Genomic DNA, 139,166 nt, shown 5'->3' on the forward strand with positions numbered 1-139,166 from the left:
TGTTTTTATTAATCAAAACTTTAAGTGAATCAATTTTTGGTTAAATACTTCTACAATTCCACTGTAAGACAGAGATAGAATCCTTCATATACGCAGTTGAATTAGGCATCGAAGGATACAATCGCTGCAAGGAGGGGCCATTGGGCAGTCAACTGCTTCAAAAATTATCTAACTGTTGGGAGAAGCACTGTGAGGAAATTTTTAATTGGATCAGGTATATTGAAGTTTTCAAAAATCCAGTCCACGATGTTAGAAAAATTCACCAATCCAGAGTTTATTTGATTATCTGGGTGTGCGAAAGGAACAACTGGGGTTTTAGATGTTCCAGGAAGTGCTGGGAACTCCTTCTGGGACTTTAAATTTGCAAGCCCAGGAGGAGTTTGCTTCGGCTTTTCCGCAGCACTTTTAGATTTGTTCGTATTATTCATTCCATCTTGAGAAACCTTAGGTCCTTTCCTGGGAAGCTTGGGAGAGGAAAGATTTTTCCTCTTTCTAGTCTCCCCAAGACAGGCAAAAGAAGTTCCCTCTAGTGGTTCGTCAGAGTCGGTTTCATCTGAAGACAACAGATCAAAGGGGTTCGATGTTATGGTAGAAGTGGTCACGGTCTTCTTAAGAATCTCAGCGTAAGAACGCTTTGAGCGCTCCTTAAGAGACCGTTTAATTTTATCTCTGCGTTGCATGTACACCGGGCATGCGGAAAGCTCATGCAGATTTTCCCCGCAGTGAATACACTTTTAAGCGTTTACACTGCAAGAATCTTCCGCATGAGTCTCCCCACACTTGCCACACCGTGCCTTATTGCAGCAGTAGGCAGCTGTATGGCCTCACTGCTTGCAATTGGTGCAATTCATAACACGGGGCACATACAAACGCACAGGCAGACGAACCTGGTTGATAAAAACGTGGCTAGGAAGTGCAGATCCGGCAAACGTAACGCGAAACGAGTCTGACGGAGTGTATACTTTTTTACCGGAGACGAGCGACATGGACCGTAATTGCTTAACATCCAATACTTTCGCCTCGGTAGTGGATTTTTTGAAGCAGCCGACGCCGCTTCCCAGAATACACTCAACAGTCAGACTCGAATCGGTTATTACACCGTCGATCTCCACGTCTCGTGCAGGTACATACACGCGATACTCGCGTGTAAAGAGCTCAGAGCGAGCTATATCGTTGGCCTGATCCAGCTCATTGACCACGACACGGAGCTTGTTTGGTCTGACTTTCGCGATTTCGGTCACGGCCTTGTATCGTGACGTCAGATCTTTCGCGATTTGTAAAGTGTTCAGGGATTTTACTCCTGGTTTGGGCCTCATGTAGAGAACCAGTGGACCCGTTGATCCGTCTGGGTAGAGCCTGGGACGAGGATTGACTAAAGCAGGGACAGAGGGGGGGTGAACAGGAGGGACAGGGTCGGGTGGGTTTGGAGACGGGGGATCGGGGGCTAAGGGATCCACATCCATTGCGCTCAAACTAGCGCAACAGTACATGGAAAAGAATCACGTACCTCTTTTTTGTTGTCTTCAATAGCACAATCACCGAGTCTTTCGGTGCTGGAACGGGCAGCTTCGCAGCGGCACAGCTATAGCACAATAGCAGGATGACCATCGGATTATCAGTTTGTCTTTACACCGCACTTCGCACTCTTTGAAACCCGACCGAGTAAGCAATGCTTCTTTTCTTCTTCACACAGTAGCGACTTTATAGCGCGACAACCAACCTCTTAATGCGTCCGTTTTCGTCGAGCGTTCGGGACGGAATGGATGGACAGGAAAAACTTCATTGAAACTTGATACACTGACTTTAGTATGGCGTTCGATAGAGTTGATATTCGGCTGTTGCTTTTTAAGCTTAAACGTATGGGATTAGGAGCGACACTGCTAACATGGATCGAATCGTACCTGACGAATAGAACGCAGTTTGTTCGTTTTAAAGGTAAAACTTCGACAGCAATTAAAGTCACTTCTGGTGTTCCACAGGGTTCCCACTTGGGTCCTTTATTATTTATTATGTTTGTCGACGATGTTAATCTTGTATTGAAATGCGCCAAAGTACTCATCTATGCAGACGACATGAAATTGTACATGGAGATACGTAACAGCGTAGATCTGCAACATTTTCAGGATGAAATCAACGTTTTCTTCAATTGGTGTGCCAAAAGCCTACTGGATCTTAATATTAAAAAATGCAACATTATATCCTACTCGAAAAAACACACCAATCATGATTTCAGTTTCACTTTAGGACACCAGTTGATTCAAAGGAGTTACAAGTTTAGAGACCTAGGTGTAATACTTGACTCAAAACTAACATTTGTGGAACACTATAATACAATGATCAATAAAGCTTTCAGTATGTTAGGATTCATCAAAAGGTTCAGCTACAATTTTAAAGACCCCTATACCATTAAAACGCTTTATTTTTCGTATGTAGGATCTGTTCTCGAATATTGTAGTATAGTTTGGAGCCCATATCTACCCACACATGTAGCAAGAATAGAATCAGTTCAAAAACAGTTTTTGTTGTATGCACTCAGGAAGCTAGGTTGGAGCTCTCTGATCCTCCCATCATATGAATCACGGTGCATACTAATTAACATTGAAACGCTTGTAAAACGAAGAGAAATCGCTAAGGTCTCTTTTATCAACGATATAATCTCTCATCGTGTCAAATCAGAAAACCTACTAGAAAACTTAAACTTTTATGTACCCTCACGCATACTTAGAACCAGAAGTTTGTTTCAAGTGGCTCCTAAACGAACAATGTATGCAACTAATAGACCTATGAACCAAATGATGAACACATATAATCAATATTGTGTACACATTGACGTAACTATGTCCAGGGCAGCAATAAGAAAAACTTTGAACAGAAGACAAAATTAACAATTTTATCATATATGAAAGTAAACTGTTTGTAGTCTACCATGATTGACGAAATAAATTAATAAATAGATTAATTGGAGATGAAAGAAGTAACAAATTTGTTACCAAAAGGAGAATTTTTTGGTCAGTGCTATTGAAGTAACAAGCAAATATTGTGCGTGCCAAAAACGAAAGTATAGGATATTCAGAAAAATGGCAAGTAGTTTCATAAAAACCAATACTGTGTGATTTTAACCAAGGATCTTGAATACTACTTGAAGTATTTGCAAGAAGTGGAAAAAAGGGGTAAGGTGTAAAACACTAACCATTGGTATAACCATTGCGAGAGCATGAGGCTCACGTTCTTGAAACACTTCGATAAACAAGTTAGAGAACTTTAATAAACAAATATTAATAGATTGTTAAACTTAAATTGCGGCTACTTGTCTGTAACATGTGTTTATGATGTTATCAAAACAGTACAGAAAACAACTTAAAATATACGATTTGTGAAAAGTTATTTTTCATCGGTAATTTAACCACACTCGAAAACAAGCTCGTTTTTTCCTGGGTTTGGAGATGTTTTTCAATGACACGAGTTCAACAAACAATAACTATGACATAAAAGGCACTTGTCTTAAAACCCAATGTTGCACCATGAAATTTATCGCGCACATTAACTTTGGTAATAAAAGCATCAAATAGTTGATCTAATGTTGTTTCTTATTTTTTGGTGATAATTCGATACGCCATATTCACTCTTTTGTCCCTTTTTTGTTCCTAATATAAATCAGCGATATTCTTATTTTGAAGTTTTATGCTTGTGTCAACGATGTTTTGATTAGTTAGCAATTGAAACTTGAAAATAACCTGTTTCCAACGTTTTTTTTTTTTCACCGTATTGGTACTCGAGATGTATTTTGCATTTTCAATCTAATAAGTTGGCTTGTTTTCATGAAGTTATACTATAATACTTCATACATGATATCAACTATAACTGGCGCTTGTATCAGAGGAGTTCTCTCAACTGTTCTATAACAACATGTGTAACTTGGGCCATAATTTCATATTCAAATTCTGTTCTTCAATTTTAATTTATTGATACGAAAAGATAATCCAATATTCTAAATCTAAATTCTAAAACCTTAGGCTTATCATCCACAGTCCAGTCCAGGATTAAAGCTCTAAATCGAACACTTCAAATTAAAAATCTTAAATCCACAACTAAAAGTTCTGAATTCAGATCTAAGAATTCCAAGCCCAAGTTAAAAAATCCTAAATATAAAACCGACGATCACTAATCCAGAATTGAAATTTGAATCCTCTTTTAAACATGCATAATCCCAAATCAAAAATGAATTCGAAGCTCAACTTGAAAACTATAGTTTCGAGATATAATATTTCCAGTCTTAAATCCTATATTCGAATCTAAATCCTAAACTCAGCTCTTATATCGTAATTTTCGGTGTATAACTCCATAATGAAAAACTTACGCCTCGAAATTAAGAAATAGAATCCAAAACACAAAATCTAGAATCTTGAAACAAGAATGTTGAATTAAACTGCTGCATCATGAATCATTGAAAAATTAAAAACACAAAATCCAGGAATAATTCGAGAACAAAATTCCAACGTTTGAAATCCCAAATCCAGAGCTGACAATCGTAAAACTTATTTATAAAATCCAAAACATGAAATCCAAATGTGGAAAGACATATTCAAGATCCAAAATCATGAATAAAATCCGAAGTTCCAATGAAATCTAGATCTCAAAAACTTAGACTTACTAACATTCATATTCTAAGATTTAGGATTGAAACTCTGAATTGAACGATCGATGTTGAATATTAGAAATCTTGAATCCAAAATTCGAAGCTCCAAATTGAGGATTCAGAATTCCAAAATCAAAAGTCTAAAATTGAGGAAAATTAAAATCTGAATTCTTAGCTTAGTTCTTAATTCCGAATTCTCTGTTTAAAACTCCAAATGCATGTGAAATTAAAATACCGAAGCGAATATTATGGACCCGTTATAAAGCCAAAATCATAAATTGTAAAACCTCAAAATCCTAGATAAAAACTCTAAAATCCACACCCAAATTCCAAAGTTGAAAATATTAAATACAAAATTGATTCCAAAATCCTAAATACGAGATCAAAAACATGCTAACTCGAGATCCCAAAATAAAGAAATATCCGAAATACTTAATTCAAACGTCGAAATCAAAAGTTTAAAATTTAAAAACTCTAAAAGTTTAGAATGTTAAACCAGTTTAGAATCTCGAATCAAAATCTCAAAATACTCAGTCCTGAATCTCAAGTCCAAACTTTGAAATCTAGAATTCAAATTTTCAAATCCCTATCTAAATTCCGGAACCTAAGCTTTAAAATCAAAATTCCTCTGAAGTCGTGTTTTTGTTCTTATGCATTTTTTTTTCGAAATTAGCGAGTATAATTTTGTTTATTTTACATTCAACATTCATCTGACTTTAAATAATAAATGCAATCCTGTGGAAAGCGACAAATCGTGCTCCATCCTATAATCAGAACAGTGATAACAAACAACCGTAGGAACAAATAGCTGCCTGATGGTCTGCGATCAACTATGGATAATATTTGTATTCGTGGTTGTTAGATTAGGTTTTTACTGTAAGAGCAGCATCCTGAAAACCACCGTAATGATAACTGACAGTTATTACATTTCAAATATCACCAGCACGCAATAAAAACCCAGCCAAACAACAATGAGTTTCAACTTGGCTTGAATTCATCTTCTCATTTTGAGTGACGTCTTCGCTTGTTTTTTTGTCCAACAGCTCAGAAAATATACCGTATGTGGGCAATTTTTCGAGACAGGAGAAAGTTACGTTTATTTGAGAAATGCTCTGTACACGTGTGGAATAACCAAAATCGGTTTTTGTGGGATCAAACTCCCGGCTTGAGATGCAACACATGGAGGGGCAGAAAAAGTTTAAGCACCGCAAAAAGTTAAAGCTGATGTGTAATACGAATACGCCCAGAACAGAGATGCTAGGCATTAGTTCGCTTATGGGTACAATTAGGGTAATCGCTTCTATATTTATCTCAGTACCTATATTCACCTCATCACGTCTTTTTGATCAATTTATCGAAGCAAATAGATTTACTTCAAAAAATTTGTAGAAATTTGACAGTAGCAAATGAGAGAAATAAGATGAAGATAGGTGCAGCTAGCTGTTGAGATGAATAAATAGAGCGATTACCCTACATATATCCGCTAACTGTAATAATGAAAATTCGGTGCAGCCACGGCTGCTGTCTATTTTGGCTCTAATTTGATTCACAGCAAATTTGCGATTCAATTATTGCCTCTTGTTCCTTGTTCCATCCATGGTTCGTGTTTCACTATGATAACAACGAGACCAGCGAATGTCAACTGTTAGGGTGAAGCAACAAATAATCGCTGTAGAAATGGGTCTGAGTAAAACAATAACAAGAGAGGTGTTTTATCCCACAGTAGAATTGTATAAAAAATGGCTGCAAAATCATGTATGTGATTGGATGTATGGAAAATTTGATTACCAGTTTCTTTTTTCTTCTCTCACTTGTTTTATTGCAGCGGACACTCGAAATCGATGGCAGCCGGTCGACTGGAAAACGTCACACAAACTATTTCTAGGATACTGGAAGGTTACGATATCCGGTTGCGGCCGAACTTTGGCGGTACGTATAAAATGTATTATAATATGTATAAAATAATGAACATTTAGCTTTAATGTATGCCAACGTTGGAGTGTTAGTGAACGTTGAAGTGGCGAGAAAAATGTTCTTGTTTATCCTGTATCTGAGTACCTCAGACCAGGGTTGCCAATGTTCCAGTTTAAACTGGATTCCTCCAGTTTTTTTCAAGTGATCCAGTTAAACAGTTTATTCCCAAAATCTTCCAGTTTTTTCAGATATTTGACAGTTTTATCCAGTTTTTTATTCACTCAAGCTCCGAATGGTTTTCGAAAATATTTTTAAAACGTAAATTTTGTAGATTGATGAATTGTTATGACAATTCTTAACAGCATTTTCAGTATTCTATCTTCTCGCACGAAACACGGTCAAATAAAAGACTGCATGACATAGTTAAGATTAAACCAAACAAAAAGATTTTACCAGACCATAAAAAAATCTTCTATTTATTTTCTGTTGCGTAGCAGTTGAAAAATTGTTAGAAGAATTAGATACCAAAAGATAGCGAAGTCAGAAATAACTAAAATTTAAACTTCACTGATGGAAGGGAATGTTGCGTTAATACTTTTGTTAAAAATAAAAGTAAATGGAAAAGCCCTATTTTCTCAATTTTGAGATAGATTGATTGCGTAATTTTAAATTTTGCTGTTAGAGGACATTTTACAGTCCATAATTTTAACAAAATGTAAGCCCGAAACAAAACAGTTCTGATTAAAATGAGTATTTTTTTGTGAAGAGTTATCTCTTTAGTTGCTGTATTCAAAACTGAAATTGGATTTAATCCCCATAACAGAAAAGCGCTCTCAAAATCATTTTTTTTTGCTTTTTTTCTTAAATTTATTTGGAATTCAGTTTTTTCCAGTTTTTTCTTTAGCCGTTTTCCAGTTAAATAAAAAAAATTATTGGCAACTCTGTCTCAGACTGAGTTTTACGGTAAACGCGAACAGAAGTTATACTGTCCATGAATATGTGAACTTTTATCAATTTTGAAAAATGTGTATTCTTTATATTGAATAAATTATACAGCTTTAAAGCAGTACGTTTGTTGCTTTTCTGCGTTTTTTGTACGTTTTTCCTAGAAGAATTTTCTCGATAAAAATGTTATTTTTTGGAAACTGTTTCCTCAACTAAATTTCATTTCAACAAATATATGTTTACCTCGTAAAGCCAATGTTCAACCTCGATAACCGTTACGAAGAAAAGTTTCTTTATTGTTCGCATTAAACTCGCCACTGATTGGTTTTTCCTTTCGAAGATAATAAATTGAAATCACGCCACGTGGATACCAAAGAACCGATTCCATGATCATGCCAGTGGATGCAACTGTTTTCGTCTTCTTCGATTAATCTATGGTTGTTGCTGAAGAATCACGAATAACTTAAGTAAAACTTGTATTTCCATAAATAATTGAAAATGCCTTAATTGAAATTGCTCTAAACCTTAGATTTGTCTAACATTTTATCACCCTAGACTCGTTGAAAAAACTTGCGTTACAGCCTCAAGTTTCCTAAAAAAGTATAATGCTTCAAATGAAGAGTATGCTAGAATGCATACGCCCTTTTACAAAACTATTGTTTAGAGGAATATTCCTGCATCCGTTGAAAATACTTAGTTTGCAACGTCAAATAAGCGTCATTCAAATCGAAGCCGCTCGAAATCGGTCGATAAATCATCTGGTCTGGAATCCGTCAGTTTTGGATGCATTTGGCAGTTCTGGATTCATGTGGCATAGCGTGGAAAGACGCGGACCGCAACGATACGGTCGAGATGGCCCAATTGCTGGTTCACTAAATGCAAATCTAAGATATCCAATGCATCAATCAGCGCAGCGCTAGCAGCAGACAATGGCCAAGAACACCTGATATATTGTTCTGTCGCTCACATGTGCCCAAGCGGTGCGAGGTTGACTAAAATCACTACCAGCTAAGACGTTATTACTATTTCCAAATGGAAGCGGGGTATCTTTAATGGTTCTTAATTTGTTGTTTCGTACATTAAACCATTGCTTCTGCTACATTTCAACGATTTACTGTATCACTAGTGTGGTAAAATCGTAAAATGAAACTTTTCGCATAACTGGAGGATTGCCGTCGTTCTTTTCGTCTATTACTGCATCCACAATGTCAGAGACCGCCGTTACCTGTATGACTAGGCTAGGCACCCCTACGAGTCGTTTATAATGTCTCCGAAAATGTTTTGAATTTTTATTAATTTTTAATTGGTATATTTTATGGTTTATGGTTGTTTACTTGGTTATGTTTACTTTCAAGTGCTGCATCAGAATAACTGATTTATTTTGTTGCAAGTTTGTGAAAACGCATTTTACAGAGCTAGAATGAAAAGCAACTTCATTACTGGTGGGTAAAGCAGCCACTGACTCTTCTGCAGGGATTTTGGTGAAGAAGGAAAATACGATAATCCTGTTCTTCGAGGAGAAACTGTTCAGAATCGATGCTTTGTCCTACAGCCGCGGGGACCGGTTCATTTTGCCGAAAAAAATGCGGTTTTTTCGGGGAATGTGCCAACAGCAACAGTTAAGCAGTTTAGCAGTTTCATAATAAATATTGCAGGTGCAGGTTAGTCGAAAAATTAACAATATTTTATGAGGTATTCTCGAAATACGGTAGTAAAGCGACACAAGATTTCCGCGAAAAAGGCCTGAAACACCAACGCGAGCGATCGGGCGAGAATCTTGCCATAGAGCAGCGGTTCTCAACCTTTTTTTGTCCGCGTACCCCTTGACGATATTTTTTATATCGATTGTACCCCCTGGCCTGGTATGTTCTCGCAGAGTGGGAGAGAGTAGCGGTAGATCATGTTGTGGTGGTCTAATTCAGGTTTCAAATTGAACTATGGTTTGTTTGATTGTTACAGTCGTGTTTAAAGGTCATGACTGAATAACAAATGAAATATTATAAAGAAAAAATGCTTTGTCCGCCATTACTGATTCTTCTTTCGCGAAAAATATTTAGATTTTTTCTAATTGTTATTTTTATCACTGTTTTGTCTGTTTAGAGTCATTTTTAATACTTTGGTGACATCCACAAAGTACGTCGCGCAAATTTTGAATAAATTTGACTCCCTTGTCACATTTTATCACACATTGACGAACCCTTCAGGAGAAGTACTCACGTCACAGCAACTCCCCTCCCCTATTAAAAAAATGAACCGTGAGTGGCCCCAAAGTGCCTACCAAACCGATACAAACCTAACAAGTCAGTCGTTGTAAGTTGGAATCCCGGCACGGGAGAAACTGTTAGTGTTGGTAGGATCGTAGCGCTAGTCCCGCAATTGTCTTGTACGTTAAAAAAACATATGGTCAAATTACGTATTGGAGCGCTTTACCTAATGTTTAAAAAATTTAAGGAAATAACATCTCGCATAAATTCCAAGAATTTTAGAAACGAGCTCCGATTGATGTAATCGGATGTGTTTCAGGAGCCTTAAATATGTCAATAGATCTTTCATAACCATTTCTTTTCTATGCATCAACCCAAGATCGTCAGGCCATTGTTGCCAATTGTACAAATATTTCTGGAAACGTACAGATTTTTTCGGTTTTTTCCGGTACAGATTCTGTAATGTACAGTTTACAGCTTCTTGTGAAAAAGTACAATGTTTCAAATGGCTTAAAAAATAAGACTAAACTTTAAAACAGACTCAGTAACGACACAATGAACGCGAATTCGCAATCTGCAACTTTCATTGACAAGCGAGCAAATAGTTCAGAACATACAAATATTAACAGGGTCAATGCAGTCACAGTTTTATCAACACAACGAACAAAAGTCGCTGAAGCTGTTTTTTCAGAGGTCCAATGGAACAGATTTTGGTACAGATTTACAAATGAACAGGATTTTTGAAGCTCCCAGTACAGATGAAAATATTTTCATGCGACGTCACCTATTGTTATACCTTCCTCCCCCATACGTCACAAATTGTCACGATTTTTTCACCCCCTCTTCCCCCTATATGCGTGACGTACTTTATAAATGCTGCCTTTCTTGTCTGGGTCTGACTTTGTGACGAAATGAAACGTTAGGGGAGAGAACCATTATTTATTTATTTATTTGGCATTCCGTCATGACATAGCCTGATGAACAAAGTTCTCCAATTTACTTGGTTATTAGCTCCTGCTCTCCAATCCCTGGAACACCGTGTACTCTCTGCCAGATTTCGCTCCACCTGGTCTACCCATCTTGCTCGCTGCGCCCCTGGTCGTCTTCTTCCTGCCGGGTTCGAGGCAAACACCATTTTCGCAGGGTAGTTGTCCGGCATTCTTGCAACGTGACCTGCCCAGCGTATCCGCCCAGCTTTGGCCACCTTTTGAATACTGGGTTCGCCGTAGAGTTTCGCGAGCTCATGGTTCATCCTTCGCCTCTATATTCCGTTCTCCTACACGCCGCCAATGATCGTCCTTAGTACCCATCGAAAACTCCAAGCACTCGCAGGTCCTCCTCGAGCATTGTCCACGTTTCATGCCCGTAGGGAACAACCAGTCTTATGAGCGTTTTGTACAGGTTACACTTCGTACGGGGGCTTAGTATGTTTGACCGCAATTGCTTGTGGAGCCTATAGTAGGCACGACTTTCGCTGATAATACGCCTCCGGATCTCATGGCTGGTATCATTGTCCTCGGTTATCAGTGAGCCAAGATAGACAAACTCGTCGACTACCTCGAACTTATCGCCGCCGATTGTAATGCTACAGCCTAAACGATGTCGGTCGGCGTCGGTTCCGCCGGCTAGCATATACTTCGTTTCAGGCGTATCTATCTGCAACCCAATCCTCGCTGCTTCGCGTTTTAGTCTGTTGTACTGTTCTACCACCGCCGCAGTTGTTCTGCCGGCAATGTCCATGTCATAAGCAAAGCAAACGAATTGACTGGATTTGTTGAAAATCGTACCCCGCGCGTTGATGTCCGCTCGATTCATTACACCCCGTAGCGCATTATTGAATAGCAGGCAGGAGAGACCATCACCCTGTCGAAGCCCCCTGCGGGATTCAAATGGACTCAACAATCCACCCGAAATCCGCACACAGCACTGCGTTCCATCCACCGTAGCCTTCATCCGTCTAATAAGCTTCCCCAGAAAGCCGTTTTCGTCCATGACCTTCCACAACTCTTTTCGGTTGATAGTGTCATACGCGGCTTCAAAGTCGATGAATAGGTGGTGTGTGGGGGTTCTGTATTCACGGCATTTCTGGAGGATCTGCCGTATGGTAAAGATTTGGTCTGTCGTAGACCGTCCTTCCACGAAGCCGGCCTGATAACTTCCCACAAATCTGTTGGCTAGGGGTGAGAGACGACGGAAAATGATTTGGGGCAGCACTTTGTAGGCGACATTCAGGACGGTGTTCGCACGATAGTTGCCACAGTCCAATTTGTCGCATTTTTTATAGATAGGGCAGATAACCCCATCGTTCCACTCCTCCGGTAGCTGTTCTATATCCCAAATTCTTGCAATCAACCGGTGCAAACAGGTTGCTTCTCCGGGCCCATCCTAATAAGCTCCGCTCTGAGGCCATACTTCCCAGCCGATTTATTGTTTTTCAGCTGCTTGATGGCATCCTCAACTTCGCCTATTGTTGGGGCTGGCACGTCTTCTACATTTGTTGCACCGGCGGGATCACTTTCTCCGCCGCCATGGTCTCCTGCCTGGGCGCCATTCAGGTGTTCATCGAAGTGCTGCTTCCACCTTTCGGTCACCTCACGATCGTCCGTCAGAATACTACCATATTTATCCCGGCACATATCGGCTCGCGGCACAAAGCCTCTGCGGGATGCGTTGTGCTTCTGATAAAACTTTCGCGTTTCCTGAGAATGATGCAGCTGTTCCAGCTCTGCAAATTCCTCCTTCTCCAGGTGGCGCTTTTTCTCCCGGAAGATTTGGGTTCGCTGCATCTTTCTCTGTCTATGTCTTTCCATGTTCTGATGAGTGGCACTGCGCATCTTCGCCGCCCGCGCAGCGTTCTCTTCATCCATCACCCTCCTACATTTGTCGTCGAACCACTCTTTTCGTTGGGTTCGTCCCACATGCCCGAAGACGTTCTCCGCTACGCTGTTGATGGCTGTTCTGATGGTGTTCCAACAGTCCTCGAGAGGAGCTTCCTCCAGCTGGTCCTTTTCCGGCAGCACAGCTTCGAGCGTAATTTTCGGTGACGTTAGGCTGCTTCAGTCGCGCGAGATCTAACCGAGGCGGGCGTCGGTACCGAATGTTGTTGACAACGGAGAGTTTTGGGCGCATCTTAATCAGCACCAGGTAGTGGTCCGAGTCGACGTTAGCGCTCCTATAGAATCTGACGTCGATGATGTCTGAGAAGTACCGATAGTCAATCAGAACGTGGTCGATCTGTGTTTCTGTCTGATTTGGTAACCTCCAGGTTATGCTGGAAGCAGGTACTACGTACGGCCATGTTCTTGGAGGCGGCAAAGTCGATGAGTCTTAGGCCCATTTCGTTGGTCAGCTGGTGCGCGCTGAACCTTCCAATCACAGGTTTGTATTCCTCCTCCTTGCCGACCTGAGCGTTGAGATCCCCGATGACGATCTTAATATCATGTTTTGGGCAGCGGTCGTACTCACGCTCCAACTGCGCGTAGAATTCATCCTTGTCGTCTTCGGTACTTCTGAGGTGAGGGCTGTGCACGTTTATGATGCTGATGTTGAAGAAACGGCCCTTGATTCTCAACCTGCACATTCGAGGACTGATTGGCCACCACCTAATCACCCGTTTCCGCATCTCGCCCATCACCATAAAAGCTGTCCCCAGCTCATGCGTGTTGCCGCAGCTCTGGTAGATGGCATGACCATCCCAAAACGTACGTACCATTGAGCCCACCTCCTGCAGCGCTACGACGTCGAATCTGCGGGATTTTAATACTTCGGAAAGCACTCGTGTCTGCGGGATTTTAATACTTCGGAAAGCACTCGTGTGCTCCCTTGGAAATTGAGAGACCGGCAGTTCCTTGTCCCGAGGTTCCAATCGTTAGTCCGTTTTCGCCGCATGGGTCTGTGCCGATTGTTCCAGTCCGAATTTCTTTGTTCCTCGTTCATTACTTGTGAGTGTTTTATGTTGGCGGCTTGTAAGGCCTGCGCACCAACCCCCTGTTTCGCCGCAGGACCATCGTGCACAACACTGTTTAGAGTCCCACGTTGGCACGAGGACGGTAGTCGGCTGCTCCTAACCTGGAGAACAGACGCCGTTTTGAGCCGCTCCTAACATGGAGGTCAGACGCTCGGAAACTCAAGAGAGCCCTCCTTCCCTGTCAGCATACGACCAAGTTCCCACCGGGGTTGGTCACCCGATCTTCCCTTGGTTACTCGTATCCCAGCTGGCACCGCGTGGAGGATAGCACTGGCTGGATAAGAGGCTCGAACCGTTCATATTTCGCTTAAATTCCCGAAGAGTATTTTTGGGGTTTATATAACAGTCGCCATTACTTGTTTCCGCCATGTAGGCTTGTATCATTGAAAAAAAGAGAAAGATTTTGGTAATTGGTAACTGCGACATTGAAAAACTTCAATCTTTCAGTTCCATTAGAGAGATTGTTCGAACAATGGCACCTAACATGATTTTTTGTGTTTTCCTCTTTCCTGTAAAATACTTAGGCTGATACAAATTTTAAACTCTTTATATGCCCAAGGTTGTCAAAGTTAACCAAAAAGAGGAGGGGCGAAAAATAAATAACAGTGAGACGAAAAACAAGCAATACCTACTTTCGATAAAAGTTTGTATGCAAGTTACGACGTTTGTAACCTGCGCTCAAATAAATGTCAAAAAATAACACTTTTTTATTATTATTAATCATTTTTGCTTGGCTTTTGACGTCACTCTGGCTGGCACTGGACTTGTTTGTTGCTAAATTATAAAACGCTGACGAAAAACCACAACATTAACAGAACGGCTTGAACTATTTGTTCTTCCCGCTCCCTATTTTCAAGATTTTGAAGGAAGGGAGGGGGAAGGTTTACATAAAATGAAAATTGTGACGGCCTCATCTGATTTGATTTGAATTTGAACTTGTAATAGTTTGCGATAAAGTAGTAAGAAATTCTGTTTATGTTATGTTGTTAACCCCGACGGTTTATATCGTTTATGTCGAGCGTTTAACTACACTAAATGAAGGCGCAGCTTATTGTTTTTAAAGTAAAATAGCAGCTAAACTAGAAGAGTTGGATGCTTGGTGCTAAAGAACAACTTTTAGAGTGGACTTCATTGTTTAATTAATTTAACAACCGGTTACGTCCTTTTACGTGGCGATCGGTTGAACAATGATGCAATTGGAGCTGATAGTTCTGCACAGCATTTTTTCAGGAGCAGCAGTGGAATACCATCAGTTCCAGGTGCTTCTTTGAGTCAAGGTTATCGATGGTAAACTTCACTCCGCAATAAAGGCGAAACTAAAATTGTCTAAATAGTCATCAAGCATGATAAAATTGTCATGGTTTACATGTTGGGGATGTTGTCATGGGATCAAGCCGTGACAGTGGCGTGGGAGATTTAGTTAGGTCCAGGTGCTCTGGTGAACTCGTGTATGCGTGATCGAGGAGAATTCCATTAACCCTCTCCCGCTCACAAGGTTCAACATTAAAATTTATAGCTTCACGAGACAATTCAAGCTGAACACTTTGTAGACGAACTGAAATTACTGTCAACTGTAGTATTTTGAAGAAAATGCCCAGTGATGCTCTGAGGCAGCATCTAAAAGTTTATGGAACAATCGTAAGCACAACAAACTATTTTATGTCAAGATATGATGCTTATAATTCTTGGTGCTCTAGAGTCACCATGAGCGGGAAAGGGTTAATGCTAGCGGAACAATTGACTTAATGGAAACCACATGTGAACATCGTGTCAAGAAAAAGTTTTTTTTATATTTGAAGAAATGTAGCCGTTCACCTTGTCGTCCAATTGCCATCTCAAATTAGGAAGATTAAAGCCATCCAACATCAATACGATATCGGTTAGGAAAACGCGGCTTCAAAGATTCTTGGCTGCATTGGCATACATATCATGGGGAGCGAACATTGTACCAACTTTATGCGAACCGTGACCTACTCAAAACGTGAACAATCCGTCAGAGAGATCTACTCACAACGAAGATGATTCTTTACCGCAATCAAGACGCCTCCAATCCCTGACAAGTTTACTTCAGATTTTCAACAGCACTTTTTGTTCATCAAAGTAATTGCCAATTCAGATGTGGATTTTTTCTATCCACTTCCAGGAAGTTTGGAAGAAAAGAGTTTTTTTTATATTCCAACTTCCCAGTCCAACGAAAGCAACTGAATCGTCAGAATCAGACTCATCGGAGCAATCATCAAGCAGAAATCTTCAGATCCTTCCAAATTTGAATTATGTTCAATGCTTTCACTTTGGGCCGTAAAAATACAACCCATGGTACCGTTGCTCCTTTCGGGTATCAGTGGGTCATGACATTCGTATATTATGGCTGGCATCCATATATAATATAAATATAAATATAAATATGGCTAACGTCGCTTATGGTTATCGCACGTATGGGAACCATCTATTTGGTAAAAACGTATTCATGACAGGTGAGGTATCGCCGTCAACCATCAACATTTAGCTGAATCGTGAGGAACCCGCCTTGATCCTTGTATACGAGTCATTTTTTGCATGCAAATTGGTGATTAGAAACTTTATGAATGAGGAACAACCAACATCGTACGCTCAAGAAAAACGCGGAAATCTCAAGACAAAAAAGATGTTTTTCGTGTTTAAACCTGGTTGACATAGCATACTTTGTTGCAAAAATGTTACATGGATCATTGCATACGTTGTTGCTTGATATGTAACAATTTACGCAAGTGCAACATCTGATCGGTAGATAGCCGACAAAGCGTTCACCGTTACGGTAGATGTCACACCAAAACGGGAGTTCTCTTAGTCACATTTCACGTAATATTGAACAGATACTGAAATAGAGCGACACGCTTATTCTATTTAATTCGCTTGCGACGTGGTTAAACAAGGTTTTTCGATCAGATTGTGTTTGATTGGAGTGGTGATTATTTTGACATATTGGTTTCTTATTTCGTTACATACACGAGAAAACATAAATACTTTTATTTACACCATTTTTCTACAAACTTGTTACGTAAATTCGCATATCTCTTTTTTCACGGCATTTAATTTAAGGGGTTACATACCTTTTTGGTCGAGAAAAATGAGGGAAGTTTGAATTTATTTTTAAGTGCATAGCACCATTTATATTGCATCAAAGTGGTATTTTTCTGAAAGTAGAGTTTATCAATAACAAAAAATTACGTTTTGATTTTCCCCGAAACGCCTTTTTTTCGCAGAGGCTTGTGGTGATCCTGATAGAGACTCAGCGGGTCAACTGAAGTCAAGAAATTCATATTTTTTCATCAGATTAGAAGTGTGCCGTGTCCTTGAACGATTGCTTTTATGACGTGCGTTTTTCCCAAAGAATGCACGTTTTGGGCGCTAAAAATTGCGTAAAAATTTTTTTGCGGCAAAATGTAACTGTATGTTTCAAAAAGTAATCGTTCAAGGCCAGCGAATTTAATAACGAAAATTAAAAAAAAAAAAAGATGAAGGAAATCGGTTTAGTAGTTTTCCCGCAGTCAGGATCACGGCAAAGTCATTTTTCGAAAAACACTATTCCGAGATAATCGCGTTTAAAGTTTCAAATTTAGCTTATGCGGCCGTAACGAGGCGTGTTGCAAATCGCTCTAACTTTCTCCCTATTGCTCAGATTTTTATGAAAATTGTAAAAATATTCTCAAGATGCTGTAGTTAAGATAATGCAATAAAAGAAATCGATTTTTTCAAAACTAAAAAGGTATATAACCCCTTAAATACTTTGCGTCGAAACTTGTGAAGCCTTATAGACATTCCAGCCGTTTTAATGTAAGCTTAATCGAAGTAAATTCTTCGTTGGCTCTCTAAATTTGATAAATACATGTAAATAGTTTGAAGTGAAATTGTAGCTTTGAATAACTAAATCGGATTGCGAAAATTCGAAAAGCTTCTAATATTTTATTGAGTGTAAAAAAATTTATGATGGCTTGAAGTATGGTGCAATATTCAATTGATTTTTCTCTATAACCCCATACAACTCGTGTTGGATGCTTGAAATGCTCTCTTTTCACTTTCCTGATGCATCAGAACAGCAATAAGTGCAACTAGCTTCATTAAACTGAAGCACGTGAACCATAACATCGAGAAGAAAAAATTAGCAACAAATGTATTGGAAGGATAATGAAGCTGCAGGAGTTATCTGCAGTGAGGATGACTCTTGTGGCTGTCATTCAACTGGCGCAGTCGATGGTAATCGAATTTCGTAACCAAATTCGAGATGAACAGGTCACGAAAATGCATTTTACCAATCACGAAAGTTCGATCGGTCAACGGTCGATAACGTTTCAATTCACGCGATTGAACTGCATCAATATGAGTATCTTTCGCTCTCTATATATTTTCAGGCGAACCCTTAACAGTAGGAATGGACCTAACAATAGCTAGTTTTGATGCAATTTCAGAAGTTAATATGGTAAGATGCTTTTTATCCTTCAGCCGATTCAACATTCATTATTCACTTTCGCCCCTCTCTCCCAGGATTACACGATAACAATGTACCTAAATCAGTACTGGAAAGACGAACGATTAGCGTTCAACGCGTACTCGATCTGGGGCGGCGTGGGTGGCACCGGCGGAGGCAATCAGTACGATCAGAACGGCGACATCATGATTGAGGACGATGGAGCGAACGACGTCATCACGCTTTCCGGAGATTTCGCCGAGAAGATTTGGGTGCCGGATACGTTCTTCGCCAACGATAAGAACAGCTTCCTGCATGACGTCACCGAGCGGAACAAGCTGGTGCGGCTGGCCGGCGACGGGGCCGTCACCTATGGGATGCGGTTCACCACGACGCTGGCCTGCATGATGGACCTGCACTACTATCCGCTCGATTCGCAAAACTGCACCGTGGAAATCGAAAGCTGTGAGTACTGACTGGCTTTGGGTGTTGTGGTGGGAGGGTTTTTGCATCTGACAGTTGACTGAATGGACAATATGCCACTACTTGTGTTGGCGTTTCGTTCGATAAAGTTGGGCAGGCTGGTGGTTGATAATGATGCTTTTCGTGTTTCTACTAGCAAAGTTTTTAATGAAGACTTATTATGAAAATCTCAACCTTTTCCACAGATGGTTACACCGTTTCGGATGTGGTAATGTACTGGCGCTCGACACCGATTCGCGGTGTGGAGGAAGCAGAACTGCCACAGTTCACCATAATAGGTTACGAAACTAACGATAGAAAAGTGAGTACCTACATTCCGTACATGCCGATTAATTTACAACTTTGACATATGCTTGCAGGAGAAATTAGCCACCGGAGTGTACCAACGGTTGTCACTGTCGTTCAAGCTGCAGCGGAACATCGGGTACTTCGTGTTCCAAACGTACCTACCCAGCATTCTGATAGTGATGCTCTCCTGGGTATCGTTCTGGATAAATCATGAAGCGACCTCAGCCAGAGTGGCGCTTGGCATCACAACGGTGCTGACGATGACCACCATCAGCACGGGGGTGCGCAGTTCGCTGCCCCGGATCAGCTACGTCAAGGCCATCGACATCTATCTGGTGATGTGCTTCGTGTTTGTGTTTGCTGCCCTGCTGGAGTACGCCGCCGTCAACTACACCTACTGGGGTGCAAGGGCCAAGAAGAAAAGTAAAAAGAACAAGGAAGCAGAGAAAAAACTTTCGCGTAATTGTTCACTGTCTAAAGTAAGCAATTACGAGTTTGTTAAAAACTTGTTTTTTACGATTCGTAGGTAAACATGACAACAGTGGATGTTCTTCAGAAGACATCATAGAACTGCAAGACGTTCGGATGAGTCCGATCGCTTCGCTGCGGAATAGACATTACTCAAATACCACCTCGACGACGGGTGGCGATGCCGTAGATTTGGCCAAGTTCCCTCCTAGCTTTCGAATTGCGCGACCTTACGGTTCCTCGCGGTCTAGTGGGTTACGCTATCGGGGTAATCGAGGTAAGAAAAACCCAGCATCATTACAAAAATTGAAACATATTCCAAACAAACAACTTTCCCACTGACCAGGTCACAATCGTCCCAAAATGCTGCACGCAATCAGACGCGGAGCCTCGGTCATCAAGGCGTCCATTCCGAAGATCAAGGACGTGAACGTGATCGATAAGTACTCCCGGGTTATCTTTCCGGTGAGCTTCGCAGCGTTCAACGCCGGCTACTGGATTTTCTACGTTCTGGAGTGACCTTCTGTGAACTAACCGGACACGTAAGGTAACGCCAGTAGCAACTTCAATGGTAGCAGCGGTGAGAACTAGAGCCACCTCCGTCAGTGTGTAGCAAGAGCGTGTGAGCGTGCGTTGTGTGCGACCTCCATCACCTGGGAATCACCCCTAGGATAGTTCGAAACAGTGTAGGGTCCATCGTAGGAGCAACCTCCACGCATGTTGAGTTCTCGCGAGCCTCCAGCAGCAGCATAGGTAGTTATTTGGCATCCGGTTAGTTCAAAATCCGAACACGAAACAGTCGAGCATGTACACGTTAACAGATAAAACCGATAAACCATAAAACACTCACTAAGATTATTAGAATCGAACAAAATTTTAATGAAACATGGAGAAAACGAATAATTGTGACATGAGCGTGGCCGCGCAACCAGCATCCGTCAATATTAGTAGCAGTTTTATAAGCATTAGATTTACACGAAGAGCAAACAAATTATCAGTTGTAGTGTTGAAATTGAAACAGAATTTATATCGCCGAACGCGAGGCTCAAAGTCATAGCAGCTCATTTCTTATCCGTAAGAAGTAGATTGTTACCAAGAGGTTGGGGGAAGAAACGACAGCAGAAAACAGATAATTTCGAGTGGCGTTAGGAACCACAAAAGCAGAACGATTTTGTTCCGTTTTGGTGTTGACGAGTTTACTGTAGAGCAACTAGTAATGGAAACAATTTTGATCTAAAATGGAACCCAGATTGGGCAAATCTTCGCCAACAGGTTTAGAGAGATTTATGTATTCCCGTCCCAATATTTTTTTGTTTGATTTAAAAGTGTGAGGTCCAGTGATAATCACTAATTCGTTAACTAGCAACGCTAATTTTAGCCCTCACGCTGTTTAACGTATCACGCAAAATTTTTACTTGTTACCTTGAAGGCCAAACTAAAAATGTTCATTTTTGTAACAAATTTGCTACCCTAAAAGCAATTGAGTAACAACTCTTACTCTCTTACTGTTGAAAATACACACTAACCACTCTATGGAAATCAAACGGATTCGAAGTTTCGTATATAATAAATTATTTCTTTTTTATATTCGTTTCACCCTAAACTTCATCGTGTCAACCGCAAAAGAGACTTATTAGGAGCTGTTTGATAGTAAAAAACTCATGTCAATCAAAAAACCCATATTCGCTTTTTAATGATTTGGCAATCGTCTCTAGAAAATTGTAATGCCTTTTCATTTATAAGCGGTAATCTTGTAGTTCGGTAGACTATTGAGAGTTAAAAAATAAAAAAGAGAGTGTTTGAGATAATAACCATGTCGAAAAATGAAATTTTACATAGTTTGTTCTTGGTATAAGTGGCACTATAAAGCTACAGAGATGAAAATTGACTATTTTTATCAGTCTTTAACAACATCAAAACTAGCAGCACTGTACCGGTTTGACAGATCGGCAGTTCAGCTGATTAAATGTGTTTTTGTTAGAAAATGAGCAGTGAGAGTGTTGTGAGCTAAACCAACTGTAAAAATCTGAGCCAAACGAACAAGAAATGTAACACCACGTTGACGGGTATTGTAACTTGTACAAGAAAGAACGTGATTTTTTGTATACGATTCGTTTTCAACGCTGAATAATGTATCAGGAAAGATGCAAAATTGCATTATTTCAGTGCTTCTTAGCCGGGGGTTCATCTGACTTTTTACGGTTATCAAAGTAATGATCAAATTCGATGAAGGTGCATAAAACTAAACGTTAACATAACCACCTCCCCTCACAAATTCGAAAATTAGTTTTTCTGGGTAAAGCTTCACTTGGATGCAGTTGAAGTTTCGTCTGTGCTGACAGAACCAGCTTCTAAGGAAGGCGATGCTCTCACGAAATGCAATGAAACCGACAGAAAAGCTAAGTAAATTCTCATTGTCTCATAGAATTCATAGGATGAGTGAAATACTTATTCGGCAGAAGCAAACAACAGCTGCAATGTGAAAGGCTCTAGAAGAAACCTTTGTGAACAATTCGTTACAAACCAAACGTTGCCAAGAAAGTAGTTACGCAGTAGAAAGTAATCTCCATGCGAGCTAATTCCATTTGATGATCTTGTACAGCAATTCAAGATCGCAGGAACGAGAATAAAAGAAGGTGGATTGGTAGCTTAATTATTCTTGCATCACGTGACATCGATGATCAAGAGACGCAGTACGATCAAACGGCGGCTGTTGGCTGAGGAGAGGATTACTTCAGTGGTGTGGTGTTCGTCGGAGGTGAAAAAAGTAGCAAAAAAAGTTAACCAGCAAGTGCCATCACTGTGGCAAAAACTGGCATTCGAAGAAACCAGAATGCAATGCTATAGCGGCAGTAGATAAGAAGGCAGTCGTGTTCATGGTGAATGGTGGCCAGAAAATGTTTGTAACTAAGAAAATCCAGTTTTGCCTAGACTCAGGATGCAGTGATCATCTCGCGAAGGATGAAAGCCTTCTGTGGTCCATGCGGAAGCTGGAAGATCCTTCCATCATCGATGGGGCCAAGAATGCCGTGACACTGGTCGGAAAATATGCTGAAGAAGTCAAAGGTATGTCTAACAAAAGAGTTGAATTTATCATCCAGAACGTAGTACTGCTGCCATATCTTTGGGAAAACTTGCTCTCGGTCAAAAAGCTTTCACAAGATGGTATTTACTGCTCTGATGGTCAGGACCATGCGGAGTTCAAGATGGACGGTGAACTGATCGGTGTGGCGTAATTTGTACTTGCTGACTTTGGATGTCGTTTCTTTGAGCAAGCCAATAGCGTAGCTGTGATAAGTAAGTCGTATGGGTCATGCAGGTCAACAAGCACTGAACAACCTTGCGAAACACGATATGACCATCTTTTATATTCCAGAGAGGGGCAGGTAACGAAAAGTCGGGATGCCTGCCACCTTGAGTCGCCATTGAAGAATCCTAAGATGAAGTTTCTGACGAAGAATTGCATGAAGGAACATCGTAAGGAACAAACCCTGAAGGGCTACCTCCGCAACAATCAAATGGAGATTACCTGGAATCAACGCAAGACGAAGCGAAAGAGAGTGCAGACTCCCGCTGGTGGCCTGCATTCGAATACCAACGTCGACATAGTTGTCGATGGTTGTGGGGTGTCGTGCCCATTCACAACCAACTCGACTGGTCTAGATTCAATCCCAACCGACACCGAGAGTTATTCTGCAAAAATTCTCTGGGATCACGGCTTCCATCGCATGTGCAAGTAAACCGTTGGCATTACGACCCGTTGATTAACGGACCGGCGTCAGGGTCCTGGGTGGAGTCACCTCCCCGGACGTTAGTAATTGATACAACGGCAGAACTAGATCGACGGAAAATAAGCGATAAATAAAAATATTGTATCACCCAAAGGCAAACTCTAGAGCAGAGACGACAGGGATCACTGACTGTCGGTTGTCCGTGATAAACTGGAATCTATGTAGCGGATGGTGTAGCTTCCAGCGAAGAGAAGCCCTTGCAGTCTGCATGAGGGAATATGTGAAAGGGTCCCTCTAGAAACCTGGTTTCGGTTATCACGAAATCTCTGCACCAGAAGACAAGCAGACGTCAATACGAACCACTTTAGCAGTCACGAAGAGGACTAGTCATACACCAGAAGTATGTGCAGATGGGTTTTTCTGCATGGTGTACTCCAAGTGACGATTTTCCTGCTGGACACCGCGGGCAAGGTGCTTGAGAGGATCATCCTCAACAGACTGGTGAGGTACACGGAGGGTGTACACGGTCTGGCAAGTTACCAGTTCGGCTTCCGGAAGGGCACGTCCACGCTGGATGCAATCTATTCCGTCATCAAGACGGCGGAGGTAGCAATCCAACGCAAGAAAAGGGGAATACGCTACTGCGCAATCGTCACGCTCGACGTGAATAATGCGTTCAATAGTGCCTGTTGGGACTCCATAGCGCTCGCGCTCAGGAGCATCCATATACCGGTGTCGCTGTACAAGATTCTGGAAAATTATTTCCAGAATCGAGTACTTGTTTACGACACGGAGGAGGGTCAGATCACAGTGGACCCTGATGCAGTTTGCCAGTCACAGAAGTCCTTGCATGGTCTCAAGTAGGCCCCGAAATATAAAACTCTTCCACATAGTTGTGAAATTGGGTTAGATTCCCGATCAGGTCGAGGATCTTTTCGAGCTGGAAATTTTCTCGACTCAGAACTGGGGCACGGTGTATCGTTGTACTTGTCCTACAACATGCGCAATGTGCCAAAAACAATATCGATAACGAATTCTCTCAGCTAATCTAGTTGATCGAGACCGCTATTAGCTCTCCAAGCTAGCGTGCGATATTGTTTGTTAACAACCTGACCTCTCCCCCCCCCTTCAAACTTTCAATTTTGAGCAAACATCACAGTTACGTAACTGTCTCAATTCCCCCTTCCCCTTATGTAACAATAAGTAATGCAGACTCAACCCCCCTTCACCACCTTCATGCTTACGCTCACGCTTACAGAATCATAATAGTCGAGACCAAAGGCGTATTGGAGCCTCAGCGATCACCAGCGATGCTGGAGTGTATCATCGAGGAACACTTTCCATGCCATGATCCGAGTCCCAGCCCTCCGGCGTTCCAACATTCTCAGACACAGACCGCCATGCCGAATATCGAACTTGTGAGCTACAGTAGTCGTGCCGAGGCTGAAGAGGAGGCGAAGGGTTACGAATGAGGAACTCATCGTGGTCGACAACTCGTTAAATGTGAGCAACGCCCCGAGACTGGATAAAATCTTAAACCACAAGACGGCCATAAAATTGGCCTCGAGGTGTTCCAGGTAGCCATTCAAAAGTATCTGGATGACTGACTCTGACTAACTGGTCCTATTGCCGAAAGCTTGGAAGCCGCCAGGGAATCCATTGGTATATAGACCCATCTGTCTGCTGAACACTGCCGGCAAGGTGCTTGAGAGGATTATCCTGAACACAGAGGATAATGTGAAGAACACAGAGGGTGTAGACGGTTTGACAAGTAACCAGTTCGGTTTTCGGAAAGCTAGGTCTGCGCTGGATGCTATTCTTACCATCATCAAGAAGGCGCAGGTGGTAGTTTAGTGCAAGAGAAGGGACATTCGCTGTTGTGCAATCTCCACGATTGACGCGTAGAATGTGTTCAATGCGCTAGCTGGGACTCCAAAGCGTTCGCATTTAGAGGCATTTATGTACCAGTGTCGTTGTACAAAATTTTTTTAAAACAGTTCCGGAATACTTAACAAAAACTTTACAATACGGAGGAGAGTCAGAGGTGTGTCCCAATCACCGGAAATTCTATCCTGGACCCGGTGTTGCGAAATGCCATACGACATAACGCTGGAGGTCAACGGCGACACGATCGGAGAGGTCGAATTTCGGGCCGCGCACTGCACACGCAAGGTTTGGGACTGGACGCAGTCCAGGAAATTAGGGTTAGCGCATCATAAGTCCTCTGTCTTACGGTTGGGAATAACCGTAAATTAAAGCAACAAGCGGTAGTCAGTATCGGAGACTGCCCTATCACCTCGAAGCGATCTTTGAAACTCTTGGGGGTTATAGTTAACGCCAAGAATTGTCCAATTTCGCGAAACGTAGATGGACGCACCGACTTACTCCGGAGGTATCCGGAAGGATCGGGAGGGGCCATAAAGATGTGACAAAAATCCTGTAAGGCCATGATTGCTGCAGGCAATATTTGCACAGGTTCGGTCAAGCTGGGTCCCCATGTGTCTCGAAAGCGTGGATATGGAGGAGACCACTAAGCACGTCTTCCTCGCATGCCCTTGCTTTTTGTGTGCGAGGAGCCACATGATGGTAGTGAGCGGGCCAGATACTACTCCGGACACTTAGCACGGAAGATTTGCGAATACCTGGATATTTGGAGTGTGGTTTGTACACCCTCCTCCCAGGTAGCCCTGGAGCTACAACGTGTGTGGCGGGTCAATCACCAAAACGCGAGTGGTAGCTAACTGTGAGTTACCAGAGAGTGTATGAAGTACAAAAAACACTTCCCTACGTTATACTCTGAAAAACTCTGAAAATGATTCTGGAGCGCCCTCTTTGTTTTGGTATACTCGAGTTACATAGACTTACTGGTAACGAAACATAAGAAGCTATGCCAAATGAAATTATTATTAATTACCGTAGGTAAGTTAATGTAAGCAAACAAGCAAAAAGACGGTAGAAAAAGATTTGCTTTTTTCCGCACATTTTGTTTTGTATGCGTTAAGTAAAACAGCCAAATCCTTATCAAATTTTCAATGCTGATGGGGGAATCCTGATTACGAACGAAATTGTTTCCAATGCAGTCCATATGGTTGAAGTAATTGAACAGTCAATCACAAAATCGAGCAAAAAATGTAAAGTATTAATTGTGATCAAAAATGAGACAACACAAATATATGAATATACATTACCTACTACTAGAGTGTACATTACTAGCTATAATATATCGTTACGATACTCTCACTAATGTGGACATGACGGCGTCGTCGGTCCAGTGATGATGGCTGCTGATTTTAGGCTGACTCCGACTGTGACTGTCAATAAGTTTCATGTACAATTCAGATACACCAGAGAAAAACAAATTCAAGCTCTATCCAACTTAGTAGGGGCCATAATGTAGCGAGTGCCTCCTGCCAACGGTAGGCCAGCGTTATGGTTCATTCAATTGCTGGATACATTATTATATATAATTCATTGTTGAAGAGTATCAGATTATAATCCACGAATTCCACATAAACGAACATTTCCCTAGATTTTCTAGATTTGAACATTTCCCTGTTAAAGTTTAATTACGTTAACACTCTGATGGTTAGAGTATTCCAACATTTGTTTTGTACAATGGAAGAGAATCTAATAGGAAATTAACAACCAACAAAAAAACTTCATCACAGTAGAATTGGCGTTAGGTGTTAAATTCCACGGTTTTACTGTCTCATTGTTAATCAACATTCAATTGCTGCCCAATCGCAGACAAAACCCCATTATATTAATGAGGCGAAAAGTTTTATGTTATGTTCAAAAAATGTAGTCAGTCGTGTGTTCGCTCAGTCCATGAAACACGTCACATCTATACGGAATTGCATTTAGCCGAAGAAAGAAAAAAAAAACACTTTAAAATGCGAACTTTAAAATGGAACCAATTCTCATCACAAACAAACTACAGTTAAAGTGAAGAATAAACGAGACACAACAAATAATTATCTACTAATACCAGCGGAAAATAAGCAAGTGTTCAACGGAGCAAAAAATTCGAAGATATTATGGAACATACCTACCTAAATAGCCAAATGAACGTTGTAGTAGTCCTTTAAAAAAATAGCAATTAAACGCACCAAATTCGAAGAGAATCGATCATGCAAACATGAACTAATTCGGTTTAGTTCGGTTCAGCTACGGGCAAGTTTTCAGGATGAGTTGAGGTTGATGATGATACGCAAAATCGCTAGTGTTGCTTCCGAAAACCTAACTTACGAACCGCTGTGAACGAAACAAAACCATGTCAACTAAACACTAAATGCGATAGGAAGAATTAAAGCAAACAGATACAAAATAAAAACAAGGTATATAAAAAATGAGAAGTATAGTTTTAATCGTATTGTGAATTACAATAAAATGAAATGATTGGATTTTATGAAATTGGGCAATTGGAGTTCTGGTTGTCGAAAGAAATCTTCTGTTATCGTTAAGTACAGCTGTGCTAGACAAACTTTTTATTGTGATCAATCATTACTACACTGAAAATATTTTTTCGTTATTTTCTGCACGCACATTTCGTAAACATGAAATTCGTAGATTGTATAGCACTTTTGCTGGATGTATAGAACATTCGTACTGCAAGTTATCGAATAGAATTGCAACTTTACGCATAATTTGTACAATTCACGAATGTACTTCCATACGAACGTGGATAACAACGAATAAAAAAAACGGGAGCACGAGTATTTACTTGAACGAAATTTTTGTGTTCTGTTATTTTTGATTTCGTATAATGTACATGTTATTGCGTAAGCTTACAAATTTTTCGTACTATTTACATTATGCAGCGTTTGTTTGTACGATTGATGGCGTATTGTACGATTGATTGCGTTACGAATAGAGATCTGCAACCATTTTGACAGTTCTGACGGAAGTATGTACCTTCATATTTAATACTCATTAAAGAAATACCCATTAAAGAAATACACTGCAAATATTTTTTCGTTATTCCACTCACGCGCATTTCATGAACATGGATTTCGTAGACTGTACAGCACTTTTGTTGATTTTATAGAACATTCGTATTGCAAGTTATAGAATAGAATTGCAACTTACGCATAATTTTTCCAATTCACGAATGTACTTTCGTATGAACGTGGATAACAACAAGTAATTACTTGAAGGTGTTCTGTTATTTTTGATTTCGTATAAACAGAGCTGGTAGCCACATGGTTACAGAGTCCGGTTTGATAAGCAGATGGTCGTGAGTTCCACTCCTTCACACTTGGTCCGAATCCGTTGCTTTCCCACGATGAGGTAGAGAACATTTAGAAGTTTCTGAAACAACATCACTTTCGCATCGATAGACCCGCCGCAATACATATACCTTCGCTCAGGTTTCGTATTGAAATAAAGTTCGTGAACATTTGTACGTCTCTGGGGTTAAGTTGGAAGGCGCGCGTCGTCGCTCTCTCGCAATCGATAGAACTAGAATCGCGTTGAGGACCTTTTATGCAATACAACTAAAAAACTCAGTTTCGTTCCACCAGTCCTCAAAAAGTACGTAGATGATCTGATACTAGCTCTCCCACAACACGAAACCCAAAACACTTTCTGCAAGTTCAATGAGTTTCATCCTAACCTACAATTCACGATGGAAGAAGAATCCAATGGAAGCCTGCCGTACCTGGACACGAAAATCATTCACTCCGCCAATCAAACACTCAGCACAGAATGGTATTCGAAACCAATAGCATCTGGACGTCTGCTCAATTACCATTCGTTTCACCCACTCGCAATGAAGATAAACGTCGCAACTAACTTCATTCATCGTGTCACCAGTCTGACCACCAACAGCAGCATAACACAACAAAAACACATCATCTTTCAACATCTCCGCCGCAACAGCTATCCATCCGCTCTGATAAACCGCCTCACTAATAGCATCAAACAACCGATAACTGCACCTGCAACACCAACCACCAACAGCACACCGGGAGACAACGTCGTTCCTGAAATTACCTACCGCACTATGGTCAACATTCCGACACTCAGCTCCATTCTAATTAGCATCCTGAAAAAAGACTATCCCCTAGTTAAGATAGCATTAAAAACCATCAAAACAACGAGAAATCTGTTAGGACCACTGACAGATCCAATAGAACCACTACAACACAGCAATGTTATCTATTCGATTCCCTGCAACGATTGTGCCAAATCATATATAGGGATGACAAAAAATCAATTGAAGACAAGAATCAGTGGACACAAATCCAATATCAACAAATTGCTTGCATCCCCATACCAGCCCAGCGAACAACGAACAGCTCTCACACAACACATGATCGATCATGAACACAGATTCAACCTCAGCAAAACCGAAATAATAGACCGCAGTTACAAAGCTTCTGATCTACCAATACTTGAAATGTGTCATATCCAGAACACACCAAACACAGTTAACTTCAGAACAGATGTAGATAACCTCAACACCACTTACGCAGGCATTCTTCTCACATACCAAAACACCACCTCTCGCAGATCACAGATCACTCTCAATAATAACAGACCAACAAATAGCCCAGATTATAGCACCACAGATACTCAATCACATCAACCATAAAGCATCTCATTCCCCATTTTGAAAACCCGATACAGTTTTAGTTTTCCGCCAAGTCAAACAATTTTTTTCCCGATATTTATTAGACATTAGACAAGTTAAGACAAATTATACATTGACAAATAATTAACGCGAAACCTTCAAGAATCAATGTTGAATGTTTAAAAAACGAAAAACGGCAGACTAGTGTGTAAGTTTGAAGCTTTGTGTTGTTAGTTAGTACCTACATGTAATTATGATATTTTTATCCGTAATATCCTTAGATAAAGGCCTAAACCAAAGGTCGAAACGTCAAGTTGAACAAAATTTAGTCGTTTTGATTCTTCAAGACCGAGAAAGCCATCCCACCTCTGTAACGATTATTCCGGTCGATCTCCGCTACTATATATTTTCAGTGTATATCATATTTTTCCCTCGCACTCTAAATCAATTCACTGAGATAAAGTTACTTAATGTTTCGAAGGTTCAGACCACACAATATCAAAGAAACACGCACAAGCGCAATATAGAAATTTGTACGATGATCGGTATAAAAGTTTTCACGTTTGAAAAGAGTTGATTTGTTTCTTCTTCTTGCTTATAATTTCCCTATAAAAATTTTAACGATGATCGGGTAAGAAGTATCATATTTTAGAAGGACAATTTTTCATCCTTCTTGTCCATGATCATATGAAAATTTGTGATATCAAACAAATCAAACAGTCTCCTCGTAAACCAGCAGATCGTGCATCTTCTTCCACCGCGCACATCCACCGCGTGCGAGGCCTACCACGGAGTCGACGGCCTCTTCCTGGTTCTCTACAGGAGATAGTTTTGACGGCTCTCTCGTAAGGCTTTCTGGCTACATGTCCAGCCCACTGAAGCCTGCCCTGCTGTATTACTTTCACTATATCAGCATGTTTGTATACCTGGTACAACTCGTGATTCATGCGTCTGCGTTAACTCTACCTTACAATTTACCGCCAGGTATCGATCGCCTAACTTCACTCTCAAAAACTCCGAGCACTCGTCGATCAGTTACCTTCAGCATCCATGCCTCATGTCCGTAAAGGGCCACCAGGAGTATCAGCGTCCTATACAGCGCTAATTTTGTGCGAGTCTGCAAACTACAGGACCTTAGCTGGTTACATAGTCCGTAGAAAGCCCTGTTCGCAGCTGTAACTCGCCGTTTCACTTCACGGCCTATATCGTTGTCACAAGCGTACCAAGATATACGAATTCAGCAACCACTTCAAATCGTTCCCCATCTATCTCCACCCCAGCACGAACACCACGGAAACTCCCACGCTCTCTGCCAGCCACCATTTACTTCGTTTTGGCAGAGTTAATGACAAGTCCCAATCCCGCTGCTTCCCTCTTAAAAGGTACGAAGGCCTCTTCCACGGCCCTACGGTTGGTACTGATGATATCGATGTCGTCCGCAAAACCAACTAGCATGTGAAATTTCGTGATGATCTTACCGTTTCTTCCCACGTTTACTCTTCGTACTGCACCTTCAATGGTGATGTTGAATAGCAAGTTAGGGAGCGCATCTCCCTGCTTTAGCCCATCCAACCTTACGAACGCGGCTGATGTCTCGCCAGCTATCCGCACGCATGATTTCGATCCCTCCTGCGTCATATGACTCAGTTAAAGTAGTTTCGTCGGGAAACCGTGTTCCAGCATGATCTGCCGCAGCTCGTTCCTTTTCACTGAGTCGTATGCCGCCTTGAAATCCACAAACAGATGGTGAGTCGGTAAGTTGTACTCTCGGAACTTATCGAGGATCTGTCGCAAGGTGAAGATTTGATCCGTCGTGGAACGCCCCCTGTCAAAAAACAGCCTGGTATTCGCCAACAAAGGATTCCGTTAGGGGTCTCAATCTGAAGGCACTTTATACGCGAAGTTGAGCAGCGTAATGCGTCGACAGTTGCAACAATCCAGTCAATGACCTTTCTTATAGATAGGGCATATGAGGCCTTTCAACAATTCGCTCGGCATTTGTTCATCCGCCCGGATCCTTAATATTATCTGGTGGACCGCATAGAACAGCCGCTCGCTTCCTGATTTAGAAGTTCGGCCGGGATACTTTCTTTCCCATCGGCCTTGCCGTTTTTCAGATCACTAATCGCCTTCGTCACTTCCTCCTGTGTTGGTGGCTCCACAGCTTTTTCCTCACTCAAAATCGTCATCCTGTTCCTGCTCTGCTCATCCAGGTTCTCTCATCGTTCAATAGCACCTGAAAATGCTCCTTCCACCTGGCTGCAGCCGTCGGTTTATCAGTAAGCAGGTTGCCGTCCTTGTCATTACACATGACCTGCACAAGGAAATTCCTGCTTCTGACTCTATTGACAGTTCTTTAGAATCTCTGCACGTCGTTTTGAGCATAGCTGTCCTCTGCGCTGGCGAGCACCTGCTCCTCGCACTCGCGCTTCTTCCGACGGTGGGTTCTATTGTCGGCAGCTCTTGCCCCTCTCTCTACCTCTCTCTGTTCTGACGCGTAGCCGCAGTGAGTATGCGGCACCTAGCACGGTTCATCCCATCTGTCGCTCTCTGGCACTCGGCATCGAACCAGCCGTTACGCTGTCTTGCGCGTCGTACCTACCACCTCTCTCGCAGTCGTTTCGATGGCGCCGTGCATACACAGCCCATTTATGTCTTCCACTCCCACCTTCTGCTGTTTTGCGATACGTTGATCCAGCTCTCTGGCGTATTCTGCTGCCACGCAATCAGCTTTCAACCGCTGCTTTTACCCATGCTGAGCAACCTTAAGCTGGACAGCTAAAGCCCTCGGTCTTCACGGGACCGCCGTTAGGCATTACTTCAGGGAGAGGGCCAGTCGTGCTTTTTGCACTTACCTCTCTGGGTAGCAGAGCAACCTATTCAGGCCAGTCAGTTAGCTAGTTAGCTAAGACTGAGGCATGTCGATGGTTTCCCGTCGATTGGTGCCTCGCAAAACATTTACGATCTGTGATGCAGCCTTGATGATCGCACTCGAGATTTCCCTATTCTCGCACATGCATCGCACAATATTCTCTGGCGACGTGTCCGTGCCACTTATTGCCAGCATTTCGTGCCTTATCCGCTCGAAACGCGGACATGTGAAGAACATATGCTCCGCGTTTTCTTCCGCTCCCGTACATGCGGGGCACGTAGGGGACTCGGCATAACCGAATCTATGCAGGAACTGCCTAAAGCAGCCATGGCCTGACAGGATCTGTGTCAGATGGAAGGTTACTTCCCCATGGCGCCTATTGATCGAGCATGCTGACTCTGGAATGAGTCGGTGTGTCCATCTACCTTTTGTAGTGTTGGACTACTCCCGCTGCCACCGAGCCATTAAAGATGACCGCATGGTGTTGCGTAAACCCCTTGTGTCGCGTTGGTCGAAGCACTCCACATCCTCTCTGACGATGATGCTGATGGGCATCATGCCAGCCAAGACACAAACCGCTTCGTACGACACTGTTCGGTATGCGCACGCAATCCTTAGGCACATCAGCCTGTACGTACTCTTGAGTTTGCCACGATGGCACGAGGTACCCGAAATCTTGGATCCCACTGGCCCTCCATACCTGAGTATGGACGTTGTCAGGCTAGCAAGAACTTTGCGCCTGCTGCTACGGACCGCTGAGCTGTTTGCCATCATGCGGGATAATGCCGCTACAGCCATGGAAGCTTTGGGGCCATCCACATACCACGTGGACAGCTTTGGGGGGGGGGGGGTTGGCTAATGTTCACGGTCCATACATTTTTTTTACAATTTCTATGGCCAGTTATCCACGGAGGGAGAGGGGGGGGGGTAAAAATCGTTAAAAATCTGTCCACATGGTATGTGGATGGCCCCTTTCTTGCAGATATAATCGACGTGGCTCCCGAACGTGAGCTTGTCATCGATCATTATTCCCAGAAGGAAGGAACGTTTGAGGCGATCGTGCATGCACCAGCACTGATTGATGCCTCCTGCTCCAACTTCCTATTATTTACAACGATAACCTCTGTCTTATGGTGCGCTAGCTCCAATTTCCTGGGGTGCATCCAATCTTAACTACACGTATGGATAGCGCGGCATTTAACTCCACCTCTCTAATTGACTCGCCATCGACCTCAAGAGTTATATCATCGGCGAAGCCCACAATCACCACTCATGGAGGGAGTGTTAGTTTGAACCCGTCACCATACATGGCATTCTACAATACCGGATCCAGGACACCTGCGGTGTCAGCCGGAGGCCAGGGACTTGGCTCGTGGCTTGGGAAGAGGCCCTGAATGATCGTTTCTAGCATCGCTGGTGATTGTTCAGCCTCTAGTCTTGGTCATAAAGATCCTGTAGGCGTCACCCCACGGGTTCGAATTGGCACTGGCGTATAGTCTTTCGGAACAGGCTCGTTTACTGGCTCTGATTGCGCTCTTAAGCGTTATCTTAGCGGATCTTAATTCGGCACCGCGTTTCTCTCTTTGCTCATCAGAACGCGCACGTCGGTGGTCTACCCTCGCTAGGCGGACGTGACCTAGGCATTGTAGCGTCGGACGCCCAGGACAACATCGTATTTAGATGATCCGCACCCGGGTGTTGATCACCTCCTTCTTGCTTCCATCTAATGGCCTGACCGAAAACATCTGCATTGAAATGCAATGTTTTCCAGCCGCAGAAGGATGGAATATTGGCCCTACTCGCTGCTTGCTTCCTCACGCCTATCTCATAGCGGACCGATTGGTGATCGCTATTCGTGTAGCTGTCGTCTACCCTCCAGCTCGTGATCAGTCCCGGGCTGCAGAACGCCACATCGATTATCGATTCCGCACCGTTCCTGCTGAAGGTGCATTTCGTACCAACATTAGCCAAGTCTAAGTTGAGCTTTGCCAAAACTTTCAACAAAATCTGGCCCCTCTGGTTTGTACTTTCGCCTCCTTGCAGAGTTCAAAGATCATCTCGCCGGTACGGGACCGACGAATCGACTTGACATCCATGCCGAGATCTTTGAGCTTGGCCTCGCCTCTCATGGCCTTCAATACTTCAGCGTACTTAGACGCATCCGTCTTGAAAATGAGCGCGTCGCTCTTGCTCCTCCTGTCGACCCATGCGGCTTTTTATTGCGGTCGCCGGGCTTCGCGCCTTTTGTCCACCACGGTAGTCCCTTCACCTGCACCCGTGGCTTCGCCGTTCGTCGGTTGGCTTTCAACCGCTGAATGTTGAAACGCGTCGTCCTCTCTGTGTGAGATTTCAGCACGTTCGACAACCGTGTACGGATCTTACAAACGACGAGATAATGGCCAGAGTCAATGTTAGGTCACCGAAAAGACCTAACATCAGTAACATCCGAAAAGTGCAGATCGTTAATCAATACATGATCAATCTGGAAGCAGGCTTCTCTATTTGGATACCTCCAGGTGTGTTTCCGAACATTCAAACGTGGAAAATAGGAGCTACATCTGGCCATTCCTCTGGCCGCGGCAAAGTTTATCAGCCTTAGGCCGTTTTCATTGGTTAACGAGTGGAGGCTATGCCTTCCAATGACGAGACGGAAGAATTCCTCCCTCCCAACCTGTGCGTTTCCGATGGCGACTCTTACGTCGTGTTTAAGGCACTCATCATAGATTCGCCCAAGCTTGACATAGAACTCATCTTAGACTTCATCGGAATTGTCGTTTGTCGGTGCGTAGGTATTGATTAAACTGTAGTTGAAGAATCCTCAACACGCATATACGGTCATCTACGGGCCTTCACCGGATGACTCTTGTTCTCTGATTTCCCAGCATTACGAAAACGACGCCCCGCTCCGCTGCTTTGCGCCACTGTATTAGAAGTGGTACTTATATACTGCACGAAATTCCCTTTCTACGGAATTTGGCCCCCGAACCTCCTGAATCGCTGCGATTTTGACTCCCTGCCGCTGTAGTTCTCGAGAAAGCAAGCCAGCCCGCGCCGATTCATTTAGAGATCGGACGTTCTAAGTATCCAATTTCCAATCGTTTACCCATTGGCGTTACGTGGTGGGGGCGGTCCGCCACGGGTGTCACCCTCAGAGGGGTGACACCCGTTAGTATATTTCCATGCGTGGCATCTTAAAAAGGTCACATCCGCGAGAATAATTATCAATTATTATGTATGTCATCCTTAACGAGGTGACACTCGCGAAAATTATATACATTTTTTCCTATTATTTGTAAGATAATTTTACTGCAACTTTGGGGGGTGACACCCAAATTTTCCGCTGAGTTTACCTCAATCTTTTTCCGTGTTCGTAGCCTAGGTCTTTGCCGATTGATCCGTTCCGTATTTCTAATTTCGTGGTTGAAAAAAGGCTACCTTACCAGGGTCGCGATACCTACATCCTGCTGATGGGGCTGCCATCTTAGGTGTAGCTGGCAGGATACAGCATTCCATAATTCAACCGCCCGTTTCGGGTCAGACGTTGTTGTACGCCGCCCCTAATATGGGGATACAGCCGCGTACAACCTCCTTCCCAGTGAGCATTCGACCATAGTTTCCACCGGGGGTTGGTTACCCGATCTCCGCTAAGGTTACTCGTATCCCGGTCGGCACCTCGTGGAGGTTGGGATAAGAGTTGCTGGACAGAGGTGAATGACCACAATGGGGTCTCAAGTTACACGTGTCCATCCATTTGCCAACCCGAAGAGAAGATGAAGGTTTTTTAATTATAGATTAGATCAAGTTCTCTTTGAATTGGTAAATTTGAGCGACCCCCCCCCCCCCCCCGTTCAGCAAAAATTCTCTTGGTTTTCAACTATTCTCTTTTGGCTCACTGCACGGGGCTGGTGATAAGGCATATCAAGATTTCATTTTTGATCTATTGATTGCTTCCATCTTCCCGCTTGCGCTAACTAAAATCATTCAATTAAACGGTTGCTGCATTATTCTCCGCCGGAATAAAGACTTCTGTTCATTTATTAAAACTTGCTTCTCGATGTGTTCTTAACTATCGTTGTATAGCGGAGGAAATTCAACAGAAGAGCATCCCAAGGTATCTAAGAACCAGAGTCGAGACCCCGAACAGTTGGCAAGTTTTCGAACTGAACGTTGCCATTTTTGGCGTATACGCTTCCTTAAAACTTAACGATTTCCGGTGTCCTTGCATGTTGTGGCCGATGGTTTTATGGCCGAAGTCTCGCTCAACTCTACACTGCTTCGACAAAATATTATAGACGCGGTCGTGGACAATCCGGTCTAGTCCCACCGATGAATCGTGTTCTATAAAATCGTTCAAGATGACCAGCGAGCTAGCACCGAAATAAAAGCAAAGACGACCGACCCCGTCGAGACAAGACAGGTCAGCGGTGAATTGACCAAGTAGGTCAATCCCTCAGCCCGGTTCATCCAGCAGACAATGAAGTGAGTCCGACTTCATGTCTTCAAGGAGAGAAAGGCACCTAACCGAACCGATAAACAGAATACGGAAAATCCCACACCTGGAAACCGTACCGCAACCGAAATGCAGATCCCCGGGCTGAAGTTTTCCGTTGGCAAGTCCCGTCTGGATATTTCGAAGAAATTCCGTAAAAAGATGGTTGACGAATTTGCTAAGAATTACTTGGTGTGGCAAGCGATTTGTTGGTGCGACAAAATCAGCAAGCCTTACATAACGAGCGGCGTCATTAGCGGTTGCAATATTCCCGGGTATTGACTTCCCGGGAAACGGGAATAAAAAATCTCATTTCCCGGGAACTCCCGGGAACCGGGAATAAAAAAAATCTTAGTATTAATGAGATTTAAAAAAATGTTTAATAATAAAAGGTATCAAAAAATCGTTTACAGTTCAATTAAATTCGCATGAAAAAAAACAAAACTTTTTCAAGTTCACATAAGAAATTCACGATCGATTTTTGTTGCAAAATATTGCAGAAGAGTGGATTTCAGGGTTTTTATGTTGTCGAACAATCGCTCCAAATCTGTTGACAATTTTCCGTTAAGCCCAAATAGTGTTATTTCCTTCTGTAAGACTTTTTATTAATGAACTGTAAAAAATTTTATTAATAATAATTTTTATCGATGAATAAAGAAAAAAAATCAAGCAAATATTCGTTCAGTAGTGTACTAACTAGCAAAGAACTACATTAGACGAAGCAAATATCTGTCTTATTTTTCATTTACTGAATAAGACAGCAAATATTGTTGCCTATTAATTAAAGCAAATGATTTGATGTTACACGGCAAGTGAATATTTTCATCATTTCAAGCAAATATTTGCTTCGTATTATGTCCACTTAAAAACTTCTATACACTTTGACGGCGCAAATTGTGCATTTTGATTAGATGTTTAGTTTGATTTCAATAATGCATGGGAAACTATATTATATCTATTTTCGAAGAACTCGAGAATCCCGGGAACCCGAGAATCAAAATAACTTCAAACAAAGAACATCGAGAAGAAAACAAAATTTTCAATACAAAATTTGTATGCAAGCAACGACATTTGTAAATTGCATACAAATGAATGCTAAAAAATAACACATTTATACTATTATAAATCATGAATCATTTGGCTCGCGTTTTGGCGATATTCTCGTTGTATTTGACATGTTTGTTGCTAAATTGAGCATAAACGCTGTCGTAAAACCAATGAAACTGTTTGAATCTTTTTCTTCTCAACTAAAATTCGCTTATTATATCCCAACGAAGTTTTCAATTTCTGAAAAACTTTCAATGCGAAAGACAAAATTAACAAAACATTCTCAACATTTTGGAGAATTTAATAAGTCAAATTTGTTGAGTTATATAGAAAAGCCGTTATTTATTATTATCCGGCATTAAATCCCATATTCAATCTTCCTAGAATAAATTAAATGTAAACCGTAATATTCTTAGACAGTTTGCTCTCTGTTCACCTGTGGCCAAGCTCGCATCGTCTCAATTCGCCCCATTTCTTCAGCGGCGAAAACTCACATCTCTCCAAACGCTCTGGATGCTGGATGAAGTGGCCGCTGCTGTGTGACTGTGGAAAAAGTGGGCGAAAGCTTTCGCGACTGAAATCTCTCCAGCCAGCAGCATCGCACCGATCGCTCGGCCGTTTATCTCGTCAGTCTAGAGTCGGCCACGTTCAAAAGCACAAGCAAAAGAAAAACCTTCCAACAGAGCATCCGCGCGTCCTACCGAGGAGGGCGAAACGCAATTTCACCCCATCACGCACACACCGCACCGGAACTGCGGGAGAGGGTGCAAGTTGTAAAAGTGTAGTTCCTCCATCTTTTTTCGCGTTGAACGTTGGAATTTAGTGAAAATATATTCTAACCTAGTGTAAAATTAGTGCAAAAACCAAGTGCTAGCAGTGACTAACAGAAGTGGCTGGCCGAAACTGAGGCGGCACGCAAAATGCGGCCTGGCCAGAATGGCCCAGCCCAGTGTTGAAAATTTTCCACCCCAGCATGTCATCAGTGATAGAATGGATTTTAAAAATGGATGAATCGCTAATGCCAAGTGAAGAAGATTCGATATCACGCCCACGTGAAGAAATGTTCCTCCGAAACGGATAAAGTGTAAGGATCTGGCGGATCGTTCGATCCGATCGATGAAGGACGTCACACGCTTTTCATCGGTGCTCCGCGAGGCACCCTCGGATGGATGGGAATTTTCCAACCGAAAATTTCGATTCGTGAAAAACACACCCATTAAGTTTTTGTTGTTGCAGTTTTTCATCTCAGCATCCGCTCCGTTCTCCGTTCCCTTTCTCGGGAGGGACTCGTCGTACACTCTCAGGTTCTCTCAAAGCTGCTGCTGCTGCTGGTGTTTCTGGTTTAGCGAAGAGCTTTTCTCGTAGGTTGTGTGTGCAAATTGTCCTTCGCAGAACCATGGATGTTACACGCGGGTACGGTACCCCTCGCGGGGTATATGGAGATGATACACTTTCGCAATTATAGCACAGCCAGGCAGCAGCGACAGAGGTTCCGTCCTGTTTCGTCCCAGAGTGTATAGTTCTGTTTAGCATTGGCCGATACCGTATCGATACCTTCGGTATCGATACCGTGGAGCCTTAATATCGGTATTTTTTATCGATGCAGCTGACGTTGATATTGAGCTGGATCGATACTTTCGCCCCAATATTTTTTTGATACTGAAGGGAAACTATTAAATCGGAAAATTTACGGATACGACCAATTGCCTGAATGTCTTAAACAAGCTGCGCGAAAATTTGACTCTTTTTGTAAAAGTCACCAACAGATTGCATATACCCGCGCACTTCTAAGATGGTTTTCATGCCTCTTGCGAGAAAAATTGTTTCGCAATTGACAATACTGTCTATGCAGAGCAAAACCGGAATCGCCGCGTCACTCACCTGACAAGCATTTTGTGGCGAATGGCTTACTATTCCAATAATTATACAGCAGACTTTTTATGCGGGGGTTTCGTCTCAAGTTTTTATGAAAACGCGTAAAATATGACTAAATTGAGTTGAAAAGATTACTAAGAAAACCGTTCTAAAATCTATTTGCTATGTTTGAATATGAGAGTGATCAGTTTAAAGACAAAAATGCAACATTTTCACCAGAAATTGTGATTTGTTTGTAAGACGGATAATTCTAAACATAAAACGGAAGCTTAACTAAAATTAGGTCGATGTCTTGTACCGTTTTGCAGCACTGCAGAATGTTTCTTGTTCCCTATTTAAAAATTTTTTAACAATGTTAAAGTGTATCTTCTTTCTTCAATAAGTCATCTACTCAACACTGCAGGGACTCGTAATATTTTTTTTTTTTTGTAGAAAGGCAGACAATAAAGAATAAAACGTCAGAGCTTTTGTGCTGCCCAAAATTTCAAATCATGCCGCAGACGCGCTTATGCTATTGCACTGATTTGTATTTGACCGTGGTCCCATTAGGTCTATTGACCGCAGGGATACCAAATGTGCAGATTTGTCTGCAAAACTCAGATTTTTGATTTGCAAATAATTGCAGTTTTTCGATAAATTTCTGTGTTTTTGTCAGAGTTTCTTTATACTTGCGCAGACTTTTTCAAAATCTTTGCAGATTTCTGCAGACTTTTGCCTACGCAAACGCATTTTTTTTTTCAAATCACGGCCGGATTTTTTTTTTAATTTCAAGCAGATTTTGTCAGTTTTTCGAGCAGTTGCAAACTTATTCAAAAACATCTGCCATCCCTGACTGACCGTAATGATGATAAAAAAATTGCCGCTTTTCATAGACCTGTTTTAAGTAGCAGGTAGAATATCGATATAGCTGATATCGATGCTCCTCGTTCAATATCAGCCCGGTATCGATACGACCAGAAAAAAATTATCGATGCTCGAGTATCGATACTTTTGCAGATTTTGGTTAATGCTAGTTCTGTTTTGCCACAGCCGAGCCGAGAGTTGGGCTGAGTATTCGAGTCGGGCTCTCGGGCGCTCGGTTGTTTTCGTTCATTGCACACACCAGGCTGCTTGCCTGCCTGCCACCGGAGTTGGTTCATTGAGGAAAAAATTCGCGAACTCAGGCAGCCATTTTAGCAGCGCCGCACAGCTGGCTGGCACTGGCACTCTCGAGCTAACCGAGGGAGTGGGCTAGGAGTATCGTTCAATGGTGAAAATTATTTTTGTAACCTTACTTATTCATATCTAATGAAAATTACGAAAATATGACTATCATTTTGAGCACTTCAATTTTGTAATGATTTAAACATAGTTGTAGCAAAACATTATAATAACTAATTTCATGCTAGATGTTAGTCATTCAGCTTTTGCTAAACGTTGCTTGAGGTTGAAAAAGTAACGAGAAACGGAATTATTTTTTATGGATTTTTAATTCCTAAACAACAAGTTTAGCGAATAAAATGTAATAGTTTCCTACGTCCCTAAAAATTATGCTGATTCTGTGAACTCCTACCCTTGGGTATTTTTGACCTGAAACGCAGATAAAAATGGCTAACTTTGTCTCCACTATTTCATATTCAGAAGAAATCCAAACAGATATTTGATATTTTATAAAAAAATCATTAGAAGAAAAGTTTTTGAAAACCATTCGTTAATATTTGATTGATATCAGTTTAAATTTGATGAAAATAAATCGATACATTCGTGAGAGCAAACTAAATTAGTGACATTGAAGAGTAAGTCAGACTTTCAAGAAACGTTAAAATAAATTCTCTTCTTAAAGCAATGAAAAAAATGACTCAAAATATTCGATCCATTTTATGCAAATAGACGATAAGAACGTACATGGGTAGAATTTCATTTCGCCATTTTGAATACCTTAGAAAGCGATTCTGAATCCAAATGAAACCCATTCAAATTAAAGGTGCTTACGGGATTAAAATTCGAAATATAAATGTTCATTGAAGTTTAACCCTCTAGTGCCCAGTGCCGCCTTTAGACGGTCTTCAGTTTAACCTTTGAAAAGCTTCAATCAATACTTAAAAAATGTTTATAAAGTTACAAAGTGATTTTTTCGAAGTCCGTATAAAAATTAATTTGGGCACTAGAGGGTTAAATATGATGAAATTGTGGTTCACAATAATGCATTGAAAAACCTTTGGTTCTTGCTTCCCCTTGATATGCGTTTTTGAAATGGAAGTAAGGTAATATCTAACAACAATTTCAAAGCAAGAGAGTTGTCTTTATATGAAAACAAAGCCTGTTATTCAAATTTACAATAATTAATTTGGTCATCCGTAAAGCAGTTTTGTCAACATGAAAGTTTACTAATCGCAATCAAGCGAACAATTTATCTTAATTGTTTTGGTTTGGAACCCTGTTTCAGTTACACTTTCTGATTTAGTTCTAGTTGCGACATCAGCTGTATTTTCAGCTTAACTTGCAGTTGCAGACCCGGTTTGGGTTTCAAATTTCAACCCAGTTTTGTTTTGAATCCCAGTTTCTATTTCAGATTTGATTATTTGCTGTTCAGTTCCATTTTAACTTATAATTTTTCTTCAGTTCATATTCTAAATCAAAATTCATTTTCAGTTTTAATAAATTTTCCTTTTTTGTATTATAAGTATGGATTCTTTTTGTCTCGAAATTAGCTCACGGCTGTGAAGAAAAATTAGTAAATATTATTTCAAAATTGAGACAACTTTCACGCTGGGAAACGAAACAAATCACCATGAACGGAATTAAAACATAGGTATTTGAATAAAAATTTATCTTAATTATTATGCAATTACAACCAGGGCTGATATTTTTCAACACATTTGCATGCAAGTTTAAAAAGCCATCGTAAGCATTAGTGTTACCATGACTATCATGCAATGTTGATTCTCTCTTCGTTCGTTTTTTCATTGTTGGCAGAAAAGTAGTCACCTGTCAGTCGCAGTGATAATGTAATCGGTTGATTTTCACCGTTTCAACTTTTCTGGAAATCTATTTGAGTAAAAAAAAACTTTTCTGGAAATTTATTACTCTAAGTTTTGTTATTGTAAATAATGTTTGTGTACTGTACAGTGCACACTGTTTCCAAAGCTGCGAAAACGAGATCGAAATTATTTCGGTCCAAAAATTTTGATTTTAGAGCCACAGTGTCTTCAGCAAACTTGTTCTATTAATTATTCTCCATGTTGAAGAAGTTTCAGTTTTGTGATCAATCCACTTAACAGTGAGAAACGAATTATACTTTTCTCATTTTGGAATATATGAATCCGCTCCGTTCGGCAAAGTTGTAGCACATTTGCAAAGAAACAACTTTGTTGGAGACATCATACTTTTATCTATTCAAATGGACTTTTATAGGGCTTTCTAGAGATTACCCCCAAAATCCATTGTTTTCAGTTAACTTTTTATAGTGTTTTTTTCCTTTTTTTTCAATGTTCTACAATGTTGTTTACTATAACAAAACAAACAATTAAAAAAAATGATTTTCGAGCTGTAGTGTCTTCAGCAAAGTTGTTCCATTATTTTTTCTCCATTTAAAAAAAATGCAATTTTGTGAATAATCCACCTAAAATTGAGAAACAAATTGTCCTTTTTTGAAAATTTGCATTGCTCGGCATGTTGTAGCACGTTCTAATGAAAACAACAATTTTCTCATTGCCGGAAATCCGGTTTTTGGGTTTATGTTCCGAAACTGAGGATTTTTATGAATATTTGAACAAAATCTTACAATTATTAGGTCAAAGATCATAAAATTACTTCCACAGGCCATTTTTACGGTTTTTGGTGATATGGTGATATACCCTTAAAATGGTCCTTCCGAAACAGATTCCACCAGGGCTTCTAGTGGCCATTGAAACAATTAAATAACAAATTTAAATTTCTTGTCAATATTAAAAATTTCTTATTTGCTTCTCTCTGTTGTGCTTTTAACCTATTATTTTGCTTGTCATTTTTAATTGTCATTTTATTATAATCTCTTACGTATTTAAATGTTCAACTTTCTGTTGCCTTTTTTTTCATATTTTTTCGTTTACAACCTCTATTACTTAACATGGTTTGGATCTCCTCTTTTAATTTCACATTCTTCATTTCCTCAACTTTTTTTGTTACTTTTCGTCTGCTATTTTGTATTTTCATTTTTTATTACTCTCGCGATTGCTCAACTTGTTCATTTTGTACAAAGCCCTATTTTTTCATGTTATTTTAATTTTGTTTTGTTTTCTTAGGTGCATTTTACCTTTTCTCAATATCTATCTTTTGTTGTCCTTTTCTTTGCTTACCTATGATTTCCTGTTTTTTTTACGGTTTTTTTTCTCCAATTTTTACTTTTCAATTGGTTGGTTTTTCACATTTATTTTGTAATCTTGTATTTTTTAAGTTGCTTCTTTTTTGCTATTTTCGTTGTATTCTTGTTTCTTGTTCTTTCGCCAAACTCAACATCTGTTTTTTATATCTTCTTTTATGTTTCGTTTTTCATCATTGATATGTTATTCACCAATATACATTTATATTTCCAATGTTTCTCAATTCGTATCTTTGTTTACCCGTATTTTTTCGTTTTCTTTTGTTTTTGTTAATTTCGTTAATTCTTATTGTTTGTTCACTATACCTTATTTTTATTTTGTATTTTTATTTTGTATTTTCTTTGTTCTTTTGACAATTTTTTTCATATTCCGCTTAAATTTATAATGTCTCTTAACTTTGATATTATATGTTTCATATATTCAATTCGTTGTGTACTGCTATCGTACCTATCATGTATCACTTATCGTTATTTTTTCTCTATAACCGTTATGTTTTTTGTTTTCAATTGTTTACTTTCATGTTTTTTGTTTTCAATTTTTATTATTTATTACTTGTTTTGAATCTTCCCGTATACTCATTTTTTTATATTTTTTGCGACACTTCCCAATTACTATTTTTCTTTTTATTCGTCTCTTTACTTTGTTTTTATCATATCTATACGCCTTTTCAGGCGGATGCTTGATTTGGTCATTTTAGAAATTTGTTTTTTGTGTTATTTTATTTTTGATTTGTTTTTCCAAGTAAATTTTACCTTTTCTGAATATTTTTCCTTTCCTGTTTTCCTAATTTTTTTGTTTTTCATTTACGTTTTGATTATGTCTTTCTCTCATTACTGTTTGTTTCATTTTAATGGTTGAAAAATAAAATTAAAAAAACATAAAAATAAACGAAAAGATTTAAAAATAAATGAATTAAGGGAAAATAAATTTTAAAAAATTAAATTAGATAAAAAAAATAGGGAAAAAATGAATAAATAAAAAAAATAAACGAAGTGAGAAAAGAAAAATTAAATACAAAAGGAATATAAAATACATGAGAAAATAAAAGAAATACATAAAACCAAAACTGAAAATATGAAGGAAATTGAGTAAAAAATTAATGAAAAAAAGAAAAATATAAAGAATAAATGAAAAATAATTGATGGAAAGTAAAACAAAAATAAATAAAAATAATTAAAAATAATTAAAAAAATTATTGAAAAATGAAAAACACGAAAAATAAATGAAAAAGACAACAAATAAAAATTAAAAATTGGAATTGGTGCAAACAATGAAGAATAGATGAAAAAATAAAAAATAAATGAAAAAAATAAAAACTAAATGAAAAAAATACAAAATAAATGAAAAAATAGAAAATAAATAAAAAATTAAAGTTCATTAAGCAGACAGTATGTGAAGTAGAGAAAGAACGAAAAATGAGCGAACTGGAAATATGATACAGATTTGGAAATATATACCGCATCCCTACGGGACGGGATATATGAATAAAGTAATAATTTGAATGCAAAAAATGAAAAAAGAGAAAAAATTAAAATTAAATAAAAGAACAAATTCGTTTTACATGCCATTTTATAAAAGTTATAATTTTATGATATTTCTACCTGAAATTGAGAAACGAATTATACCTTTTTCATTTTTGCTTATGAAAATTTACGTTGTTCGGCAAAACTGTAGCATACAACTTTGTCAAAAACACTATACACTAAAGTCGCTTTTAACACGGGGGATACGTGCCACGTAAAAAATACCGCGTAAATTCCGGAGTCCGTGTAAAAAACACCGCGCAAATTCCAGAATTCGCGTAAATAAACCTGCGTTAATTTGGTAATCCGAGTGAAGTGAAACCGAAGTCTGCGCAAAAAAATACCGCGTAAATTCAAGAAATAAATTCCGTAAATTCCGGAATCCGCGTAAAAAAGCTACATAAATAGAAACCCGCGTAAAAAAAACCCGCGTAAAAAATACGCGTAAAAAGCGCACTGGTTGAGCACTTAACCCATTCCCCGCGGGTAATGCCATATGACATCATCTGACATATAAACTTTGATAACAGTCTAACAACTATACATGAAATCTCTTACGATGCAAATATTCTAAGCAGTTAGAGAACAGATTAATCTTCAACATGCAATATAGTTTGTACCAATTATGCATGCGGTTGCTGAGTAATAAGAGCTTGAATTTCATTTTTCGATGTAAAAACTGATTTCTCTCCGCGGGGATAGGGTTAAAATCCTTTTTTGCAATATAACTTTTTATTGTGATATTCAAAAATTTTTCAATGTTCTACTGTGTTTTTAAGTATAATGAAACACACAAGTTTACCCAAGAAAGTTCAATTTTTTTTTAATATTTATTTAGTTTTTGGAGTTTTTAATTAAAATAATGCACTAATTTAGCTACAGATGTCTACGCAGAGAGAATGCAAAAGACAGCGAATGACAAATGCCTATACCTGGATTTGATGATGTTTTACCAATAGTATAGGAATGGTTTGGTTTGCAGATATTTGCAGATTTTGTAGATATCTGTTAGTAAATTAAATCATTGTTATAAGAAAAAACGTTTATAATCAAAGAAATATAAGAGATAAAAAAACTTCCTTTGATGAAATTGTTTGTTTTGTTACAACAAACAATATTGCAGAACATTGAAAAATTGTAGAAAATTACAATTAAATGTTATGTTGAAAAATCGATTTTTAGTGGCAATCTAAAGAAAACTCCACAAAAGTCCATTCAAATAGGTGAATAGAAGTATGGCATCTTCGACGAAGTTGTTCTTATAGAATGTGCTACAATTTCACCAAACAAAGTGAACTTTTATATACGAAAATGAAAAAAGTCATATTCGTTTCTCAATTTTAGGTGGATTATTCACGAATTTGAAATTTCTATAAAATGAAAAATAATTTTTGAATCAACTTTGCTGAAGACACTATGGCTCTAAAATAATTTTTTTTGGGTCAAAATAATTTCGGTCACGTTTTGCAGCTTTGGAAACAGTGTGCAGTGGCATTACGCGACTAGTGACGGACGGAAAAAATATGTACTACCACCAGAAGAAACTGGTTACCTAAAATCCGCTCTTGGATCAATTTACCTATACGTTTATTTTGAAAAACGCTTACTGTTTGAATTCCATTTTCGCTTCACCAAAGAAACGGTGACGATCATTTCAATAAATTTCAATGCGTGAAATATTTCAACAGAGTATGACAGCTCGTTCAAAGGCTGAAAATCAAGTCTATGAATCATTGCAAGGAGCGGCCTAACCTCACTTTTTTGTAGGTTTCGGAAGATTAGAATTTTTGTGCTAGAAATTCGAGCGATAAATCGGTTTTTTCTGCTCTTACGAATATTACAACCTATTTCATAAGAAAGCGCATGAGAAACTAGCAGGAATAATGAACAAATTTTTATTAGCGAAGGTCAATTAGGAAAGCATTAGAAAAAAAAATCTCTTTCGGCGTCATCGAGAATGAATTCAGGTCCGCAAATTCTACCTTCTGGACTGTCAAATGGCGTCATTGTGAAATGATTTATACTCAAGGGTGTTGCGGTCATTGGAAGTGAAAAGTGAAGAAAGATTGGCTTTAATTTTCGAAATTTTTCGCTAGTGAAAATGATTTTTATCAACACTGATCACAGCATAATAAAAACATGAAATTCAAACAATGCTGATGAAATTTACAAATTAATACCTTGTTTGTTTTTCTCAGAAAAATCTGTTTTGTAATTCTAATTAAATAGAGTTGTATAAACTTACACGTCCGTTCGACACAAATATAATCTTTGTAGTCTTTAGTAGAAGCTGCTTTAAAGTATTGAATGTGACATTCGACCACTCACAGCTTTAACCTCACTTTTCTGACAGAAGGCTTTTGTCTACAGGGACACAAAAGGTAGAATCAATAGAAAAAGAATTTCCCATAGTATTAAGATGAAACTGAACGGTGGTCTTTTCCATACAATTTTAAGGTTAGGTTTCTTTTCACTCGACGACGACGTAAAAATAGCGTTCAAATTGCTAACCCATACATGTGTCAGTAGTGCAAACACTCAATCAAAGTTTAATACACATAATTTTAATGATTTTCGGAACATATTCGAGCAATGATATTCAAATTCAGTTGAGTGTGAGTCGCAATTGAAAACTAATTGAAGATTGGCCAGTAAACAAAGCCTTGCTGGCTGTCAAAATTGCGAACGAGAGTTCATTTCTGACGTCAAGTAACCAAATTCACAAACGTTTGCAATTGACTGGTTGAAAATAAATTAAACCACTAAGGACAAGCAGTTTTGTTTTTTTTAGAGGTTGTGGGCTCGTTTTCTACTGAATTCCACTTTGTAACAGTTAAAATAGGTTTCGTTACTTGCAAAAATAGTTGAATTGGCGAGATTCGGCGGCGAAAAACTTGTAGGGCTTAAGTAATTGTCTTTAGACTAGATGAAGTGGGTGCAGTTAAATTATCTTTGTTAATATGCATTAGAACATTTTTCATACGAATGCAATGTGTGAGCAATTTTTTACAAACGACTTATGCCTTTATGAGCTGATAACAGTTCGTTATACTAGAATGATATTCATCTAGTTCTAATTATTTTGAATAATTGCCGCTTTTTCGGAGTAAATATTAAAAAAATTAAGCAACCTCATCCTAAAACTTCTGTCGACTGCAAACTAAAAACCAATTTGTTACTAGAACTTAGACTTAGACAAACTTAACTTCTGCTTGATTTATAGCCGTTGAATCGTGTGGACTCCAAACTAGCGAGGTCAGAGCCTTGCTAACCAATTATTATTTGTTCAAAAGTTTCAAAAAGCTTTCACCAGCTGTTCCTCACAAATCTGAGCGGACTGATAATAATTCTTCCCGATTTAATTCATTTCTTATTAAGTAAAATGTTTTCCAATTGAATTTAACTTTTGTGGGAACCAGCGTGAAATTAAATTTGGTGCTAGAAAAAATTGACACGCCAAAATACTGTGATATTGTCATCAAATCGGCCGAAATGTCTTATCAAAACCGAACTTTTAGCAGTGGCACATTTTCTGAAAAACTGGAAATTGAAACACGATAAAGTTCAGTTTTTTCGATACACAGCATCCTTTTCTCGCGGTACTCATGGCTAGCCTCTCTCTCTCTCTCTTCCTCGATCTCAGTATTCCAGCTTCTCCCGCTCTCCCGAAACGAAGAAACGTGTGCTTTCATTCATTGAATTCCTGTCCTTGTCGTTAAATTTTACTGCCACCAGGCAATCCCATCCATTCGAAGGACCGACGAAACGGTAGATCTGCGAACCAGCGACTGCGTCCCATCGAAATTGCGTCGTCTATCGCGCCGTTTGGGGTAGAATTTTTTTACCTTACTTTCTACCGCAGAACCACCAACGGAAACTATGAAGCGAGGATATAAGAGAAGACTCCTACTGGGACAATCGATCACCGATTTCAACGTTTAAAACGGAAATTCTTTCCAATCCACATACCAGCACAAGACTGACTGTGCGGGAATCGGTGAAAATTTTGCTCTTAGTGAATTGTTGTGAGCCACACGGAGAATGAAAAAATAAATTGAAACCGTGCAACTGGCCAGTTCCGGATTGTTGGTTCAAAAGTGTGTTTGTGTTCGTATGCTGAACCAGTGAAAAGAGAGAAGAAGATAAAAAACGCCATTCAAGCAATCGACTAATCAAGTCAAACCAATCAATCAAAGCCAACGGCCAAAAGGATTACACGCGGAGAGTGGATAGTGACCACCCTTCGGATAATCCTTTCATTTGCACCCACACAACCTGGTGCGGGGAGGGTCGAAACTGGACTGCCGACAAATTGAGTCCCTCAAACGATACGAGACGAGTGATCATGAGCAGTATCAACATTTGGAGCGTGCAAATCGATCGAAGTCGGAGTGGAATTATCCGGAATGTCTCGGAACGGCTCATCGGAACGGTTGCCACTTTCTCGGTACTGCTGCTGGTCATTGGAGTTGGTAAGTTGGCCTACTTTCAGTTTCTCTCCATTCTATTTCCAATTTCAAGGGGGCATCTTTTTTCATCAATGGAAAATTTTTCACATTCAGTTATATTTTCTGTGCCATTCGTGCCATTCTCTCCGGAGAGCATGATGATGGGAAGCACAGGGCGGACATATCTTGGGAGAGGCCGCTGTGTTCTCCAATATCCTCAACTTAAGGAGGAACAACCCGAGAGTCAATGCCAAATAGATGATTTCTCTTGTCGAGCAACACATTGCCGTATCTTTTCTCTCTGGAAAGCTTTCTTGGCCTTGTTGTTCTTGTTGTTGCAAGGCTACGAGTGCAGTTGTGAAAAATGTGAAATGACAGTTGATAGCAACGGTCTAACCCCCGAATTGGTTGCGAAAGTTAAATAGTTTTAATCTATTAATGTCATGCACTTTTCAATACTTGATTTGCACTTGTTTCCAGTTCACCAAAAATAATTTTTAAAAACTTTTTTCTGAATCTATAACACCGATAAAGCAAAACATTATGATAGTTATTCGATAGCTTCGTCATTGATTTTGTGTCGGTTGAGTTTAAATTGTTCCTAAACGTATATTTCACCTGAAAACTTTTAATTTGAAGGTGAGCAAGGCACCGGGACCAGACGGAATCCCCAATCTGATCAAGACGGCGATAAAGTTTATTTATTTCGTCATTAGGGTAGACTACATACAGTTTTTATTTACTTATATGAATTGTTAATTTTTTCTTCTGTTAAAAGCTTCATTGTATCATTGATAAAAAAGACCATAGCGATTTCTCTTCGTTCAACAAGCGTTTCAATTTTAATTAGCATGCACCGTGATTCATATGATGGGAGTATTAAAGAACTCCAACCTAGCTTCCTAGCGAATTACCCAATACAACCAAAAATGAAAAATTGCGGCATGTAATCATCATTTTCTTAAGAAATATATATTTGTTTACCTTTGTATTTCATTAGGCATTTCCGTTGTTTTTGAATGTAGACATGTCTGACACTTTTAATCAAATTTTCATTTAAACAACTTATATTTTCTTGCGTCATAAACGTTCTGCTGGAAAAAAAGGCGGTTTAAATGTGGCAAAAGATGATTTATCGCCCGTTTGTTACTTCAAATGCTTAAATAATAATTCAATGATGTTTTTCAATATTTTGTGATAGATATAACCAACTCGACAGAACAGGGCTGCACCCTTTTAGAATTCGATAAAAACTTTTCGGTGTAGCTTTGCAGATTTCATTTTTCAAAAATTTAGCGCCTAGCGTGGTTGGTAACGTCTCCGCCAATACACAAAACCGTATAAACCAGAGAACACGCTCGAGATAATCATACGTACAGTTGTATCACACCAAAAATCTCTACAAATCGAACTTCACTTGAATTTACTGTATCTTCAGTTCTACTTTTTCGATTCAATTAATAATTAATTTTTTTATGAGATTCTGCTAAATAATATGGAAAGTATTTTATGATATGAATAAATGTAAATATGGTGTGGAAAAGTTTCAAAATGGAGCGAAGAATTCTAATTTTGAAATACTAGTGAGTAAAAAATCAAAACTTCCATCTTGCCAGATTTGTTTACAGAGTGTTCAATAAGTTCGTCCATCGATCTCTCTGTTGAAAATGATTGCTCTGCTTGATCACATGCACATGAACGATAATAAAAGTTCATGGGATTAAGGTCCGGGGAGCTGGAAGGCTACAAAATCTTACCGAGAAAATCAGTCACATTTTTCCGACACCACGCTTGGATACGCCATGCGTGGTCCAGTGGTAAGACGTATGATCCTTTCCCGTAGAAGTTCAGAAGTGCCGTAGCCGCAACCTTCTCCAAAAATTCGGTCTTGCCATCATCGACGTGTCGCTCTGGAACCATGTTTATATGGGACGGCTGGATGCTGGCAAATGTTGGTGCCCACAGTCTATCATTTTGGAAATTGTGCGACTGATGCAAGACAAAGAGTTTCTCATTAGAAAACACGAACTCCTGATCTGCGTGCCGCGAAAGCCTCCATTACCCCGTGAACCATGCGTTTCTTGTACGGATTTCGCACGGTCCTTGGCCGGCCTAGTACCGACCCCGTTCACCCCGTGTAATTATAGCGGAATATGTTGCCGAGTCGCCGACCTCTCGCAAACAACTTTTCTTTACTTCGTCGTGGGCGGTAAACAAACAACAAATGACAGCAAGTCGACACCGTACACGTCGGTTATCCTATGCAAGACACCAATGCCAATACACAGAATGCACATGGTGCGCACCTACACAACGAAGGAGAGTTGTATTCGAACCTCTTGAACACCCTGTATGAGTTTAGTCGACACGGCACCTTCACGTCGACTCAATCGACGAATTTCAGTTCGCTGCTCTCCAGTTGTTTTTGTACACAAAGGAACTTCAAATCTCAAAAAAATCTTAGATGCGGTGGGTCGTGTATATTGGGTACAAATGATTATTCGGTAACGTTTGTCGTTTTGCCCGTAATGTGATGATGACGATTAATTAGGCTGACGGGACAGTACCGTTTTTTTTCGACTATTGTTAACCGTCCCGTCTTTCTGCCATTTTTTACCGTTTTCGGATACGTTGCGGCTGCTTTTGCGGCATTTTGACAGTTAGCCTATACATTTTCTGTCAAATTAACGTCAACGCAACGCAAACGCATCCATTGTGTTTGGGCCCTAATACGTTTATGCGTTTATTTGATAACACCCTCTATAATACTTCTACTTCACTTCTTCTGCTTCATTTTTGTAATCAGAAAATGCCGATCAATTTCGAAACAATTTTCTTGCGTTGAGGAGTGGAGGCTTCTTTGTAAATGATATTTGTTTTCCGGTGGCTCATCAAAACCTATGTGATGGATTCACCATTTCAGCACAACCATTGAAGCGATACCCGAGTTTTTTTTTCCTGACAGTACTGCACTACTGGAAGGACATCCCCTATCGTGAACAGACTAAAAAGTCACGATTGAAAGTTGAGACCATGATAGTTGTTAGTCAAAATTTCGATCATCATGTGACAAATTTCAGGAACTCATTGCTGAAAATTGCACTCTTCAGGATTGGGTAAGTTCATCGAAGCAATGAATAATTGTTTGCGTGCTTTGGTTGGGATAAAATTTCAAAAATAAATGTTATCATGTGTACCGCTTTTTGAACCCATTTGTCCCGTTTTTATCCCAAGAAAATCTGGTCAGCCTACTATTAATTGGAATGGTGTTCAAGAAGAAATGGAATCACAACTTTCTTTAAACATTTGTTCTGATACACACCTTGATTAATAGCCAAACTCGCGGGCTTGAACCATGATTTGAACAAGAAGAACGAAGCTCTTTTTTGTCGATTACTTTGGCTGGTTTACTATAAGACTCTTTATTTCGATGCCATTTTGAACAGAACTGAGCATGCATAAACAGAATAAAAAAACTGGCATAAAGAGGAAAGAGAGAGCTTACTTATACATACTCTCATTTCTCTCTGAGCGTGTTTGTTGTTGATTAAAGAGTCAAAAAAAATTCTAGTTATCACCCGTTAGAATTCATCGATGCGCTAAGTGAAATCAAACAATCAGAATGGTCTATAACTTTTGCAGAACTTTTGATAATCTTTCCTGTTCTACGTTTAAAACTCCTGTTCTTACGTTCAAAAACTAGCTTTCTTTCGATTTGAACAGAAAAACAACAATTAGTTACCATACTGTTACTCTCCTGTGCTTTTTTCCCCTGTATGGACTTCCTCACTGCGACCAGAATCGTTGATCTATTGTGAGATATGTCCGGGTGTCTGCTGTATCCCGCACTTCTATTATTAGCAATTCCGCTATTGAAAAGTGGCATTGTTTATTATTATTTTTTTATCAGTGCTTGTATGTAATGTGCTACCCTTCCTTTTTACACGCTTACTGTTCTTCTATACTGAGCCTCGTTCCTCCTGCCAAATATCGCCAATTATAATTCCCTGGAGAAGTTTCGTTGTGCGTCCTTTTGGCCAGTTTTATTGATAAGAGGGACTTATTTTTGTTAAGAGGAAGTCAAGAAAAGGTATTATAGATTTCAGCGTAAAGGAAGGTTAACTGGTGGGGAGCCTAAGGATAAACCCTTGTTTGAAGTCCTTTTTTGTCATCGAATGGCCTGATTCTACTAAGATTCGAACCCACGACCATCCGCTTGACAAAGCGGACTCTGTAACCTTGCGGCTACGCAGCTCCCTTTCCTGTGCTCACTGAATGCAATTTACTTTTATCAAACTTGAAACTTGTTTTCCCTATATAACGCCATTGTGTCTTGCTATCATTTTATCATGAGCGCGTGATGATGATATGACAGCAATTTACAATTAGTGCAGGAGCCAAGTGATCAAAATTGCGGATGCGTACAGTACACTTAGCAAAGCAACAACATCTAGTGCATATATGACTGGAACTATCGATAATGTCTAAGAGATCAAATAACAAATAACAGAAACTAATGGAGTGGTCTGTTGATCCGATGATCGACAAAAAATCGACAAGCAAACGTTCATGTTGCTAAGTACAGAGGTCATGATCCTTTCTGTTGAGTCCTTGGTCTTCAGATTTCTTCCGCTTCGTATAATGATAAACCCACTTTTTCATTCTCATATTTCGGTTAACACGGCACTCAATAGAAAGATTATCCTTTCGAATCGAAACATGCATGCTCAATTTTTAAATACAAAATATTTGATAACACCCTCTATAATACTTCTACTTCACTTCTTCTGCTTCACTTTTGTAATCAGAAAATGCCGATCAATTTCGAAACAATTTTCTTGCGTTGAGGAGTGGAGGCTTCTTTGTAAATGATATTTGTTTTCCGGTGGCTCATCAAAACCTATGTGATTGATTCACCATTTCAGCACAACCATTGAAGCGATACCCGAGTTTTTTGCATAGTGACTAACGTCACTAGCGTTCTATGCATATTGATTCTACTGTTGGCAAGCCATCTTTATAGTCAAAATTTTCAGATACGCAACGCGAAATAATGCAGATACACAAACACGTGCTCGTGGTTCCAAAACGACCGGTACAGCGTTGACCGTGCTTCTCGTGGTGCAACAGCAAAGTCAAGAGTGAATAACAGTAAATTGATAACGTAATTGGAGAAATGCATGGGGTTTGTTCTAGCGGAAGAGAAGTATAATCACTGAAACGATGATTAAGAATATAGTTTATCTTTTCTAAATAGTATTTCTCTTATCAAATTAATCTGCATTCAGATAACAAAATATAACCATTGACATTTTTCCGGCAACGAAGTTACCGGTTACTGCGCCCACTACGGTCGTCCCTCAATTGACGCCATTCTGCGGGTCTTCCGTGTAAATATACGATGCACATTACGGCAGTGTTCCCAAAAGGCAATTTGCTAATTTTAGAATTGCACACTCAATCACCCAGCTGTGTTGTAGCAGGCCGCGATGGGAAACGGGCTACTACAATCTGTTTCGGTTGTTTGACGACATTATCGCTCGCGGTCGTGTACTTGGCGCTGGCCTGGACGGACGGCCACACACACGTGATTTTCGCTAAATTGGATGAAAGTCGTACGTACGAGTTGGGAAATGTTTCGAATAATTTGTTTCAAATTATTTGAAAGATTGGCGTTATCAGAACATAGTACACGCGTATATAGAAGGGAATTCACGCAAATTCGTTGATGGAGTTGTTAAACCTAGAGGCGCTGTTTAATGAAAAGATATGCAAAGAGAAAAGCATGAAATATGGCAACTCTTCGCTAATATTTAATTTTAAACGATTCAGGTAACTAAATTTAATTTCGCGTGACTTTCTTCTTTAAGTAGATGTGATGGCCGTACAACGCTGCTGTTTGGCATCATGCGAAAGTTTCTTCGAAAAGCCGATTACGAACTTTTCTCAAATATTCATTTGTTTTTTCTTCATTTACAATGAATATGTCTTCATGAAAAATAAATCAGTTTTTTTTTCAAATATATTGTGGTGTCATTTTCCATTCTTATAGTAGTTAATTAGTAGAGTGTATATGATTCCGCCATAGATATATCTCAGAATGAGAAATTCCGATACTTCCATTCTTCCCATTCTACTAGCAACATTTCCGAACTGTCGGCCTACCCGATCAGAAAGGCAAAACAAAAATATAACAAAAGCTGTTAGTTTGTTTCGAAAAAAAAACCTTTCAAATTGTGTTTTCAATTTGATCCCGTTAGGTGTTAACAGAAATTATTACAAAAATGATTCTCTTGTATCAAACCTATTTCAAACTTTGTTACTATCGTATCAGTTTTCTAAAAAATAAGATATCATACAGAACCAATAATAACAACCATTGTTAGAAACAAGAGATTTTTATAGAGAAAAAATTTTATTTACTTGTTTCAGAAAAACTTTATTTCAGGATTTGTTAATAAAACTCATTTAGATTCTATATTGTTATCAAGAGCATATGAGAAAATACAAAATCGTATTAAAATATGTTATTTGTATCTGCTGTTGATAGAATTTTGTAATTTTTTAGTTATGCTCTCCTGATCGGGTATTAACGTTGTTTTTCCGCGCCAAAAACTTCTCGAAAAGGAACAAACATCGACAAGTTAGCGTAACTTTTGTGCGAATAATCGTTGTGACTAGTGTTTTAAAAATAAAGTACTTTGGTGTCTATTGCGCTTCATTGTAACGTGTTAAGTGTAATCCTTTTGACTCTACAACATCTAAGTTTGACAGCAGTATAAAAAATCCCAAAATTCGAGTTGTCACCCGTTCCCGAAATTTATAATGTACGTGTTTTTGGAGATAATGAAGTTTCGTGATTTTCATATTTTGCTACATAACGGACAAAATCACAGTCCAATAACGGTAAAATTGAACGCACAGAGCCGTACCAAGTTTCTCCTCTGCGGCGCGTCTCATCATCAATGTCAACAAGACCAAATCACTAGGTGTCAACACGGCATATCCTTCCAACGGTAACTGGGCAAGAATAACAACGGAACAGTTTAGGACTGTGGATAAAGCGACAACTTCCAATTGAGTAAGTAATTTCGTGAATATGAAATTTGAAAATGGGTTATGCTTCCATTTAATTCTACTACCAAAAGACTCTTATACTCTTATACCGTCCGATAAATATTTTGTATAAGAGGGTATTCGATCTTTTGGTATTAGAATTAAATGGAAACATAACCTATTCTCAATATTCAATTCTATTCTGCTATGAGAGAGTTGTGGCTCAAACAGCGTCTGTTCTCCAGGTTAGAAGCGGCTGACATACGAAATGCGGTTGCTTGCCAACTAAACCCAAGATGGCAGCCCCATTACGAGGATTGGGACCTTAGGCTAACAACCTACTGTACCCGAAACCATAACAAAGTTACAGAAACCGACAGAAGTATTCTAACTGATTTAACGGCAACGACTTTTAGCGCGAAACAACGGAAAAGAATTGGAACATGGAATGTACTAACCCTAGCCCAGTAGGGTAAGCTGGCATAACTCGTCAGCGAGGCGCGACGCATGAAGCGTGAGATCCTGGGACTAAGTGAAGTCGGTTGGCCGTACTCTGGAGAACATAAACTACCGTCGGGACAGGTTTTGTTATATTCTGGTATTCGAGGTGAACACGCTCCTCGACACCGTAGAGTTGACTTCCTTCCTGGCGTGCACGCATATGCAGCGCTCATCAAGTGGGAGCCTATTAATGAGAGGATAATCGTTGCCAGACTTAGAACACGGGTCCGAAACCTTACGTTAATCGAATGTTTCGCGCTAACCGATGCTGCCAAGTTACAGGACAAAGAAAATTTCTACAGCCAATTGAATGCCAACGCAGATAAGATTCCGAAAGGTAATATCAAGATCTACTTGGGCAACTTCAATGCGAAGATCGGCTCCGATAACACGGACTATGAGCGCATCATGGGACGCCTTCGTCTTGGAGAAATGAGCGAGAACGGTGAGCTGTTTGTAGAGTTTTGTGGCATCAATAACGTAGTGATCGGGGGATCGCTCTTTCCCCATCGACCAGTACACAAAACCACATGGGTCTCTCGTGATGGACATACTGAAAACCAGATTGACCACATCTGCATCAGCCGAAAATGGAGTCGGAGCCTTCTTGATGTGCGGAATAAACGCAGTGCCGACATCGCCGTTGACCATAACCTTCACATCGCTGAGATCCGCCTGCGTATTGCAAAGATCCAGCGGCAGGAGGAGAGGCTTGAGCGATGCCGACTGGAGGAACCTGTAGTGAAGCGGTCGTTTGTTGAAGAACTAGGAGCGCGAGCGGTGGATATCCCAGAAGGTGGCAGCGTAGAGCAGCAGTGAACCGCCATCAAGAGCGCCTTTATCACCAACAGTGATAATAGCCTGGGTGAACTGCGCACCCGGAGAAAGGAGTGGATCGCCGATAAGACCTGGAGGAAAGTTGAGGAGCGGATGAATGCCAAAAGCGCGATAGAACGAGCGAGAACACGTGGAGCCAAATTTCAAGCCCGTCAACGGTAATCGGCTTTTTAAAAGGAAGCTAAGCGCTCGTTTAGACGGGACAAACGAGCCTGGGTTTACTCTCTGGCAGACGAAGGAGAGCAAGCCGCAACTACTGGCGACATCCGTCTCCTCTACGATATCTCGCGATGCCTATTGAAGACGCGACTGGACAGCGATTAACCGACCCAACTGATCAGCTGAAACGCTGGTCCAAACACTGTGAACAGCTACTTCAAGTGTCGAGTCACCAGCCATCTATATCTCGGCATGATCAGCCAAGAGTGCGACGCATTACTCGTGTCACTCCGAAATTCCATCATCGCAGGAGATAGAAGCAGCCATCCAAAGTATAAAATCAAACAAGCGTCCGGGGGTCGATCGCATATCCGCCGAAATGCTCAAAACTGACCCCAAGGTTTTCTCTCTACTATTTCATCAGCTATTCTGTAATATCTGGGACACCGCGACCTTTCCGGTTGACTGGATGCAAGGCATTTTAGTGAAGGTTCCTAAGAAAAGATACCTGGCGGTATGCGACAACTGGCGAGGCATCATTTTGCTATGTACTGTTCTCAAAGTTCTGTGCAAAGCAGTGGTGGGCACCGCTAACCGAAAATTTAGCGACGCTAATCGCTAAGTCGCTAACCGGAAAATTTAGCTCGATAATCGCTAAACGCTAAACGCTAAACCCACATTAGCGGAACTTTCGCTAATCGCTAATCGCTAACTTTTTAATATGTAAATAGACATATCGCTATATTTATTGCTCGTGTTTTGTATGATTTGGACCACTTTGATCTGTTTTGGTTAAACAAACGGAAACAATTACTTTTTAAATCTATTTACAGTAAAAGGTTCACGAAACGGTATTCATATTTAATTTTGTAAAAACAAGAATTACAAAAGTTATTTAGCTTGCATTGAAAACAGGTAATCTAAGGAATGTTTTCATGAAAATTCAATTATTATCTGAATCGAAAAGGAAGAACCATAGTTGTCATAATTTCAAGCGCATTGCAATTTACGAAAGTTCTTGGTGTGCCGAAAATTTAATCTAGACCTTGTGCTTGTTCTTCAAAATGCTTCTGTGGCTTGTACGATAACTGGAACTCCATTCTAGGGTAAAAAAACTGACAAAAGTAACTTTCGCAGTAAAGTATGTTCATCTTTCGAAGCAATTTACGTACGCCATCAGCAATTCACAGTTTTTCTGAATATTTCTATTGTCGCTTCTCCACAAAATTTAGCGAATTGGCGATTAGCGTTTCGAAGGCCAAAATTTTAGCGACGCTAACAGTTTCGCTAACCAGCTCAAAAATTAGCGAAATCGCTAAATCGCTAACTGAATTTTAGCGGCGCTAATTAGCGAATTAGCGAATTAGCGGAATGGTGCCCACCACTGGTGCAAAGTGATCCTAAACTGGATACAGGAGAATATCGATGAGAGTCTTCGGCGACAGTAGGCAGGATTCCGTGCCGGAAGATCTTGCGTGGACCATATTGTCATGCTCCGTATCATTTTAGAGCAAATCAATGAATTCCAAGAGTTTCTGTACTTGGTTTTCTTTGACTACGAAAAGCTTATGACCGACTCAGCCATGAAAATCTGTGGGATGCCCTTAGACACAAGGGCATCCCGAATAATATCGTCAACCTCATCGGAGCACAGTATGAGGCGTTCACATGCAGAGTCCTGCATAATGGAGCCTTGTCTGACCCTATCTGGGTCGTAGCGGGACTGAGGCAAGGATGTATACTTTATCGACGAGATCCTGGATGATGCGACTGACCGTGTATCGAACCGTGGGTTGCTTTGGCAACCTATCACAATGGAGTATCTCAACGACTTTGACCTGGCTGATGACATTGCTCTACTATCACAACGGCGCTCTGATATGCAGGGTAAGCTCAATGACCTAACCGAATGCTTCTCTGCGGCGCGTATCATCATCAATGTCAACAAGAATAAATCACTAGGTGTCAACCCTTACTAACACGCAGAGAATCCTGAGTAAGAATCCCCAGGATACCGATTAACATGGTGACGGAATCGTGAAAGGAATCGCAAGCACGATCCGGAGGATTCCCACTCACGATTCTTAATCAAGAATCCTAGAGCCATATACAGGGCATTCCTAAGGATTCTTTTTTCAGGAACCCTTCTCAAGGACGCTCACGAATCCAATGTGAGGAATCCTAGAGAATCTATGCGAATCGTATGTGTTTGTCCGGGAACACGGCAAACCTCCCAACTTTACGGTAGCTGGGCAAGAAGTGGAGAAAGTCGAAGGTCTTCAATATCTTTGTAGCCAAATAGCGTTAGACGGTGACACCAAGATCGACATAGGTGCACGAATTAAGGCTTAAGAATAATTTGGAGATCTAACCAGATTAGCCAACACACCAAAATCCTAATTTTCAATTTCAACGTGAAATCTGTGCTATTATACGCTAGTGAAACATGGTGCGTATCAGCGGAGAACACACAAAAGCTGCAGCTGTTCATCAGCCGATGCCTGCGGTATCCCAGTCCGCACATATGACATGTTGGTGACCTTAAAGAGAAGATTCATATTCATATTAAGAATATGTTCTGTAAATGGTCAGGAATGCTGAAAAAGCGTCGAAAAGGCGGGGCTTAGAGCCTTATACAAACTTTTAGTAATTGTCACAAAGTGGTTTGTTAGAAATTTTCTACATTTACGTATTTTTTACTTGGTGATATTTATAGGAATAACCAGAAACATTTCTTTTTTTTTTAAATTGTCACCGCGAGACATATTTTTATTAACACATTCATGAATAATTTTCGTGACAAAGTTCTAAAATAAAACATACTATTCGTGACCAACTCACGAACATTGCTATTTTAGTGTTTTTTTTTATTTCGCCAATGAAATTTAGAAATGATTGAATGTGTGTATATAAGTAATAACATAGAACAAGTGGAAATTTCGATAAATGCCAAGAGCTATTTCCAAATGCAATCCCATTTTCATGGAGAAAGTATATCGCCTACCCCTTAAAATTTTCACGCGCCTTCAAAAAAAAATAGGTTTTAGATAGTATTCGTAAAATTCTTAATATTTTAGAAACACGAAAAAATAATTTTGTTGATCTCTTAAGGCAAATGTCTGTTTATAAGTGACTCCTGTTGTAATCTTGCTACAAAATACATGAAAATTTTCAAGGAAAACGTCTAAATCATTTTATGGTTTAATTTTATAATGGACTACTTTTGCCGCTTTTAGTAAGTATTTCCCCCATTTTAGTGAGCCAACAAACTTCAGGTGTTCGTCACCTATTGTTCTTGGTGACTTTTGTAAACAAGATGCATTCCTCCGGTTAAAGATCATTTCTTGATTCTTTAATAAAGATCAACTGATACGGGGACTCATCTGAGACAATACCAATCGAACGTTAGTTTCTGGGAATATGTAACCTTATTAAATTGAACTTTTTTTTTTTACTTGGTTAAAAAAGGGTAGTTACTAAAATCCCGCGGAACCTTCAGAAAGATCACATATTCTTCAATGACAACATTTGGCATATGTTTCCTTACAAAAGTCACGGTGCCTAAATAGTAACATTTGTTGGTCAAAGCCCGATGTTTACTTTTTCTGATTTTCATTTAAACCAAAAGAGATGATTACCAAAATCACTGTGACAATGTTAATAACTTATAAGTTTTTTCAAAAGGTCACGAACTCTATTAAACAAAACTTTTGTCAAATAGTTTCTTACAAAAGTCACAGTGACTAACTGGGGAGACTATTTCTATAACAAGTCACTGTGCATTTGTCAGAAAAATTTGAATGTACCTCTTAATTTCTTGGTGACTATTCTAAGATAAAGAGCCATTTGTACTTCAAATTATCATCGTGACTACATAATGGAAAAAACACTTCCGTTTCACAAGTGAAATGATTTCGTCTGTGACTCTTCGGAGAAAAATAAATAAATTGCAGCTCAATGATCACGGAAACAAAATAAAAGAAATATTTGTTTTTTGATCATAGCTTTAGTGTCTTTTGTAAGAAAATAAACACAAGTTTTTCTATAAAAAGTAATGGTTGCTCGATTACAAAAACTTTTTCCATATTATTTTGAAACGTTCGGGGAACGATTGTAAGAAAAAAGTCCTATTTTATTTGTGACTCTCGTGCGGATTGGTATATAATTCGTGCCTGGTGGCCTCATAATTGGATCTCGAATACTGAGCTCCCTCGTCGTTGCCATCAGAAGTTGATATCTACAGAAATTCGAGAACGGAAGTGGAAGTGGGCCGGCCACACATTTCAAAGGGTTGAAGCGAAATCTGCAACAGGACATCGCAGCAGAGGCAGACCTAGGGGCCCATGGCGGCGGAGCCTCAATAGAGAAATTAAAGAAGTCGACGAAAACTTGACCTGGTCCCGGGTCGAGGCGAATGCTGGGAATCGTCTTCAGTAAAATTCTTCACGTCGACCCTATACATCATTGCAGGTGCGCAGGATACATGAGTGAGTGAGATTCTGCTGAGACGCCCAAGAAGAAATTTATTTAAGTAATAGAGAAATTATTTAAGTAATAGAGAAATTAAAGAAGTCGACGAAAACTTGACCTGGTCCCGGGTCGAGGCGAAAGCTGGGAATCGTCTTCAGTAAAATTCTTCACGTCGACCCTATACATCATTGCAGGTGCGCAGGATACATGAGTGAGTGAGATTCTGCTGAGACGCCCAAGAAGAAATTTATTTAAGTAATTTCGTGTTCATATGAAAGTTTCGTGGCTGTTATGCATCACCAAGATGGACCTTGAAGAAATTCCAACAAATGTTGGACGTAATGACCGAGGAACTTCTTTATTTTTTTTTTTTTGGGAGCTGTAGTAGTGGGGTAGCAGATGTACCAATGCCAAGGGATACACTTTGCTGTAGTCTTTGACAAAGTTAGAAGTTCTACTATCAAACGAAGGCACTGTTAGTACTTTCCGTAAAGACGGTCGTGAGTCCATCATAGATGTCACTCTCCGCAGCCCATCTCTGATGAAGAATTTGAATTGGATGGTGTGCGAAAGATATACCCATAGTGACCATCAGGCAATCCGATTTAGTATCGGCCAGCGAAATCTTGTAACGTATAAATACTCAAGACAAAGACCTCTTTGTGGAAACATTACGAGTCGATAGCGGACCATCGAATCTGACCGCGGAAGAGCTAACAGAAGCCTGGCCACGAGCGTGCGATGCAACCATGCCAAGGAGACTGAAGCCTAGAAGTAAACGATGGCCAGCTTACTGATGAGCAGCTCAGCACCCTCCACGCTAGTTGTCTCAGAGCCAGAAAACATGCGCTAAAATGAGCGCCAAATGGTGTTTTGAGCGTTAAAAGCCGCGCTGAAACGAGAATTCTCGCTTTGATTTCGCAAGAGGAGCTGCTACAAGGAGTTGCGTCGAAATATGTATATGGGGTGACTCGTATCGTATCGTAATGGCGAAGGTCAAAGGGCCCATGCTATCTATGGTTCAATGTTCAGAAAAATAGAAAGTGGTCGTAAAAGGGCTTTTACGAAGCATGATTCCGCGACGTGGCCACCAACACCGTATACCATGGATGAAGAGAATCATTCTGATGAGATGCAAGTGCAGTTGTAGCGAGACCAAAACTAGGAATCTCTCTCCATCCTAGGTCCAACTCAATGGAATGGAATGTACAACGGTGTGCTAACGCTAAAGCTACCCAAAGGGAAAACGCTTGAAGAAGTGGAAAAATTGGCGATCGAGGTAATTGGTGTGATCGAAAATTGAATGCAGATTGCCAATAAAAAAAAAGGGAGGACTATTAGTAAGTAACTTCAAAGCGGTACAACGAGTACAAATCAATATCGGAGAGCACGTTATCGCCCCAAAGCGAGTGCTGAAATACTTGGGGTGATGGTCACGTCGATTTCGCGTGCGAAAAGGCGGCGAAAGCCGTAAATTCGATTACTAGAATTGTGTCAAATGACTATGGATCTAGCAGCAGCAAGTGCCTTCTGTTGGCCAGTATCTTTTCTTCAACACTCAGGTACGGTAATTCAGCTCTGGGACTCAGCAAAACCAGGTGAAGCTACGTAGCGTCTTTCGACTTATAGCTATTCGAGTTGTGACCGTCATCGCCGAAATAATTCCTATCTGTGTTGGGATAATCCTACTGGCAGAGGAGTTAAAAAAAACTGTGCGAGAGCAGTCGTAAATCAAATGGCAACAAGAATGGGATTCATCGACAAATGGTAAATGAAAGTAGAGGGTATTACCAGTTGTGAAAGTTAGTTTCTGGATAGTTTAGCACAATTCTAAACCCCTAATCTCTCTTCGCTGTGTTAATGATCATCAATCGGCCAGATATATAAGAAAGATATATATATGGAAAGACCACTCTTCGAGTGTTGATAATAATAAGTCAAATTATATCGCCTAACAATCGTTTCAACCAGTAATCCGCTAACTATTCCTCGTTCACTTCCTTAATTCTTACGCTAACAAAGCCCTTATCGTCTTTTCAATGTTAAAAGTGTTGCCTAGCCCGAAGTTAGAATTCGATGATATCGAGGGGCATCACTAGCATTTTCTAACACCGGTTCTGTCAGTGTGGCTCAACCCTACGCAGTTTTCGTCTGGACGCGGTTTTCTTTTTTAAAGTAACTACATCTCTTCGGACAGCCAACGCCACTCACGTATCCGAAGGGTCTTGAGCCGGAAGAAATCGCGGTGCACGTGGTCTTCGAATGTTCGAGACTTGAACCAGTTAAAGACTAGATACCACCGATCTTGAATGTCGAAAACGTCGTCGAGGAAATGTGCCGTGAGCGGAGATCTAGTCTGCAGTTAACACGATATTGTCACAGCACAGATTATGTCAGAGCTTCCACGAAAGTGAAGAAACGATCAGATACATTTGAACCCGAATTTATAATTTCTGAGGAGTTCCGGAGTTCATGTTAGCTTCCTTGCAAAAAATATTACGTCCTTGCGTGCGGCCTTCCGGCAGTTAACCGAAACATTCGCCATGACGGAATACGACGAATTGCCCAGCAATTCTTGATGGGACGCAGGTGGGGGACGTTGGGCGGATTCGCCGACTTCGGTACCACATCGATTTTCAGCCGCTCCATCTCCTCCAACGATCGCTTCGAGTAGTGGGCCGACGCCAAATCTGGCCAGACTACCGTGTCTTCGCCCTCATGGTATTTCTTGATGAACGACGCAACTTCTGGCAGGCACTTCGTACTATAATTTTCCCCGTTCACGGCCAGCCCGGAGCGAAAAAAAAACGGCTTTGACATCCTCTTCTCGCTGATTGTCAGCCACAGCCGCACTTTCTTGGGGAACTTGATGTGTGTAATAAAATTCACCTCAGAGCTTACTTCCTTCGTATGAGAAGTGAAATACGAAGTACCTTGCCAGTCGTTGCCATCCAGGGTGAGATAGATCTCGTCGTCCATCACGTCGCGATTCGCCAGAAAAATCGACTTGAGCATCTTATTCAACCGCTGTCGCTGCGTCATTACCTGCAGCTCCGAGACCAGTGGACGGGACTGCCGCTTCCTGACATGTATGTCCATGTTCTCCAGATACTTTTACTGTTTTACCGCATGCACCAACCTCCAGGCCAAGTGCACGCAGCGATTTAGCCACTTTTCCCTCGGGCTTCCTCTTCAACATCCTTTGAAGCTTCTTGTCGCTCAGGGTCGTTGGCCGTCCGGAACCGGGCTTTCTTTCGATGCTCTGATCGTTGTCCAATAGTGTCAAGATGTTGTAGATGCCGGAACGGGCATACCCGGCATCCACAAAAAGCCGCACGATGTCCGTTTTTGACGCGGCGGGGTACCGTTCTTTGAACGCGCACACTTCTGACCGGAATAGCTTCACTTTTTCTCGCCATCACAGTTAGAGTTTGACTGATAAAGCTGTCAAATTTTTTGCTAACTCATGGGTTACTACGATTGATGATGCATAAGTAGTTACGTTAATGCGATTAAAGGTAAACCAATGAAAAATCGGCAATTTTCGTCCATTTTTTTCACCGCAAACGTTACAAATGTTTCTCGTGATTCTGAGGCTGGATAAGAAAGTTTTCTGGAAATCCCTTAAGTTTTGACACAAATTGAGTTAATCCTACCGGTGGTGCATTCAAGGTAGTTTCACCCTATTTTATATAAAATTCATACGAATCCCTAAAATTTTGTAGATTCTTAAGATATTAGGTATGAAATTTTTTGAAAAATAACTGACCCTTTGCAAATGGCCTTCTAGACTTTTCAAGATTTCAAATTTTCAAAGTTGCTTAACAAACCGATGTCACCTAACTAACAAAATTTCGTTGAACTTTCTGACAGGATGCTACCAGCGCCAGATTAAATTGGCGTGAAATCCCTCATACACAGCAACTAAGTAGATTTCATCAACAAAAAAAAACGGGCAGGCTTCGCTGTTGTTCGCCTGCCATAAGGTCACACGTGCAGTGGGCCCTCCTCCACTGGGAGTTGAGATTTCAGACAAAACCCAGCGTGGTAAAGGTGCAGGGTTGTGGGGGGGTAACCGTACATGCTAGCGATGAAGATGATGGTGATGATCGTAATGATGGTGCTTCAATGAATGAAAAAACACACCCACGCGGATTGGGTTTCCTTTTTTCTAAGCAAAGTGGTGCTGCCACCCATAGGACTCCTACGTGACTAACTTCGTCGCAATAGAAACTATGTAGCGTGTAAGGAATCTCTCTCGAATATTCAGAAAGATGGACCCGTAGCATGCAATGGTGGCGAGGCCATAAATAATCAAGAAAACTAAGCCTAGAATTGCACATGCAAAATGTTATCCACTTTCGCAAAGGTAGGCAAACAGACACAGGATGAATCGTTGTGCCGATTTTTATTGCCATTCCCAGAATTGAATGAAATGGCAATTCCCTCTACGAAGCATGCGCTCTATTCGAGGGTAGCAGTCGAGCTTTTGAATCTACATACACCCCAAAAACCCCAACATGGGAGGGTGGGAGCGAAAGCTCTATGGGACTCTCGGCCCGCAGACTCCCGAGCATTGGAGCCGAAGCAAGCAACAACGAATGAAACAAAAAACGGAATGCCTCTGGGGAGGGGAGGTAGCCAAAGAAAAGCAGAGAAGGCACGATTAAATACAAGGTTGTTCGCTGAAAACTCTAGCTCTGTGGCTCATCATGCCGTTTCTCCTGAGCGGGCAATCAAATGTCGCCTGTCCCGTGGAATTACCTTCAGGTTGACCTGAATCGTTAAACGGGTTTCAATCGGCTGGGATTATCCGCGGTATGTTCGAATCCAGAGCGCAAGTTATTGATTTGCCTCTACAGTTGTTTGCAATTTAGTTTAGAGGCACATTTTGGGAACATTCAAATAGTTTGCTATGTTTATTAAGATATCCTCGTGTGTTTTTTTTTTTTTTCAAATATATTTTTGTAACCGTTTTTTCCGAAACCCGTTTTACAGAAATTTTCACGCTATAGCTTACACGGATTCAATTTAATCGGAGAATGTTTTAACTTTAAATACCAACGTATACCATTGACAACCACAAGGCAGAGTTAAAAAGTCCGGTACAAAGTTTGATCGGAACGGAATCATGGTAGTCGCTAAGCTTCACCCACTTAAATAAAAACAAAAAAAAACATTTTCATTCCCAACTTGAAGATATCAAAATGTTTCCTGAAAATTTAGGGTTCCAGAAACAAATTAGCATCGTATTTATTTGTCAAATATTTTAATCATATCTTGTATTCTCTCTCTCTTTCAGTCGTCTGCGACGAGGAAACAACCCCACACCCGCTGGACGATCATAGACGCTACTCGCAGCCGATCCTCTATCCGGGGGCCAACCAGTTTACCGGTCCCCGCCAGCTTTACCCTTCCGGTAAGGTGAAATCCTCCGAGGGCCGGCTGGTAAAGACAAAAACGAACCCGAAAGCGAAACCGAACATCCGGACGCCACTACCACCGGGGAAGATTGTCCTAGCACCGAGGCCACTTCCTCCGGTGTATGGCGTCGGGCAGGAACTGCCCCAGGATCTACGCAGCCACCGGTCCCGGCCGGTACCGATCTACGTCCCGCCCGGATTTGGAACCATCTATCACGGCATTCATCGACCGGCCGGGGGCGAACGAACGGAAGATTACCGGCCGCACCACAATGGGTACGACTATTCCGGACTGGACAAAATATTTGTCCAGGAGCAAGATTTACTTAGTGAAGCCGGTGGCAACGGGGACACCTCGCCTGGTGTAGACAATTGCGACATCCACTGTGAACCGAAGGAGTTCCGCTGTGACAAGAGTTGTGCCTGTGTCCACATGGATTTACATTGCAATGGGCAAGCGGATTGTATTCTCTCGGAGGACGAGCAGAACTGTGAAACCGTACAGGAGGAGCTGGTAAAGCAAATGAAGCAAAGCTGCGAGTCTAGTGGATCGCACGTTATCTGCGCGACTACGCACACCTGCATCTCGAAGGAATGGCTGTGCGATGGGGACGACGATTGCGGGGACTTTACCGATGAAACGCACTGCGGAACACGGCACGAGTGTTCCGAGGGAAAGTACGAGTGCCAGAACGAGCTGTGCATCCCGCGGGAGTGGGTCTGCGATGGAGACAACGATTGCAACGATCTGTCGGACGAGCGGAACTGTACTAGGCAGTAAGTATGACTACAAGAATTTCAACATCATTTTTAGTTCAATATGTGCTCAACATGATATTTGTTGAGCTTATCAATCGATTTTTCTACCTGAAACAATTGAGTCATTTTTTTAAACAAATTCCCAATTTGAAATTTACGTTACATTTTGCCGTTGAAACTCTCCTAGAACTTGACCTTTACACTATGTTTTGAAATCCAAAAAAAGACCAAACCAACTTCGTCTGGAACGTGGAGCATTGGTTTTTTCAGTTCCAATTCTCAAAGAACGCAGCTGAATGTCATCGAGAGAACGTATAACGCCATGCACTTTTGCTGAAATCATTGAAAATTATATGAATTATTTCAAAAAAGAACATCATCATGAACCAGCAAATAGATTTCTGAAATTAATTCAAAATTTACTGTAGTATCTTCCGAACCATAGAAAGTTATTTAAAATCTGACTGATCTTGAACCGCCGAAAAAAAATGCTAAATTTAACTCAGTTCTACCGGAAAAAGCTGAAGACCTTCAAAAGACCTTCAAAAACGTCTTGAATTACGCTCAAAATCACTCATAAACGCTTCCAGAAGACAGAAAACAGACGATGAAAGTGCCTGAATAGAAAATGATCTCCAACTGAGTTCAGAATCGTCGAAAAACGCTTCTAAAGGCTAACCCAGAATCGTTTTTTAACCATTATGTGCTCGACGGGGTACCCGAGAACCTTTTGAAGTTTCATAAGACGAAATTTCATAGTTCACTGCAATCGAAAGTGATAAAACTCAGTGACATCTCAAAGTTCATTAGAAGGAAACTTTTGATAACATTAGTTTTTATATAGTTACAATGGGGAGTTGAATTTTTTTACCCTGAGCAATTCTCGCTGAAACCAGGCCACTAGGTGCACAAGGTCTTTCGAATTTGATATAAATGCACATATTAGTTAGGGATAGAGAAAAAATGATTATGCCATTTTTGTTTGATTGAATTTGTTGACCCCTCGGTCACCAAGGGGTGAAATAGTTTCTAGAAAAGTAGAAAATTTTACATATTTTATTTGAGCTCTATCTCTGAAATTCGTTTTGGAACCTACTACAAGTAGCACTTTTCTGGAATGAAGAATGATAGGGCTTTCATTTGGAGCAATCAGAATTTTGGCCGCCATCTTTAATTTGGCCGCCATCTCGGATTATATCAGAAAAATGCAATTTTGACCATGTTCGCAACTACCGATTTTCGATCTGATACCAGCATTGGAAAGCTGAGAAAAAATGCTATAAGATACAAGAAAAAAATTAGGTGAGCATCAGTGTTAACCTACCAATTCAACGAATTTTCCGAACGATGTTTCGAAATATCCAATGCATTCCGTGCAATCAACGTAATTTCTTATATCTCATTGCATTATTTTTCAGATCGAAAATCGGTAGTTGCGAACATGGTCAAAATTGCGTTTTTCTGGTATAATCCAAGATGGCGGCCAAATTCGGCGGCCAAAATTCTGATTGCTCCAAAAGAAAGCCCTATCATTCCTCTTTACAGAAAAGTGCTACTTGTAGTAGGTTCCATAACGAATTACAGAGATAGAGCTCAAATAAAACATCATGAATTGTTAAATTTTCCACTTTTCTGGAAACTATTTCACCCCTTGGTGACCGAGGGATCAACAAATTCAATCAAACAAAAATGGCATAATCATTTTTTCTCTATTCCTAACTAATATGTGCATTTATATCAAATTCAAAAGACCTTGTGCACCTAGTTGCCTGGATTCAGCAAAAGTTGCTCCCCTTTAAATGTCCGACGGGGTACACGGGTAACCACAAATTGTAATGCTTGTAACTTTGACAAATTTTATCCGATTTCGATACCTTCAGCACCAAAAGATTCAGTAACTCCTTTACTTTGAATTCAGAGTCAGTGGTGCCTCGAAAGAACTTTCTCGTTGCCGGAAATCCGGGGGAAATCGGGGATATGTCCCGAAACTAAAGAATTTCATGAATATTTCAACAGAATCTTACAACTATTGGTCGAAAATTCATAAAATTACTTCCACAGGGCATTTTAATTGTTTTGAGTGTTATAGTGATGATGATATCTAGAGACCGTAAAACGACCTTCGATGCCATTTTGGATTACAAAATGGCGACTTCCGGTATCTGCTAGAGAACCAAAATTGACCGAATATCATCGAATATGGATATTTCCGGAATCGGTATGATGTCCAAAGACCAGAAATCAACTCCAGACGCCATTTTGAAATTTGAGGTGATGACTTCCGGTTTCCGGAAAATAGATAAAATTGACCGAAAACCACCTCAGATGGGTAGTTTCAGAATTAGAACGATGTCCGGAGACCTGAGGACGACCACCATTTTTAATTCCAGAATGGCGACTTGCGGTTTCTGGAAATGAACCAATTGACCGAATGCTATCGGATATGGGTAGTTACGGAATCGAGATAATGCCCAGAGATCGGAAATCAACTCTAGACGCCATTTTGAAATTTGAGGTGGTGAGTCCGGTTTCCGGAAAATAACTAAAATTGACCAAATATGTATGAGTACTTTCGGAATCGAAACGATGTCCAGAGCTGACAACGATCCTAGCGGCCATTTCGAATATAAAAAAATGGCGACTTCCGGTTTCTGGAAAAGGTTGGAAAATGGCCGAACACCACCCAAGATGGGTATTTTCGTAATCTGGATGCTACACAGAGACCCCTAAACGAGACTAGACGAACCGGAAGTCACCAACTGATTTCCGGTCTATAGGAATCATCACGATCCCGGAAATACCCATTTTGGGTGGTGTTCGATCCAGTAGCGTAGCAAGGGGGGTGCGGCTGGTGCGGTCCGCACCAGGCCCACCACCCAAGGGGGCCCCAAAATCTTTGCGAACACCGCGACGGTCAACATGCTCATCCTGGTTTTCGGGCTTCAATTCTAATTGAAATCAACGATACTCAGAAATACTTGCAGCAAAAGTGTCTATATACAGGAGTGCGCTAACAAGTTAATGGCATTACATATGTTTTTGACCGATAAGCGAGAAAAAAATGTGGAATAAGCTCTAAAGTATGCAGAAAGAAGTGTACTGTACTAGAAATTGACCCAGACCCACAAAAACGTGTTCGTCGAAAGAAGAGAATGCCAGGTGAAGAAGCGCAGATGCTGGACTAAGCTATAAGGAAGAATTAAGACGAGAAATGATTTCATCAGTTGACAGGATTATCCAGGAAATTTCCACAAGACCTTAACAGATTATTGAACTCGCAGAGGAATACGGTTTTTCAACACTCGACATTCTTTTGGATCCTGTTGCGGAGCTGGATTTAGGGAAGGCTTCAGAAGAAATCGATAGAGACAAATTCATTATTGAATGAAAACGGCTCCAAGATTACGTTTCGGTTTCAACAGAATTCAACAATATTCAACAATATCTAGGTGGAGCTATAGAGCTTTGAATTTTATTCATAGATATAAATTGATCGATTCGGTACCAAACATAGAAATCGCTCTTAGATTTTTTTAACGATGGGAATTAGTATTGCAGCTTGCGAAGGAAGTTTCTCTAAAATTGATCAAGAACTATTTGAGGTCAACGATGAGTAACTTGAGATTATTAAACTTTGCCATTTTATCAATCGAACGTGAAATCACTGATTCCCAGTGGTGGGCACCGCTAATTGAAAATTTAGCGACGCTAATCGCTAATTCGCTGACATTCCAAAAATTTAATCTAGATCACCTTGAGCCTGTTCTCCAGTATGCTCCTGTAGCTTTTACGATAGTCTGAACCCCATTCTAGAGTAAAAAAAAACTAACTTGCACTTGTGTCGTGAAGAAAGGAATTCTACACGCTTAAAATCTATTGCCTGGTCTCGGTAATTTTTGCCGAGAACGGCACCACTGAGTGCTCGGTTGATGAATTAATGACAGCTGTCGTATTTTTTTGTAAATCTCGGCTCAACCTAACTGAAATTTCGGTACAAAATAATACCGAGCTATCACTACCGAGATTACGAATATTTTGTGCCGAAATTTCAGTTAGGTGAACCAAGATTTACGGAAAAATATGACAGCTATCATTAATTTTTAACCGAACACTCAGTGGTGCCGTTTTCGGCAAAAATTACCGAGACCCGGCAATAAATTTTAAGTGTGTAGACAATTATCACAATTGAATTTGTTCGTATGAAATATTTGTTCCAAAAGTAACTTTTGCAGAAAGGTATGTTCATCATTTGAAACAATTTATGTACGCCATCAGCGACTCACAGTTCTTGAAAATAGTTTTTTTGTCGCTTCTCTACAAAATTATCGAATTAGCGATTAGCGATTCGAAGGCCTAAATTTTAGCGATTAGCAGTTCAAAAATTAGCGAAAACGCTAAATCGCTAACTGAATATTAGCGCCGCTAATTAGCGATTGGCGAATTGGCGGAATGATGCCAACCACTGCTGATTCCATTGGTTTTGAATCTGTAATTTTTTGTTTTGCCAATCAAAAAGCACGGAAAGTAGGTATTTAAATTACCCTTATTTCAATTTTGCGAAAAACGCAACAAATAAGTAGAGTTTAGATTTTAGTTAGTTTTTAGTTTTTCTCAATTCCTTTTATAAAATAAAAAACTGCCCAGTCATTTTCATTGGGAGCCCACATTTTTGTTACCGCACCAGGCCCATCAAACCATAGCTACGCCACTGGTTCGATCATATTTAATTTTTTTCCAGAAACCGGAAGTCACTGTTTTGATATCCAAAATGGCCGATAGGGTCGTTCTCAGGTCCCTGTACATCATCCCGATTCCGGAAGTACTCATAGAAGATAATATTCAGTCAATTTGTGCTGATTTCCAGAAACCAGAAATCACCATCTCGAAGTTTAAAATGACACCTGCATCATCCTGATTCCGGGAATACCCATATTGGCTGGTGTTCGGTCATATTTTGATTCATTTCTAGAAACCGGAAAATATTTTTGAATTCGAAATGGCCTCTGGGGTCATTTTGTAGACATCATTTTGATTCCGGAACTACTCATGTGAGGTGGTATTTAGTCAATGTCAGCTCCGGAAAAACCGGAAGTTGATTTCGGGTTTCTGGGTCTAATCCTGATCCTGGAAAAACCCATATTCGATAGCATTCGGCCTATTTTGATTCATTTCCAAAAACCGGAAGTCGCCATTTTAATATTCAAAATGGCCAAAAAGGTCGTTTGCAGGTCTCTGGACATCATCCCGATTCCGAAAGTACTCATATAAGGTATCAATTGTAATTATACCAATAATATTACTAAATAATTTAAAAAAATCTTCTGTTTCGGAACATATCTCCGAAAAAAAAACGGATTTCCGCGAATGAGAAAATTTTTCGGGGCACCGCTGGCACTAATTTCAGAGTAGATAAGTTGTTCAATCTTTTACTACTAAAATTATTGAAATCGGATGAAAATTGTCAAAGTCACGAGAGTTTCAATTTGTGGGTACCCGAGTACCCCGTTGGGCATGTAAGGGTGTTTTTTTGTCAAGCACATAACGGTTAAGGACCAACGTAATTGAAGCCAAAAATAGCCGACTCCGAGCCACCACTTCAAATTTTCCCAGGCACAAGACTCGGTAACAGTTGATAGCGTTTCACAGGGAACGCATTATCTATTACCGAGTCTTGTGCTTCAAAAATTCGAAGTGGTGGCTCGAATTCGGCTATATGTGGCTTCAATACCGTTTCACCTTAAGGTCAAAAAAATTCAACACAAAATCTTCCAAAACTAAGCTCAAAATCGCCATAAAACATATATTATGACCTGGAAAAAGGCCAAAATAGAAAAGGAAACAGGACGGAATAAAAATTATAAAAAAGTAGGCAGAATCACTTAAAAACGCTTCTAAAGGCCACAGAAAACTAAAATAGGGGAACTGCTCCATTATTCATCTCAGTCCATATATTCATCTCATACAACATGAAAACACAATTGAAAACAGGAAAAACGCATATTTTCTTCCTAAACCAATCTGCCAATCCATGGAATGGATTCTTCTTAGTTCACTATAGTTTCCTCATAAAGTATAATCCTCAAAAACTTACTTAAAGCACTAAATTTGTTATTATTGTCGGGCATCTGCAGTCGAAAACTCATTTAATCCGATCACCTACCTCAGAAAACAAAATCCGCGCATTGTTCTATACGGCTACAACGGGACTCGTTCAGCAGCCAACCAAAGTTTTTTCATCACTAGCGGACCACTTTTTATTTTAATCACTAAACAAAATCACTCACTACACTTAGAATACTTTAATCTTTGAAATGTTCACCTCAAATTTTCCAAAACAAGCTTGAATTTGCAGAAATATATGAGATGAATTTCTACAATTCCTAAATTTCAACTGTATGAATTTTCATTCGTTTTCACGGTGTTGAAGAAAATCAAAAGTTGCCAAATCAGTTTCTGTTAATACGAAAAAATCATACTGAAAATGTTGAATTATTCCGACATAATTGACATAAATCTACAGCACTGTAGTGGTTACCTAGGTTACCAATTTTGCACGTAAACAGCTACAGAGGATATCTAGGTAACCTACTACGACGGGCTGCGGCTACGTTCATTCGTGATAATGTAATTCATTCATGATTAACAGTGTAATGAATATGGGAGCGTCGTGAGATGAATAACTGAGCAGTGATTCAAGCTTTGAGATGGATATGGAAGCGTTGTGGAAAATGGTTTGTTTTACAAAATTCAGGATCAATCTAATATTACTAAATATACAATGCTGAACGATTCCATAAGAGCACGTAAGCATGTTTAGTTTATTTGATCAATGATTTCGTGAAAATTTGGTGTTTAATCGGTGCATTCTTCGTGAATATCGGCTTAATGAGATGAATAATGAATAAGTTCCCATAGAATATAATCATGAATTAAGCTCAGAATTGCCAAAAGTTCTTCCCGACTAATTTGCCCATTAGGCCCATTTTGTAATTTGGCTATAAAGCTCCAGAAAACACTTCAAGCGATAGAAAAGGCCAAAATAAATCAGCTCAGAACCGCCAGAAATTGTTCAAGAGGCAATATAGAGAATACTTCCAAATTCAGCTCAGAATTACCAAAAAACGTTTCTTAACAACAAAAGGGATTAAAAGAGTAGGAAGGCATGACACATGGACTACGGTATTTTTAAATTGCATCAAAACAAATGGTGGACGGAATTGTATCGCTAGTATCTCCTGTAATTTTATCTAACAGTTCCAGTAGTTTCTAAATGCTGAGACGTTTAGGCGACATAAACAATAATTTATACTAAATGAATGGATGGATCTCTTGTAGCGGGCCTGAAAGCCACACTCTCAAATCCGCGGTTCCGCTCCCCGTATCTTCAAGCAAGTGGCTTAAGCGCCACCTCAAAGAGGACCACTTGCCTGTCTTGGCTTGCCCGGCCAGAAACTCCGCCTCAGGGCGGTTCAGGGTAATAAACTGGGGGAAACGAAAAGGCAGATGCACTTCACTAAGGTACTCAGTCTCATGCGTTTCAATACCGCAGAAATTCGCGAAAATACTCCTAAAACCTCAAACACCGAACTCGTGATTCTCCTCACTGGACCAATTCTGAGCAATCAGATTGCTGCCCAGTTCAGCGTAACCAGAGTGCGGGGACTGTTTTCCCAGGCAGTCCACCTGGAGTACCAAAACAAACAAACTAGAACGAACGCGAGACGTGAGACACCTTAGAATACCTAAATCATCAAAAACATCACTTCAACAACAGGGAAACGCACTATCTTACTTTTACAATTATATTTACAAGCATGCTTCGTTTTACTACTAACTAAATTTTGGCCATCTATAACTAGCTCACTAACCTATAGTGTGCGTGAGTGTATTCTATTGGCTATGCCATAAAGCTATCTTTCAAAGGTGGGGGTCTTGGCTGAACTTTACTCTGCGCAGAGATTTATTTCTAGCGTACTCACTCTTATGGCGGCTACTCACACCTCTCCTTTCTAGCCGTCGTTCAGCATCCAACGGTACTTAGCGGCGATCTACTGCAAACGGCGTCCAACAGCAATCACCGCACCATCCGAGTACGGTCGTGTTTGAGCGATGGCCAGCGTTGCCAGGTATCCAGATTTAGCTGGATTATCCGGATTTTTGAACATGTATCCAGGTAGACAGCTTTGATGTCCAATTATCCAGATTTTTCATGGATGATCCAGATTTTATCCAGATTTTATTTTCTCTGTTCCGCAAAAAGGTCATCACTTCAATTTTGGCGCAAAATTTTGCAATTTTGCGCCAAAATTTTGCGTACCTCAAGACTTTTACCCGAAAAATTAACCTTTCACCCCACGAAATGACCGCCAGATTTTTTCCAGATTTTTATTTTGCCTTTTCCAGATTTTTAAAAAAATGACCTGGCAACGCTGGCGATGGCGTCGGTTCTATATTGGCTGCATATGCCGATCAGTCCGATCAGCGACTCAGCATGGGCCGCCCTAGTGTGCGGCGGCTGGCAGAATGGGCCTTGTCCTGGCTGACGGCGTGTCCCAGAAGTGTGCGGTAGGAGGGTGGATGTACATTGCTGGCGGTGGGTTTATGGCTTTGCCAAGCGCTTTAATATCTAACGTAAAAAACCGTCGAACGGCTGTTCGACGCGGTTAGGTTACACAGTTACAGCCAAACCCAGACAAACTTTACCTTTTGTTTTCACCACACTTGCTGGCAAAGTCTCCACTAAATTTATAGCTACTCCTAACATGCGCTAATCCTATCAAAGAAACAACACTTAAAACAACTAGCTAATCTAAGACAACCTCACGCTAACACAAACCTCGAACAAATTCGCGAACAACACAATAACACACACTCTGGCTTCTTTCGCCGTTCGATTATAAATGATCGAAGCGAGATTGGTTTGCCCCTCAGATCAAACGAGACATTTGGTTTGAAACCGGAAATTTTACAACGAACTTCCACGGCAAATTCAAACCCGAGTTTATATCTCCCTTTCCCATTAGATTCATGCATCTAACCATTTCATTTTCCGAGTTTAATGACCTGCGCTGGCTGGGATTTTACCAATAAGAACAAGCAAGTAAGTCGCAGATTCGTGCTTGAGATTTTGGGTTGCGTCACCGCGAATGAGAGGCTAAAAGAAGAGCAAATATTCAAACGGCTAACTCGTACGCAAGGTGTAATTACGCCTGGTTAGCCAACTATCCATGATCCTTATAGTAGATCAGCTATAAATTCGAAAATTGACGAGGAATAATTATGCAAATTAAATTCACCAACATGATTGCTACACTCTTTTATATTAGCGCCTCAATTTCATACATATTCGAAACAGAAAGGCCCATATTCGTAGCTTTACTACCAAGACAAACATTTAATTTAGCGAATTCGGTATAATTTTTCTTTATTCTATAAGCAAACAGTAAACTAAACGAAAGTATTTGAAATTGGAGACCAAAAAATTCAAGCGAAAATTCACAGATTGCGAATTGTAAACGGATAAAATTTGCGTAGTTGTTATCGCCGCCAAGATTTCGGCGAGTGACAGGAAAACATATTGACCTGTTCAATTATGAATTACGGCATTTAACACGCCTTGGTTACCTTACCTTACCAATCAGACGAGAGCCGTGGTGGCTCGTCCTGTATCAAGAAGTTGTCACCATGTTGCTCGGTTTTGGGCTGTGTTTCGCCGGTTCCCCAGTCGTCTTATTACCCATAAATCTCTTTCATAAATCTCTGGTCGAGCCATACTTCATGCGTCCTTCCATTTCTGGTGCCGGCTGGGTTGCTGAAAAGAAGTGATTTCACAGGGTTGAGGTCCGACATCCTCACGACGTGACCGGCCCACCGCAACCCTTTTGATTTTCGCTAGGTGAGCAAAGGGGTTCTCTCCTTTGTCCGTCTGTACTCCACCGTAGATAGTCCGCAGCACCTTCCGTTCGAAAGCTCTAAGAGCTTTAAGGGTTATGGAAGCGTTGTTGTCTCGATTCCGTAGAGGACTATCGGTTTTATCAGGGTTTTATACAGCGTCAACTTTGGGCGTCGTCGCAATCGACTCGATCGAAGTGTCTTCCGAAGTGAAAAGCAGCCAGGACTTTGGGCCTGGATGTGTCTCTAGATCTATTTTGCTGGTGTTATTGTCGGCGGTTACAAGTGCCCCAAATACACGAGCTCGTCGACCACCTCAAGCTCATCACCGTCTACAGAGACATGAGTTGAGAGGCTGATGTTGTTCTTCTTGGAGCCTCTCGCTCGCATGTATTTCGTTTTAGAAGCATTTATTTACAGTGCGATTCGGATTCAGTCGGGTGTAAGTTTCCTCCGTCGTCGCAAGTTAAGTGTTATGATGTCAAAGCCATCTGCAAAGCCCAGATGCTGAACTGACCTTGTGAAAATCGAGCTCCTCGTGCCGGGAATCCTTTCGGATCACACCCTCAAGAGTGATGTTAAATAGCAAACAGGAAAGTCCATCACCTTGTCTCAACCCTCTGGCCGATTCAAAGAGACTCGAGAGTTCCCCGAAACACTCACGAAGTACATCACTTATGCCATGGTGGCCTTGATCAATCGAGTCAGGAACAGGATCTGTCAGAGTATTTTGTAGGCGGCATTGATAAGCGAGATACTGCGGTAGTTGCGACACTTTAAATTGTCGCTCTTCTCGTAGATGGGACAGACGACTCCCTTCATCCACTCGTCTGGCAGTTTTTCCTCCTCCTAAATCCTGGAAATCACTCATACCGTCATACCAGCCGTTTCTGCAACTCTGTGCTATCACTCCTAGTGTTGCCGATGCGGTCTTCCCGCGCTGTGCGAATGTTGTATCAGCCGTCCTTGAGAGGCGATTCGCCAAGCTTCTTCTTCCAAATGGTCTCGAGGTACGATGCTGGCCTAACAAGCCAGTCGTCGTAGGTTCGAGTCTCGGCTCGGGAGAGACTGTTAGTGTCAGTAGGATCGTAGCGCTAGCCCCGAAATTGTCCTGTAAACTAAACAGTTGGCTGCGCAGTCTGTGTATAAATAAACAGAAAGTCAAGTTCTGAATCTAAATGTAGCACCAAGGCTTTGCTTTTATCGCAACTGGGTAGTTGTTAAAACTATAGCCCGCGGATGATCAGCGTGCTCAGAAGTGGAGCACCTCCCTCCATTTTAATTGCAGTAACCGAGGAACTCCAAGGTTTGCAGGTTTGTGAGCTCGTGCACCTTGTTTGTTCTTGTCTAGGGGGTAGGTTTAAGTTAATCCTGTATGTCCTGACAAAGCCCTTACACACTGGAACTTCATACTCCAATGCGGAGTAGATAATCTGTTGGTAAGCAGTCTTCCGATTTTTCGGGCACACTAGGTTCAGCAAATCAGGTGTAAGGCACTGATGAGAACAATAAATTTTTTCACGGTGAGATCAAATGATCCGCAAACATCCTAGACAGTTAATTGTCAATGTTCAGTGGCTCTGACCACACACTGTGCAAGAAAACCCGACATTCTCTTGAAAGATAAATTCTGACGATTTTTATTAAATACAGTGGAAATCTGTGTTGATGAAGCCACACATTGTCCACTGAATGATGTAAGTAACTCGATTAAGTTGATGGTGGTCCTGCTTTTGCGGAACCCAAACGGTTCCTCAGGAAGGACACCATTCTCATCATTGAATGAAAGTAGACGTCTCTGAACCCTCTCTTCAAACAGTTTGAAGAGGCCAAAGAGTAAACTGATGGAGCAGTAGCGCTTAGATATAGAATGATCTTTCCCCGGCTTAAGTACCGGTATGCCTTCGCTGCTCCCAGCATCGGTTGAGAACACGTGCTGAAAAAGCAAATGAGCCGTGGCTAAAGTGCTTCAGTGCGAGGTTGAATGTGTTATCAAAGCCGAGGGCATTCGTTTTACTAGATCTCCTCACTAGATCAATGAGCTCATCCGCCGTCACTCTTACTTCCTCCGTGACCAAACTGTTTGAATGATCGAAATAGGCAACTCCCTCAGAAGCAGCAAGCTCGAAAGGGTTGACAATGTTTCACCCCAAATTGTGTGACGACATGCACTGTTACCTCAGCGTAAGAATTACATGTCATTTACCCTCTCCGGATGAAAAAAGCGGAAGATCGAGTGTTGGCCTCTTTTTCAAGACCTTAGTCAGAGACCAGAAGGTTCTTGAGTTTGGGGGGATCTGACGGAGCTTTTGGCCAAATTCGTGATTCTGTAGACCTTGAATTCGCTCTTGGACAATCATGTTCTTTGTCGGTTGTTCATGATTTTTTTGGATAGGTCACCAGTTTGTTGGTACTGGCATCGATAGATGTTTCGCAACCTAATGATGTTCTTAGTGGTGTTGTCAAGATGGAGGGCGCCATTCCGAGTCGAACAACCAAGCGCATCGGTTGTGTTTATCGGTCGTCTCGATATATTCGCAAAAAGTAATCGAACAAAAGGCATCGCTTGCCCGGTCCCGGTCTAACGAGTGCTGTGCAGTGCCAAATAATTACGCTTTGAAGGTCATCCGCTATTGTTTGCTTTGTTGCTGCGTAGCTGAACCACCGCTGCTGAACCGCCTGCTGCTTCCGGCCCAAAGCAGGACCTAAGTCGAAATCCCTGAACATATTACAAATTTCGAAAGACCTGACGTCACGCTTCAAGGCCGTGACTGAAAATATCAAGGTCAGACCAAACAAGCTCCGTGTTGTGGTCAATGACCTGAAACAGGCCAACGATATAGCTTGTTTCGAGCTCTTTACTCGGGAGTATCGCGTATACATACCGGCCCGAGACGTGGAGATCGACGGCGTCGTGACCGATCCGAGTTTGTCCGTCGAGTGCCTCTTGAAGGATGCTGTAGGCTGTTTTAAAAACAGCAGCCTTCCTGAGGTTAAGGTATTAGAGGTTAAACAACTGCGATCTGTGTCGCTCGTCGGCGACAAAAAAGTATACACTCCGTCAGACTCGTTTCGTGTCACGTTCGCCGGGTCTGCATTGCCGAGCCACGTCTTGATCCACCGGGTTCGTCTTCCTGTGCGCTTATTTGTGCCCCGTTTAATGAACTGCACCAATTGCAAGCAGTTAGGTCACACAGCCGCCTACTGTTGCAATAAGGCACGGTGCGGTAAGTGTGGAGAAAACCATGCCGACGATTCCTGTAGTGCGAATGCTGAAAAATGTATCCACTGCGGGGAGAATCAGCATGAGCTCTCCACATGCGCGGTGTACATGCAGCGCAAGGATAAATTGAAACGGTCTCTCAAAGAGCGTTCAAAGCGTTCTTACGCTGATATGCTCAAGAAGACCACGACCACTTCTACCATAACAGCGAACCCCTTTGATCTGTTGTCTTCAGATGAAACCGACTCTGACGAACCACTAGAGGGAACTTCTTTTGCCAATCTTGGGGAGTCTAGAAAGAGGAAAAATCTTTCCTCCCCTAAGCTTCCCAGAAAAGGTCCTAAGATTTCCCAAAGTGGAAAGAACAGTACAACCAAAACTAAAGGTGCTACGGAAAAACCGAAGCAAACCCCTCCTGGGCTTGGCAATTTAAAGTCTCAGAAGGAGTTCCCAGCACTTCCAGGAACATCTAAAACCCCAGTTGCTCCTTTTGCACATCCAGGTGACAAAACAAATGCTGGATTGGTGAATTTTTCTAATATTGTGGACTGGATTTTCGAAAATTTCAATATACCTGATCCAATTAAAAACTTTCTTACAGCGCTCCTCCCAACAGTTAGATCATTTTTGAAGCAGTTGACTGCCCAATGGCCCCTCCTTGCAGCGATTGTATCCTTCGATGCCTAATTCAACTGCGTATATGAAGGATTCTATCTCTGTCTTACAGTGGAATTGTAGAAGTATTCTACCAAAAATTGATTCGTTTAAAGTTTTGATAAATAAAAACAAATGCGATTCATTTTCCCTTTGTTAAACTTGGCTTACTTCAAATATTGATCTCAACTTCCATGATTTCAATATTATTCGCCTTGATCGAGACACCCCATATGGAGGAGTACTTTTAGGGATTAAAAAGTGCTATTCTTTCTATCGTATTAACCTCCCCTCGATTCCAGGCATCGAAGTTGTCGCATGTCAAATGACAATACAAGGTAAAGAGCTTTGTATTGCCTCAATATATATTCCTCCCAGAGCACAGGTTGGGCAACGGCTGCTCTTTGATTTAATAGAACTTCTTCCCTCACCACGTTTGATTTTGGGAGACTTCAACTCTCATGGCGTGGCTTGGGGTTCCCCTTACAATGATAACCGCTCCTCTTTAATCTATAACCTTTGCGATGACTTCGACATGACTATTTTAAACAACGGTGAAATGACACGTATCCCGAAACCTCCAGCGCGCCCAAGCGCTTTGGATCTATCCTTATGTTCGACGTTGCTACGGTTGGATTGCACATGGAAGGTAATCCTCGATCCTCACGGTAGCGACCATCTGCCTATTCTTATTTCAATTACTAACGGTTCAACTCGCATGCGACCAATTGACATTCCGTATGACCTCACACGGAATGTCGATTGGAAGTTATACAAGGAAATGATTTCAAAAGCGGTCGAGTCGATTCAACATCATCCACCACTTGAAGAATACAACCTCCTCGCGGGCTTGATTCTCGACGCCGCGTTGCAAGCCCAAACGAAGAAATATCCCGGCGTAACGATCAAAGAACGGCCTCCCACTCCGTGGTGGGACCAAGAGTGCTCCGATGTCTACACGCAAAGATCCGACGCGTTTTTGGCCTACCAGAAGGGAGGTATACCCGACGACTATATACGGTATTCGGAGCTTAATACCAAGCTTAAAAGCCTGGCTAAAGCAAAGAAACGCGGATATTGGCGTCGGTTCGTGAACGAGACGTCGAGGGAGACATCGATGAGCACTCTTTGGAACACAGCCCGAAGAATGCGGAATCGCGTAACGGTCAACGAAAGCGAGGAGTCTTCAAGTCGGTGGATATTTGATTTTGCCAGGAAAGTATGTCCGGACTCTGTTCCTGAGCAAAACATTGTTCGCGATGCGTCTCCGGGCCACGACGCGATAGAATCACCTTTTACGATGGCAGAATTTTCAGTTGCCCTCCTGTCCTGTAACAATAACGCGCCTGGGTTAGATAGAATCAAATTCAACTTGTTGAAGAATCTACCCGGCAATGCCAAGAGGCGCTTGTTGAACTTGTTCAATAAGTTCCTGGAGCAAAACATTGTACCGCAGGATTGGAGGCAAGTGAAGGTGATCGCCATCCAAAAACCAGGGAAACCAGCTTCTGATCACAACTCTTATAGGCCGATTGCAATGCTATCCTGTATCCGGAAATTGATGGAAAAAATGTTACTCCGTCGTTTAGACCATTGGGTCGAATCAAATGGTCTACTATCAGACACTCAATTTGGCTTCCGCCGCGCCAAAGAGACGAATGATTGTCTTGCGTTGCTTTCAACAGATATTCAGCTGGCGTATGCTCGCAAAGAACAAATGGCGTCTGCGTTCTTGGACATTAAGGGGGCTTTTGATTCCGTTTCTATTGACATTCTTTCGGGTAAACTTCACCGACAAGGATTTTCTCCAATTTTGAACAATTTTTTGCACAATTTGTTGTCCAAAAAGCACATGCATTTTACGCATGGCGATTTGGCAACTTTTCGCATTAGCTACATGGGTCTTCCCCAGGGCTCATGTTTAAGCCCCCTTCTTTACAACTTTTATGTAAATGACATCGACGAATGTCTGGCAAATTCATGCACGATAAGACAACTTGCAGACGACAGTGTAATCGCTGTTACAGGAGCCAAAGCTGCCGATTTGCAAGGACCACTGCAAGATACCTTGGACAATTTGTCTGCTTGGGCTTTACAGCTAGGTATCGAATTCTCTCCGGAGAAGACTGAGATAGTAGTTTTTTCTAGGAAGCATGAACCTGCTCAGCTTCAAACACAGTTAATGGGTAAAACGATTTCTCAGGTTTTAGTACACAAATATCTTGGTGTCTGGTTCGACTCTAAAGGCACCTGGGGTTATCACGTGAGGTATCTGATGAAAAAATGTCAACAAAGAGTGAATTTTCTTCGTACAATAACCGGACAATGGTGGGGAGCCCACCCAAGAGACCTTATAAGGCTTTACCAAACAACGATATTGTCTGTAATTGAATACGGGTGTTTCTGCTTCCGCTTCGCAGCAAACACACATTTGATCAAACTGGAGCGAATACAATATCGTTGTTTGCGTATCGCTTTAGGATGCATGCAGTCGACCCATACGATGAGTCTGGAGGTCTTAGCTGGAGTTCTACCATTGAAAAACCGCTTTTGGAGCCTCTCTTCTCGTATTCTTATTAAATGTGAGGTCTTGAACCGTCCTGTGATTGATAATTTTGAAAGGTTAATCGAACTCAATTCTCAAACCCGTTTTATGACATTGTATTTCAATCACATGTCTCAGAATATTAACCCTTCTCCGAACATTCCAAATCGTGTCAACTTATTAAATACTTCTGATTCTACTGTGTTCTTCGATACATCCATGATAGAAGAAATTCGTGGAATCCCGGATCATTTACGCGTGCAGCAGATCCCTAAAATTTTTTCCAATAAATATCGAAACATCAACTGCGACAATATGTTCTACACTGACGGATCACTTCTGGATGGGTCCACTGGCTTCGGTATCTTCAATAATCATTTAGCCGTCTCCTATAAGCTCGATAATCCTGCTTCTGTTTACGTCGCAGAATTAGCTGCAATTCAGTACACCCTAGAGATTATCGAAAAAATGTCCACGGACCATTATTTCATCTTTACGGACAGTCTCAGTTGTATCGAGGCTCTCCGATCGATGAAAGATGTTAAGCACTCTCCGTATTTCCTGGGGAAAATACGGGAACATTTGAGTGCTTTATCCGAAAAATCGTTTCAGATTACCTTAGCGTGGGTCCCTTCTCACTGCTCGATACCGGGCAATGAGAAAGCGGACTCTTTGGCTAAGGTGGGTGCAATAAACGGCGATATTTATGAAAGACCAATTGCTTTTAATGAATTTTTCGCATTTGTACGTCAGAATACGATCATCAGTTGGCAAAATTCATGGACTAAAGGGGAACTGGGAAGGTGGTTACATTCCATAATTCCCAAGGTATCGACGAACCCGTGGTTCAAGGGGTTGGATGTAGGTCGAGATTTCATTTGCGTGATGTCTCGGCTTATGTCCAACCACTATAGATTTGACGCGCATCTCCGTCGTATTGGGCTCGAAGAAAGCGGTATCTGTGCCTGTGGTGAAGGTTATCACGACATAGAGCATGTGGTTTGGTCATGCCCTGTACACCGTGACGCCAGGTCTAAACTTGTAGCTTCCCTTCAGGCCGGAGGTAGACGGCCAGCTGTTCCTGTTCGTGATGTCTTGGCGAGCCGTGACCTACCCTACATGACCCTTATATACGTTTTCCTTAAATCCATCCACGCCCCAGTCTAGTCCCGTTCCCCTCCGTCTACACCCAACAAAACGACAAGAACACGTTTGAACCTTAAGCACAAAACCAGCAACCAGACCCCGCACAATAGAACCAGTACCCAAGGACTACGAGCCTCTGTCCCAACTCACGACATCGTGGCTTAGCAGTACGAATCCATACATGTCATTCGACGATTATCAGACGACCATTGAACAACAAAACACAGATTGGAAATTCCATGCTAGTTTTAAGTTAGACTTAATTTCAGCTCGTAGTCGGCAGCGAGGATAAAAAATTTGCTTTAGTTTTTAAGTAATCAGATATAATTTGCGCCGTTAAACATTAAATTGTATTTGTGCCGTGTCAAATAAATGTTATGTGAAGAAAAAAAAAAAAGATGGAGGGCGGCCGTCACCTGAGTTTGCTGTGGGAACACCTTGTCACGGGAGACGGCAATCGCACAATAGAGGGTTTTCACCTCCTGATCTATCTCCTCCGAAGAATTTGAAGCGTGCTCCACATTTATTTGAAGATTTTCTGTAACTGGCTAGCGTGGCTATGGATCAGCACCAAGGGCAGTACTCCAACGATAGCTCCTCGAACACGACTGGAACTTCGAAGATGGCCATGTTAGTCAAGAATATGTCCAGGGCAGAATGAGCCCTGGACCGGGAGATTCTGGAAAGGCACTTCGGTGTCATGCTACTGTAGTGCCCGGTTGCAAGGTCCTCCGCCAGGATGATACCGTTCCTGTATTACTACCACATGCAAAAGTTGGATGGTGCGAAACCAGTACAAAACTGTGCGTTTTTAGCGCAATTGTTGATATAGTTTGGAACCAGTACAATGATTGCGTGTTGGGCATAACGGTTTTTCCATGTATTTGGCAGCTCCAAACTACTACACATGAACAGTGTCTAGTCTCGTCACACGTACATGGAAATTCTACGACCGAGAGAGAAATTTCTCGCGTCGCTTGAGAAAAAAGCGCGTGCACAGGATGACAAATGATGATTATTCACAATTTACAAGTGTTGCCATGAAAAAATCAGCAACGCTTTTGTGGCTTTGTGGAATGGAGGGTTTTCGGTGAAGCTGGCGTTAATTACAAAATGTTGTGAACAGAATTTTGTTTCGTTAATTTTTGCTCGGGTGGTGGTTTGCTTGAGACAGTACGCTGCGATGATGATTGAACCTAGCGCCATAGCCTTAAGCTAAAAACTCAGCAGCTGGTGACGCTTGATGTGGCAAATCACTCTAGTAGCTGTAGTAGTACTGTAGTAGTACTTCTCCATTTCCCGTGTGAACTTAAAGCTCGGGAGGAAACCGTTAGCTTCCGGCTTCAGATGAGTCTCCGTTATGACGACAATGTCGACTTCCTTCTCGCCAAGATAATCGAGGAGCTCAATATGTTTGTTTCTGAAAGAACAAGCGTTCCAATTTGCAATTACTAAGCGCTTATAGTTCATTTGTGGAGATAAGGGCAACGATTGCGGTAAGCTGCTGGCTTAAGGTTTTGTACTTACGCTGGATTTCGAATGCAGCGGAGATGATTTTGACTGATTCCTCCGTAGACAAAGGAGGGTAGTCTTTAGCGGAACCAGCAGTGTTCCAATTGACTGGAATTACTAGCCAGTGGCTGAATGCGTCTATCTTATTTTATGTCTGTGTTAGGAAAAGAAGCCAATCGTATAGAAAATGTGTGTGGATATTGGTCCTGAAAACTATTCCGTAACTATCACCGTTTAATAAGGAATATTTAGACCAGCGGTTCTCAACCTTTTTTTATCTGCATACCCCTTGGCGATATTTTACAAATCAGTTGTACCCCATGGCTTAGAATGTCCTTGCGGAATGCGAGAGGGCGGTGGTAGATCATGGGGTAGCCAAGTTTAGGCTTCCAATTGAACTATGATTTGTTTGATTGCTACAGTCATGTTTTAAGAGCAACTTTGAACAACAAATGAAATATTATTTAAATAAATGCTTTGTCCGCCATTACTGATTTTTCTTTTGCGTACCCCTTGAAGGCTTTAGCGTACCCCTAGCGGAACGCGTACAACAGGGTGAGACAGATTCGTTGGTTTAGACGTTGGTTTAGACAGATATCATATTACAAAAATTTTGCATATTTCAGCTATCCAACGGCATATTAATTATTGAAATCGGCACAGTTGTTTGAGAGCTATTAGCATTGGAAAACTTCCATCCCGCCAACCAAAAATCTTACATGTTTATTGAGGTTTTCACAAAATGTTCCCCAGTATAGTGAAGAAAGACTTCTCAAATTTGACGATAAACGCTGCTGTATGACAGAAAAAGCCAAAAGAAAACAATGGTAAATTTAAAGTAGGTATTACCCATCACTAGCTACAGTAGCCTACAACCCATCTTTCTAGCAAAGCTTGAATACCGATACGATAAAAGGATCCTTTATTCGAGTCTATTCACGAATCAAACCATTTTTTGATGTCTTTATATGAGTAGAATTGCTAACACGGAACAAACAGTAACTAGACGACGCAATATCTGGGGTATATGGCGTGTGGGGTAGGACCTCCCATTTGAGCGTTTCTATGTAAGTTTTAGCGACCTCTGCAGTATGTGGCCGTGCGTTGTCATGCAGTAGAATCACTTTTTTGTGCCTCTGCTCGTATTTTCGGAAGTGCGTAAAGCCTACAGATACTTAAATGAAGTTTTTATTTTGTTTTTGTCCGGGCCAGAAACACTTCTAAAGGTCGAAAGAGACTTGGATAGATATTATCGCTGATTAATCTCAGAATCAACGCAAATCATTTAGGCAAACTGAAACGCCCAACATACACAATAGTCTTAAATAGAGTTTAGAATTGCTCATACGCGTTTTTATACGCCAAAATTGGTTAAAATAGCAAATGTTTCCAAAGTGTGTGTGTGTGTGTGTGTGTGTGTGTGTGTGTGTGTGTGTGTGTGTGTGTGTGTGTGTGTGTGTGGAAACTTTTCTAGATCCCACTGTCTGGCAGTGATAAAATGAAAAAAGACAGTTGCAATTATCTTTCATTTCTGCAACTATCTTAGTTTCGGCATCTAGAAGGTGTTAGCTCTACCGACTTGTAATAAATAATGTGTCAATCGATCGCCTCCACAAACCCAACATTAAGAAAATTAAACTAAAAATATTAATGATTAATTAAAAAACATAAGCAGGAAAGAAAAAAAAAGACATTTATTCGCAATGCATTTGCTCCATTTACGGTGAAAACAGCAGCACTGTCTGTCCACTCGGACCTGCACACAAGCTTTCATGCAAGCCTTCATGTGGGAAGTAAATGACGCTTCATTTGATTGTCACTTTCTACGTATAAAGTACAATTTTGGAAGTAACAGAAAGATCGCTTTTAAACTACCTCCCGCATGTGCACTATACCTATCCTTAGCAGCATCGTTTTAGTGTTCACTTCCAGTATCACACGTGATTCCGTAGTCCCAATTACGCCACTAGAATTAGTTTATTTTTACGAGCCGATGCAGGATTGACTCCGCACTTTTAATGGTAGTTTTGCCGAATCTCAATAGAAAACGTGTCCAAAGTGTGACTAAAATCGCCAAAAATCTCATCTAACACTAGAAAAGACAAAAGCTAGAGGACGTCGAAATGAAAAATGATCTTAAGTTAAACTTTGAATAGCCAGAAAGCGTTTTGAAACGCTAAAAGCAAAGGAAATAATCTCAAAATAAGCTGAGAATGGCCAACACACTAACCTCAAGAAAAGGTAGAAATTTCAAATCACGAAAACTGCCTGAAAAAGCCAAAATTGAATTCTCCGGTAAACAATTTCGAAGGCAGCATAGTTTGGTTCAAAATGGATGTTAATCCAAAATTACGATCAGAATTAACGAAAAACATTTCAGTAGAGCCCAAATTAAATGATTTCAAATTGAGCTCAGAATGGCTGAGAAATGCATCTAAATAAAAGGAAAGACCAAAAAAAAACGATCCCAGATTAAGCTGTGAATAGTCGCATTGAAAGATTAGTAAAGACCAAATTTTAAAATTAAGAAGAAACACTAGAAGGCCAAAATAGAAAAAATGGGTTAAGCTCAAAATCGTTGGAAAAAGATTTTAAAAAATAGGAAGCATCGAAACAGAACAGGATCCAAAATCTAAATTCCAAGTTCATATCGACAAAAATTCATTAGAAGTATGGTGTTTGACTGGAATAAGTGTGCAAATCAAACTTGGACATTACTTCAATAATAGTCGTGCATCAAACAGTTTTTTTAATAGTCACAATGGTTCAGTCTACCTGAAAACAGGACAATATAAACAAATTTCGAAGTAAAACAGTAATGAATTGCCCCTGCTGATGAAAATATGGCGAGGGATCAATATCATCAAGAATACATCAAAACAACATCAGTGCTTCAACAAAAAATCACATTGAAACATCACAAACGAGAAGCATGAGTAAATCCATGTTGAAAAAATGAATGCAAAAAGAAAATAGAATCATCTTTCCAATTTTTAGAAACTCCTAAATCATATCAAAAGGTTATCAATTCAAATAAGTAAGCATTGGAACATATGAAAGTCTGTGAAATAACTGTTGCTATTTTCAAGTTATGGATTAACACAAAAATGCAAACAAATTCAAAACAAATCGCTACTTTTTTTTTTTTTTACGAAACGTCACGAAGTTCGGGTTCCATTCGAACAAAAAAAAAACCTAACAATCTCTCCGGATAGCAGTTTAGTTGCTTAGTGCTACATTAAAGATGAACAGTTGAACGCATTGCTATTTCAGGCTTACTCACACTCGTAGTTCGTGCTAGCATCTAGAAAACTGAGATGTGCAACGAACCAGATTATTGTTGATCAGATAGCATTAGCTTTTAACGAACTGGACGGAGGATGCTTTTGCGGGTGTCGTATTGCTACGCGCACACGCAAACACACGGATACGCCACGGAACAGAAATCTGGATGTCGCCCATTTCCACTATTTGCCTCTATTATTGCACGCGGCAGTTTTTCACACCTACGCTTCCCCCAAACGACGGTCGTGGGTTTAACCTGGCTGCGACTAGCGCAGCACCCGTTGCCAGCAGCGATGCGGGTTCAAATGGAGAGGACGGACGGAGTGTTCGTGTTCCGCCTAGGTGCTCCTGTGACTGTTCAACTATATCGGAAGGTCGGAGGCTAACAACAAGAGGACGGACGTGACTTCACATAGGAGAGCACCAGCAGAAGAAACGCCAACTGACAGCGCGCGGCTGCTCATATATTCGAGAATAAATACACACCACCCGGATTCGTGTGCTGTTGGGGGATTAGTGTGCGGGGATGAATCACTCCGTTTGGGAATGCTTACGGCTACTGACGTCACACACTGTGATATGATTAACTTTCACTTTCGATATGAATCCGGCGCGGTCGGTGATTGTCCTTCGATTTGCCGTGCGTGGGCTGGTTTAGTCATTGATGGCTTTATTGTGTATCCACAAGCTTCGGTGTATTTTTTTTTGTTTATCTTACGATCATCTTTTGTTAACATTTCTGATCGTTAGGTCTCCTTAAAAGTTTAACTATTAATTATCAGAATCAAATTATCAAAAACTCATTTAGATAGGAGAGCTTTCAGCATTTAACATTTATAATAGCAGCACTGCTGCTGATAAACCTTCCAGGGTGTTCCATTCCGGAAGCCACTGGGACTCTGAAATTATGCAAAAACTGACGCGCGTTGGCGTCCCTAGTACTTGGGAAAATATCAAAACATAACCGAATCCCACCGTCTAAATTTATATGTTCGGATGATTTGCTTCTCCGATACGTAAATATCTACCAACGCTACGAGCAGCAGCGCTGCTGCGATGCGTGGGTGGTCCTTGACACGAAGGACACGCAATCTGTGTGCGAATCGTTGGGACGACTAATTCGCGTCTTTTACTCTTCCGCTCTTTCTCTCTCCTATTAGGAAAAGGTGAATTGTTCTAATTTTTAACCCGATTTTAATCATGTTATATGAATACTTTCATCTAAAGTTCAATGTAACCGAATAAAATATTTACCAAGTTTCATAGTATTAATAAAGGTATTTCGTTCAAAGTTTGTAAATGCGAACTTTCGTAGGAAGAAATATCGTTTCTGCCACGATTGCCAAGCGACTCGCCAAAATCGTACTTTCATGCAAGCTATTCATCGAAAGAGAAAAAAAAGTAGAGGTAACACTCTCTGGGAGCGAAAGCTTCTAATATCTTTCGTTCCGATACTCTCCATCTCTCTGCCAGTCGCTTTTGCTGCGAGCTTTCAGTTTCGCTCGCTCGGATACACATCTGTCGATTTTTTTTTGTTCTCTCCTCCATCACCATCATCAGTGATGAATGAAATTGATTGCACAACTTATGAACGAAGGCAAGTGGTCCTGCCTGTTTTTTGGAATGCTACTAGAATCACTGAGAAATACCTTTGGAACAGATGCAAAGCGAAGGACTTCACGAGTGGGAAATTGAAAACAGACTTTTTTCGCCCGTAGATCTGATTCAAGATACTTTGGCTTCGAGGAAGAGAGAAGTCAATAAAAATGAGTTTGTAACAATTTTCTGTTAGTGTAAAAAAGGAATTACTGATATATTTAATTTTACTTTCTAAACGAAATTCAAATTTTATTAAATTCTTTCATGAGCTCAAAGGCAAGTTTTCTAGCTCTTAAAGCAAAAATAAACTCTATTTTACTCAACTTTTTTGTAATTTATAATAAATAAATAAATTTCAATTTTACAATGTACAATAATTGCATAGTCCGAGTCACCGGTGAAGCTAAAAAGCAGAACAGACTTTTGAATATCATACCAGTACGATTTAAACGCTCAAGACCAGCACGAAGCTCACAGAAAGTGTCACTCAGCAGACAGACTCAGAAGCTATCGGCAGAGGAATTATGATGCTTTTATGTTGAAGAAAAATTTTCCAAGTGGATTAACATGAGAAAAAAACCCAGAATATGTAACATTTATCCATTGTATCAAGTCCATCCAATTTATCCATCGTATCAAGTCCTCATGCAGATTTGCGGGAAATGTGTTCCTTCGAGAGAGTACAAGCTATCCTCAATTATACGGCCAAGCAGATCTTCGTATTTGATGAAGATACAAAGGATGAATAAAAACAAATACACTAAAGTCGCTCTTTACGCGGGGGATACATGGCGCGTAAAAAAAACGCGTAAATTCCGGAATCCGCGTAAAAAAAACCAGCGTCAATTCTGCATTCCGAGTGAAGGGAAACCGAAATCCGCGCAAAAAAAAATACCGCGTAAATTCCGGAATCCGCGTAAAAAAACCGCGTAAATTCCGGAATCGGCGAAAAAAAGCCGCGTAAAAAGAAACCCGCGTAAAAAGCGACCTTAGTGTATCATACCACAATATATCTAACTAATGGTAGCAGTGGTCATAGGCTCCTACAGAGACCTTAGTGTATAAACAAATTCCAAAAAAAATGCATTTTTCATTCTGAAAAATTCGATTCCAGTATGATACTTACACATAATTGAAGGGAATAAGTTTCCTACCCGGCAGCTTTGTGGTTCTTTAGCTCTTTCAGGGTTGTTACAGTCGGCGCGGAATTCGCGTTTTTTGCGGATTTTGCGTTTTTTGCGGATTTGGCGCGTTTTTACTACTCCATGGCGCGGATTTTGCGGAAAGCCTTGCAACCTTGCTTTCAATTACCTAAAAATCAGGATATCGACTGAGGGAGCTGCGTAGCCGCAAGGTTACAGAGTCCGCATGATTTTTTCAGATGATACCAGATCTCGACGTTTCATGCATTTTTAAGCTATCTAACACCAAAAAAATGTGGTCCAAGGTATTGAGTACCTCGTGCTGTCGCGGCAAACTTGAGAGTAAGTACAGGCTAATGTGCCTAAGGGTCGTTTGCGCATACCGAACAGTGTCGTACTAGGCGGTTTGTGTCTTTGCTGGCATGATGCCCATCAGCATCATCGTCAAAGAGGATGTAGAGTGCTTCGACCAACGCGTCACGAGGGGTATACGCAACACCAAACGGTCATCTTCAATGGCTAGGTGGCAGCGGGAGTGGTTCAACACTACGAAAGGTAGATGGACACACCGACTCTCTCCAGAGTTAGCATGCTGGATTAAGGGGCCATCCACATACCACGTGGACAGATTTTTAACGATTTTGACTCCCCCCCTCCTCCTCCGAGAACTATTGCCCATATAAATTCAAAAAAAAATGTATGGACCAGGGAACTTAGCCAACCCCCCCCCCCCAAAGCTGTCCAGACACAACAACAATTTGTCTTTGAATGATCCTTTCTTTTTTATAGGGAGGGGGTTGCATTTTTGGCCAGGACCGATCAAAACATAAAAATCTCGCTGCAGCTATGAGACAGGATCTTCACGTTTTCGATAAAGTTAAATGCGACCCCCTCCCCGCAAAAAGGAGAGGATCATGTGAAGACAAATTGTTATTGTATCTTTTAGTATCGCTTACACTCTAGATATTACATTAAACAGACTTTAAATAAGTCAATCTATCATCGAGAAGAACCTATTTTAGTATTGTAGGAGAATTGGGGCAAAATCAAATCGAGAGATTGTAATACTGTCTTGCTTACTATGCGTTGAGTGTTATGAAATATGGAAAATATAACATAGTTATTGATCAAAGAGAAAGTAAACAAAGAAAGTCTCTCAATGTTAGATAGGTCCTTTTGCAAAATTAAGCAAGAATTGTGTGCCAAATTCGCAGCTGAAGTATTGTTATCGTGTAATGATAAGATATATTTATTTGTATTGCATATAATAATGATGTTATTTCGTATTATAATCAACTTTCTTTTAATGAATCATGTCGTCGTAGATTCGCTGTTTTGTACAAAACAATATTCAAACAACAATATTATTTTCTTATTATTTTGTCTTAAGTCGGTTGACATGTTCGTGGTTCAAGCAAAGATTCACCGTTTTGAAGCAGTCAACAATTTTTGTCCACTCCAATGTACTCAAACGGATCTTGCGTTAAAAATCGGATTTATGCTCGGTTACATTAACATATACTGCTTTCTGAAAACTCAAAATCGTCATGCAAGTCACAAAGATCAGTCTACTGTTAACATTATTTCAGTATTAATGGGAAACGAAATAAACATTCTTTTTTTTCATCTTACAATTCCTGGGAGGTGCACTTTTTATAAATGCACTTCATCTTCTTCTAAGTTGTTTTGGAACAGTTATTTGGTCATTTCAGACTGTTCTGTTTTCAGAAACCGAAGGTCGCCATCTTGGGTTTCAAAACGACAATTGGTATTCGGCCTTAAGATATCATCCCGGTTCCGAAAATACCCATGTTGGAATGTATTTGGCCTGTTTGGCTCGAAAGTTGCCATTTTGAATTTAAAAAAAAGTATCTGGTGGGGGTTTCTAAGCTCCGAACATCATTTCGGCTTCGGAAATACTCATACTGCATAGTTTTTTACCATTCTACGCTGTTTTTCAAAAGGCAGAAGTCGCCATCTTGAATTCAAAACTCTCGCACATAAAGTTACCGTTTGAACTTACTCCAAAATTTGATTTTGTTCTCCTTCCAGATGCTCCCAGGACGAGTTCCGGTGCCACGATGGCAGCTGCATCTCGGCCTCGTTCGAGTGTGACGGAGAAGCGGACTGCATCGACGAATCGGACGAGATGTCTTGCGATAGGCCGATGCAAAGCTGCCCGGAAGGAGAGTTCAAGTGCAAGGGTTCCCTCGGTGGTCTCGGTGGCCCCGGGGGACGCTGCGTTCTGATGCGGTTCCGCTGCGACGGTGACAATGATTGCGGTGATTGGAGCGATGAGGAGGGCTGCCCGAAGAAGCAGGTCATGTGTACGGCGAATGAGTTTAAGTGCGATGATGGAGACTGTATTCCGGTGCAGTGGCGTTGCGATGACAAGCAGGACTGCAATAACGGCGAGGATGAGAAGGGCTGCCCGGTTGATAAACTGGGTGGAAGGTCCTGCTCATCAGATGAGTACACGTGTAAGGACGGGAGGTGTATTTTGGTAAGCATGATGAGCTCAAGTTGGGGAAGAGTTTCAAGATTACATTGAATTTTACGTTTACAGCGCTCTTGGGTTTGCGACGGATCTGCAGATTGTAAACGCGGTGAAGATGAACAGGACTGCGACATCAAGTGTGAGCTTAATCAGTTTGCGTGTCCTACCAGTAACCGAAACAGCTCTCGAGATTCGTAAGCATTAACTGTAAACAATCGTTAATTACTCACTAAAACCATTCTACTCCAAACAGACTTTGCATCAATCAGAAACACGTCTGTGACGGGCATAAGGATTGTGTCGACGGCGAGGATGAGCTGCGCTGTCCAATTGTACACCCGTGCAGTGCCCATTCACGGTGTGAACAGCTATGTGTTACGGCATACAGCGGCCGGGAGGAGTGCATGTGTCGACCAGGGTTCTTGCTGGACGCCAATGGCTACAATTGCACCGACATCGATGAATGTACGATCGTCAATAATCCGGTGTGCTCTCAGGAGTGCACCAACACTATCGGAAGCTTCCGCTGTGGTTGCAAGGTGGGCTATGTATTGCGACCGGATCAGCGAACCTGTAAAGCGGTTGGCGGAGCCGTCAAACTGCTGATGGCGAATCGAGCTGACATCCGTCAGGTATCACTCAGTAACAACCAGTTCACATCGATCGTCAAAGGACTACCGAATGCCATCGCTATTGATTACCACTACCAGCAGGATCTACTATTCTGGACGGATGTTTCTATTGATGTTATTAAACGGTCATTTTTGAATGGAACCGGTGTCAAGGACGTCATCAAGTGGGGTCTGGAATCGCCAGGAGGTTTGGCTGTGGATTGGATTCACAATCTACTTTTTTGGACCGATTCGGGAACGCGAAGGGTGGAGGTTTCAACGTTCGATGGGACACTGCGAGCAGTTCTGGCTGCAAACGATTTGGACAAACCACGCGCCATTGCAGTTCATCCGGATAAGGCGACCGTGTTCTGGACCGACTGGGGTACCGTCCCGAAGATTGAAAAGGTCTTCATGGATGGCTCCGAGCGGCAGACAATTGTTTCGGAATCGATCTTTTGGCCGAATGGCTTGGCAATCGATTACACTACTAACCGAATCTATTGGGCAGATGCGAAGCATGTTATCGAGAGTGCGAACTTTGATGGTAAAAACCGGAAGAAAATTTTAAGCAACAACTTACCGCATCCATTCGCAATGACCCTGTTCGAAGACTCCATGTACTGGACAGACTGGCATACACGCACGGTATCCACGGCGAACAAGATCACTGGACGTGGTTTCCGCGTCGTTCACGAAGGCTTGCACTTCCCGATGGATATTCAAAGTTACCACGCCTCTCGGCAGCCCGATTATCCGAACCGTTGTCAGCCTGATCAGCGGGGACGTCGTGGTGGCTGCTCTCACCTGTGCTTACCAAACCGAAAGAACCGACGATGCGCCTGTCCGATTGGACTCACGCTGAAAGGAGATCAACGAACTTGTTCCAATGTTCCGGACAAACTACTTTTGATTGCGCGCAAGAAAGACATTCGAGTTCGGCAGTTGGATCAACAGAATCCGACAAAGGGCGTCGATATGGTGGTTCCCTTGGATGGCATCAAGTCGAACGTTGCCATCGATTGGTGTAGTCAAACCAATGTGATCTACTGGACCGACGTCGGTAAGAGCATCATCAGTCGTGCGTTTATCAACGGAAGCCAGCAGGAGGCGATCATCAAATCGAACCTTATTTCACCGGCTGGTCTAGCGTTGGACTGGATCACTGGGAAAATTTATTGGACTGATGCGGGGACAAACCGAATCGAGGCTGCCAGCACAGATGGGAAGCAGCGAGCGCTGCTGATCTGGGAGCGATTGGATAAGCCGAGAGATATTGTCGTTCATCCGAGCGAAGGTTACATGTTCTGGTCCGACTGGGGATCGAACCCGCTGATCGAAAGAGCCGGCATGGATGGCAGCGGTCGTGTGACACTGGTTTCCGAAAATCTACAATGGCCAAACGGCTTGGCACTGGACACCGACAATCACCAACTGTATTTTGTGGATGGTGGAACGAAAGCTCTGGAGTATGTGAACTTCGACGGAACCGGTAGAAATCGGTTGATCACCGAAGGACTCAAACATCCGTTCGGGCTGGACGTGTACGATAAAAAGGTCTACTGGACCGATTGGGACACGCACAGCATCCAGGTTGCGGACAAACTCACCGGCGCGGATCGGCACACGGTACTGGCAAACAATACCGATTTGATGGATATTCGTGTTTTCCACCGAACCCGGAAGGATGTCCGTAATCCGTGCGGGGCACGGAACGGCGGCTGTTCTTACATCTGCTTGTTGAGCCCGTCTGGGTATACTTGTGCCTGCCCGATTGGAATCCAACTTAATGTAAGTATTTGCTTTCACGTGTGTAATCTAGTCTAAACAAACAACTTTCTTCTACAGGACAACGGCAAAACTTGTAAAGACGGTCCGTCCAACTATTTGATCTTCGCCCACCGCACCGACATTCGTCAGGTTTCGCTGGATAGTGACTACCAGATTGATGTCGTCTTACCGCTGCCACCAATCTCTAATGCTGTCGCGTTGGATGTGGATGCTCAAACCGGTGAAGTTTATTGGGCCGATACGATCGAAGATGTCATCATGCGCTCTTCTCCGGATGGAATGCGAGTCAAACAGGTACTGAGCGAAAGTATGGACAGCGTCGATAGTCTGGTTGTGGATTCGATCGGACGCAAGATTTACTGGGCCGATGCTGGACGTTGCTCGATCGAAGTCAGTGAACTGGATGGCAGTATCCGGACCGTGCTGGTATGGAGTGATCTCATTCATCCGAAGGGTATCGCAATGGATTACGAGAGTGGCTACCTATTCTGGGCCGATTGGCGTAAAGATCCGATCATAGAGCGTGCCGATATGGATGGCGAACGCCGGAAGAATATTGTTACAACCGATCTTGGCTACATCTCAGGGCTGACCGTCGATGGGCTTGAGAAGCGTCTCTACTGGACGGATTCCAAGGCCAAAACAATTGAATCGTGTGACCTGAATGGAAACTCCCGGAAGATTTTGTTAGAAAACTTACCCCATCCATATGCGCTAGCAGTTACACGCAACTGGGTCTATTGGACGGATTGGATCACCAAGGCTCTACATTCGGTTCCGAAGACCAACACCAGCAAGATTCGAAAGGTTGCTAAAGATTTGGAACAACTGATGGACGTTAAAGTGGTGCTGGAGCATGAAGAGTACACGGAGAACCCTTGCGGCAAAAACAACGGCGGCTGTTCGCATTTGTGCTTGAGAAAACCGAAAGGCTATTCCTGCAAATGTCCAACTGGACTGCTTATGAAGGAGGGCAGCACCAAGGAATGCAAGACTATTCCAGACGTAGGTTTCTTATAGTTTTAAAACAAAAACCATGTTTAATAATTGTATGTAATTTTAGGAATATCTACTGATCGCCCTTCGCTCCGGTATTGGGCGCATTTCGCTCGACACACCGGACCTTTACGATGTTGTTCTACCATTCGAAGGCGTCCACGGAGTGGTGGCACTTGATTACCACTTCGATCGGATGTACATCTTCTACGCCGATGTCAACGTGGACGCTATCCGGCGTGTCAGTATGCACAACTTCTCCGACACCAAGGTAATCGTGGCCAGCGGCCTGAACACTCCAAACGGTTTGGCCGTCGATTGGCTCTCGGATAACCTGTACTGGACCGATGCGGCACTGAAGAAGATTGAAGTTGCTCGGCTCGATGGTACCTGCCGGAAGGCCGTCTTGACCGGTGGTTTAGATGATCCTCGTTCGATCATACTCTATCCGAAGCGTGGTTTCATGTTCTGGGCGGACTGGGGTCAGGCGCCAAGAATCGAGCGTGCTTACATGGACGGTTCGGAACGGCGAAGTATAATCGATTCCGAGCTCGGCTTCCCGACCGGTCTAGCAATTGACTTTGACATGAAAAAGCTCTACTGGGCTGACGCTCAGCAGGATCGAATTGAGATGTGTGACTTTGATGGGAAGCGACGCACTCGGGTCATCTCGCAGGCTACACATTCGTTCGGATTCACGCTGACCGCCAGCTACATGTACTGGACCGATTGGCACAATAAATCGGTTCTACGGGCTCCGAAGCGGGTCGCTTCCCCGGTGGAAGAGGTTCGTTTCGGGCTGCGAGGCGCACTGGAGATTCGATCGGTGTCCGGAAGTCGACAACCGCACGACTGGAACCCTTGCGGCCAAGACAACGGTGGCTGCAGCCATCTGTGCTTGTTCGCTGAAACACGCTACGTCTGTGGCTGTCCGGACGTTCCCGATGAGACGCACTGTCGGCTCGAACCGGCCTTCAATGTGCCGATCAGAACCAACGACGAAATTACCACCACAATGGACGAGGAGAAACCTGCCAAATCGAGCGGATCTACTGTGCTGAGCAACAACCAATCGCACGCCCAATTTATGATTATCGGTATCCTCATTGTAGCCGGCTTGCTCGTTATAGTAATAATCGCCATCATAGGTAACATTACAAGCTAATCGTGTATTTGTCACTTAACCTCCAATCATGCTCTCAAATGACGCCTCAACCACGTTCACTAACTAACAATCATATCCCTCCTCAATTGTATGTCTACCTTTTATTTGTGTGTATTGCACGACACGCTTGCGTTTCGTACGGCACCTCGGGCCTCCCTCCGTCACCACAGTGGTGGTTATGAGTTCCAGACGGAAACAGAGCAAGAAAACGTCCCGCAGCGGCAGCGACGTGCTGACGTTCACCAATCCCAACTACAACGGTGTCGACGGGTTGTGCCATCCGGGTGCAGGTGAGTCCGGTTCCTCCCGCAACACCATCTGGAAGCGGCTGAAGTACGACCGTGCACAGGTGAGTTGAAAGGTTATTGTAATATGCTTCACATAATGTCTGAATCAGAATATCACTCCGTTGCGGATGAAGCGCTTAAGAAGAAATTTGCATTCAGGGTTTGCGTTCAATGTATTTACTTTCGTTGGATTTTTTACAGCTCTACAATGCTTCATTCAAAAATATTGTTACTTTATATGCAGCCATTACACATACTGAAAACAATTAGGTACCAACCCTTCCCATGCGCCTTATTAGCATGCATTACAAATTAATAACAATCACTGATTATGTAATTTTAATACATAACTATTCTACTGCAATTTTTAAATATATTTTCGCTTATCTCATTTCGATCAAAAAGTAACCTGCTTTAAAAAAAACTCCGCCTTTTGAAGTCTACAAAAATAAGAGTTTTAATGTTCAAGTTTGCTTCAGGATTTAAAATCATGATGCAGAAGACCAATTTATTTTATTTATTCTGCTAGATATCTTTGAAGCGACTGAAAACAGAGTTAATTCCCCTACAATTCTCCTACAATTTAATTCACCTAACTGCGGAAGCAATTACAATCTTTTAATGGAATATAATTTAAAATATGTATAGTGTTGTGTTGATATGTCACCGTTTGTGTCAGAACACACAATATAAATTCTGAATGAATATTAGTAAATAAATAAATTAATCACAAAACATTAATAGGGGGGACTATTAAAAAAATCACAAGAAGGTTGTATGCAAAGCCACGACCGCAAGGTTGAAGTAGAATACTTTTACAAGAAAGATAACCCGGCTGCTTGCGTGTCAGTCACACACGCAACGATTTTAACCCGTATCTTATTGCGGTTTGTAACATCAAGCGATTTCGTTAGCTCGCTGTTGCTTGTTGCATCATGTTGCAACTTGGCAGCTGGGAGACGACGAAATTCTGTTTATACTGATTGATTGAATCGACTTCATATTAGCTCTGCATAGTCGAACTAACTGCTTTTGTGAATGCGTACTAACAGGGCAGTTAATTATTCAATGTCGGTTATGCTGATCGCGCCTTTGCGCTGCCCCTACAGTGGGGGGTTTACTAAATAAAGTGAAAATTAGACAACTACATTAGAATTTGATTGCATCCCGCACAGAATGTCTGCTTGTGTTGATGCCAGAAAATTATTAACCTTCAATTATTTTTTTATTTGCCTTGAAAAAACCATGTTGCGGTTTAAAATCGGTTGCTAATTACAACCTTTGAGCTGCCCTAACATTGGTGGAATTAAGATACACGGACAACATGCACTGTGGAAGCTATTTCACATTCAGTAAATTAGACGGGTGCGACAAATTTGAATTGCTAGGATGCAACACAGAATGCTTGCTTGCGTTGACAAAAATTATTAACTTTCAATAACTTGTTTATTTGCCTTAAAAAAGGCATTTTGATTTCCGAAATTGGATTTCCTGATGGCAATTATCATGCTGCCCCAACACGGGGGGAATAATGGTGTCTGGCGACACACGCTGAGAAAAACCGCGCTGCTCCTGAGACGTGGTGACCAACCACAGGGCTAGTGCTGCTGCTAAGGAAGGACGACTGCTGTTGTCGCTGTCTAGAACTATTATGGGCGGCTCCGGCTGAAACAGGCTCTTATATAGGCCAAATAGCATGTTTTCAATTGCAACGTATATGATTCTGTCGCCCGTGATTGGAAAGCAAGCATATAACGACCAATCAGAGGTCGAATTTTTCGTTTTGACAAGGCTTGACTATTTTCAATAGTACAATAGTGTGAATAATAAAATTACAATTATCTTATTTTGGGAAGAATCTTGGAAGATTTTCCAATCTATTGCTGCAAGAACGAAGGAAATCCATCGAATACTAACCGATTTATTAGCATTTGAAATTGGACATATTTTTCACTTTTTTCGGTTTTAGATTTTCATTTCACATCCCTATGTAGCCGAACTTCCTGAGAGAAGTATTCTACTTCAAAAAGAGTTAATTCCACCTGCGAATCAAGATATCAATGAGAAAAAAATTAAAAGGTTTGATAAAATATTCGGCGGTTTGCGGTTCAGAAACGTGAAAAAACCCACGTACAAAACCGCCTAAAAGCGAAATCAGTGTATCTGTTGTCTTTTCGATAAAAAAAATTTGCGCCGTAAATTAAAAAACCAAAGGATAGCTAAACCAGAGATGCCAGATGTTTTTGAAAAATGTCTGCAACTGCTCGAAATATCGGAAAACTCTGCTTGAAATCTGAAAGATATCTATCCATCCATTCGACAAAGTTTGGCCCACGCAGACAACAGTCTGCAAAGATCTTCACATATTTTGAGAAATATAAAGAGACTCTAACAAAAATCTGTAAAAACTAGGGAAAACTGCAAAAATTTGTCATCTTGAAATCTGCACACGGATTCTTGAAATCCGCGTTTTGCAGGTAGATCTGTACATTTAGTATCCCTGAGCCAAACATCAATAGTTTATATAAATTTACATTAATTAATTATTAATTAATTACATAATTAATTACAAATCGAGTTCAAATTTCCTAAATAATAATAATTTTGCCCTGCCAGAAAAAAAACCACCGTAAGGGAAATAATAAAAATTTTAGGAAAAAAAAACACAAAAATGTTATTATAAATTTATTAACTCGAAAAAATGACAGCTAAAAATATTAAAATTATGATATTTCATGGAATTGCTCAGCTGTGGTAGTTTTGAATAAGCTTCGAAGGATTAGTCTATATTCTAGCAAATGATGAAGCTTTGGAAATATTTCTCTTCAAGCCGGTAACATGACCTTTTTCTCCATTCTGTGTAAGAAAATCTCACTGCTGCTGACTGGTTTGCTTACAAAGAATAAAAGCTAAAATAGTGAAACATACAGAATGATGGGTTCCTTGTATTCTACGCACATGGTCAACATAACTCTACTGGGAGTCATTGAAGTTTTATGTTATTTGGATACTCTTCCTCTAACTTCAACTGTATACCACTTAAAGCAATTCTATTGGTTTCTTTTGAAAGCTGAGAAAATGTCCGAATAAATGTAAGAAATGCCATTCTGGAAACAAAAATGTCTAAAAGTAGTATTGTTTTAAGCGTATTTTGATGTTTTCCGACAAAAAAACCTAGTTGCCATTATTGTTTTTCTAGCTCAAATTGAACGTTTTCAACCGCTCCACTTTTCCCCCATTGATACCAACTCTCTAACTGCTTTAGTTTTCCAGAAATTTCAATTTTAATGCGGCATGTTTGGTGGAGAACCTGAATCAACATGAAACTGGCAACCAAACCGTCTCATATACTGCTTTAAAATTATAAGCATAGCAAGTTAGTTTGCTACAAAATGAGCGAAAAGACTTTGCTACCGTCCGAGCAAACATAGTTTCGAGTGAATATTTGCTCCAATAAATTTCTTTTAAAAAATAGCAAATATTTGCCTAGTCAAATGCCTGCTTAACTCTACTAGCCGCCACTTTCAGTCTGGCGTCGATTTCTTCGTCCAAGCAAACAAGATTATGGGCACGTTGTACTCCCAACATTTCTTAAAGATCTGCCAGAGAGTAAAAATTTGATCTGTATGATTTGACTTTGTAGGCGACGTTTATCAATATTACGTCATGGTAGTTGCTGCATTGTAACCTATCGCCCTTTTTATAGATGGGGCATGTAACTTCTACCAACCATTCTTCCGGTAGTCTCTCTTCTTCCCAATTCCTGGGAATTACCCAGTAGAGTACTGTTGCGAGTGCCATGTTTATAGAACTGTTTTTTCCCGCGACTCGGTTCTTTAGTGGCCTCATTTCTCGTTTGATCTCCAGTAAATCGGGAACTGGGCCACTACTATCGTTTGTAAACACTTCAAGGTTAACCTGCCTTCCGCCTCCTTGCGTTGCTTTGCTCATCGAAGAACTGCCTCCACCTGTCGATCACCTCGCACTCCCTTGTGACCAGGTTTCCTTCCACGTCCCTAACATAACTGGACTCTTTACGAGATTGGTTCACCTTCTCATAAATTTTGTGCGTGTTATTAATATTCGTGATGTTTCCGAAAAACCGGTCATTGATTTGAACAGAGTCAAACTGGTGGTTAGGCGGTGGCTTTGTGGATATCTTTGAGGATGAACGAGGTGATTTGAATCGCTAGGCTGTGAGTTCCAGGCACCGTTTTTTTGGTTTCCTAGGTTTATGCCGAACATTCTCAGTAATATTCTCTTGATTGTTTGTAATGTACCTAATTGTGAAGGCAGGTTGTCTCACTAGGGCCCCTCCACCTAATGTCGAGATGGTGCTGCCATCTTGGATATAGGCGTCCCAGACAACACGTTGCACTTTCGGCTTTCGGTTGCATTACTGGCATTAAAGCCTGCTTAAAGACACTCAGGGGACTTCCCACATCAACAAAGTTATGCTACTTTGGGAACCCGGTCACTGCAGAATCGAAGGAAATGAACACTCCGACGGCCTAGTAAGATAAGGATCTGCTCAGATTTTTTTTGGACCAGAACCGTTTCTGGGTACTCCACATTAAAAGCGACCTAAAAACATAGAAAAAGCTAGGAATAGCATATCGCTGGCAACATACGCAGGGTTGCAAACACCAAAGCTGTTACCAAAAAGCTACTTAGTTTAACTCGTAGTGAACTACGCATCATCACGGGACTCCTCACTGGACACTGTCCTACTCTTTATCATTTAAAGAAAATTGGCAGTCCCAACCGACAATTGCCGCTTTTGCAACGCTGAACTTGAGAGCGCAACATTTCTGCTTTCTTCGGAAGTTACCTCTCAACTCTGTACCAGGTATGAAGTACCAATCCCAAAACGTTCACTGGTTTCATCAACCATGTAGTTCCGAATTGGTGCACAGACTTACAACCAACTACAGAGCTGGTAGCGACTGCTTGACTCAAAAATAGGAACTTAAGAGACCAAATGACTGAAAAAAGAGACCAGAAAGAGACCAAAACGGAACCGAAAAGAGACCAAAAAGTGACCATAAAAAAATTATAAAGAGGAAATTCAGACTAAGAAGCAAAAAAAAATCTATTGATTTGTGAAAAAGGCCTGTAAATTTTAGGATATGAAATGATTGCATAAAAAGGCAATATAAACGTCTAACAGGGTGACCACTCAAAATCAATTTTCGATTTCTTGCTTTTTCCTGGTTTTCCCAAAAATATTTCTTAGATTTTTCCGTTGTTTTATTATTGAAAATAAGGAAAAAACAGTGTTAGAAAACTATGAAAACTATGTTCGTCGACTCTGACAAGTTGCTACATAGAGTCCTGCCCAATTTTCGTTCTTATTATCTCTAAATCGTTCGCAATCCTCGTCTTATGGCGCTTTTTTGTTTCTTTCACTTTTTTGTTGTTGTTAACTTGCCGTTGTGCTTCCAATGCTTCTGTTATGGGAAAATTCTGACCCTCGAATTTCAAGTAGGCAGATTTTTTCGAGGATGCGAATAATGAACACTGGTTGAGGATGTGATTTAGACTTAGGAAAAATTTCCTTCGTCCAGACGGGACACTAATCCGCAATCTCCGATGTCGAATTTTGTTTAGCGGTAGGACTCAAAAACTTTTTCTTCTCGAAAAAAAATCTTCATGTAATATTTGACCTCAATCAGATTTTGGGAGGAGACCGAACAGTGGTTCAAGTTTTACCTACTTATTTACCCGATGAAAAAATAATGTCTCGAAAATCGTCGAGATCTTTTGTTATCTCGAAATACTTCGAAAAACTTCGATATCTTGAGCATACAAAATTTTCGTGCTGAGGCCAATAGAATGTTTTAGCAAATTTTCAAGGTCCTTAAATTAATTTAAACCGACACTTCAAATAAAATATTAACAAAAAACATTATTCCAAATAAACCGAGTAAAACCCGAAGTCGCCAGAAAACACGGTAGAAATCTCATAAAAAGCAAATGAATCATACGGTTTTTCAAGAATTCGATAAAGATGAGAAGGGTTTTGCGCCAACACGACTGAGCGATAGTAGCTTCTCAGAATTCAATGGGACTTTGCGAGTGTGTACACGCAAAAGTTCAAGCTCTAATCATCCAATATGTTCTTCAATATCAGGTTATAGTGACGCTTTGACCCGTCGCTTTCAATTGAAAAGCTTTCTTTTTATATTCGAACACTTTGTGAGTCACATGAAACTCAGTCGAAAGCTCTTGCTGTGATTCTGACAAATGAAGGGCTTGGAATTGATACAAACGCTTTTCAATTGAAAGCGAAGATTATCTGCATCACTCTCACATGACGATTCTCAATTGAAAGTGGCAATGAGCGCTGACGGAGACAGAAGGCTTCCATACAGTACTTCACGCATATATATAGGAAAGAGGAAGGAAATATTGATCGGAACTTGCGTAACGTATTTATTGGTTGCCATTGCCGTTCTAACTACGGCTTGTGGTATTACCATCAAACGACGCGATGCGGTAATAGTTTCAATTGAGACGCTGAAGGAAAGAAAAGAGTCTCTCCCTCCGTCACTCTCTCCGTCGATTGAAATAGTCATTAGTTTCATTTGAAAGTATCCGAAAGAAGAAAGAGGGAAAGAGAGAAAGAAGTGATTCGTTGATAGTAGCCGAAAGGAATCAAGTGGAAATGAAACTGTTCGAATCGAAATGACAGCGCGAGTATATCAGTTTCATTGTTTTGTTTCGAAAATGTGGAGCCCTGGTTGCGTTAACCTTTGACACATTTGTTGTGCAAAAGCCAGAGCATTTAATGAGCGTTTTGAGAGGACACATCGGATGATGTAAGCTTGAACTTTTGCGTGTATACACACAAATCGTATTGTTTCGGTAAACTTCGGTTTCGGGCGAACGATCAGTTTCGAGGCGCTCAAAAAACCGCTTTTTACTTTCGCGAGCCGGTGCATATCAACGGCTCGTACATTCCTGAAAATCGTTAGCAAACGAAACAGCCAATAGCGAGCCTTGTTGTCGCAAAAGTTATTGACGTTGGTGCCAGTAACGCGAAACTGAAAGCATGTGAATAAAACCAGAGTTGTAGTTAAATGCAAAATGTTTTGAACAAATCTAATGTGTTGTTTATGGTTAATGATTGATTGATGTTTTCAAATGACCTGATTCATGGAAGAGAATGGATCAGACATTAATTTCTTTATTTTGTCAGTACCCATTCGGCTAGAGCATCAAATGCGTTATGCCCATCGCAGATGCGTTGTACTGCTTCCAAATTAAATCAGTAAATGCGCTAACTTCGCTCATAAATGATGTGGTTACGCACACTCTAACTTTTGCGTGTACCCTTAGTAACTTAGCTTTTTTTTTTTTTGAATTTATATGTATTAACATTTGAAAAGGGCTGAAGTTTTTTTGATAAATCGATATATCTGAATAAGAAACGAGATAGAGGAAACAAAAAACTTTTTTTCTTCTCAAAAGACCCCTTCTTTCAGTATTATTTTGCAACAAGATGACACAAGAGCCATCATTTCGGTCGTGTACTGCTATTATTATTTTTTAATAGTGAATTTCAATAAACGCATCTTTCAACTGTCAAAACCAAAACCAAGACATTGGAATTACTATGTGCAAACTGTGCTTTTGTTTCATGCCAGCTCTACTTCGATTCAGTGCAAGCACTTTCACAAGAAGATTGAATTTGTTGGAGAAAGTTTTATTTCATAAATTTTTATCCCAAAACTGGTTGTATATTGAACTTTTTATGTTGATAAAGTATAATAATTTTAAAAAAGACACAGTAAGTCTTTTTTTCGGCAAAAATTTATATCACATTAGCTTGTCCCTTACATTTTCGCCCCTGGGGCAACTTAAAACGAGGATTTTAATCGAATATTTCATGTAGAATTTATCATGGTCCGAATTCGGGGACCTGTTTTCCCAGAAAATTAGACCTCTTCGGAGTTCAATAAGCAACATATAAAAAATTGGTTGAATTTCATTAAGGTCTAGAGGTGGCGCAGAGGGCCTAAAGGTCAAATTTTAAACGAAAGCAATTTTAAAACAAAATATATGCCTATATAGGTAAACAGGTGATTTTGTGGCCCTTTTGGGCGTAAATTTCGTCCGTTTTGCGTTAAACTCAACCGTTTTTGAGATATTCGCATTTTCAGTGTAAACTCTTGCAATCTCGGGGTATGTGATTATAAGGAAATGTCCAAGGTGCCTGTATAAGTTAACACGTCATGTTCTCGAATATATTCTCGCAATAGATATCATTGTTCCTCCGTAAAGAGTGCAAAAGAGAAAGAAAGTCTAGCTAGAAAGAAAGTCTCTAAACCAAGACCAAGTCTCTAAAAAGAGACCTCCTACCTGCCCAGATCTAGCTCAACTCCATCAATGAGTTCGAGCATCTTGTAATCTGTGTCATGCAATCGTAGTGGCTCAATGCCCTTCAGTCAAACAAAAAACACCCCCTCGTTCACAGTGGTCTGCTCTAGGCGGCAGGTCGCTAAGAGAACGAGGCAGTCCCCGGGGGAAGCGGCCCTCGGGAACACAAAGAAACGGTTGGTTGTGCTACTACCGCGGGAAAGCACACCAACTGGTTCAAGGTCTACCGGAAAACCGGCGAAGTGGAGGTTACGGTAGATATAAAAGCGTCAAGAAGGTGCGACGCGCCAAGATGGCGAAGTGGTCAAAAGGCCAAGAAAGGATAGGAAAGCACGAAGTAGGGGGGTGCCCACATATTCAAGATGGACGAGTCGAAATACTTTGAAGTCTTAAAAGAATGAGGGGCAAAACCAGTTCAAAGAACAAAGCAGCTACCTACAAGACAGTGACTGAGCAGGTTCTAGGAAAAGAGATGCAAGTTCAAACGCTCCACTCAGAGGTGCTTAAAAACCGAAATCACCGAGGGGTACCACGTTGCACAAGCCCTTGAAGAGAAAAGCGGAGTGGGAGTGGCCACTGAGTCAATCCGCGTCCGAAAGGGTCCAGCGGTGATCGAGGTGGCCACCTTTCGACTAGCATTGGCAGATGCGACCCTGGCCCTGAAGACAGCCAAACTTAAGGTTGGCTGGTCAGTATGTCCTTACTGCAGTAGGGCATACTGCAGCAAGAGTGCGGGGAGCCTCCCAAGTCATTTGCATGTTCCGGAAAACGGGACGCAAACCACTTTATGGGAGGCGCGAGGTGCCCAACCGGCAAAGAGGCTACTGAGCCACGGGCGTAAGGGTAACACAACTGAACCTGAAGCACTGCTATGCGGCCTAGCAGCTGCATAGCCATCGTATCGGACCCTATCATATCCCTTTCGGAAACGGTACCTGGCCGCGGATAGGTGCAGTATGGCGGTCATATGGACCGCGAGCAGTTTCCCGGTTCAGGAGCATATGTCAACCTCAAACGAAGGATACACAGTCGTCCAGATAGTCGACTTCGTGACCACGGAGCGGACGGGCCTAACGCCATTGGTGATGATGGGTGACTTCAACGCTTCAACAAATGTTGAGTGAGGAAGTCGTTGCATGAACCAGCGGGGTCAGGTCCTGTTCAAAGCTTTGGTAAAGCTCAACCTAGACCAGAACAATGCTGGGACCAAAAGTACATCCAGCAGAAATGGTGCGGAGTTGATCATAGACGTGACATTCTACAGCCCAGGACACGAACTGGCGGGTAGACGATGGCTACACCAATAGCTGACCAATTAGTTACCACACTATGGCGGGCGGGTGACGCCACCATGCCGAGGATCCGCCAACCTGGGAATGAAAAGCCACCGGTTTTCTGGTGGAGGGAGGTGATAGTGGACCTTCGCAGTGCGTGCCTCCGTGCAAGACGGTGGATGCAATGCGAGCGAGCCGAGAAACTTAAAGTAGAGCGCCGTGAAGCATTCGGTTCTGCAATAGAACTTGTTGTAATCGGCGAGCAATAGAACTTGTTTTGATAGGCTATGACTGAGTGCCAATACGAATCCGTAGGATAACGCCTACAGGATCGTGATGGCCAAGACCAAAGGCGTGTTGGTACCTGGAGAGCGATCACCAGCGAAGCTGGAGTGTATTATCAAGAGACTTTTCCCACACTACGAACCGAGTCCTTGGCCTCCGGCGATCCAGTCTCACATCCGACATTTCAGTATCTCAGACATAGGCTAGGGATGCTCGGCCAACCGCAGGGGTAACGAATGAGAAACTCATTGTGATCGCCAACTCCTTAAAGGTGACCAAGGCACCGGGACTGGATGGAATTCCGAACGTGGTCATCAAGACGGCCATTGAAGGGCTGTTCCGGGTAGTCATGCAGAAGTGCCTGGATGACTGCCGATTCCCAGAGGGGTGGAAGCGACAGAAACTGGTCCTATTGCCAAGAGCTGGGAAATCGCTAGGGGACATATCGGCATGCAAACCCATCTGTCTACTGGACACTGTAGGGTGTTAGAGAGGATTATCCTCAACGACTGGTGAAGTACACAGAGAGTGTAAACGGTCTAGCAAGTAACCAGCTCGGCTTCCGGAAATGTTCAATCCTGGGCCCAGTGCTCTGGAACGTCATGTACGACGGAGTGTTGAAGCTGAAATTCCCTGATTGTCGGCTTTGCGGACGACATAACGCTTGAGGTCTACGGCGAGTCGATTGGAGAGGTCGAACTGATAGCCGCGCAATGCATACCCAAGGTCGAAGACTGGATGCACTCCAGAAGACTGGAATTAGCGTACTATGAGACGAAGGTCACGGTTGTGAATAACCATAAATCGAAGACCCGGATATCTGGGGTGCGCTAAGTAACAAAACTGGTTTTATCAAAGTTTTATAGCGCTGTTTTAGCTGTATTGAACGCTATAAAACTTTGATACAACCAATTCTGTTACTAGGGAATGCCCGAAATTTGTCAAAAAATTCTTATTTTCCATCATGAATTTTAACAGACTCAAAAAACTTTCACATTGTTAAGTAAAAGTAATCAACAAATTTTCATATTCGATCTTTTTATGGGTTCAGTAGTTCTCAAGTTATAACCAATTTTGTAAACCTTTTATATTTCAAAGTTGCCACTTGGACTTAGACTTATAAAAAACGTTCTTATATAAAAAATTGTTCGAAATGCTGCCTAGAATATGAATGTGCTCGTTCGAGTGAAAATATAAAGGCAAACTTCAAAGGCTGAAAAATCATGAGTAGCTTTTTAGGATGAGGCATAACGTTCTTCGTAAATAATAGAATGTTCCGAAAATTATAAATACATCTTCTTTCTTTAATAAAACAAAAAATACAGGATTTTTCGGGTCATTTTATTCTGAAATATAGATAGATATAGATAATAAGTGTTTTCTTTCCAGTTTCAATTCAAGTTGGGATTATTTTTCGTAGGATACGCGAGTTCTCTAACTTTTCTCTTAACACTACTCATAAGCTTTTGCACAGTGTGTTCTCCGACCATTTTTACCACTTTAAGCCAATCTTTTTTAAATTTTTCAACATTGTCAGCTGGTTTGACATATTTCCTCAGCTTTGCCTTGGTCAAAGCCCAAAAAGTTTCAATAGGGCGAATTTCAGGGCAGTTTGGAGGATTCATCTTCTTTGGGACACATGTGACATTATTTGTTTATACCACCCTAGTGCATCCTTAGAGTAATGGCAGGAAGCATGATCGGGCCAAAAGATTGGAGGATTGTTATGCTGCTTAACCATGGGTAACAACCTTTTCTGCAAACACTCTTTCACGTAAATTTTACCATTCATTGTGTCATTCGTAATGAATGGACGAGATATTTTCCCACATTCCTTCTTGCCGAATTTTTCGGTGTAAATGGCTTTCACTGGTCCAGGGACATCCTTTCCCTTCGGTGATGTATAAAATTGCGGTCCTGGCAGAGTCTTATAGTCCAGTTTTATGTAGGTTTCGTCATCCATGATAACACCCCATTTTTTTGGTCAGAAGTTTGTCATAAAGCTTCCGAGCTCTCGGTTTCACAGATTCAGCTTGTTTTGGATTTCGTTTTGGCTGCTTCTGCTTTCGACGGGTCTGCAGACCCATTCTTCCCTTGGCACGCATAACGTTACTCGCCAAGGTTCCAAGCTTTCTCACCACATCTCGTACTGATACTGAAGGATGCCGCTTGTAGTATTCCTTAACCTTTTTGTCCATTGTGGGATCAACAGGCCCTGGTTTTCTACCACGTCTTGGGGCATCAGTAAATGTGCACTCTTCACAATACTTCCGCAATGCGGTTTGAACTGCTCCGACACTTATACCTTCTTCTCTGGCTCATTTTCTTATAGAAAGACCACTCACGGTGCCCCATTTGTGCACAATTCGCTTTCTTTGCTCGGGAGAAAGGCCACGCATTTTAAAAATTTCGCACTAAATGTTAGAAAAAATGACAGCATCTGTTTCTTCTGGATGTAAACAACAGGACGCAGCCAACGTTTGGTTGAATACTGCACGTTATTTGAAATGACGGTTGATCGTAAGTGTATTTATAATTATCGGAACGGTCTATAAGGCAAATTGAAAAGGTAGCAGATGCATTTCATGTTATGATTCTAACCATGATTTTGCTGAGTTTTTTATTTTACTTTAGCGAACTTTCCTTACAAATGTATTTCAATTTACATTCTAACAATTTTTCTTTTAGCATTATTTTGGTATAAATAGAGTTAACTTTTTTTACCATAATCTTGCATTTAAATACCACTTTTTAAAAAACCGCTGCAAAAGTATGCTCAAAGGAACCTAACATTTAGGGAAAAAATAATTTCACCTCCAAATTTATTTAACTGAAAGTTTAGACATTCATAAATTTTCAATATTCATTTTTCAACATTTAAATATTTAGACTTTCAAAACTTTTAAATATTTTGAACTTATTAAAAATTTTAGTCATTCTTATAATTTTAAAACATTTGGACATTTTCTCATTTCTAACATTTTCATACATTTTACATTATTAACATTCTTGAGGTTTTTGAATTTTTTGTCATTGTTGTCGCTATTGATATTTTCATTTTTGATGTTCTTGGTTCCTGTCATTTTTCAATGTTTTGGCACTTCTGACCTTTTAAAAATTGTGTCATTTTTTAAATTTTAGTAATTTTTTAAATGCTTTAACAAATTTGACAGTTTACATTTTCACATTTCACACGGTTTTTTAACATTTTTGGCATGTTTGTGGTATATTGACGTTTTATTGTAGTTTCTGAAATTTTCACCATGATTCTTATGTGTGCTTCTTCCTTGATGCATTCAAGAAATAGTAAAGAAATGCTTACACTTTTTATAACGTATATATAACGTAACGAAAGAAAATTGGTTCACGTATCAAAAATAACAAAAAAGTCTCATTCCTGAAGAATTGAAAAGTCACCCTCAATGAAAAAAATATCGTTCTTGGAAATGAAACTCTTAGTAAGACCTAACATATCAGCTAAGTATGATTCCAAATAAGGTAATGGAGGCGAGATTTAATCACAGAGGTGTATATCAAAATATCTGAAAAGTTTATACTAAAAAATACTTTAAATTTCCAAAAATGTTTTTCTTTTAAAATATGTAGTTGAATCCTTATTTTTCCGGTGCACATTTCCTAGCAAAAGCTGCACTTCCCAGACGAAGTAAACAACTAAGAGTTTTGAGGTCCTTACGTGTTTGAGACCATTTAAGAAATCAGCATTGGTAGAAACAATCGTTCCACTCGCCAAAAATGATTAAATTTAACTTAGGCCGTTACAAATTTTATTTTCATTTTATGTTTTATGGGGGGGGGGGGCCTTCAAAAATCTTGAATATTGGAAGGGGAAGAAAAAAATGCACAAATCGTTTTGTTCATTTTATTGGTTTTCCGACAACATAAATGCTCAATTTAGCAACAAACAAGTCCAGTGACAGCGAGAGTGTCGTCATAGACAAGCGAAATAAATAATAATAATAACAAAGAGTTATTTTTCAAAATTTATTTGAGTGCAAGTTACAAACGTCATAACTTGCACACAAACTTTGATCAAAGAAATTTCTTTTTTTTCGTCTCGGTGTTATTTATTTTTTGCCACCCCCTTTGCTAATATTGATAACCTTGGACATATAAAGAATTCGAAATTTGTATCAGCCTTATTGATCACTTCAACTTTCGCCATCAATTCTATGCAACAAAAAGTAAATTGTACCTTATGTTGTATACAACTCATACGTTGGATACGCAATGTTGCATGAAATCAAAAGCTTCACGCTGCAAATTACAGAGCTTTTATGGAGCAGCATGGTATTTTACTGCTGAAAATAAAGGAGGCGGCCGATCGTCTCTAAATTCAAATTATATTTTTTGGCCTATAACCACGAAGCATAACTAATTATGCCATTTCTATACAGGAGCTGGTCTACGAGGAGAAATATTTGGGCCCACCGCACGGAACGGCAACCACGACACTGATTTCCCCGGCATCGTCATCGCAGATCTCCGCCACCTCAGCAGTTCTTCCAGTGTAAAGTGTGGAGTGGTGTCAAAACAGCAGGTGAACGATGAAAAAAACCTCAACAACAAAGTAAAGCTAGCATCGAGGCGGAGCATAAGCGGAACACTACCCAAAGATCAACTATTTATGAAACTATTCAAATCAATGGAACATATTCACTGACGCGAGATCGTTCAAGGAAATTCAAGGCAGCTACACTAGACAGAGTAAATCGAAGCTAAAACTAAAACAAAAAAAAACATAACGAACTAACGAACGAAACCTAAGGTTGAGCAAACTGTCAAAGAATATAGAGTAAACAAACTATTCTACTTACATAGAGAGATGAAAGAAAATATTATTAGACAGAAAACAGAGAGAATTATAATATTTTTATCACACATTTTTGTATATTGAGCGATTACTTTCGTTTTATATGAAGCAAACAAAACAAAAAACACACACACACACACACACACACACACACAAAATGGTGCATACTGACGGCTCACGAAAGGTACTATCATTACCTCTATATTTTCACAAGTTTTAGTATGTAGTCAGCAGAAGCAAAAACGCAAAAACAAAAAGAAGACACCGAACAAGCGCGTGTGTGTGGGCTGATACGAAGCACACGGGATGATCACCTTAAAGCAAAATTTTAGCCCGTACGCACTTTGCAGTGCGTATGAAGAGAATAAAAACGCAAATCACGGTTTGACCTTTTTGACAAGTTTGGGAATAAAATCTCAGCAGCACACAGAGGACAACAGAGCAGTACTCTATATAAATATAAAATATATATACACACACCCATACACACGTATGATACGGTTATGAAACTGGTTGTAATTTTATGAGCAACAACAAGCCACTCAACACACACACACAAACACCCATTCGAAGCTCCACCCACAACCGTAACCAAAACAAATAAACAAACAAATAAAATCTAAATCTCTTATCTGCTAGGGCAAAACCACAAAAACAGGTTTATGGTAGTGTAATAATACAATAGAACTACTAATGGAAAATCACAAACAACAAACGCAGTTTCCCCCGCTCCCCGCGTTGATCGATTTTGGCTCGGAATCCGTTGAAATTTGACAGCGACGAAAACAAAAGAAGATTTGTTTTGGTTTTACGGACTTACATAAATAGCAAAACATAAGAAGAAAACACACACACACAGCAAAATTATTAAATCGTTAAAGCTAGAAGAAGCAAAACAAACAAAAACGCGTGTGGATAAATAACACAATATATACATGAATGTTTTATATATTTCTGGTTTTTATACATATCCTGCAAGCGGGAGGAAGCGAGCTACAAAAAAAAAATACACGGAAGGTGAAAGTTTGTAGTGTTTGACATTTTTTAACACAATCGCGGTGGCAGATTGTTAACGATAAAAGCGTTTTTTTTTTTTGTTGAAAAAATTGTTTCGGTTTTCTTTTATGAAACATGGCTGTGCGTTATTTTGAGAATGAAGTTATCATTTGTTGTTGTGTTCTCAATTACATTTAATGTAACGGATGGCGTATTTTTTCCCTAGCATTCCATTCGGATCGAGGGTTGCTCCGGAACGGGAATGCTTCCGCGCTATTGTTTCTTTTTTCGATTTTTTTTCAACATAAAATATTAGATACCAAAAGTCCAGATCAAAGATCTGCTTCGCTGTAAATAACATGGAGATGAGGAGGGAAATTTTATTGATAATGGCTCAAGGAGAGACGCGTTCGTACGAAGTGCAGCAGAATTTGACGCAACGATTGGAATTTAAACGAGGAAATTGAACGAAATCGGCTATTAAGAGAGCAAAAATTGTTTATGTTTATGAATTACATTCCTAATTTTACACAGTTACACGTAGGTTAAGATGACAGCATGCAAATCAACTGCAAAAGATGTTAATAATTATTAAAGAAAAGGTCTTTAACTAACTTTACTATAGGATCAGGGAGAGGGTGCCGGCAGAGTCAAACTCGCGAACGTGGATTCAGTCTTCAAGATTGAAACGGAACGGTACTAGACAAAAACCCAAAGGGAGCGCGAAAAGTAATCGTTTGTTAGGAATACGATTTTTTTACTGTAACTAAAGAGGAGTGAAAAAAATACATAAGCAAAACTTAAGATTAAACTAAAACAGCAAATCGTAACTACTGATGTAACAAAAACTAATTGAAACCAGACAAGAGAAAAATTAGTGTATATACAGAAATGGAATTTCATAAAGTTGCATACATACTTCCTTGCATCAGATTGTATAAGAGTAAATGCTAAACAAACCAAAAACAAAACAAAAAAATAATGCTGCAAATGAAATGTTACAGAAAAATTCCAACGCGACAGCAAGAAGCATGAAAACAAGTGAAACAATGTGCCAAAAATTAGACGGAAGATGGCGCGCGAGTGCCATTGAATCGGCATGCAAGAGCGCGTTTGTGCATTGTTCCTTCTATGTGTGTGGGTGCAACTCCAAAAGCACCCACACACATTCGAACGTGTGATTGATTTTCTTTGTGCGTGCGTGCGTGCCTGAGTGTATGTGGGGGTTTAATGAGCACTCGACACGCGTCCATCTTCGTGAAGTTAAATGTAAAATTGTATAGAATAAAATAACTGTATCTGCTCACTTAAATGAAACATTTAAAAAACGATATTTTCAACCGAATGAATAAAAAAAAGACTGATTTGCTTTTGGGTTCTGACACTCACAATCGTTAATGAATCAATTGTTTGCGTGATAACGATCTGAACGCAATAGAAGCGTTTTTTTCCTTCTGTTTAGTTAGGTTCGCTCAAAGCCACTGCGCGGCTACATTTTAGGTAAGGTTACTTTTCGGTGTATATTTCTAGTTGTTCGTTTTGCCGATTTTCGCTCTATGATGCTGTCTTCTGGAAGAAGCAACGCTGAAATCTGGCTCACGTTTCTGTTCACACATTTCGGTATTCTGTTGATGTTTTCGACTGTGTTTACTGCTGTTATTTTTGAGTGAGCGAAACGCGAAAGTCAACAGGCGAAACGAGTCAGACAAAAAATTAATTGTTTTGTTAGAACACGCAAATGTGATTCCAAACATTCACGACGAATGCCGCGCAGGCTGATAGACTTTTTAATGAACAATTTTCTTTTGAAAACCTTCTCTATCTTCTTCTTCTTCGCTCACTTGAAGTAAGATTTTAAACAAAAAAGTTGCTCATATATCATTCTACTATAAATTTGACAATATAAAGATCAAATGTAACGTTAGTATTATTTAGTTTGAGGGAGAAAATAAAAAAAAAAACAACACTAACCTTCGACTTATCCGGACTGACCGACGTTCGACTCGGTGACACTTATGACACGATCACTTGTTAGTGCCTCTTTCGGATTCGGACAACCTATGGGCGAATTGCACCACCACCAAAACAAACTGATTGTTCTCTTTCCAAGGGCTCTAGATTGAGTATAATCGGTATTTTAGAATTCACCATTGCCTAATTCATAGCTTCTCCAGTCGGAAAGTTGAATCACTGTGACAGAATAGACAGCGTGAACGTCATTTGATGACGCCCGACAACTATGACAACTCCGACGACTGCGACGACGATCACATCCAAGCAGCTGATGTGATACCGACACAAGCACTAAAACTGACACAAAATGGCGACACAAACAAACACAGCAGTCCCTGCTTTAAGTTGTAATTCTTTTCGTACCTCCTCCCTGAATCAAAGTGCGCGTTTTAGTGCATACAACAACAACAACAACGTCAACAACAAAAAAGTGCAGATAAAACAAGTTTCATTGGTTTTAAACAAAACCGTACAGCAAACTAGCAAATGCCGAAGAAAAGTTCGGAGGGCAACCGCATCCGTCGGAGCGACGGACGGAAATTCAAGTAAAGACTTTTAACCTCGTAATGCGTGTGAATGGATATGGGTAGGCGAAAAAGATTAAATTTATAAATCCAAATATGAGCAAACAGGTTCCAATACCGAACACGAGTTAGAATGTTACGTGAAAATGATCCCGTTTTCCAACCGAACGCAAAAAGCCAACTAACGGCGACACGCCGTTGGCTTTTGCCGGGTGCAAGCGGAAGCCCTAATACGATGGCTCTATTGTTACACTAAATAATTATTTACTGAGTTTGAGGAATGATAACGAGAACGAAGAAAAAAAGCCATGAATATGGTAAATCCAAGAACACTTTATTTTTTATAAGAAAATGAAGAAAAATAAATCGAGAAAACTCACACCTTGAACATATTTGAAGGAAGAAGCAAAAAAAAACACTCACCAAAACACGTGCAATGGAAGCGAAAGCGAATAATGCGGCAGATTTTTACTAAGCAAACCCTAAAGCTCAACACAAACACTAACAAAACAAAAAAAAAGTAGCCTGTAAGTAACAAAAAAAAGAGCACACCCAGCCCGGAAGTCCGGTTCCACCCGGCTACCTCCCGACTCTGGTGGCGGTTTCGGGTGGCGCGGCTGGCACCGGCTGACTTCCGTTCCACTAAAATGTGGCAGGCTCCTACCACTTCCGCGAACGCTGCTGGGTTGGGTGTGTGCCGTCAATTCAGCAGCAACTCACCACACACCGCTACACAGTTGTAAAGTGTGCGTGAGCAGGCTGAAAGCGTTTAGTTTTGTTTTTCAGTTACTAATTTTATAGAGAAATTATAAGCAAGCAAAGAGAGAAAAGATCCCAGTATAAAAAAATCACAACCAGGAGCGTATTAGTGAAAAAAAAAAACAAATTCAAAGAAATTTAAAACAAAAACATGAAAAGAAACCAACATGCTGTGAGGAATTAAGATGAAAACAAAAAAAAAACAAAAATAGTTGAAACAAAACCAAAACAAAAGACAACATTAAATCGAAAACGGAAAGAAGAAGTGATGAAAACAAAAATAAAAGTCAAATGAAAGTTGCACGAAATTAACGGCAATCCACTGAGGGAAGCAGGGAATAGCACTGCAAAATGCAGCAATGCTAACTAGCAGAATAGAACAAAAAAAACAACGGATGAGATTACAACACTATAGCGAAAGGTACAGAGCAAACTGACAAAAACCAAAACCAAACAAAACAAACGTTGGAGAATAGTCCTGTGAACATAAGAAAAAAAATCATGAAAATTAATAAATGTATTTTAAATGTTAACTTGTTGGTGTTTCATTGAGTGCTGTCTCGGAGTGAAAGAAAACACAGTCTCCTTTGTTATTGTGCCATTGAGTTTTCCATTAGCTAAGGGAAGCGCAAAAAATAAATAACACTGTGAAGAAAAACAAAGGAATAGCTTTCATAAAAAATTGTGTGCAAGTTACGACGTTTGTAACTAGCATGCAAAAGTGAGTTGAAAAATACGAGGGAATGCCTTTTCCTATCCCTCGCTGTACATTTGACAGAGTATAACATCGAAGATACGAAAACGTCAAACCTGATACAAAAACGTCAATGTCGGTCGGATTATTTTCATTATTTTTCTGTTTCGGTTGGGGCTTAGCCTTTGCGCTTCTTAAGTAGACACAGTGGATCTAGTTGTTATCCAATAAAGTGATGTAATCTAAGTAAAAAACTCTTGCAAACACAAGCAAGAAAACAGAAAAGAGCAAAAACATCAGATTTGACGTTTCTATGTTGTACTCGATGTTATAACTCATAGCACATTTCCTCGGAAAAATATCACATTATTATCATTATTAATCATTTGGCTTGCCTTTTGATGACACTTTCACTGTCACTGGATCGATGCAATTTCTACTGATCTAAAGGCAGCATTCGAGGAGCTCCGTAGCCGCAAGGTTACAGAGTCTGCTTTGGTAAGCAGGTGCCCCAAGCAACAATTGAAACATAATAAAAAAATAAATTGTGATCATTTGTTGCACTAATGAAATTCCGTGGTTTTAAGAAACATTTTTTGTTACTACGATGAAATTGTAAAGAAACAAGCAACAACTAAAGTTGCATTGCTGCTTCAAAAATCTTCACACCAACAACGTAATTCGCGAGGTTGGATTTGTTGTTGAAACGTGTAAACGGCATTTGAAAATCTAACCTTCACTGAATAGATCTAGTGGGTGGAGCATATAGGTTGCCAACGTGATGCTTGCGAGATACAAAAAACAAACACACAAAACTTCTTCTTCTACTTCTAATAGTTGCTGTCATGTTCTGAAGCCATGTAACAGCAACTTATGCTCGATCGTTCGCCTTATATTTATTTTTGAGATGAGGTTATTTACTGCGTTGTAACTTTTAGGTACTTGGACTAGAAGTCGTCCAAAAAGTGTGTGTCTCTAAAACGAAATTTGATTTTGCTTTGAATTTCATTATCACGCTGAGGTACTGATGAATTGAAGAAGCAAAATTAAAACTGGTAATGACCATAAGCATGTTAAAAGAAGCAATATTTAAAACTGAGCCATGAACTTGCAAGTGTTTCTACAGCAAATGACGTAAATAGTACAAACGAGAAAAGTGAATAGAAATTGATAACTGGAGTTGAATCCTCAAATTTCTGGGAATAATCAAAGATAAATCGCTATACCGACAATCTCTTTCCATTCTGACCATTTGCCGTTTTACAATCTTACCACAACGCCATGAAGTTTCTATTGCGCCCTAGTTGCTGTTACGATGCATCTTCGTAGCTTAAATTTTACCATGCAGCATTAACCATGTTGTTATTAAATTCCATGCATTAGTTCATACACATTGCGGTTTCATTCTTGAAACTTGTGTTGAAACAACGAAAATGTTGCAATTGGCTCCACCTCCTGCGCTTTTTCTGTCATTGTATAAGAAACTGAGATGTAACTGCAACTTAATTTCGCATAAGAATTTGTTGCTGTGATGCACAAAGTTCATAATCGAAACAAATTTTGCTGCTTGGGTGGTCAAGGGTTCGAATCTTAGTAGAATCAGGCCATTTGGTTGTCAAAGGACTTTAGCATGGGTTTATTCTCAGGCTCCCCACCACGTACCCTTCCTTCAATCTGAATTCTACAGTACTCCTGTTGACTCTCCTTTTAACAAAAATAAGTCCCTATTATAATAAAACTGGTGTGATGGACAGAGGCTTGGTATAGTAAAGCAGTAAGCTAGAAACTACAATAGCGATACTGCCAATAAGGCTGATACAAATTTCGAATTCTTTTCTATGTCCAAGGTTATCAAAGTTAGCAAAGGGGGTGGCAAACAATAAATAACACCGAGACAAAAAAATAGTAATATCTTTGATCAAAGTTTGCGTGCAAGTTATGACGTTTGTAACTTGCACTCAAATAAATGTTGAAAAAATTACAGTTTTTTATTATTATTATTTACTTCGCTTGTCTCGTGACGACACTCTCGCTGTCACTGGACTTGTTTGTTGCTAAATAAAGCATTTATGCTGTCGGAAAACCAATAAAATTAACAAAACGGTTTGAACTTTTTTTTCTTCCCCTTCCAATATTCAAGATTTTCGAAGGAGGTGGCTGACATAAAATGAAAATAAAATTTGTAACGGCCTAATATAAGGTGCGGAGTACAGAAAACACCTGGGTAATATTACAATAGATCTAAGCTCTGGTCGAACATCAAACATTTCCACACAAATTGTCTTGGCTCGGGATATCTACTCAATGGTCACTTGGTCGGATAGGATATCCAACAGACCGTGAACATAGAGTAAAGATTGATGGTTGTGTATCACGGTCTTTGTCCCACAAGTTAGTAATCTCGGACCACTGCTATTTATAACTTTTATAGAATATACTATGTAATTCTGTACCCAATGAAGATAAAAATTTTGTTTGTTCGGCAAAGTTTTATATTTTTTCACGTTCTAAAGCTTTGCCAAATAAACCATTCCTCTATCTTTTAACACAAAAAAGTTAGTATTTTTATATGCTCGTCGTTTGGGTGAATTGGGACAAATGGAACCTAAAGGAGTTTATAGTACTTCGGCTTAACTTTGAGGAAAAGTATTGATATCATGATTCCACTTGCCCCTTTCTAACCTATACGTTGTTGAAATTATTGGAAATATGTTCGAAATGAATGTATTTTCATGCTTTTTAGGCCGGGTTTGGAGCCATATTTTTTAGGCTTGTTACTATGCGTGCGATAATATGTATGAACATTTTGGAAATGGAAATGACAAATTATTATTTTAGTTTTTGGTTTCAACTGTTTTTGAAAGTAATTTTCGTCTATTGGACTACATTGAGATTTTTTTTTGTTTAGAAAAGGTTTAAATATAATAATTGCTTCCATTTTCAATTTTTCTTGCCTTCACATACGTTTTTAGAATTTTTGTTTTGTTTTCCTTAACGTGTTTTTAGTCACTTGAAGTTATATTCAGGACTAGCCCGGAAAACTTCGTCCCTAATTTAATAACTTTAAACATTTTCAAATTCATTGATTCTTTGCGATATGTTTTTATCGTTTGAAATGATTGGTTTTATCGGAATGACAACATCCTCGACTTTTGGCTTTTGTACATCACCTCTATTCCGGAAATGTATTGGGTGCATTTCAGTTATTTTCGTTGTTTTTTGGTCATCTTTGAATTCAAAATGGTGTCCAGGGTCAATACTTGGCTTCTTCACATAATTTCGATTACGGACGTATCGGTATTTCCGGCTGTTTGCCAGAAGTTGCCATTTTACAATTCAAAATGGTGTCTGAGGTCAATTTTTGGCTCTTTGCATCATTCTGGTTCCGGTGATACTCATATTGGGTGGTATTTGTTCACATTAGGCTATTTTTCAGAAACCGTAAGTCGCCAGCTTTGATTTTAAAATGGCATTTGGAGACAATTTCTGGCCCCTGAGTGTCATTCTGGTTTAAGAAACACCAATTTTGGGTGTTATTTGGTCATTTCCGGCTGTTTTCCAGAGACCGGATGTCACCATCTTAGAATTCAAAATGGTGCCCTGTGGTCGATTCTAGCTCCTGTGGATCATTCTGGTTCCGGAAACATTTATAATAAAGGGTATTTGGACATTTTCGGCTGTTCGCCAGCTACCGCAAGTCGCCATCTTTGAAGTCAAAATGGTGCCTGTGATCGATTTTAAGCTTCTGTGCATCATTCTGGTTGCAGAGATACTCATATTGGATGAAAATCGGTCATTTTTGGCTGTTTTCCAGACACCGGAAGTTGCCATCTTACAATTCAAAATGTTGTCTGAGGTCGATTTGTGACTTCAGTGCATCATTACGATTCCGGAAATACCCATATTGGGTGGTATTTGGTCATTTGCCGCTGTTTTTCACAAACCGGAAGTCACCATCATGGATGTCGAAATTGCATTTGGAGACATGCCACAAGAAGAAAGGGTGTCGAAACATTATGGACATGTTTGTTACACCTAAAAACATTCACCTGCCAAATTTGGTTGTATTTGCTTGATTGGTTCTCGAGATGTGCAGAAATTAGTGTTTCATTTGTATGGAACCCCCCCCCCTTCCAAAAAAGGGAAGGGCGTCAAACTAATATGGAGATATTTGATACTCCTTAAAACATCCACATGCCAAATTGGGTTCCATTTGCTTGGTTAGTTTTTGAGATGTGCATAAGTTTATGTTTCATTTGTATGGAACCCCTCCCTTTTAGAAGAGGGAGGGGTCTCGAACTATCTTAGTCACCTTTCTCGACCCTTAAAACCTCTATATACAAAATTTCACGCCGATCGGTGCAGTAGTTTCCAAGCCTATATGGATCAGACAGACAGACAGACAGAGCTGCATTTTTATATGTTTAGATTATTTTCTTCTCGACTTCTTTTGGATAACAAGGATGCTTTTTTCAGTGAAAAATTTTGTATGCCTTTTTACTGACCTTTAGAGACGTTTCAGAGTTTTTTGACGTTAATTACTGGATAAATTTTGATTCATTCGATTTTCTCCCTTTTTCTGAAGCAAGATAAACTTGAGCTCAATTTGTTTGAGTTTTCCTGTTTTTTTTTTTCAAGATTTGCATGCTTTCTTGCAATCAAAGTTCTATATATTTTTTATTTGCTGGCTTAAATATTTTCAATCAGTATGCTGCGTCTTTTTACCCTTTCTACCTTGTAGAAAGACTTTATTATTCTAGCTTCTACAAAAGCTTTCTGCCATATTGAATCCGTTTTGTTTCTGGTCACTTTTTTCGAGCAATTCACAACTGTTTCGGAAATAAAAATCTTTTTAGAGTGGTTTTTCAAATCTATTGTGTTGTTTTTTTTTTCTGGCTATTGGAAGTGTTTTCATTCATTCAAAGCATAGCCCCTATTACAAGAAACGAGGCGAGCAAAGTGTTGTACTAAGTAGGGAACGCGAGTGAAGCTTGGCTGGTAATAGCTGAGTGACAGACGAACTATTCGTCCAAAATCCAGCTGGCTCGCCATCTGCAATACCAAAGTTGGTAAGACAGATAACTCGCCACTCGTCTCATCTCTTGTAATAGGGGCCATGATTTGTCATTATATTTCTTTCTTCTGAATTATAAAGGTATTTGCTGTCCTCTTCTCTGATCATTTTGTGCTTTTTTCGGCTCTCTTTGGCTGAATTTTGATGGGATTCTGTTCATTTATGGCTTTAATGATCTAGGTGATTTCGGGCTGATTTTGAAATTATTTTTGTTATTCTTTTGCTGATTTTTTTTTGTTTAATCCCAATAAAACCACAGAAATAAACATTTTCGACTTTCCGTTGTAAGAAAATATCCACGCGGACAAAGAGGGAGGGAATATCTACCATAGAATTCTGCTCCGTTGTATGGTGTCCGTTCTACAACTACTGGTGTTTTTTGGTAAGATTTTGACCACTGCGACCATTATTTTGATCTTTTGTGGTATGCGAAGAAATCTTTAGACTAAGTACTCGTGGCAGACATATTACTATTGATAGAAGTGATCGTCCTTGTCATATCTCACCGTTTCTCAAAATTTGGCACTGAATTTCGTATGAAATGTATTACCTCACTAGGATTTGTAGACCAAACCTCGGCTCCATGTTCTTTTTCCAAAGGTTTTTATTCGCGCTGTATTAAAGCACTGCGTTGGCAGAGCAAATGTTTTGCGGTTTCACATTCGAACCGGCAGGGGCGACCAATTTCGACAGCTGACTGACCAATTTAATTTAGGTGACAGTAATTGGGACAATGTCGGATGAACAGACTTGTAGGGGAATTGTGGGTAAAATGAACAGGGGTGGTAAAATGGACACCCGTTGAAATCTTGACTATTACGTTGAAAAATAGTACAAACTTCTTTGGCACCTTATCTTAGAGGCACTAGATGCTATTTTAGACAAAGTATGCGACATGAAACAGTCAAACAGTCAAAATAATAAACAAAAACAAAAAACACGCGTACATTCGTGGTGGTGATGTTATTTTTGGCCTACAAAAATTAAGGTTTTTTCTAGTGAAAAACAGTATTTTATGAACATTTTTCTGCAAATATCTGTACTCAGACCACTAACCAGAAGAAATAATAAAAGGTTAGTAATTGTTTAAATGATTTTCTCGATATATTGAGGTATTTTCAATAATATTTATGTGCGGGTAAAATGGACAGCCCATGGTAATGGTGAAAAAATTGTGTTAATTTCTATTAAAAAATCTAGATGCTTCGTGTTCATATCAGAAAAACGCAAAGGTAAACTCGGACCGATGAACAGATGACCGCGGCTAAACGTACCGTTTAATGCGGTCATATATTGTTATTAATTCTACGACAAACGGTGAAAATTGAACTGTTGGTGAATGCATAAGTGTGTCACGTGCTATGGAACAACATTTTACTATTTGTAAAAGGATAATTAATGTACACGTCCAAGTTGTTCATATTACCACCTCCATATGTTCATTTTACCCACACGTGTCCATTTTACCCCAAAAAACTGCTTTCGAAAATGCTCATGAAAATTACGAAGAATACTATATTTGAGTATTTCTTCTTATTTTTTGTATCAACCATTAGTGACTCAGTTAATGTGCGCTATCGACTCATAGTTGTAGTGGGAACTGGGTGCACTGCTAAGCGAAATGGTGTATTTTTCTAATTGTGCGTGTTTGGAATGTTTAAAATATATTTTCAATGTGTTGCAGCGCGAGTTGCGGAACATGATTGTGGTCAAAGTGAAGATCAGTGATAGAGTTTGCTCAGCAAGTTGATGTACTTGCCAAAGTTTTGCAAATAAGTGCTGAAATGTGAAACAATTTTCTTCAGGTTCAAAGCAGCAATTCACAATGGCGGTGGAAACAACGGATAAGTACCTTCCTCTTCAAAACGAGTATTAATGTACAAAACAAACTTGTTGGTGTATTATATATTTATATCTCATGTGTTGTCTTTTCATCATTGTTGTATCGAGTTTGATTTATAGCATTGGTAGGGCGAGCCCAATTAAATGTCGTGCAATATGGTAGTTCCTGCATTTATTCCAACAGGATCATATTTTACCAGCATATTGATTTTTCCAACAGGATCACATTCTTTATCTCACTCTGACGCGATGAGTTCGATATTGTAAGGTGTGCGTTGCTATTATTTTGTCGACGGCAGCAAAAAAGACTGGTGCATAAAGGTCTCTCTCTTTTTGCCACGTGTGGATAAACAATATAGCAACGAAAGTTGGCTTCTTTCGCTGTTAGCTTGGCATATAGTACATCAGTCTTACCAGTCGTTTTACCAGATTTATTGAAATTTTTCTACTAATCTTACACGGCGAGGCCAATCGAGAGAAAGTTTTGTTCTTTCTCCAGCTTTGAATATACCGAAGCTGTCTTGCATGATCGCTTGCCGTGTGTGTTGGGGGCGCGGGCAGGAGGATAGTCGAGTTTAAGTGTTATGTTTAGTTTTTGCGTTTCATGCGTCTCGTATCACGTGTGAGCAGTGCACTGCCGTCGGCAGGGATATTTTAAACACCCTGCCTGCGTTGTCAGTTAGCCGTTTTGAAAATAATTGGACTATTTATTTGTATATTTTTTTTGGTAGATGCACATGCAGATTTTTTTTAGCGTGGTTTTGTGGAGTCGTTTCATTTGCTAAAGCTCTGCTTGAATAATCAGAATTGCCTCAATAGGTGAGAGCTTTAAATCTTTGTACACGCTGGCTCTCACAACACGGAACTGGTAGCATTAGAATATAATTTGGAAACTTATCGCGGCCTGACCGGACGGTTACGAACATTTGGCCCAGTTTTATACCCTTGTTTTATGATTTTTCTAGCTTTTGAACAAATATTGAAACACATAGACAATTTTTATTAATTATGTGAAAATATTGTTAGTTGGAATAGCAACTAAATTTTGATTGCGATTGCTTTGGCATTTTATCAATCAACTTAGAATTCTGTCTTGTTCGATATGCATATCGCATTTTTATAAATTTTTGAGCTATGAGTGCATGGAACTTTGCCAGTTTTTATACTCAGTAGGTATCTTAAATACAATACAAAAGATTATCGGGGCGAAGCACCGTGTCCTGTCGCGTATGCGTCGGTGAGAGGAAATAAAGCGGTCGGAAAAAATGCTCCCCTGTAAACGTGTCTTCGGCCTTGGTGAGCTTTGCTCATCTAAGGATTATCGGTGTATTGTGATTTCCGAGATGTATTGAATCATTATTTCGGAGACTGTACGCCCATTGGTTCTTTTTTAGCACGTTACGACTCAGAGTAGGTTTCGTTCGTTCGATAAATATTGTAATTATTCAATCGCGACAAAGACAAACCCTGCATGGATGCCAAATCTATTCCCATTTTGCCGGTTCCTTTTTTTGTTCTCTCTAATAAAGCGGGTGTTTTGGCTTTTTCGTCATACCAGTGGTCGACACGCTCTTGTTTGCTTCCGGAGAAGGCAGTTCAGTTTCGCGCGCGGTATTTTGACTGCGTTCAGTGTGACTATCTTAATACAGCGCTCTATCGGTTATTTGAGCTGGTACCAGTAGTTTGCGTTCGGCGTGCGGTTGTTGCGTTTTACAAAATCCATTCGTTTATAGGTAAATTTGAACTAAGTTCACGAAATTAAACGCGAAATTTGGTGTGGTACAGACTGTTAACGATTAGTAGGTTGCCGAAGATAACTAGATCGTGGCGCGGTTCTATTTATATCGTCTCTTGGTGGCCGGTTGCCCAAAGACCGAGAAGTAACCATATCGTGCGCGAATTTGTGTAGAAAAGATCGCACCATCAACCTCAATGGATCCAGATCAATTCCTTTCCACTAACACTAATTCCTTCCTTTGATACTTGTGGATGATGCAGAGGATTCCTCGGTCTCTAGTAGCAACAAGTATTAAACTAACACTCCCGATATCTCTTCCTCTATTGATCTGCATTGGGCGTGGCCAGCTACGTTATTGACCAGTGAAAAGAAAGATCACCAGAAATTGTACACTGAAAATGGCTTGCTACTCCTAAGCACCATTTTGACGGTTCTTTGTGCAATTTCAGCTGATTCTGGTCAATCGCGGGCAACACACGGGCGATCAAATATGCTATGCTATGCTATGCTATGCTATGCTATCGACTCATAGTTGTAGTGGTAAACAGTGGTCTCCCTTTCCCTAATTGTACTTAGTTACTTTTCGTTTAAACTAAGCAGCCACTGGCTTTTTTCACGTTTGGTGTTATAAAGCAATTCGACTGACGCACAGTGGAACACTTAGAACATCAAACCTGATCATAATTATTTTAAAAATATTTTTGCACTGAAAACGTATCATATTGTGATAATAAAAACAAATGATTGGATTTGGATAATTTTTTGCATGGAGTAACCCACCTTAACCCCCTAGTGCCCAGTGCCGCCTCTAGACGGCCTTAAGTCAAACCTCTAAAAAGCTTCAATAAGGACTTAAAAAATGTTTATAAGGCTTTATAGTGATTTTTTCGAAGTCCGTCTAAAAATTAATTTGGGTACTAGAGGGTTAAAGTGATGGATGACATTCCTCATAATGAAATTTTAATTCAGTCATAGTCGAGTCAAAATTCATCCAAATACTTGAATTTATCATGAAATGACTTTTAAGTACACATTTCAGTCGTTTGACAAAGTCTCATTTGGGTAACCAAGGCTACAACTATCCAAGAAGCGAAAAAATAAGAATTTCTTGATTATTTTCACATAGCGATAAAACACGAGACCGGAAGCATCCGGAAGGTTTTTCTTCACCATTATAACCAAAAATATTAGCACTTTCTCGTAATATAAGCCGTTCAACCGGATTTTGCCGGGAACATAACTTATCCCATTTTGAGTTAACTTATAAAAACAAATATTTTGGGTTTTATTATATTGATTTTGACAAACACCTGGGTATTTGGAGAGACTAGCATACATGCTAAGTACACATTTCTGTTCGATTAACATTCTTTAACAATCTCCATCTTTGTTTAATTTAAAAATCACTTGTTTATCTTCGGAACGTTATATTTTAGCCCACGGTATCAAAGCGTCATTATCATGCACAAAAACTGTTGAATTGCGGTCGGTTCAAACCTCTCGTTAAGACCGTAAACATAACTTTTGGATGTTGATGAGCTGTCAAGTGATTAAGCATACATCACACTTCAAAATGAAACACTACAATACAAAGTTGATTTACTTTGATTTTTTCACTTATGATCAGGTTTTAAACGTATTTACTCCTATTGTGACGTAGCCTTTCAGAGCATATTTAGTTCACTTGCATTGTGCGATGTTCCCAGGATTTCAATTCTGCTTTCAAGGCGCTTGATGACACCTCGCAGAACAATTGTGGGCCTGTGAAATCGGAACATGTCTCTTGTCTGGCTAACGTATCGGCTTTTTTCATGACCTTCCATTCCACAATGACCCAGTATAACTTGACTTGGTTACTTTCTACCAGTTGTTTTGGTGAAAGGATGCACTCCCATTACTAGCTTAGAGGTACATGTAAAAGCTTTCAGTGCGTTAAATGCTGCTTGGTTATCGGAGAAAATGCATATATGTACACTAAATTTGCTTTTTACGCGGGGGATACGTGCCACGTAGAAGAAAACCGCGAGAAAAAAAAACCGCGTAAATTCCGGAATCCGCGTAAAAATAGCCGCGTAAAAAAACCACGTAGAATAAAACCGCGTAAAAAGCGACCCTAATGTAGTAGCATGCTTATATTTCCTAGCCAGACGTGTGCACATTTAAAAATTGCAAATATTCAGCCTGGAATACTGTAGGCCAACAACCCATCGGTATCTAAATACTTCAAGCCTCTTTTTCTTAAATTTCCCGTCCGGTCTGGTCCGGTCTTGACATAACAAGTCCCTCTTAGAATAAACCTGGCCAGAGAGGAATGTTAGGTGAAGTCTCACTCCAGGGAATTATAATTTGGTGATATTGATAAGATATAGATAGGCTCGGTGTTGTAGAGCAGTAAGCTTGAAATGGAAGGACAAAATCTCAAACACAAGCACGGATATAAATGAAAAGCGTATCATTTACTTCAATAGTGATACTGGCCATTAGTATGAAGTGCGGAATACAGAAAACACCTGGGCAATATCACAATAGATCAAATGTCTCTGGTCGCAGTAATGACACAGAGAAAAAAATCCCCGCCTATGGCTTTGCTAAACGCCCAAGAGGCACTTGTAGTCTTGTACCTTTACCGATAACACATTCAACATTCGCGTGCCAGCTGAGTTTCTGATCCAAAATCACTCCAAAGTGTTTGGTCTCAATGGAAAACATGAGTGTAGTCTCACCCAATTTCAAGCTATTTAAGTGATGCCTTCTTTTCCGAGTGACGGAAATAATGGTTGTTTTTGAAGGTTTAACGCTCAGCCCCTTTTTAATTAGGTACTGGAATACTAGAATTGAATCCGTGCAACGAAAATTTGTACGATACGCTCTGAGATTTCTTCCCTGACGCTGTCGGCACCTAGGAATGCATATCCTAAGACAAAGACATTTTGGGGCAGAAGCTGTATCTATCGATAAAGTGAAAATTCTCGACCACATGGACATACATGCACCTGAACGATCTCTCAGTCCCAGGTCCCTCCTGAGTCTTATATCGGCCAGCTTCAATACGGTTGTAGATTCGTTTGAGCTCACAGCCTTCAAAACTAGACTTTGAACTATTTTTTTTTTTTTGTGAACGTGAACGGTTTGTGAACGTTTAGTATTAGGTCATGCATTGAAGGCATGCCTTGTCTGATGAATTTTCAATAAACTATACAAGTTGAACACGAATCTAAAACTTTACCGTATAAACCATTTGTTGCGATAATTGATTAAACACTAAAATTATGCTAGCTGTTAGTTACAGCTTCAAAGCTGCAATTTATATTTAAATTCATATTTCGAGCTTACAAGGCTAACTTATTTAATACTCACATTTCAGTGTAAGCAGAATGAAACTAAACCGAAAAAGGCTGATAAGTTCCCCATACGATTTTTGCAAAAATATTGGAAGAATGTCACTTGGTCCTAGAGACTTCATAACCTTAAAGGAACTTTTTTCCTCCTAGCTCTTAGTATATTCGATTAAATAAATGTTGATTACCGAAAAGACGCCCTTTTCTCATGTTGTTCATGTAATGTTCCTCTCACAACCATAAGTCAAAAAAAGAGATCAACTACTATTAATTTTTTCGCAAAAAATTGATTTTGTATTATTCAAAAATATTTACTGAACTATGATTTCTCTATCAATGTGCCCAAACCTAGATACTGCTAAAATACTGCAATATCCTATCGCCATACGCAGTTCATCAGAAATTACATCTACAAATTTGTTTTCAATTTTCTTGAAAAGTTCTAGCACATTCGATGCAGCTTTGGCAAACAATATCCAGTTCTACGCAGTTTTTAATAAGGCAGTGCACAATACTTGATTCCACTTGTGATTGGAAGATTAAACTACTCTTCTACTATTGGATTTTCTAGATTATATCGTTGATAATGTTTAATGTATTACATATTAGCATATAACCTACATTAAAACAAACCGGAAAACCACAATTTACACAGCATATTGGATATGACCACGTGGTTTAGGAACAACCTTAAAGCTACAACTGACTCAAATATAATTGCTTACAATTGCTCTATCGGGTATGCAATATTGCATACAACAAGCAGCACGATACGAAGAAGCAAAATTCAATGGAGAAACGCGGTACTTAATCACTAAACAAGAGGGAGGCGGCCGATCTCTAACAATTTATTTTATATCGACGAATTTTTTTAGAGCTCTTAATGTCTAGTAAGAGGTAGGTTACCCGACATCAACTAATTTGCATAAACGCGCTTCGTTTGCCATGTTCTTCCCCATCCTTAGGCAAGCTATCCGAACATCACACACTACAGCACACAGCGGATTAGGAACGTGATACATCTGGCTACGGCTGAATCCAACAGAACTGCGGTCGCGATGGTGTATAATAATTATATTACTGTATGTGTATAATTATATTGACATGCCAATATTTTATTTTCTATAATAAAATATGTATAATATATATAAAATAAAAAAGGCACTTTCTTTAATAATTGATCAAGACTGAAATCATCGTCTTCTCGTTTTTTTTTTTTGTTTGTTTGTTTTTGTTTTAGTCGAGTCATTTTGTTTTGAAGATTGTACGTAAGGCATTATGGTCACACCAGAGCAAGGGGTTAAACTACTGGGTAGAAATGTGATTGGTGAGAGGGCTCCGTAAATAATTCGTATTGTTGTATTGCACCGGGGCTTAATACTATTATAAAAAATTTCGGCGTTTTTTTTTGTTTTTTGTTTTACGCTTCTTCAGAGTTACTGGGGTAGTCAGAATGAGTTAATTTATTTGTTTAACTTTAATATTTTTTTTTCGTGACTAACAGTGTGGGATGTGTCTTTTCTGCTCAATTGCTTTTTAAGTGTAGTTCTGTTTTCTAAATTTAAGCCACATTGTATTGCTTATTGTCATTATATTATCAATCATTCTCGTGGATGATTTTGGCAGTTTGTTTTTTTTTTTTATAATTATCGACCTTGATAGGAAACTATTGTTTATTAGAGAGAAGGGGATGAGGAGGGCTATTGTGGCTATTGTTTTATGTGTTGCTAGTATTATTCGTGCTTTGGCACGAAGTAGACGAAATCGGAAGTTTTTAAGCGTATTTACTTGGACAGTGCTTCTTCACTCGTTTAGGGTGGCGAAACAGTTTTCGAAATTAAATTCTCTGAGTTGGCGTCTCGGTTGAAATTGTTTCTCTAAATGTTTTTCAAATATGCTGGTTCCCTGAATTGCAGGTTATCGCCACCCTGTCGTTAGCTAGTACGTACAACGATCGAGAGAAAAATATGAATGGCCTTCCTTACTATCCACTATTCTTGTCCTAGTTCTATCTAAGTCTGGCATATTTAACACTAACGTTAGACTTGTTTTACAATCACCGGATTTATGCACAATGTTTCTTCGATTATATTGACCATCGACGGCGCAAGATGACACGGAATCTGTTTACTACTGCTTTTGCCTCTGGTGATGCCACGCAGCATACTGAACTAAATCGAGTGCTAATAAAATCGGAGTGTTGTTTAAGATGGTTTCAGGAATAGCAGCAAAATAATCAATAATATATTCGTGATAAGTAATATATCGTCTGTTGGGGTCTACTACGAAAGGCTGAAACTCAAAAGGCTGAAACACGAAAGGCTGAAATTCGAAAGGCTGAAATCACGAAAGGCTGAAAACTACATAAGGCTGAAAACACGAAAAGCTGAAAAATCATAAGGCTGAAATTCACAAAGTTAATTTCTAAAAGAACACTCGCGGCCTACGGCCGACTCGATTGTCCGAGATGTATGCTGTCCTTACTCGCTATCGCTCGTTTGAACTAAACTAGGGGGTCACCCCTACGAGTCAGTAGACCTAGGAAAACGAACGAACCCATACAGAGGTGATTTCTGCGGGGGGGCTGCCCCCCGCAGTGGCCGGCGCTTCCGACGGCGGGTCGCCGGCGCACACTCGCGGCCTTTGGCCGTCTCGCCCTGAATCATCTAGGAAACGTGTACAAAAGTCAAGTGTGTATAGATTCAAATGTTGCCGAAAATTAATTTTCCGTTGCACAAACCAATTAAAAGTTGTTTCAAAAGTTTTAGCCTTTCATGTTTCAGCCTTTCGTTCATTCGGCCTTTTGTGGTTTCAGCCTTTTGTGCATTCAGCCTTTCGTTATGAAACATACTTTTCAGCCTTTCGAGTTTCAGCCTTTCGGGTTTCAGCCTTTTGAGTTCCAGCCTTTCGTTACTAACCCCGTCTGTTGTTATTTTTTAACGATTAATTATAATCTTTATTTTTGAATTTTAAGGCCGGATTTCCCAGAAAGAGAATCCTGTCAGAGCCAGAGCCTGTCAGAATTACGTGGTTAGGCAGTAATCGCCAGATTAGTCGTTCATCACACCGCGAAAGGACAAACAAAAAAAAACTCACGAAACTACGAACTAATCCGTTTTTAAACTGTCGCCTGTCTTCGTCATATTATATCATTGCCATTGTTTGTGACTACAATCTGTTACGTTATTCATTTTGTTATCCTACAGCTGGATTTTTACGTGAATTCTAACTATTGTACTGTTGTTGTTGATATGATTCTGATCCTAGCTCTCGCGCAGTTCGTCGCCGGTTGAAATCTTTTCCCGCAAGGCGCTTCATGACCAGGCGTTTTGTTTTGCTTGTATATAGTATGTATATAAGGAACATCGTTCACGGTCCAAATTTCTTTCTGCCTATTACCTAGTATCTAATGTTGGCACTCTCATGTTCTCAACCTTTCGCTCTCTTTTTCTCACTCTCGCTCTCTGTCTTGCTTTCGGATAGTGATCGAACTTCTTAACGCTATGACTATTACTGATCTGTTCTAAACATACCTACGACCTATTTAGAGAAGCACTAACTTCATATATCATATATACTGCGACTACATCATATATTCATATGCATGATATATCATATATTTTGCGACTGCTCGCGAAACGACCGTTTCCCCCTAAAGAAGGGTCGCTAAATATACTCAGATTGGTTATTATGACTAATAAAAGCAGTTGGCTCTTTTACATGCAATCTATATTCTCTTTTCTTGAAGAGAGAGGGGTTCAGCGGCTGTTCCTAAATTACGTGGTTCACACACTCGTTTTGGCCTTACACTCTAATGACATTACGATTATATTACATACAATTTACTGGCTGTACTCTGCTTCTGATGCTCGTTTGATATCTAATTCCGCGGGCGGGGGATTTGTGTCGTCGTGTCGCTGATTCAGAGGGATTTTTTCTTACACCGCGCCGTTGCATTTTGCCGTATAAACTCGTCTCAAACTGCTGCCTCCGAAATCATCACCGTGCGAAATAGGCTTGGGACCGTGATTGACTATCCTCGTATGATCCTTAAGGTATAGTCCACGTGTTCACTAAAATTTTCCAGGACTTTCCTAATCGGGTCCGCACGTATAAACGATATTAATAACAGCATGATTGTGGTGACAGTTATAGCGGGTATGGTGCGGTGTACCCTGTGGTAACTTTAGCAACTGTCTTCCTCGATTTCACTTGCAGATCGTGTACTACTATTTGATCAGTTTTCCGACCGCTCAAAAATTATAGCACGCAGAGCTTAATTTTGCTGATAATTTTTGTGGTCTTTCTCTCTCCAGTTTACATACACAATGTCAGCCATCTTAATACAATAAATCATTTTCGCTCGGGAACGCAGCTCCGCAAGTGAGAGTAATTTTGATTTCTTCTAGTTTAAGCGTATCAGTTTTCTCCTCTGGTTATGGGGTGTCTAGCTTTTTTTAGATTTTCCATCAAATTTTATTCGATCTAATACATTACATTGCCGTTGATTTAAGATGTTGCGCTCATTCCACTTTCGATTTACTGAATATGGTGTACAGTTTTCTGGGATTCAGTCCAAGCTGTAGCTGTTCTCCAGTTTGATCCTGGGAAGTGTTTATCATACATTTTTCATACGATCGGCTCATTTGTCTAATGTAGACACCAAAAAGGTAGATGAAAGGATTTCAAGCATATGAACATTGACTAGCATCGCGTTCGAGCAAATTGGTTGGCGTTGGGTATAACCAATAGTATGAAAGCACCTTCGCGATGCGAATGATGACAGTTGGCGTCCCACAGTTATGCACTTTCGCAATGCAAATGTTTTGACTATCCGTAGTCCTATGTCAAAGTCTGCTTTGGAGTACTTATTAGGCACACACCCTTCTGCAGTTTTTTTTTATACCAACGTTGGTTTCACGTAGGTATCATCCGATGTTATCCTTAGCTCAGTTTTATACTCGATGTTCCAATAATATTATGTTGATTCAAGTTTGTCTCATTCACTTTGCCTTCAGTTTTCAAACAAATAAAATTCTCGATAGTTCCATGTGCCACAGATTATTCCTGGCGCTAGACACCCCCAGGTTGTTTATCGTCCGCGTTGGCCTGGCCTACCAACGCGGTTGACAGTTCCGGTACAAGTGCACTATCTATTACAGCATGTGTGTGTATGTGTACGATATGATACAATGTATATGAATGTGAGTACCTATTAAAGCCCAAAATATTAAGTCTTTTTGATAACGACACGTGGTTGATTCAACTGGTTCCGTTCGGTTCTTCTAGCCCTAACTAGTCCTTAGCGCACACAAGTTATGCTACTTTAGTCTACTGTGATAAACATAGGTATATACAAATATTATTGATCCATTCCTTCGATGATTTCCGGTTTTCAGTAAACAGATTTCGTGGCTACTGGTTGCGCGTAAAACTAACATAAGCATAAGTATATAATAAAATACATTTCTAGAGTACTATTGAATATCGTGCTACGTAGACGAACATCTTCTGCTTTCAAGGGGCGTTGTTTGTGCCTGTACGCCTGTGTGCCATCCCAACCATGAGAAATGGGCAGAAGAAAAGTTCGCCTACCCGCCGTTTTCTTCTGCCGTTCCC

At 40.5% G+C, this 139,166-nt stretch overlaps 3 protein-coding genes across 4 annotated transcripts in view; all 3 read left to right on the forward strand.

Annotated features, from left to right (window-relative positions):
- Positions 1-27,493, forward strand: part of LOC129717099 (gamma-aminobutyric acid receptor subunit beta-like) — an 84,098-nt gene extending 56,605 nt beyond the window's left edge. For both annotated transcript variants that reach the window (XM_055666951.1, XM_055666946.1), the window contains exons 3-9: positions 6,462-6,565; positions 18,055-18,122; positions 18,188-18,575; positions 18,779-18,894; positions 18,953-19,340; positions 19,408-19,626; positions 19,696-27,493. In XM_055666951.1, coding sequence (XP_055522926.1) covers positions 6,462-6,565; positions 18,055-18,122; positions 18,188-18,575; positions 18,779-18,894; positions 18,953-19,340; positions 19,408-19,626; positions 19,696-19,868 — 1,456 coding nt within the window. In that variant the 3' untranslated portion in view covers positions 19,869-27,493. The remainder of the gene's footprint in view (positions 1-6,461; positions 6,566-18,054; positions 18,123-18,187; positions 18,576-18,778; positions 18,895-18,952; positions 19,341-19,407; positions 19,627-19,695) is intronic.
- A 1,213-nt stretch (positions 27,494-28,706) lies between these two features.
- Positions 28,707-29,675, forward strand: LOC129716769 (uncharacterized). Its single transcript, XM_055666607.1, has one exon. It carries the CDS (start codon positions 28,707-28,709, stop codon positions 29,673-29,675), a length of 969 nt encoding a protein of 322 aa, XP_055522582.1.
- A 9,004-nt stretch (positions 29,676-38,679) lies between these two features.
- On the forward strand, positions 38,680-121,394 carry LOC129717081 (low-density lipoprotein receptor-related protein 4). Its single transcript, XM_055666924.1, has 10 exons — positions 38,680-39,146; positions 49,663-50,272; positions 68,574-69,471; positions 96,503-96,953; positions 97,017-97,141; positions 97,201-99,349; positions 99,407-100,354; positions 100,413-101,493; positions 101,681-101,859; positions 116,154-121,394. The coding sequence occupies exons 2-10, from the start codon at positions 50,146-50,148 to the stop codon at positions 116,268-116,270; spliced, it is 6,075 nt and encodes a 2,024-aa protein (XP_055522899.1). The 5' UTR covers positions 38,680-39,146; positions 49,663-50,145; the 3' UTR covers positions 116,271-121,394.
- The last annotated feature ends 17,772 nt before the right edge of the window (positions 121,395-139,166 follow it).

Source organism: Wyeomyia smithii, chromosome 1 (genome assembly GCF_029784165.1).
Source record: "Wyeomyia smithii strain HCP4-BCI-WySm-NY-G18 chromosome 1, ASM2978416v1, whole genome shotgun sequence".
NCBI lineage: Eukaryota > Metazoa > Arthropoda > Insecta > Diptera > Culicidae > Wyeomyia > Wyeomyia smithii.

What these genes read in the sequence shown, in the direction of transcription:
- LOC129716769 (XM_055666607.1), top strand. Translation starts at nt 28,707, where the DNA reads ATGGAAGAAGAATCCAATGGAAGCCTGCCGTACCTGGACACGAAAATC.
- LOC129717081 (XM_055666924.1), top strand. Translation starts at nt 50,146, where the DNA reads ATGAGCAGTATCAACATTTGGAGCGTGCAAATCGATCGAAGTCGGAGT. An exon ending in CGATTGGAATCCAACTTAAT is followed by an intron (nt 99,350 to 99,406) that starts GTAAGTATTTGC and finishes TTTCTTCTACAG; the next exon opens with GACAACGGCAAAACTTGTAA. An exon ending in AGTAATAATCGCCATCATAG is followed by an intron (nt 101,494 to 101,680) that starts GTAACATTACAA and finishes CCGTCACCACAG; the next exon opens with TGGTGGTTATGAGTTCCAGA.